Source organism: Paramacrobiotus metropolitanus, unplaced genomic scaffold (genome assembly GCF_019649055.1).
Source record: "Paramacrobiotus metropolitanus isolate TYO unplaced genomic scaffold, Prichtersi_v1.0 Parri_scaffold0000236, whole genome shotgun sequence".
Taxonomy (NCBI): Eukaryota; Metazoa; Tardigrada; class Eutardigrada; order Parachela; family Macrobiotidae; genus Paramacrobiotus; species Paramacrobiotus metropolitanus.
In genome coordinates, this window is record NW_026570456.1 from 1 (window position 1) to 108156 (window position 108156).

Sequence of the window (108156 nt, forward strand, 5' to 3'; positions counted from 1 at the left end):
TGTTTAACCAGAACGCGACAGAGTTAGGTAAACATTGTGCATACATGATACAGTGCTAATCGTAACGATTAATACATAAGATTTACTAGAATAGTGGATGATTTAGGTTAACTACAAAAGCTGAAAAAAAGCTCAACAACGAACTGTAATATCATGGTAAGCCAAGTTATGGGATAACCGGAATTAAGCGCACTACAACTTGTACCGCGAATAATTTTGATTATTTCCGAGTATCGACTACAGACTGGGTAAGCATAGAAAAATCCTTACAAAGAATTAGCGAACAGTGCGTAAGGTACGGAAAATCAGCGTCGGCTTTTTGTTGGCACCATTCTAGCGAAACCGACAACGGTGCTTACCTTTTAGCACCTAACGTACTGTCTTTGCATTAACACTGAATTTGCAACATGTATCTGCACAGCGAGAAAAATTGATCTGCGTCTTTCCCATAATATAAAACCGTGGAACCGTGAAAATTTTCTGCTGAAAGAAAGTTTGCCGCAACTGTCTGCAAAGTTAACCGGGACCGGCACCGTCAGGAGCGCCGGACAACCGCCTCCGGGGCATGGATCCGCTGTGGTGAGTGCTTGCTGGAGTGTCAGTGCGGTGGGATCGGCGTTCCCGGTTCACTGCAGGAAAATTGCGGGATTCGGCTGTAACCATATGATTCTCGTCTTGTACGCGCATACTTTGTTCGTATAAGTATAACCCCGAGGTCAAACTCAGAAAAATAAAATATGAGAATCACGCAGGAGTACTTACGATCGTAACTCCGTCTGCTCCGTTTCCCAAAGCGCCGCTGACCTTTATTGGCAGATATTTCAGCATAATATTCCTATAATCTTTTCAGTTAAGTTCAGTTCCAGTTAACCTCTCCAGTTGAACAATGATGCTAATACTGCAGTATCACCATACACACATGCCGTGGTATCAATCGTATCATACAATAAATGCATCTGTATCGGGCGGTGTAAAATACGGTACCAGTTTGTATTATTTTAATATCAATTTTAGTGTTTTATTGAAAACAAGCTGAAGCAGCAAGTACAGTACTTACTTTCTTTCGTCGTCCTCATAAGAAGAATAAGTCGAACAGGTTTTTGCAACTGCAATTACGGTAGTTTAATATTAATTGCAAAATGAATGTCATAAATTAACAAGATGTTTGCCTTTCCTGTGCCATATAATTACTCTGCTAAAGCTTACCACAGAGAATCCATAGAATGCAGTACAAAGCTGTACACAGAGCTCGCATAATGGATGTATGAATTTGGCACACCAACGTTATCCTTTAACGTGGATAGAATGTTCTTATTCTAAAGCAAACCGTCTTGAAATGCTTTACCTGTTTTCATTTCACTCACAACTAGTACTTCTGCAGCAGATTTTCAATATCGATGCGCTTGTGGTGTTGTAACCGTTTCGGTTCACTTTCCCACGTTGACCTTTGGAATTCATTCGGTAAAATCATGCATTGTGGCAGAGTAAACGGATACTCGCGACTTCATACATGTGCATGTTTGCGCATTTCGTGCTGCTGCCTGCTGGGTATGTGTGCTGGAAGTACGCTCTCAGTCCACGTTTCTAAGAATTAATAATTTTTGAAAGCTATTTGGTTGTTCAGTCTACGGCACAGCAGTTGTGTTTTCCGGCTATCGCCGGTACCTGCTTTAATAACATCAATAATTTTTCAGCATATACGTTGTATTCGGTGCAACAAATGTGCTGTTTAATGATTACCCACCTTCTAAATTGATTTGGACCGAAATTTTTCGATTTTCGAGCAACAGGTTCAGGTTGGCGAGTGAGACCAGATAATTCCCATTTTGCAGACAAAGAGTGAAAGGGCCGTTTTATACCGTACAAGGAATGGCGTGCCGTACTCTATCGCGTACGTCGGAAGTGGCTAATTGGTTATTAGTTACTTACTATTTATACAGATAATACGACACAATGATGCTGTGATGACCTTTAATTTAGCGTTATTCGGGGCTGTCCAGCGCTTAAGAAAGTGATCATATCTTATCTGAATTGCGCTGCTGCGCTGCTCAACTACAATGTTAAAATCAAATAATAACAGTTGGCTTACAAAATTTCAAGCAGCGTGCTTGTGCGATGAGATCTCTGTAGCCATTTAATTTGTTCGCCATCCTTCCGTACAGATGTTTGTATGATTATGTAGTGTATGACTGTACGTATTGGTACAGTGACGTACGAGTGCAAAGTATCTCGTGAATTGTTGTCCTGTGGCTATGGCTAATGTGCCGTAGCAACGGCGTACCTATTGTCCATTGTTGTCGCCTTGTTTAGCGATCAGTTGGCTGGTTGGCTCGATAGCGAGCACCGCCGCTACATACATCACAGATTATGACCAACTTCGCTAAATTATCAGACGGTTATGACATCTTTTAATATTCTAGTCAGCAGCCTATAAAACACAGGAATTGTCTGCACTTATTTGTAAATTTACCGTGCCATAGCAGCCCAGTATTCAGCCTACTAAAAGATCAGCCGGGTCCGCCCCCGCTTGGTGCGCCAGGGTTACATCCGCGACAGTTATTGCATTCCGAGCACAGAGGAGCTCCTGTCGTCGACTTTGGTGTAGTGTATGACTTGTGTCTCTTGCTTCCAGCAGGTGCAGTAGTTTTAGGCTGAACTACAAATTTAAATTTTAAAACAAATGCAAAAATTCTTGTTCCCGTATATGAAAACGAAAAAATAAGATCTCTTACCGGTCGTGCTGTTACCCTTGGACAGGTGTTTTTCTTTTTCCGATCCTAATTTGGCGTCCGCGCTTTACGGTGGGATATTATAAAAAATAGTGTTAGAAGCTTAAGATACTGTATTGCAATGTGATATGGACCAGAAGCCAAAGCACGCACGCAGTACAGTGCTGAATTCGTCGTGCGTACCCGACGTGTTGTTTTTTCTTGCCGTCTTTATTATTAGGCTCGCTTCTACTGCACGCTAGGAAAGCTGCAAAAATAAAAAGTTGATTGCTAGTCCCACTTAAAAAACATACTTAGTAACTACCCATGTAAATGTTATCGGTTTGTTTAATGTTAGTGGAAAAGGAAAACTGGGAATCTGTCACAGTATAATATAAGCTTTTGTAGTATTGCACATACCAATATTATAACGAAGATAACAAGGGCTGCTCTGAAATGATGTTCCTGCATGGTAAGCAGATAAAGTATCTGCAATAAAAAAAGTATAAATATTGCTAATGCAAAAGATGGATATATCTGTAATCCTGTTGCAGTATGGCGGACACACTTCATGTGTACCTGCCTGTATACGTACCAGTCGGCTCTACCGGGCGAACTCAAAGATTCTTGCTTTTTCAGTTTTCCGGATAGCTAAACGTTATAGATCACCAAGTTGGATCCAAGTTAATTTCCTGTAGAGTGCTACGCCAAAAGCGTAGCGTCGAGGTACAGCAATTGTGAACGGCTTAAAATATTTCTACCCATGTTTCTAATCATATTTTACCAATACAGAACAGCATGACATCGAATGCGGTTAAATACAGAGGCATGTCGCGCAAAAAATCCAGAAAAATAACCCACCTGGCATTCTCTAGCTGTATCAAATTTGAAATGTGCTTGTGAGTCAAACCAGTTGCAGCCGTGAAAACATAACAAACATTCTGGAATTACGGAATTTGTTACTTTACATTGGCCTGCGGCAACTTTGGAAAAACCACCTGATTATTAATTCATCCCTGGATCTTTTATTTTTGGTGCTTACTTCTAAATCATTAATTACTACAACGAATTGTGCAAAGACAATAAACATCACACCAAACTATACAGAATCAGAAATTGACTGAACGAATTTATCTTGTTGTATTACGTACAGTAATTTTATTGCGAAAGATTTTTCAGTTAATTAAACTGTCAACGATCAAGTCAATCCGTATTGCACCGCGTACCCTATTCTAAATCTATTTTTTATTCTGGACTGCGGAACCACAGGAACTTTAACAGTTTAACCACGCTTGCGCATAGATTATCGGCGTTGTATTTATTGATATCAAACCTATTCAATGGACTTATGGCTAATCACAATCGTATCGGCTTAATGAATCCGGCAGCCTCCGGGCTAAAATTGTACTCGGATCTTTCCATAATCATACTCCGTATTTTCTTCTAAAATGGTTAGCCCAGTCTTGCAGCACATCGGCCGCATTCTTCAACCCGGGCCCCGGCCGCATTCTGCACAACAGCTCGATCATGCGCTAACCCACACCTGCTCCGGTAGCGACAGCTGGATTGATGGGAGGCTTGAGGACACATTTGTTTCCGATCATGTAGCACACCGTTGCATTAACTTTAGGTTTGTAGGTGTTATGTCTGTGGGAAACCTGTGATACCCGGGTTTGATCTGAAGCCGGTGCAAATTTTCGCGAATGACCTGCAACAACACAAACTTTAGATTGGAATAACTTGTGTTCATCAGCCACGGAAACATTTTAACCCGAAGTTGGATGCTACATATATATTCCGTTATATCTAAAGAACTGCTTACTTTTACTCGTATTTCTGTTGTGTTTGCGGCTGGTTCTGTTTTGAGCAAGTGGTGCCGTCAAGGCTGATCTTGTACTGAAAGCACGTTACAAACTTATACACCGCATCAAAAATCATTTACAAGTACCACAGATATATATTTAGGCAGAACTTTTGCTGTAGACGTCTAATATTAATATAGATCTAAGCTTTTGTTTACCTGCTATGATGCGTTTGATGATTTACCTCGACGGACACATTGTATTCCACAAATACTATAGAAGCAAGTGTACGTTAAATTTATGTACTTCCGAAGTACCTTAATAATCCTTATCCTACTCATAATTAGAAAACATGCTTAGAATGATACAATCTTACTCGTCCACATACTCATAACCTTACTAATAATCGGAAACTTATACTCATACTGATGTCAGTCATAATCATACCTTGGTCCTACCGGCCATCAAATTTTTTCTTCATAATAACATAATCATGGCTCATACCCGCGGTAATTTCTCAAAGATTCAACAAGCAAAGTATTTCGAAGGAAGTTCCATTATTTATATTATCAGTCACTTACAGAGTAGGTGTATGGCATTAATTATTACATCGAGCTGTTTTGCCATTAATCATATTAGTGATGTAAAAGTACACATATTAGGCGCAGATAGAGGATGCACGAAGTACCTAAAGTTAAGTAGATCGCGATAAAAAAGTGTAACACAAACTTGCTTCTGCATGGTCTGCGGCAGATCAGCAAGCTTCCGGTACCTTCGTAGAAGACAGTTAACGGAAAATATTCTGGAGCATGCTGCAAGCAAATAATCGAATAGTGAGCGCGATGTCACATGTTGAAGACTAATTATGCCCGGTACTGCGTAGTTAAAATAAAATTATAATAACATTTTTTGCAAAACACACTAAGTATCGGATTACAATTCAGAGCAATGCACTTGCAGGCACTTACAGGAACTTCGCGATTCGCGAATAGGAGTAAAAATAGCTCCTGTTGCAGTTAGAAAACTGCAGATAAATATTGTGCAGCCCATTGGCTCAAGGCAGTTTTCAAAACTACAGCGAACGGTTGTAAATAGTGGTCTGGCTTAACAAACCGAGTTTTTGTTGTGATATAAATCAAAACAGTGTATAATTGAGCGCATATGCACGTACCGAAACAAAAATATGCTGACGGGAATTCGAAGTCATCGGCAACCGATTATGCGAAGGTGAATCGGCAGTTGTAATCATTTCCCTGCCGAAGATTTTGGCCTATGAAGGAAGCACTTTGAATTACAGATGGCGCGTTCGTTGTATTCAACTTCAAGTATAATACGAGTAGCAAGCTCAGCTAATTGATGAACCGAATTCGTAGGTGGATTATGATGTTTTGCATCTGCATTTTATCCTGCCCAATGACAATCACGGCTGATCAGTCAGGATGCTTGCATTAAACTTAACGATTTTTCATAATTACAGTAAAAATAACCATGACCTTTTGATGATGCAGAACTTGCTAATAACAAGACTCCGCGATGATGCCTTAAACATGCTAAACTAATTACACTTTAATGCACAATTTTATTTTAACAGCATTATACCATCAAACGCTTAAAACACATTAAACGTCGAGGAACATGATGGACCGACAAACACTGAATCAAATTTTTACATGTGTCACTTCGGTAGCATTGTCATCAAATGATTGGTGCAAGCTGATTATCCTGTCGCTGGTTTTCTTTTTAGATAAAAGATCACGGTCTTTATCCAGAATTACCATCGGGGCTTCGGCCGAATCTCGCACTTTCAAGCTAGCAAATTTCTTTCCAACTTGGGGACAGAATACGCATATCCCTTCTAAACCCTGCTTCGACAACCACGCTTCTGTGTTTATCCTTCGCATGCACAATAAAGCCCTGGCTTGTGTGCGGAATTTGTGGCAAAACATAAGATACAGATAGAAATTGAACGAGTACGGAATGAGCATCAGCAATTGCACCGGTCTCCACATGACATCAAAATAACGGTATTGGTATATACAATAGGGATAACTGGACAGCGTTCCCAAGATTTCATTTATAACGGCCGGGAGATTGCAGATCAAGTATGTTGCGACGGCAGCCAGCAGAATGTGAATACAACCAAAATCAGACATTTTCCCGCTGGCGCGTGTCCGATCCGTGCTGGTGATACTCGGACAAAAGGGCATGGTTTGTCGGTGGTGAACAATACACCGGATTACGCAAAGAGCGCAGATGAGCAGAATAAGAAATATGACAATGACTTCGCAGAGCTAAGATTAAAGCAACATATTATGCTGTTATTATGATTAACACTTTCGCACTGTATTAATGATAAGTGTAGTAATAAGAATTGTAATTTCTATTGTTATAATTTGAATATAAATACAGTTATGCAATATAATTATAATTATGCAGTAGAGCATACCTTGTAAAATCCATTAATATCACTCCACTTCTGCAACCAACCCGGCAGGCCAGGGATTATCACTTTGGGAGTATCTTCGCTAAACGCTTTGAGATCACGCGTTGCTAATACGTAATAGTGTACAACGGCTTTATATACACAGGAAAGCGCTGCGTAAAGCAGGATGCACAGGATGACAATTCGGGCACGCCGCGCAGCTGGTGGACCGTGATAGGAGAGCGGGTTAAACAACGCCTTTACACGCTCCACGGAGAACGCTATCAGGATCCTGGAAATTTTGTTTCTAATTAGTACGTGTCGGAAACACACATTCTAAAGCTTACCAGTCGGAAAATACAGGCCACATCATCTGCATCCAAATGTACCATCCCTGTGTATACGCGTTCATCTTTTCGTACGAGTAGTACTGCATGGTGAACATATCTGGATTCAGAATGAACATGTACTGCGGAAGTTGCATCCATCTGCAAAACTGTCGGTTTTAAATAATGCAAGCACACAGTAAAACAGAAACTGCAAATGCTTTATTAGTCGTACAATGTCAGAAGATCACCGACGGCTAGCGCAATAAGAAAAACGGTGGCACACTGTGGAGGTCTAATGCTGCTCAATACAGTAATATTCAAGAGATTCCCAAGAGTACAGATCAGGAGCAAAACTGGATAGCAGACAATAAAATATATTGTGAACGGGCGACATGAGAGGCCAGTGGGTCATCGGTGGCATTGTCGCTCTGGTTACCGGTATCAACGTCCCACGGGCAACTTCCTGCCGTTATGTTATGCAGTGATGTGCTTTCATTCATAATCACACCAAACAATAATTAATGAAAACTTAAGAGCTGTTGATTTAAATTCGAGCCATGTATTACTGCGCGCTTCGATTTTGTAGTTTTTTCGTCAGGAAACGGCAGCAACACTAATTATACTTCATCAACTATACCACTAACTATACTAGCACTAACTATACTTGTACGGATAATTTAACAATCAACGTGTTAGCCATGAACAGAAAAGAGAAGTGTTACCGAAAAGGCGAAAACGAAGTCATAAATGAATGCAATAACACGAGTTGAAAACATCACTTCCAGCAAAATGGCATTTTCCGTATCGCTGCCGGTCTGTTTTATTGTTCCGCTAGTGATATTGTCACATTATTGTGAATGTTTGTGATGTTATAAGGCCGTCGACTGCAGTGTACTGCACGTACTCCCTCGCCTCATGGCTTTTCGGCAAACTTATTACGAGAAAGTATGGTATTTGGTATAAGAACGCTGTTGTGACTACGAAGTAAACAAAAACTTGCCAAGAGCCATTTCTCACGTTATGCTGCTGACAATGCTGTGCAAAATCGCAAAATCAAGTCATTATTCAAATGTACTGGTATGATTGGGCCATGTAAATGTGTAAATGCCACAATACGTATCAGTACGAAATAGGAATGCAGCTGCATTTTTGCAGTTATTGTTTACCACCTTTTACTCAGGCAGTAACCAATTAACAAAACAGCCATCCTGCGCTAGTAGACCCTAATAAAAATATTATTAACACTTGTTTAAGGCTAAGTACAAAGTATAAGTATATATGGCATACCAAGGAATAGAAGTTTTTAAAAGGTCACAAATAAAGCTACAAAATACGCATCATGATATAAGTTAAGTACAAGATCAAACTTTAAGTTTCGTTAGGTACCTCTAAAGGCAATGTCTGTCATAATCTAATTTTAATCGCATGATTCGTATCTAAAAAAATATTACAAATTTACAGCAGTCTTTTTTCAGTTAAATATCGACTCTAGAAATATCGTAACAAAACAGGAACGAGGAAATTCAAAATAAATATCCGGTTGCGCGTACATGTATGCGCCTGGCCGCTAATATAAGCACAATCACAATCTAACATTTGTGACCTCCGTAACGTTGCACTCCGATAATTCTGCATCTTGTTTTAACTGGACTACTTTTGCACCGTTTGCGGTCTTTGACAGCAGTTCGCGATCTCTTTCCAAAATAATCATGGGTGCATCAGCCGATTCCCGTATTTTCAAGCTCGCTAGCGCTCTTTACCGACTTCCGGACACCGCCGACAACAAGCGCCCATTCCTCTGGCAGATAGCCACGTCTCCATTCTGGCTTTTGTCTCCGTAAGCACTGCTCTGGTTTGGCTGCGAAAAGTGCAACAGAAACCCACATAGAGATAAAAGTTTATAGTGTATGGAACCAACATCAGAACACAGTTCGATAATTGAGGATATTGCTAGCATAAGTAAACTGAAAAAGGCAGAGCGGATAGTTTGAAAGCTTTCCCAGGACATCAGTCACAGTCAGTGGGAATAAGCCGATGACGTAAGTCAGCACGGCACTGTGACGGCAGCCAAGAGGATATTTACACAGCCGAAGTCTACTGTGCTCCCACCGGCACGCTTGCGGTCGGTGCTGGTAATAGTTGGGCAAAAGGAGATCTTTTGGCGATGCCGAAATATACAGCGAATTATACAAATATTACAGATCAGCAATATAAGAAACACGACAATGACTTCGATGTCCTAGAAAGTAGAAACCGTACGAGTATTATACCTAACTGAGCGCAGTGTAATAATAAAAATAAGACTACTACCCGTATAGTGATTGGGCCGTTAGCTCGACCGTTACCGTAAAGCTGGAATATTGTATATAATATAAGTAAGGTACATGGCCGCGCATCTCTCTCTATACCTTGTAATACATATTAACATCATTCCATGTTTGTAGCCAGTTAGGCGCTCCTGTTATAAACGCGTTGACTGAATCTTTAAGAAACGTTGGAATATCTCGTGTGGCCATTAAATAATACTGCATCACCATGCGGTACATATTGGATAAGGCTGCGCATACAAATACAAAACCAATGACAATGCGGGCTCGCTTTGCCGCCGGCGGACCACGGTACGACAGTGGATCGAATAATGCTCTAACCCGTTCCACGGAAAACGCTATTAAAATCCTAAAAAAATTAAATGAAGGAAACAGTTGAGATAATTTCTGTTACCTTATTCTACCGTCAGTAAGTTAAAATTATAGAAGAAGTAAGTTGTGATGTAAATCTGGTATAGGAATGGATTGCTGACAAAGTGACAACAATCAATACGTGTGTAGATTTACCAGTTTGAGAAGTCAAACCACATCAGTTGCATCCAGATGTACCATCCCTGCGTGTAGTAATTAATGTGTGCGTATGTGTATTTGGGATTACTGAAGATATCAGGATTGATTTCCCATATATAACGCGGCAGCTGCATCCACCTGGAAAATTATTTTAATGCAGTAACGGTTACAACTATAGTGACTGCAGCACCACCACATTAATATTAACTCCAGAATATACGATAAACGGAAGGAGGAATGACATACACAGCCAGTAAATCTCCCACGGCCAGTGCGATAAGAAAAGTGGTGGTGCATTGAGAATGCTTGGCCGTGCGCAACACAAAGATATTCATGACATTCCCGGTTGTACAGATGAATAGAAAAACTGGGTAAAAAACCAAAAGCAAGTATTGTAAACGAGAGACGATGGCATCTGACGTGTTGTCCGTAACATTGGTGCTTTGGTTCGTAGCAGCGACATCCCAAGAACATGCTTTTTCTGTGACATTCATTCGCCAGCGTACGTTTCTTTACAGCCAAAGTTAACAAAAAACGACGGCATCGGATAATGGAGATCCGAAACCTATTCGTAATATTCTTTCCTATTTGTCGCGATAAGTGCTTATACTTTTATGCCGATAAAATTTCATTAATGGTTAGCTGGTCGGTTTTTCGTCTGCAGCAGTCAGATTGCAAGAGACTGAGCATTCAGTCAGGTTATATGCGGATATTTGAAAACAAACAATACGTACCAGCCCTGTACAGTTATGGAAAACTGACCCAGAGTTAGAGTTAGGAGTTATAGGGAGCGTGCGAGTTACGCTACGAGTTACGCTATTAATGCAAGTAAACCGAGTTTCGAGTTATTCAGCGAGTTACGCTACCATAGACTATACATACAATTTTTGAGCGAGTTACGCTAGAGTTAAGTTTTCGTGGAGACGAGTTACGCTTCAGAGTTACGTTATAACTCGATAACTCGAAAATAACTCGCGTTACGTTAAATAGTTAAAAATAACTGCACAGGTTTGATACGTACCTTAGTATTCGCGCTGCGTCATTCATTAACTTGTTATTCACGTGAGTTTGAAATGAAACTGCATGTCTTCTGCGTACTACTTAATACTACGTGGTACTACTTAATGGTAGTGTAGCCTTGATTTGTGTTACTCTGGATGTCGGCTTATCTCGTTGCAACACTTGCAAATTTCTGCAGTTACGCCGGCAGGTCATTAGATTAAAAAAAGCCTTAAGCAAACACCAGATCTTAAAGACGACGTATTGCCAGCCCGATATTTATATACAGTACTTGTTCCCAAAAAACAATTTCCTGAAATCAGCAGTCAGAATATACAAGTACACAAACTTCTGATAAAACTAATTCCTTAATTAATAAAAAATTCTTTGTGACTTTTTCTTCTTTTAGTGTTAAGTTCACTTACTGAACTTATAGAAGTTCACAGGTACCTACACAATTTTTCGGTTTTACAGCTGGGTATTGCTTACCTCGGCTACGATTAATTTTACCAGATTATAGACTGCCGACAGAAGAGTTACACTGAGCGTTTATCGGATTTATACTTTGTTCAAATCGATAGTTGATGACATTACCTTTGATGACCACTTGTCATATTTGCCGCTTTACAGATACAGCATGAAGTAAGGTTAACTGGTTTAAGCACAATGTGAAGTAAGGTTATCATTCATGCTTTTCTGTTTTGAAACTTTATTTGCAAGGACACGAGTTAAAGCTTAGCTTTAGCAGCTTGCATTCGAGAAAGAGAATTCTTAAATACTGCATTGAGGCTGATTAATGTTCATGCAGTTTCAGTGCATTAGTGATTTTAACCAGCACACATAAATAAATTTGCAAACGGCGGTTCGCTCTGTTCGCTGTATACGAAATATGTGTCGAAAAAGTGAATGACATGGGTGCTTGAACAAACAATCGTTTCTAAAACGCTTGGAAAAATTAGCATGTATTTGTCAACTTCACTTGTTGTCTCAGTCGCAAATCAGCTAACCGGGATGACCTGCGGATCCTGGATTGAATTTCTTGCCTGTTAAACATCAGAGACTTCAAAGGCAAAATATTATGTTACTTATTATAGCAACTGGCGAACAGATTACGAAAATTACTTATTTTTATCACAAGTGCAATTGAATTTTGTATAACAACTGTCTTACAAGTGTTGTCGGTAACAGGATCGGATGAACCATCATCAAGCCCAGTCGAAGATCGATAAACTACGAATAGAAGCAGCGTTAATGCAGAAAGAAATTCTGTCAAATTATGTGAACGAGTACAGAAAGTACCACAAGAACTGTCATCATTTGCCGAATATCCGTAACCAGAGGTGCTACCGGTTAATGGGACGCCACATGTCAGACCTGGGGACTGCGGACTGCATCCGTACGCCTCATTAATCCGCTCGTAATCCAGGTCGCTTAATACTGTAGCCGGCCGGATAAGCCCGGATAGTGTTATGGAACCGGCGTTCTGGAGTGTGAGCGTTGTTATCACCGGTTTCTGGGGATCGCGAGCAAAAGCTTCACTCGCGTAGTGCATAACGGACCGAATGTCGTAAGGGATGCGACGATACCAGGAATTCCTTCGTGAGTATTTGGCAAACTGGCCTCGAACTGCGTTTATTTAAGTACCAATGATTCATCTGATAAGGTATTTGGTAGTGTTTAATTTAAAATGAAATGCCCAATATGTTTCAGGATAGCTTGCCATCAGTAAAACCAAGTTCTCTCATACATACATTTTGCCTCCACATTGTCCAAATCTATTTTTATAAATTCATCGCGATCCATTCTGGTATGTTCATGAAGAAAACCTGAATAACGGTAAACAAAAGAACAATTCAATATGATTAAAGCAATTTTCTGCATTAATGCACTGTACCTAAAACGTGGAGTAGTTCGTGTTCTGCAAAAGCAGATAATGGTCGACAAAACAAAATTAATAATGATAGCGGTGCAGACAACAGCAGTGCACTGTTACAAGTAGTAACCAGTTTCTCTGACCTACGCTTGTTCCGTTGAGACAGCTTTGGCCGTTTTCATTCAGAATCTCAAGAGATACCAGCTGTTTCCCGCCTTGCCGCCCGACATATGACCAGCACCTTAAAAAATGCAGAAGGATAACGGTTTTGTACTTTGCTATTAATTACTAACGGTTTTGAAACAATAATCTATTGCTCTCACCCATGGCGACTAACAATCTTAATAAAATCCTTTTCGTTTGACCGCGGGAAGAAGCGGACACAGGTCCGGTTACCGATACTGCACATTCGTTGGGTTATAAATGCCACTTGATCAGATGCTGAATCAACGATAACCACATTAGCAACGCCTTCCAAATTATAAGTCCATTTCCAGTAAAGGTCATGTCTGGGAGAGTTCTAGCTTATAGTCTACTCCAGTGGTCAGTAATGATCAAGCTTACCAGTTAATGCAACAAATACGATGGAAGTCAATTGTTCCTTTAATTATTTTCGCGACTTGGCACTTACAAAAGACAGCGTCAATAACATATGGTACTCCACCGGCCCAAATACCGTGGTTTCCACACACCTAAACGAATATTAAAATTAATTTGTACAGGGATAATTATAGGATTTATACGAGTATGTATAGGGCGCGGTGTGCTCGACTGTGCACGACACGTTTACCTGTCGTATTCCATTTATATCCGTTGTGGAAGGTGTACGGAATCTACGGATATCACCTTCCACTAATTGGGGGACTGTTTAAGATCGTCATTGACGAAATAATTTTCGATTGGTGCATCGCCCTTCACTAAAACGATAATTATTCTATAGCCATATCCTTTCGGTCACCATTACTATAGAGAAGCAGTAACGATTGTCCCTGATTCCACCGTGCATGCATCTAAATCTGGTACATAGTACATACTTATTTATGTCGGCTGATTCGTCAATAACATGTGAGCAAAAGTGATAAGTCCTATGATAATTACGCATAAAGCCAACCACAACCGGTACTCGTACCTTTGTCTAATGAGAGATCGTAGGGCATCTCTATTGGACATCCAACGTAATCTCTCAAACCCGGTGGTAACTCAGCACAAGACGCTATCGAAAGAAAGATGCGCACTTTATTAGTTTTTTGCCGATTATGTTATGAACATCTTTGTGGCTGTCATTCGTCAGCGATGGAACCGGCACAAATAATCGCATACAGCGGATCCGCCTTTACTTTAGCCTACATGCGTAAACTTCCCGCTCTTTTCGCTCTTCAGTGAGGGGTTTAATGGGCAAGCAGGATGGGGTGCGTCCTGTTGTTTGTTTCCCGGGATGCGTGGTGCAGCAGTCGAATGGGTGGTTGTACTTGTGAGCGTCCTTGTAGTGGTAGTTATAGACTTGGTGACGCGCGTTACAGGGCTTGAGTTGGCATGTTGGCTATAGAAGCTGCCACCTGCCGTGCTGTGAGCCCCGACAAAAAACAATAGCAACGAAAACAGAATTTCTTTGGTTTTATCCTTAAAGACTTTGTTGAATATACAAAATACGATTATAGAATGATTTTAAAGAAAAAGTATTTGATACAACAACCGATTTATATTTAGTGCAATATGTCCAGTGTTCCCATTTCACATACTTCTTTGGAGCGTATGCGGTCTCACTTGGCTGTCCATATACTGGCACCACTGACTTGTAATCACCTGGGTTGTTGTAACTTGCGGTATATCCGCTACTGTTTGTAGAAGTATACTTCGAGTATCCCGAATGTTGAGTATAGTTGGACGAACCAGCCCTAGTTCCGTCACCATAGGTGCCCCCTGGGCTTGCCCCTTCCAGGGAATAAACTAAAGCTGCCGCGGTTGAGATAATGATTATCACATGCATATCGGTAAGGATTTTGCAAAATCTCGGAACTAATACTGCTGGAAAAAATATTAAATACTTTCTGTTTCTGTAGTTGTTGTTGCATGTATATATCGTCCGTTGTTTTTCAATGGGAGCTAGTAAAAATTTTCGCAGCCCGTATTACTGTAAACTGACGACAAAATAATTTGCACACATTCTCCGCTATATATAATATTAAAACATTCTTGTACGATACATCCGCAGAACGCAGGGTAGCACACCGAAACGTCTTTTGGGGTATGTATTAACATTACGTAAACGTATACAAGGTAAATACCTGTTATTAGAATACTCGTAAGGAAATATAAAATGGTAAACAAGTTTTTGCTGTCAAATTATTGCACCCAAGTGCTCAGCTTAAGTAAGTAATTTAATGTTTTCCACCCTTTACTTTGTTTGACCAGTTTTTTTATATCTGCCGAAAAATAGCTTGCGGATATTTTGGATTTAAATAGCCTTATGCATAAGTGTCTGTAAGTGTTTCTAATTCGGACGGCTTTGCTGCGATGAATTCCGACCCAAGGAAAGCATCCAAAATGTATTATGATTGCGTTGTTTCAGATGAATAAATCCGCACAATGTTAGTATGTTTTTATTAAAACTGATTCTGAAAACACGAGCAGGTCGAAAAGCTCGTCAACCATACATTACCACCATTAAAACTGGTATCACAACTAGCGAAAATCCAATTCTATGCAATTCAGACCACTTTTTGATTTTTGTACAACAATGATGATCACCATCATTTATAGTGTAATACGCAAAGCAAACGATCAAAAACGTCATCTAAGCGAGCAAGCTAACCAAACAACAGATCTACCAAAGATGGCTGGACACCAAGCAAAAGAATCTGTAGAATGCCCACTGTAAGCAAGGATTCCCAAATCCGCACTCTGGTCAAAACTGCAACGACATCCGCAGAACTTAATGTGCAGTTCAGATTAACAAGAGCACATCACGTTCCCATAAAATCGTAAATCACCCAAGGAAGGTTTTATGCGTGCACAAATACATTCTTACTTCGGTACACTTGACTGCCAGCAATCCATTGCAGCAGCAGACATCCCCACCAGATATACTGCGGCTGACTTTGAGACATCCAAATAATGGCCGGAAGACGCAGAAAGACCGGATACAAAGAGATCATCATGCCGGTTAAAAAGACGGATTGCGGAGCAGACGGGACACATCGATCTGCAGAAACAAATATTAATGCAAAATTCATTTGGCAAAGAATTTTTTAAGCTGCTAAGCACAGTATCTGCCATTCCGCAAGCTAAAATCTGCAGGGGTTAATTCACAACTTAATTGTACATACTCTGTATATACCTCAGAAAGCGGCTTTTTAAACGAAATACAGCCCTGCCGCGCCACGTTTGGACAGTTGCGTGCAATAAATTACAAAATATTTCCTTATATGGTTTCGTCTTTGTTCCTGCACTTTTCTAGTGTAACTTCATTGCGTTTTTATTGCCGATCCAGCAATATTAAAATCGATACGGTCTGATACGCCAGTAGCGAGCTAAGCGGTGAGTTAAGGGGTGGGCTGGTGGCCATTTCTAGAATGCTTTATAATAGCAGCCTTAGCTATACCTGGTAACTACTCTTAAAAAAACTTCGCCCAGCAACCTAATTTTGTGGATTTTTGTGAAACTGTTGAGTGGCCCAAAGGTGTCCGTTACGGGTGAACAAAAGAAGCTTGGATTACCGGTGCTCACTTTGACTTCGAAACAATGAGTCACTCCCTGCATAGACCTGCCGAACAATAGGGCTGCCCAGCGCACAAGCGTTGGTAAGGTTGAGTTTATGTTATCCATGGATGACACATGGATGATACTAGACTTTTTAAAATTTTGAAGGTTATCAACTACACAGACGGGGAGATGAGGGTGTCAAATAAATGGCCAACAACTCGGCAAAGCTGGAGCTAAAAAGAGTTATCTTTATTGCTTCACTTTCTCGGGACAGAACTGCTCGGACTTATTCTGTGGACAGAATAACTTAAATTAACACCCAGTACTCCTCAAACACGAATCGCTCTAAAATGGTCATCTATGACAACTCGCGGCTGTACTGCGAGCATGCAAAGAAGGTCACCCTAAAATTTAGCAGTGCCCGCAGTCAGGCTGCAAAGGTCACACAGGCTTAGTTAAAATCGACTGGTATCTAAATTTTTTTTCAAGAGCATTGAATGAGAAACAGTTTAGAGTTATCGGTTTTTCACTACGGTTGCAAAAGAAATTTTAAACAAAAACGTAGACGTAGACGATGGCTATGAAAATAAATGGGTCGAGCCGCTTTTTTAGCAGGTCGGCTTTAGTTTTTAAATCACCGAAACTCGAATGATCACGCTATATTTGAGGAAACCTGGAGTGCAAAAGATGTGGGACACATATGGGGATACAAAAAACATAAAATAAGTTTTTATTTGTTGACGAACGACTTGTTGTGATTTTTGGGGAAAACTGTCCAAACTTAGCGCGGTAGGGCTGTAGTTCAAGAAAATTCCGACTTGAATAAAATAACGAATGATGTTTTACCTTTTGAAATACGGTGCTGTCGGATTATGCCAATTGCTGTAGCGGACAGAAGGTACACAGCGTTTGCTACAAAACAAGCAAAAATTCATCAAAAATACACAATTAAGCATATCAGGCAAGCTTTACAAGGGTGCCGATGCAGTTTAAATATCAAATAACGATTGCTAGAATATACGGTGCAGTGTCGGAACTTTTTAATACGGATTTCTTTCGTTCACCCTGGCACTTCAGCATTCTTAACAGCTGACATCCGATAAGAAAAAGTTAATAATATAACAGTGAACTGTAGTCTGTGTTAAGCACTACAAGCCCGAAAGCGGCGGAAAAAGCGCAAAAGTGATTGAAGAGACTGTTCAGGGTTAAAGCAAAATGCGCAGAATGCTATACCTGCAAATGATACAAGAAGCCGCTTATGGAATTCCCACTCGAGGAGATCTACGGAAAGCGCACTGGATTCTTCCATATCCCTGGAACGCCAGGAAATCCAGTGCACATAGCCATCAGCCATCACCACCACGAGGACAAACTTCCACAGCAGCTACTGTCCAAAAATTCAAGATTTTTCACATTTTTCTTATTTTGCTTGAATTTTTGGACTACATATAAATTTCTACAAGTAAAAAGCCACAGTAAAAAAAATTATAAACTGCAGCAGCTGGTTAATAACTCTCCATATGAGCATATGAACCAAAACTAAAAAACATTTTTTTCGTTACTAAATTATAGTGTTGCAACAGTGGAAGCCTGGTGGGCAACTATGAGGTTTCAAGCAATCATACTATTATTCTGCGTCATAAACGAACCAGTAATCCACTGTTGAAGATAACATGTCGGTACGCGGGTCGTTTTTGCAAGAGGATGTCCAAAAATACGGATAAATTATCATATTCCACATAATCATCTACGTATTCCTTGCAGCGGTGCTGAAAAGTTTAACTGAGTCATGATACTGCTATAGAGATACAGCTGCTTTAAAGAGAGAAGTATAAAGACACACACAAACAGTGTAAAGACTTTTTCAGGTGCAAACTGAACAAAAGAGTGAAAAGACCCGTATGGAAGAGGGACTTACACAGGACTGGAGTTTCGTTACTCCCGGACTGTAATGGATGAACAATGAATCTGCAGGTTCCTCGCATTTTATGCAACGATAAGTCGGCATCGTAAATCGAAAACGACGAAAGAAAACCAACTGTGAACTATTAATAAACTGAAATTGAAAGGTTCGAAGTAGGTAAATAAAAACATTTCCACTTCTGATTCTAAATTTTCTATTAAAGCAATAAAGAATAAAGTGCATTTGAGGTGACAGCTTGATCTGATGTACTGTACGTACGATGCGTTATTACAGGGTGCTCAGCCTAAGCGTGCCAATTACGCCTCACCGGAAGTTATTTTCTGTAGTTGAATACTGGTATTATACTGCATGTTATTTTAAGTTACAAAAAGGTGCTAATAATACTCATATTGTATTACAAAACACTACAATTCATTATGTTCACGTTAATAATTAAAATGTATTTTGCTTTCCCATTTCATAACGGTCTCATTAGTACTGCCTTTGTACGCGTATACGCCGTATAGGCATATTAGTGCTTTTCCGGTTACAACTCTGTAGGTTTTGAGCGCTTTCTGCTGATGGACAATTTCCCCGTATAGTAACTGGCAGCAGACGCGGGTTGCGCAAAATCGTTCCAGGGTATGCAAAAGAAGAAAGCAATCTACTACACAAGCAGCGAACAAAACGCAGTTCTTTCATTTGAAAACTGTTTTTGTGTTTTAATATCGGGATTCGGAATAGATTATCTAGATTCTAGAGAGAATAGATTATCTATTGGGAAAAGACTGTCTGATATCTGGATATTCGTCATTCTTTAGTAGAATTGTGCAAGTGTCTTCGGATTTCTTCTGCGGACCAGAAGAATGCAGAATGCGGCTGCAGATCCCGCTGCGGGTTACGGAGGATTCGCTGGGCGCATTGATCCGGAGAAAGAGGCCCGTTTCCGTGCTACCGTCCAAGAGTACATGGATTTCTTAGATGATGCCCAGGACCGCCGCATATACAGCGAGCGCATTAACCAGATGATCCAGAATGAGCAGATTAGACTGGAAGTGAACGTCAACGATCTCCGCGCTGTCAATCCCGGACGATGCAACAGGTGCTGCTCTATTTCTTGAATTTCATTTATCTGCTGTATTTTTTGTCATTTGGTATTTCACCGTATTTGGATCGATTGCAATTTGTTACGAGTGTGGATTGTTTTGTAGTTTGCTGAAAGACAGTGTAGAAGAAGTGAATGCCTTTCAAGCAGCACTGCGCAACTGCATTCAGCGCTCCAGCAATGTGTATGCCAGGAATCACGAGAATTTCTTCGTTGGCTTATGTGGAAGGTAAATTGTCATAGGTAGCATCATCACGTATTGCGAATATTTCCTAAAATAATTTCATAAAGATCGCGAGAAGTTCTACATTTTTACGGCAGTATCACAAATTGCAAAAATTTCGTTTTATTAGAAAGATTACAGGATAGCGAGAAAATCCATGTTTTTCTCAATTCTTTACAGTTTCGGGGCGCGACACGTTTCACCGCGCACACTGCAGGCCAAATTGCTGGGTGGAATTGTCTGCGTGGAAGGCATCGTCACCAAGTGCACCATTGTGCGGCCCAAGATTGTTCGCAGTGTGCACTACGCACCGAAAACTGGGAAGACCATCGAGCGACGCTACACAGACCTGATGAGCGGCGGGGATGCCACCAGTCGCATGGCCTATCCCACCAAGGACGACGAAGGCAACCCGCTGGAGACCGAGTATGGGCTGTGTGTGTTTAAAGATCATCAGATGTTCACCATTCAAGAGCTACCGGAGAAGGCACCTCCAGGTAATTCTCAGTAGAAGAAATCGTGCTAATGCTTAGAAATTCACGCATTTTGGAATTCGAAAAGGATCGACTGAGACAGTTTGGCATCGCGATATTTCAAAAATTTGAATCGCTAAAAACAATTTAAAAATGCGAAATTTGTTGTCGAATCTGAATTCTAGAAAAAGAATTCAGTACCGTGAAAAACAGAAATTGTGCAACATCAGTTGATATGTGTATCGGTACTGAAGTATAGTATATAGTATCTATACGTAAAATACGCGTATGCATTTATTAAAAAATTTACATGCTGCTTGCGATTTTCAAGATTTAAGCGTTCTTCTGTACCTTTCTGTACGTATTACTAAATTTACTACAGTTCTTATCTGAATTATTTTTAGAATTTAATTTTTCTTGCAGTTGGTTGTTTAAATCGAATAAAACAGAATGCTTGTGTCCAAGTTTTCGTCTTTATGAATATGTGCAATGCCTCCATCTTTTAAAAATGTGGCATTATTTCAGGTCAGCTCCCAAGATCTGTGGAAGTTGTGGTGGAGGACGATTTGGTTGATTTATGCAAGCCGGGAGATCGTGTTTTGGTGGTGGGAACTTATCGCGTTATTCACAATCAGCGTCAAGGATATTTTGCTGGGAATTTCCGGACTGTTATTATCGCTAATTTTGTCGTGGAGCAGCATAAGGAAAACGCGCCGATCTTTACGCAAGCCGATTCTCACCGTATTCGTAAATTTGCTCAACAACCGGACGCTTTCGAGGTGCTAGCACGATCTGTGGCCCCGTCGATTTACGGCAATGATTACGTGAAGCAAGCGATTTTGTGTTTATTGTTGGGTGGACAAGAAAAGGTACGGTTTAATATCCTTTAATTTTCTTTTGTAACGAACGCATATAATTACTGTGAAATTTCCTTGAAAGGCTTACGAAGGCTTTATTATTCGTAAATTGAATCTTAATTGCAGACTTGGATTCTTAGAGCATACGTTTGCTTGTTGATTTAGAAATTACGAAATCATTTATTTTGTTACGGTTGCTTAAAATTGCTTGCAGGTTTTAGCCAATGGTACGCGTTTGCGTGGCGATGTTAACATACTACTAATTGGCGATCCTTCGGTAGCGAAATCCCAAATGCTGCGCTTTGTTTTACAAATTGCCAATGTGGCTATCGCTACAACTGGGCGAGGAAGTACGGGCGTTGGTCTGACCGCTGCCGTGACGACGGATGAAACAGGCGACCGACGTTTAGAAGCTGGTGCAATGGTTCTAGCGGATCGAGGTGTCGTGTGCATCGATGAGTTCGATAAAATGGCGGAAGAAGACCGTACAGCCATACATGAAGTTATGGAGCAAGGTACAGTACGTGGTTTACTAGATTTATTTGACCGTACGGCAGTAACACACGCTATTCGGCATCAAACTGTGCATACAACGATGTGGCTTATAAACAGCCTTACAAAGAATAAGAATGCTTCGGGAATGAGAATGAGAATTTTTTAATCCATGCAGATTCACACCAAGCGATAGTACAGCAAGCACAGTGGGCATACAACCACACTCAACACATTAAGTTTGAACCAAAAATTAGGAAATGAACTGTATATTAAAATTTAAAGGTATGAAAAAGGTGACAATCACTTTCGGTGCGCTTACGTTTTATAATAAAAATCTTTCTTTCGATCTTCCGGGAAGTCGAAATCGTTGGCGTCACGGAACTCCATATCCGATCCCAACAGGAATAGCCGGCCGATATCTTTCAGATTCCGCGCGGTTGGCCCATCGACAAACAGTAGAGCTTTCCGGGTGTTGGTGGTGTCCACCCAGACGAAGCTCTCCTTCCAGTCCGTTCCACCAGTGTTGCCCTTCGCCTTCAAAATCTCTTGAAGGAAGGAAAGGTCTTTTCCGTTCGGAACATTGCAGACGCAAATCCAATAATGCGACACGATCGAGGCCATTTCTTGTCCGATATCGAATAAAATAAAGAATAAAAAACTAAGTGCAGCCGTGAGGTTTACCACTTAAGTCGGATAAAACTTAACGAGGTTGTCGCTAGTGTGAGAATGGCTAGTCTGCGTCGGAGGGTTTTTATAGCTGGATTTTTCTAAACTTTTTTTTGTACCGACTTCGTATTTGTATGATTTACATTAGCGAATCATTATCGAGCTCAGTTGTGATCGGTATATCCTTCGGCCATTCATCGTACATCTTTTTTTATAATTTTAAAGATTAAGGATGTACAGAGCGCCTAATCAGTACAAGTATAGCTTGCACCGTACCACCTTTTAAGAAGCGATTAACTTTGTGTAGGCGGAACATACCACAAATTCAGAATTTGCTTTGACCGAGATGATCTGATTATTACTATTGTTTCAGGGCGTGTCACCATCTCGAAAGCTGGGATTCATGCAAAGCTCAACGCCCGCTGTTCTGTACTGGCGGCTGCTAACCCTGTATACGGTCGTGTAAGTGGGACAACTGGTCATTGAATCTTTACTCCCTCATGAAACTAACATTTTGCATACCCCGTTTGTTTTTCTGTGTTTAATAGTATGATCCGTACAAGTCCCCTATGGACAACATTGGAATGCAGGATTCCTTGCTTTCTCGATTCGATTTAATTTTTGTCATGACGGACAAAGCGGATCAGGAGCAGGATCTGATTTTGGCTGACCACGTTGTCCGGATGCACCGCTACCGCGCCGCGGGAGAGTTGGATGGAGAGCCGACGCGGTTGAACATGGGTGTCGATTGGCTGTCCACTAATATGGTCGACACAGATGATTCTGATCAGCGGCGTTCAGGGCAGATCTACGAAAAATACGATTCTATACTCCATGGTCCGCGCCGTAATCAGTACGACAAAGTGTTGTCGAAGCAGTTCTTGCGGAAGTATATCAGCATTGCCAAGAACTGCACGCCTAAACTGACGCAAGATGCCTGCACACTTATTGCCGAGGAATACGCAAAACTTCGCTCTCAAGATCAGGTACAAATACGAGGATAATAAAGTATTTTATGATCGACGTGAATGCGAAGAAACGAAAATCAAGCGTTGATCAAAATTGTGGTGTATACTTGTATTATTTTACAAAGTTTCAAGTTTCGTTACTAGCATTTTTGATAAATTAACGATTTGGTATTTGACTTTTTAATTTGTCGCTTTAGGTTGGCGCTGATGTTGCTCGTACTCAACCGGTAACAGCCCGCGCTCTGGAAACCATGATTCGTTTGGCAACGGCACACGCCAAAAGTCGGCTGCAGCGCACTGTCGAGCAAGCTGATGCCCAAGCTGCTTGCGATATGGTCCAGTTTGCGTTGTTCAAGAAGGTGGAAAAGCGAAAGAAGAAGAGGGTAAAGATTTAATCAGCGCAGATGTACACAGAATGCTTTTTAATACCTAATAATTCATGTCGCGCAACAACGGTTTTTATGGAAATTAATCTGCATTAAAGGCGTAAAGATGTGATTGTAACTCTCGAAAATTTCAGACAATTGAAGAAGATGACCACGCCGCAAACGGCAACGGCGCGGCCATGGATGTTGACGAAGCTGAAGTGCCAGCGAATGGTCAGGCGTTGGATCCCGACGATCCCTACCGTTTCGGAAGCAGTGAACCCACTCCCAAACGCGCCACGGTGGGACGCGGTCAGGTGGTGCCTGGACGGGCCGACACAGTGCAGGCCGCTGCTCCTGCTCCACCCACCATTGCCGCTGATAAATACAAGATGTTCAAAGAACTGGTGGGAAAACACTTCCAGGAGACACGACAAGGATCGCTTCCCCAGAATCAGTTATCGCAGCATGTGGCGGAAAAGGCTGAGGCGCAGGGAATGCTCTACACCCACGCGGAAATGGAAGCCGGTTTTGGGAAAATGACCGACGAGGGCGTTATCTTGGTCACGGATGAGCAAGTATTTTTGATTTAAATTTTATTTTGTATTTCTTTTACTTTTTCCGCTTTTTTGTACATTAATGTGTGCCGATAAGGTAACTATGTACGCCCGTATGCTTAGTGTGAATTGACTTGTACAGCTTTTGCTGGGTCGTCTTGGTTAATGTGTTATTCACGTTGGAATTGTCCGTTTTCATGCAAAAAAGTTAGCAGTTTACATAAATTTCTTGTGATGGTTGATCATGGTTCTGTAAAATTTGTACTGCTAGAAGTGGTTCGTTCATACAAAATTTGAAAAGCTAACGAATCCCCAAACTTATGCAAACTGTTATAACTTATGCAAAGTATACCATCAGTCTGTCATAAAAAACAGTACGAGTACTGCACTTTATGGTAAAAATTCAGCAAAGGAAAAAAATCAAGCATTCAGAATGCAACAATGTACTCTTATGCCCTTCGACTTAATGCGATCATTTTTTTCGTCGCAATATCAACCTTGCCATCCTCAAATATTCCGCGCAGCAGACTGTCATTGATACATTTAAGTGATTTAACAAAGTAGTCAGCAAAAACAATACTTACATACGTAGAATAAATCAAAATCACCAACGAGTTCCCAAAGGCTTTTGCTTCTCCCTTATAAACTTCTGCCTCGAATTTCTTAATGCATGTTTTTCTTGTGGCGTTGTCGTATTTATATTACTCTTCAATGAGAAATTTTTCACAGTATTATCCACAGCAAACTCATCGGGCTGATATTTGTGAGCGGCACCGGATTTCCGAAAAAGTTCATCGACACTGACACCCATTTTCTTCGGCCGCGGTACATCTTTTTCGTTGATTTCTTGGAAAAGGCGCACTATTCCCGGCAACAGAGGATCTTTCCCGGCACCTTCGAGAATCCACGTGGCGGTCCGCATGGAATTCACCACCCGGTCCAATTCCTCGGCACTAAGATTACGGGCGATATTCAATTCGGTTTCCAAAGGATTCTCTATGTACAGCGAGGCGAAATCCGGTTTCGGATATATTGTCCCGTCGATCACTGATATGGCGTGAGATTTGTAGTTAAAGGAGGCGTAGAAAGAGAAGAACTCCGCTAAAATACGAATATGCAAATTCAGTCAATTTACGGTTTACATGATTATTTTTATAAAATGAAATTCATATTATGTACCTAGTACGAGTCCAAGAAAATGGAAATGTTCTGTGCAAGCATGACTTAAGTTTAATAAAATGCCTTAAACACCAACTTTCACAGAATCACTGAGATTACAGTAAAATATTTCATTTAAAGCAAAGCCGTATGATAGACAAAATACCGGGAAATTAAAGACTAATCCGATCAATTCTGAAGCCTGATCTGATAAATTAAAGACAGTAATCTGAATCATCTGATGGAAATCATCACGAAAAGGAAGTATACCTAGTAATTGTCCAAGATCATCGTTCGGCCCATCCAATGACCGGCGGTTGATGAGAGGTGTGGATGGCAGCTGCGAAAGCGGCGGCAACAGCTTTTTATGCTGCATGAAGAATACGACCAAAATGGTCAACGTAAAATTGGTAATCCAGCGGCCGGGATGAGCGTTCGTCAACCGATTGGCATTGGCCCACCTGCGTATCGTTACAACCAGAGCACGCAGCCGTTCGTCTATTTCTCCCAGAGTGTACAAATAATTGGACATAACTAAGCCGGACCTGCCAAACAAAGAGCAATTCTTATAAAAAAAACACTGCCGATACTGCTTGCAATTGCGGATCCGCTTAAAGCGGTTATTTAGAAATTGAAAAAACAAGCAACCCACATATTCGTAGTGGATAAATCACAGCGCACTCCACTTGGTTCATGGAGGAATTTCACAATGGGCACACGGGCCAGGAGAATCCGCTGAATCTGGGTATAGCCGGGTAGGAGATACTGCAGATTATCCGCTAATAATTCCAAGCTTCGCTGGCACTGCACGCGATCATTGCCGGCTGACGGTTTGGAGACAAACCTGAAATTGGCCGTTCCCGGTCTCTATATGGACAAACAGACAATAATTATTCTGGCAATATTTCTTGTTATTACTAAGGATATTTGTACTACGAAGGACGATTTTATCCGACCTACTTTTTCTGTGAACACTTGGTCAAAATCCAGAATCATATCGACGTCAGAATGATGCTGGCCAAAGCCGCTGACAGACGATCCGAACAAATACACACGGCAGTGCGGGAACAAACCGGAGACAGCCTCCTCAATTTGTGAGGAGATAAAATACCGCAGCCGTGTTCCTAATTCCGGTATTTTACACGACTTGTACAAATACTGCATTTGAGCAGACACCTGTAAGGAGAAAAAATTCAGATTAGCATAGACTGTACGCAGTCATTTGTAAAGTAAGAATCAAATAAAAGTATCCGTTAAAACAAATACAGTATATGCATATGCACATGCAAAAAGCCTTCACAATGCACCAGTAAATCCTACCCCGTTTTGCTGCAGCAAATCTTTGTCCAGCTGCATTGCAGTGATCGACTGTTCCGGTATTAAAGGACTTATTGTTGCTGCGCTGCTCCGTCTTTGTAAAGTCGAGGCCTCCAACAACCGCGAACGAACCGGAACAATACCGTCTCGCGACGGATGCACGCAAGCGTCCAACATACTGCGGACGGCCGATTTGCTGTTCATATGGATCAAAAAGTAATCCTAAAGAACCCACACCGTTTCCGATCCGCGACAACAACAGAATATTTACATCCGGAGTTTTTAATTAGAAAACAAGAAACTAACCACCAGCCTCGGGGATGCCGCAAAGTAGCGGGTAAATTCACAGCAATAAATCAAACCTAGTACGCATACAAATACAACAGAACTAAACTGTACATAACTTTTTTCAAAAATACAAAAAAATTTGACTCTCAACTGCATTTTGAAAAATTAAAATTAAATTAAAGACTGTACCTTATTCTGTATTAAAAAATGCTGCAGTTATGAGTTAAAAAACACAGAAATGATTTATTAATTCAAATAAACGTTTTATTTTTATTAATTTTGTATTTTAACACGGCGAAATAGGAACAACATTCGAGAATGACTTACTGGAGAGACAAGGCACTCACGACAAACTCTGACAGGAATCGTGTTCGATAACCATTTATCTACTTGCCTTTTCGTTTTGGCGATAGTGAAACATAGACTGCACAGTTCCGAATTTCAGGCACTCTTTTTCTACGACAAATGCAGACTCAACGCTGGGAGCTTGGACGAGAAGGCTTTCGTGCGCCTGATCATGTCGCAACTGCTGCATGGCACGGAAATTGCTCCTAACACTAGCAGGCTCGGACTGCGGAAGGTCTTTGACGGAATCCTCGGAAGAGCCATTCGGCAGACTGGATTCGGAAGGAGTGACTTCAGGCTGCGTGATGCTGGCCACGCATCGCATGCAGCATCGGAACGGTGAAGATGCCGTTCGCAGGAGACTGGGCAGTAAATAATGATAACTCAACATAGCAAATCAGGAGTGGTAGGATTCCCGTATGAAAATGCGCCAAAGAATTGCGAAATTGCGGACAATCCCAAAGACGGAGAAATGCAATCCACTATAGGTTCGCAGTCCGTATTCTTCATTTACTAGTTCTTGCTAGACCGATTATCACAGAGCACCAAAATTCAGCATACTACTTAACAATATAAAAAACAACGCAAAATCTATTAAGTTATCGAACAAATAGGGTTTTACTCGTCGCAACAGTTCTGAAAATTTTGCTCGTCCAATTTCCAAACTCCGAATAGCATACAGTAGCTGACAGCAGGTAAAAATCTACACACAGTCACAAATACATACAACATACAAATGCTTTATAGCAAACCGGGCAAAAACATTTTGCTGGTTCACTGTCATGTTTGTTGCTGCCTCCCCATGGTGCGAGAACTTACACGGGCACAAAGTGTAGTTAGGTACAGTACAGACTGTACAGTATGTTTCCCCAGACGGGAAATTTGAGGAAGACATTTATAAAATGACCTGCACAATTTCCGGTCATTCAGAAACCGTTCAGTGTCAACTATGCTGCAGAATTTAGTAGTTTTGTGAAGTCGAAATTTGTATATACGCAAGGTAAACTTGATCGCAGGCTGCGGATAAATCTGCATTTACTATTTTATTCCATTCTTTGTGACCTACTGCAGATTGTGCGCATAACATTGACGTGATCAGGTGTAAAATATCACGATTCACGATTAAAATATTAATGCCAACAAATAACAATTACTACTGTCAACAATGCCAACAGTTATTAATCCATCAAGTACGTTTAATTATTATCCATCAAGTACTCTTCCTATTCCAAAATGTCAGTCAACTGAACGGAAATGCATAACCATAACACAACAAACTACACAACAGAGATTTAAAGACAACAACAAGCTCGTACAAATTTGAGCAGCATTTTGTTTAAGGCACAATTCCCTCTATCGAGAAATCATTACAGGCTTTCTCAGCCTAAATTCATGGTCTTTCCAATATTGCCGACGTCGCCGTCATCGCTTTCAAGTTCGTCACTCTCATCGTCGTACGCGTATGCTGAAATGACATTGGCAGTGGTAAAAGCCGATGCCGGATACCGCGTCGTCGCACCATCCACGACCACCGACATCAAAGCTTTCATGGGAAAACAAAAGTTTATTTGCTCATTTCCGCCGGTATAGTCCGGCACCATCTATAAAAACACCCTTACATTGATCGATGGCAAAACGAGAAACCGCATTCACAAATCCAGATTTCTGAACTTTACCTTCGGGCTCACGGAAATATACTGCGCATCGTACTTTCTAGCCGTTTCCAGCAACAACTGAAAGACTTTTTGCTCGTTGATTCGGTCCATGCCCTGTAAAAACAAAATTCTTAAAAATAAATTGCAAAACAATTGCAACAGGATGAAAATTAAAATAAGCCGTCAATGAAAACCAACCAGGCCAGCAGATACATAGATCAATGCAAATCTGTGTTTGAATTAACAAAACAGCAAAAAAAGTAACGAAATATTACATCATGCAATACTGGGTGCATGCATTGGGTAAACACCTGGTTGATTTCGTCAACAATGCGAAATGGGACATCCGAGCAGCCCTGCAGCGCCATCAGATACACCGCCGTCGCCACCACGCGTTCCCCGCCGCTCTGGTGGTGCCGTGTCAAACGCGCCATCTCCCGACCTTCTTCCCGACTGACATACAGATCAATCCCGTACTCGTCGAAGCGGTTCTCCTGCGCCGGAATGGACAGCTCCACTCGGCCATCGAAACCTATCCTGCGAAACATCAGCCGGAGACGTTCGTTCATGATGGCCAAATCGCCCTGCAGTTTATTGATCCACTGCTGGCGAAGAAAAGTGGAGGACACCTGAGATTTCCGCAGACTGAACTGCATTTCGCTTTGGTCTTTCTTCATCTGATTACATTCGGTAACTCGCTTCTGCAGCCTGTTTATGGTCTGAAATGTAAAACAATAATTGCGTTAACCGATTTTCACGTATAAACGATCGCCATCGTTAAAGGATTTACGGATTTTTCTACGTACCTCGTAATCCGGCATTTCACAACTGTTATAATCATTCCATGCGGTGACAGCCAGCCTGTGTAAATCTTCTGCAGTTTTCTTGCCTTGCAATCGGTCAATCATCTGTCAGAATACTTCGGAAATGAAAAGAAAGTTCCAGGCTACTATGTATGAGCGGCTTACGGTTTCTACATCTGCAGCAGACTTTTTTCGGTTCAGAAAAGCTGTCTGAATAAACATCCGCAGCTTCTTCTCACGACCATTCACTTTTTCCTGCATCGCATTCATTTCGAGCGTTCCATTTGATATAAGTTCCTAAAAAGGACGTACTCATACGGTCATACCGTCATACAGAGTACCACAAAGCAAACCTGACCACATCAAACATCGGCTTCATGCGTCTGAAATTTCTTACTTTAAGTGTTGCTTTCTGTTTTGCGGAATTCTGCACATATCTGCAACAGCTGCCTGCAGTAATCAACTGGCTAATTAATAACAGGCAGTCATCGAAGGCTGTCGATACCGTTGTGGAAATATTCTACAAAAAAGGTTGGAAACGCTGAAAACATTACGGTAGACAAAAGCCATTAGCGCAGAAATACACCGAGGATATACAGTACATACAGAATATACAAATATATTCATGCAAATATACGCATACATTTATGCAAATATACAAAAATAAAGATTTCATATCACTTTTTGGAAAACGAAAAAATACTAACCTGCAGACACGAATGGTTGGAATCACCACATAAAAGCTTTAATCGTTCCGCGTTAAGATCACGCAGTCGTTTGCAGTAGGATTTAACCACAGTACTGTGGGGTTTCTTTTCACGCTGTGAGAATTCCGCAAGCCTGAAAACAGCAACCCGTTGGTACGCTCTCCATAATTCTTCATCATCCACGCAAGAACTTATACACAGCTAAAATTAATCATACTCTTTTCTTTTTTCTTCCAGCTGTTTCGTATACTGCTCCGCTAGGGGAATTTTATCCGTTGCATCGGCCAGATTCTCCTCTGCTTCTTTCAGAATAGCATTCAAAGCATCCGCAACAGCATCACCGGTATCAGCACCTTGAATATCATTTTCAACTTTCTTTTGTCGAATCTTTTCCTGAGCCTCGTCACGCTGCCTTTCGTTGGCTCTGTATGCTTTCGAGGATTCGTATTCGAGTAATCGAGGCTGCACCACTGGAGTGGCGAAAACTGTTTCCAAATCATTAGGACCCTTATCTTCAAACTGTAAATATTTCAATATTTCATATAGATATAACATTATGCCAAATCACAACTGTAGACAAAGTCATTATACCGCTTGTATTGTACAAACTTGTTGTAGTGTTTGTAAAAAACAAAAATGTGCAAAACACCAGCCATGACCTGGTTACCAATCCGTAAGTGCTGCAACTCCGATTTGCTCTTTTTAAAGTAAATTCAACACACCTATGACTTAAGACAAAGTACGGACTTAACAGTTGATACTACCACTTATGTATAAAAAAACGTGCTAATTCACCGGCAGTAAAACGACTGGAATTGCAGCAGACGGTACCTGATAGTCTTTGGTGAGGCACCGGAACTTAACACCTTCCAGTGCGGTCATGGTGTCAGATGGAAATCCCCAGAACCGAAAGAGATTAATCGCCTGCCGGTCATCCAAACCCAGTCCAGTCAGAGTGGTGCCGATCTTGGCATAGGACTGCAGAAACTGTTTAACGGGCGGAATGGTATCAAACAAATCCGATAGCACTTTCGTGAATCCCAGACGGCCCATCATTCTATGGAAACCAAAGGGCAACGTTCACTACCGATGCAAAACAACTGAAATCACGATTTCAAAAACTTCTGTGTTCGAAGACTGAATTTATATTTCACAAGTACAGAGCAGAGGCGTCAGATGACTTTAACGTTCTGAAAAGCGTTGAAAAGGCTACCAACACTTTGTGTTCGTCGACGATCTCTTTTTGCGGAGTTTCCGGCGTCCTGACAGGACCAATGAGGGATACATGCTTCAAATCTTTTTTCACTTTCAGTTCATCGAACACTTCAAGCAGTGTCTCCTTGTCCAAGCAGATAAAATGCGACAGAACCTTGCCAAAGGCGGTTTCCAGTTGCGCAAGATAGCCATTAGTTTTCGGCCAAATCTGAAAAACATCAACAGTAGTGGCTATATGGTGAAGCATGAAGACGGTCTGGAAAATACACCGGTAAAATCCCACGCATGTACTTACGTAAAAGAAAAGAGGCCCGATAACTTTCTTTGGATAGTTTTCATTCAACCACTTCCACGCGGTTAGTACATCGTTGTGAAGAAAGCCTTTTTCGATCAAATTAACCAAACGCTTACGGGAATCGAGATAGTAAGCCCTAATCGTTCCGCTAGCTGCTTGGACAGCTGCAACCACGACGATTTATTGTAAGAATCACCGGTACAAAAACAAAACCAACATATATTTGATCGCAATACTGTGAACTTTGTACGTAGTCTACGTATAGTATTCGAAAAGGTCGAAATGAGCATTAATGCTGTTTACCCGCAATATCTTTGTTAATCTTGTCGACACGATCTTCAAAATCGCTCTGCCTGTTCTGCAAAACCGAAGAAAAACCGTTTTTTTAAACAACTACAGCAGAATTCATCTGCATACTGCATCGCTGGTACAGTACCTGTAACGCCGCAACCGACCCTTCTTTGTCAATCCATTCTTCCAATTCTGTGATTTCGTCGTTTAAGGTTTGCAGTTGCATCCGGTAGTTGACTTCGTCCGGATCTTGCATCGCTATAGCCAGGTCGTCCCGAATTTTCGAACTCTACAGATAAATACTTCACTGTAATTAAATACGCACATTCGCATCCTGTGGAAAGTGACGAAGATAGAATTAACGGTAACTTGAAAAAACTTCACAATTACGCGAATGTCTTACAACTTGAGCAGTTCTACCACGCTACATCGTAAATATTTTAAGGTGCTAATGCCGGTAATACTTAATTAGTTTCAAAATCTGCCAGATTTTGTCGCACGATGTAATGCATAATTATGGTACCTATAATACAGTACATACCATATTACTGTACCTATTTATCTTACTCTTTTAATTATGCATGCATGAAACTGTATAAAGGATTCCCAAAACACTCAGTGCAAATGCAAACCTCTTCTGCTTTTTTTCCATCCGCACTCTGCGCATTGCTGACCGTGGAGAGTAAACGATGAATACTGCCCGGTCTCGGTGTTGATACAGGCGCTGGCTGTATGGATTCCGTGTATACACCTCGAACAACCTGGGTTGCTGCCGCAATGTTATCCTTCTTCGTCTTCTCGCGACGCTCCGCATCCTCCTGCATTTGTGTATGAGCGGATTTCAACAACTGCAATTCCTACAAAACAGACTAACAGTACACACATAAATCTCAACATTGCTAACCGCAAGCAGTCAAGAAAATAAAAAACCGACAGCAAAGTTCGAAAGTTATTTCCTGTGGCATATGCGTTATGTCTACATTTCAGTATTTGATTTAACATATGAAATTAATAACAGATATACATAATATGACACCACAGAATGCAGACGACTCAGATTTGTCGGTCATACCGTAGCCAGCATTTTGGCCCGTATTGCCAGTAAATTCTCCGCTTTGCCAGCCCGTTCCTGGTGTTTCTTCTTCTCCTTCTCCAACTCGCCTTCCTGTTCCATTCGCTGCTCCACAGCAACGCCCAGGTCTTTGATGTCTTCTTCCATTTTGTTCCAGCTCGCTCGATGCCATTCCAGTTCGTCGTGTAGCTCTTCCACGTCCGCACCGAGCTAGAGAACAAAATGCCAGGAAACAATCAAGTATTACTAATAAAAATATAAGCATAAAAATACATGTCAATGATGTCATTACGCTAATGCATACTTCGAAAATGTGTCATTCTTTTAACCGCTCTGCTGTGAATTCCTGTGTTTGTTAAACTCTTACCGCTTCTTCGGTCTGTTTGAGCAGTTCCGATGGGGATAATTTGGAAAATTCACAGACTTGTTCTTGCGGCAGGAATTGTGTGAGATTGTTGCCTTTAATGCGGAAATCGTGCAGGCGACGATAATAATCAGCCGCCGACGACAGATCACCGTTCACATAATACAGGTGCTGGTGCGCTTTGGCAGAGAATAATCTCCGCTTGAAGCGGATTTGTTCGTTTTTTCCTAATGGATCATAACTGAAAACACACACAATGAAATCCGGCACTTAGAATTTACGATCATAAAATATAACGCCATCCAAAAAAATATTCAAAGTTTTAACAGCTAATTTTTAAAAAAAAAACTAAATTATTTTACAAGTCTTAAAATGCAAGCTGCCATGTTATACGGGCACCTTGTCAGCTCAAAACTAACACAAAAGTGACAAAACAAAAAAATTAATAGCACTTCATAAAAAATAATATCATACAAATAATACCACGCACAGCCAAGAACGTACAGAGTGATCTCGATTTCCGCGCGATCCGCGCCGCGTTTGACAAGTTCGCCGAGGCTCCTTCCACCGGTGCGCCCAATAAAACCGCACGTTGCTCCACAGCACACCATGATGGCCGACACGATGGAGCTCTTGCCGACTCCGTTGGGACCCGAGAGAATGTTGATGTTCGGCTGCAGTTCGATGACGAACGGCTTGCCTTCGCCATCCGCGCCATATGTCCTGCAAATTCCAGCAAACCCTTGCATTCCTCTCAAGGCTGTTATAGCAATCCCAGCGCTCTGTTTATCTCTCGACTTACATAAAATTTTTAATGGAGATACTTCGGAGAATTCCGCGGCGAGGGGGCCGGGGATCTTCGGTGTCAACCTCCATCTACGTTGGCGGTAAATCAAAACTTCTTCTTGATTCGTCTTACGGATACGCACTCCATAAATGCAGCATAACACAATCTCCAGTTGTGAATTGCGATCTGCGGTGTGCTAACGCGTCATAGCCAAATTCACCAAAAAAAGCATCACAGGCACGTATCCAGCGTATGTGCTCCAAAAAATAAAAACAAAGATTCGAACTACTGCGATCTCCACAGTGCACAATTTGTGTTCCAGGTTTTGGCTGAAAACGGACAACAAAGAGTGACACAAACCAAAATAATGCCATTGCGGCTGACTACGCAATCAGTGTAGTTGTGACTTGTGAGTACTTGCTAACTTGCATAATCAGCATTTCAGTGCCGGGTTGGGTGATCCATTGGGCAGATTTCCATTAACAACGAACAACCGGTGGGAGTATGGTAATGTTGCCGGAAGTGCTCCAATCTAAAGTGAATTTCGAGTATTCGAAATTTAAATACACTACCGTTTGAATTCCGAGTAATCGGAATTGCAATTGCTGGCATTCCAATTCCAAGTAATCGCAATTTAAAAGGACGCTGTTGTAATTTCGAGTATTCGAAATCTAATTTCCGACATTCAAATTCCGAGTATTCGGAATTGCAATGCATATTCATATAAGTTTGAAATAATTGGTTTCTCAAAAAAATTTATTTAAAATTTCATTTTTAATGCCCTATCAAACTACATACAGTACATACTACGGAACTGGTAGTTGTACTGCGATACATTAAATAGTAACACTGAATATTTATGATCGAATTAACTTTGTTATTTAAATGACAGTAAAAGTTTTAAAATTCTAGCGCCCAGAAAGTTCTAGGGCATGGTCATTGAACAGTGATATGCATTTATCAGTTCGGGGCATAATAAACTTTGGATAGCAAAAATAACAACGAAAGGTAGGTTTTCATTTGAAATTACCCCTATTCCAGCTTTTACCGTCGCAAATATGTAAAAATCCTGGGATGTTGACTCAGAACTCACAGTTAGCGCAGTCTACGGCTGCGTACGTGCGACAATTAGGCCTTGTCCCGAATTCGAAGCGAATCTCACTATGGTACGGTTGCTGAACCACACGAGGTGGCTGTATGCAGGGGCCACGCCTACAGATACGGGCGAAGCCACCTCGCGAGGTGGAGTTGCTGTATCGCAACGAGATTCGCTTTGAATTCGGGACAAAGCCTTACAGTGACGACGCGTAACGATTTGGCAAGCTTTTCTTTAGACACTTTTCTTTGGGTACTGTGTTATGTGCATTCGCTGCGTTGGACAATGGTCATTCAGCATGGGGCGCTTACGAATCTATTACGGCTATCAGCGATGTCGTCTGGATCTTGGACCTTTTCAAACGGCGCCAGGAAATTTAAATTTGCCGGCTCTGTATGTGTACTTTCATCTGTTCACGCTTGCATGAAGAACGACCGTTGTAAAAACGGCACTTCTGGTCAATTTTCTCCGAAGAATTTTAGATTTACTTGCTCGGTTGCTAGGCAAAACGAAGGCTGACTAGATAAAGCCAAAATTCGTTTTAAAAAAAAGCACCATTAGAATCTACGCGCGCCCTGGTATAGTCTTAGTCTTATATAGGTTGTCTTAGACAATATAAAAATACACCTGTTCCATTTTCGCGCGTGAGTTCTTGGTCTGAAGCACCTTTATAATTGTGCTTCTATGCGAAAAATGAAGGTCAAGAAATGAGAGATAGAATTTTATTTTAATTATTTTTCGCGAATGTCGCGTTGCTTATTAAGACATAGTCATGTTCATTCGATACTTTTTTAAAAATATTTTAAATTTGAGACACGGCAACGTGGTATCGCGGCTAAGTAATGGCCCTTTTTGCTCTTCCATCTCATCACTCACATCTTGCCTAAAGCAAGACAGGGCAATTAGTGCTTTAAACAACTCCCTTCTTCCATCAAAGTTGCTTGACATACTTACATGTCTATGGGAGATGTGGACGAATCCAATGGAATCTGTTTGTTGCAGAGCGCGAAGCTGGCCCCTCGCAATGTACGGCTGACCACTAACTGTGCTGTGTACTGAATCCGCGTTCGATCGGCGCATATACATGTATAATCGATGCGGACGCAGTCAGTGGGCACTAGAATGAAATTCACTGCTGCGTTATTTTCTTCAAACCCGCCACACCTCTGACCTGTTTTGATTTTGTGTGTTGTTGTTTGTCTGAGGAGGATGACCTTCGGCCTGTTTGTGTTGACCATGATGTGCTTGTACATCCGGCATCTGCGGATGCCAGTATGGTTATGCGATAAACCTGCCCCCCATTGCGTTTTTTGGTTGTTTTGTTGTTGTGTAGCGCTAATGCAGTAAACTTGGTCAAGCTACGACTGCAACTGATCTCTACCACTGATCTGCTTAGTCTGCTTACTTGTAACAGACGCCTTCTTGGTCATTAACGGTTCTGCAAAAAAATATTTTTTGGTGAATTTATGGAATATGCACTTATAAGTCTCCTAGAAATGACAATTAGCGCACCCATCTAATTGCCCCTTAGCTCTTTACAGAAATGCGAAAAGATTTTCGTAATAATAGAGCTGGATTTCTGAGAAATAGTTACACTAAAAAAGGGTAAAAATAAAAGCAAAACCGTGTATGGAAATACTGTATTTGTGATTTACTTTACGTAAGTTATCTTATTAAATTGCACCAACTTGACTGCCCAGGGCTGTATATACCCGGGGTATATACAGCCCTGCGGCAGTCAAGTTGGTGCAGTTTTAATAAAATAAATCTGGGCCCAGACTTCATCAGCAGGTAATGAGCAGGAGACTTCATCAGCAGTGCCGGTCGGTGGTACCAACCGGAAACGAATGCGGGAGCTTCACATACTTTAGACGTGACTGTAGTCTGTAGTCAGTATAATTATAGCGGATTTCGAAAGTTACATTAATTTTCTGAAAGTTTTAGCAATGTTGACTGTTGAGGATATTGTTGGAAAGTTTTGTTTTTACATACCGGATCTAGCATGTTTCATTTAGCTGATTGCCGGGACGGAAGCATACACGTCTTCCTTCAAAGTCAGATTATTACCTTCCCTTCTTTTTTTTTTCCATCTATGTTCTTAATTTCTTACTGCCGCTTTTAGAAGTTTGGTCGCTTTTTTGCGCTTAAAATTGGTTATTAGGCTTCATGGTCATAAGTGCATAACAACTGCGAAATTGATATTATAGCAATGACAATGTATTGAACAGTAGTGCTATGACAGTTTGTAGGTGATATGGTCAGATAATGCACTAGATCACCGTATTCTTAATATTGGTACCTTTAAGGAGAATTTATACTATGGTAGCAAGATCGAAAATGAGATTTTCGAAATTCTACAGTGTAATAAGAAGGGTTACACCTATTAATAGGCGGAAGTTGAGTAAAATTAGGTAGCAACGAAAAAAGTTATTCAAGTTTTTTCGTTGCCGACCAGAAGCGATTTGGCGGGCTGGCGCATCTTTCTACACTACTGCCACCTGTGGCCAAAATCAGTGAAAGAAAGATTGCTTCAAGAAGCGTTTCTTTCATTCTGGAAGATCCTTGTGGTTGTTAAAATATATACCATGCCAGCTTGCAAGTGTGATAGGAGCAGACAAAGCTCATGTTTACACAGTGAGGACGCATAGAGCATGACAAAGGCGCTAGACAATGGAAAGACATGGCGCTGTCCCGTGAGTGCAGATGAAAGAGTGGCCAAAGTCCACTCTTCGGTGTGCACACAATGTGGTGTGGCGGCACTGCAAGCGCAGAATCGGTAAGACCAAAGGAAAGCGCAGAACAAAAGAAGGTTCTTCGCCACGTTCTGAAAAATTTTCCAAAAATGACTTCTAAACTCAATAACAATTTTCAAAGATGTCAGAAAATTCTGACATTTGATCAGATTTAAGGAAAATCATTTTCAAGAAGAATTGTGGAGCGTTTTCGCAGAAAATGTTTGTATATTCTGCATAAAATAAAAGAAAGTAACTTTGGGTGTCAAAAAATTTGTTTTTTTCAAGAATGGTTGAGTTTTTGGGAAAAACGCTCCACAGAACTTTAGTCATTTAGCGGAGCACTTCGCTACGTTTGAAAAAAAATTCAAAAATCTGCTTGAATTGTTATTGCTTCCGGAAAATAACGGCTTTTGATCAGTGACTTTTACATTTTAAAACTGTCTTACCAATTTCAGCCTTTCAATGTATGCAGTGAAAATATCATAGTGTTAGGTCAGATGTGTAGTTATGATGCAGCACAAGCGCACGCATTGTGACAGTGAGAATAGTCGAAAGAGGTCGAAATCGGTATAATCTCTTCTTAAGTAATAAACAGGGTGCGAAAGGAGTGTGGCCTATGGCTATAATAATTAACAAACCTGGGCGGGAGATGTGCCTATAACGGCTTCTTTCTACATCGCACTCAGTTAGACATATAAAGTACTTAAACATCTACTGTAAAAATCTCAAGATTCTACTCTATTCTGTTAACGCTAATTAAATTTCAAAGAAATCAAAATCCAGAAACGTCACTTTTAAATTCTGAATATTCGGATTTTATTTTACCGCAGTTTAAATTTCGAATATTCGGAATTGACACTGCCACATTTTGAATTCCGAGTAATCGGAATCCAAATTACGGCCTTTTAAATTTCGAATATTGTATTTGAAAATCCAAAAAATTGTATTTAGATTACTCGGAATTGCAAATACCTGAATTTGAATTCCGATTACTCGGAATTGGTATCGAAATTCTTTCATATGCAATTTCGAGCACTTGCGGCAACACTAGAGTATGGAAACAAAACGAATTTTTTTGTAAATAATTTGCTGCAAATATAAATAATGGATGTAATTACAGTATCCCAGGGAAAGTTTACAAAAAATGATCATGGGAAATTAACTGACCCGAAATACGGTGTACAAATTTGTTATGTAATTGTAATTCTCTTTTATTTTATTGCAGCACGGTCTCGTACACCGAAGTACACAGCCAAACACATCTGAACTGTATCAGTACACAATTTAACAAAATATTTCGCGAATTCCTAGTAACTTTAAATGAAAACGACAACTAAACTAAAGTTTAAAAGATAATTAAAGATAATTAGTTATTGATGATTTTTTGTTGGCTGTAATTTGCTAAATCAGCCTAAACGTAACCAGTAGAAGTATCCACATACGAGATCATTCGAGGGTATTCGTACATTATGTACTTTCTATCAAATGTTTTGGTACATTAACACATTCATTTTGTTGTTGAATTTCTGCAAGTCCTTTTTAAATTATTAAATTATTATACATCGTTTATTCTTCTGAAGCCTGTGCGCAAATTTATACTGAAAAATGCGGTTTATTACTTCCGAAATGGCTGCGTTACTTGCATTATGCGCGCGCACGTGTGTGAACTTTTATTCTTAACGTTAACAGTTACATGCAATGCTCAACGGAACTCTTACTTTTCGTTATAGGCCGAAGCGTACTGATGTACTACAAAGTATTAGAAGTACACCCGACTTATTTATTCAAAGCTTAAGTAATAGATAAGGAAAACTGAACCACAAATTCCTAATTACGTAGAATTACTGTAACTGATTAGCAGCAGCGTATCGATCACACTCACAATTACACACGTTAAGTATTATCCAGGCGTTCGCACGCCTGTATTTACACGATATAAGTATACCATGTACAACACTGTATTGGACTGTACAAACAAATTAATAGGCATGCTACAGATATTGTGCATTATGGCGTAGGAGAAACCACAATTAACATGTTTGATATGAAATTCTACTCTCTTTGAAAACTCTTACTTGCAGCGAATCTGACAAGCAGATGCATTTTTTCGAATTTGCAATCAACCGGAAGAGAGTGGATCTAGATCTACCGTGAATGTCGCATGCATTTTGTTGTTAGTTGTGCTCGGTCTTACTACACTTTTACGATTTAATTCTTAGCGCTGCTACTGGATCGGGAATAACTGCCTAGAAAATTCTTTGCGATAAACATGACAAAGAACGGGGTTCCAGAGGAAAATGTCCCGCTCCAAGCAGCCAGTTCTCCTGCTGACAGTAGTGGTCCACCGGCGCCGGTACGCGGACCTCCTCCGGAAAAGCCACTCAGAGAACGATTACGCGTGGATCCCAGGCTGTTTTCGGTGAAGATACTGGTATTCATGGTGTACGGAGGTGAGCGCCTATTAACATTAACAAAAAAACTCCAAAATTTAAATACCCAACATAAATCTCTGCAGAATGCAGAAATACTGTACCTACATATATCGATTTTTAAAAAAAATATCTGTAGGTAGTGCGGCGATTCTTCCCTTCGTTACCGTTCACATGAAGAGTCTGGGTATCAGCGTGACGGAAATCGCTGTGATTATGCTACTCGTGCCGATTTTATCCAGTATCGGGCCGACATTAGCCGGCGCACTGGCCGACCGATTGGGAAACTATAAAATCGTCCTCGTGTCATTTACATTGGTCAGCACCTTTCTGCACGCATGCATGTGGTTTTTTGTCCCGGCGTACGGCAGCCACACTATTATCACCATGGGAAATCACCCCTTGTCGTCGGATTTTGTCATGCATCTTCCCTGCAATAACGACTATGTACATTTTGATTATACCGGTGTACGCGCTCCGCAAGGTTTTCTCCCCAATAACGCCTCGATACGACCGCAAATCCTGTTCTATAAATGCAGCACAAATTGTGCCAAGCTTTCCGTGGATGCCGTGTGTTTATTCGATTCCCGAAATGTTAGTAATTTGCGCTGCCAACCACTCATCGGCGAACACGTACTAGTTCTTAATGACGCCATTGATGACCTATCCAATACCACATTCCAGATGAAAAACACAAAATCCCGCTGCTATAATCAGTTTCCGGCATGGAACGTGACCGTTACCGATTGCTCGATTACGTGTAAAATAGAACTGCAAAATCATACCATCACCACACAGATTCCCTACGGTGATCGGGTAACAACCCTGGCACTATATTTGACCTTTCGGTTTCTGTCGATGACGGCCTTCCGCGGTATCAATCCGATTCTGGATGCAGCGGTGCTTGAATATTCTAAACAGCATGGGGCCGATTTCGGTATCCAGAGGCTGTTTGCTTCCGTGGGATCCGTGGTAATTCCACCGCTGTCGGGATGGTTAACTGGACTGGCCAGTACTCATTGCGCATGCCCTGATTACGGTCCGGCCTTTTATTTGTTCGCTGGGATGAACCTAATGGCAGCGGTATTGATTTGTAAAATGGATATAAAGGTCAAACAGCCGCAAACACAGATTCTACGGACGATGGGGATCGTTCTTCGCAATCCGAATGTGACAGCGTTTCTGGTCGTTGTGTTTTTTTGTGGCTGTGGATGGGGAATTATTCTGAAGTAAGAGTTTAAAAACACTTTCGAACAATTACGAAAGACTCGCAGGGATATGCTTCGGCCTTCGCATATGCTTTAGGTATGACTATGAGCTATATTTACGAGTATAATTACCGGTATACTAAGATCCGTTATGTTCGTTTTGAAAATATGATGTGATTTCTATATGTAATTTCAGCGTATGTAGAATAAATACTTGTGACATAATTATTATACCAGGGTCATTTAGATTTATCTGCACATATATACAGCTGTTTCGTTATTAAAGGCATTTAAATTCTTGGTAAATTTGTATATAAACTATGGATGTACAAAGATCTTTCGCAAATTTGTTTCATATAAATCAATCGGAAGGTCAACAATTCTGCAACAGCTTACAAACCTAATTGTTTATTCTTACTCAATTAATGAAACAGTGGGAGTACACCTGCATACTTCAGCTATATAAGTACTTGTATATATATAGACTGTAGAGTGTTCTAACTTTGCAGCTATATGTTCCTTTTTATGGAAGATGATCGAGATTTCCAGTTTTCAGCGCCGGCATGGATGTTGGGTTTAGTGAACACGGTTGGTTATGCCCTGGGAATACCAATATTGTTTTTCTCTACGCAGCTAATTAAGAAAGTCGGTCATGAAAACCTCTTGGCGATTGGAATACTATGTTATGCTGGACGATTTTTAGCTTATTCGTTCACGTATAATCCATGGCTGATTTATCCCACGGAAGCTCTGACGGCTTGGACATTTCTCGTTTTCGTTCTTGCTCCACAGTACGCTCTGAAAACCGCACCGAAGTACCTTGCTACGTTGGTCGGACTATTTGGTGCAGCGAATTTTGGATTAGGTAATTAATAGTAACTGTGCTTGAAAATAAACTGCGACTACCAAAATAGCGGAAACAGCGGTGTAAGATACTAGAGACAAGTAGTAGTTCTATAGGCGGAAGTTTTATGCTAATTAATCATAGTGAAGACGGATTACCCATTGGATAAGGATCAAGATCACCAAGCGTAAAATCGTGTAGGCTCTCCATTTGGGTTTACCAGTTTCTGTGATTTCGCAAGTTTTTGCAATGCGTAGTCGCGCACTCTCGCAGTGTAATAATTAACGTATGTACAATTAACAATACAATGTGTAGTACTTGTTCCTGTATTGTTACAGGAGGAGGCGCTGGACCCCTAATTGCCGGTCTGCTAATCCATTATCTAGGATATCGTCCAGCATTTCGTATTTTAGCTTTATTACTCGGAGTAGTTGGAGGAGTGTATTTACTAGTTTATCATTTTGTACTGAAGAAGAAGTGGCAAGTTATTACAGGTTAGTAGTAACTGCTGAACTACTAACTTAAGAAGCATTTGTTAAATAGTTTCCGGCACGCTTACAATGCAAGTACCTACATATCTGTATATACAATTGTAGATATATTGGGATAACCATGATGTGTTTGAAAGTGACGGTATAAAAAGTGTTATCGTATGACTTGAAGGCATTAATATATAATTTTTACGTGCTTTTATTAGAAAGAACAAATTCTCCGACAGAAAGAACAAAGAGCGAAAATCAATATAAAGAACTGGATCGTAAAATAACAGATGTGGGAGTCGGTATTCTAAGTACTTCGTCGATGTCAATATCTGAACCTGTAACGAATGCTTCTGAACCGACTGAGCGTGCGACTGAGCATTCCACAAACGCTTTCCGGAGGAAAATCAGCACCTTGCACTGAACAGGAAACCTCCCTGTTTTGCCCACATGGATTACAAAGTTTATGTGAAAGTTCTAAAATGTGCAGTGTGTGACAGTTGTCGTTTAGGAAGCTGTAAGCGTTTACACGTTTCGACAAGCATTTGTTACGTACGTGTACGTTTATCTTGTTAATATATCAAAAAATTTTGCATACTTCGAGTACTTGTAGTATTATTGCACTTAAATGCATGTGTCTTTTCAGCTGACCAATTCTTACATGGGTATCTTCTAATTAAATTAAGTTTTAATCACAATCTTCACAAAGTGCGGTGTATTGGGTTTAGGTAAACGAATGCAAGGGTTCCGATTTCCATAGAAGCCCATGTATGAAATTAAATTGTGAAAATCTACATGATTTATCGATTCGGTTCACGTCTTAGTACAACAGCGCAAGATTAATTAATCTGTGCAAATGCACTTCGACGACCTTTGTGTACTTGGTTCCAGAACATCGTTAAGGTTCATCAACGTACTCCGTACTAGGGCACGTCTTATAGATACGTAGACTGGAATTTAAGATCTGAATTTGTGCGCCATCGCATAAGAGCCTATTAACGCCCTATTTGAAAAAGAAAACTATTTTAAAGGTCATAAACACAATTAATTGCGCTTACGAAAAAAATGTGAAGAAACCGTAGTTATGCAAAAGGATATTCTATACAAGTATACGCGACCTGCCTCTTATATTATGGTTAGGCAACCCACAAAGATTTATATGCGAGTATCTACGAGTATTAACAAACACGTGTAACATGATTTATCATGTGTACATGCACAACGTATGTACTGGTCGTTGGCATAACAGTAACAGTGAGTTGTTACACAACTCACTGGCCAACAGAGTTGTTACACAATGCATAAGTGCCGGTTGGCGTTCGAGCCACAGTGCGTTGCTGTATAACGCACTGGCCAACAAAGGCATATTACGCAACACGGAAGTGCATCCGTTTGAATGTCATAACTTCTATTCACTATACGCCAATAACGTTGTGTAACTGGACGTTGTCTTGTCCATCTGTTCTCATATATAAGTCCTATGTTTTCAATACTAAAATCGTTGATAGTTTTAGTCAGTCTTAGATCAATAAAGACTTATACCATCTAGCCAGCTTTGAGTTACAGTTAGTAAGAACCTACGTTACAAATGGTGGCTCCAGTGGTCTTTAAAGTGTTTACTATCAACCTCCATTGACCTTTCCACACTGATCCCACTGTATCTACCGATCTTTATGGATTACAATGGATTACATTTGACCTTTATGTACTAAACTGACATCATAGTTCCATACAGCTTACAACATAAGTGAACTATCGGTTCCGATCCAGCTGTCTACATCTGACATTTCAGTCCGATTCCTGTTTCTGCTATAACCCTGACCTTTCCATATTTGTCCACCATATGTACTGAACGGATTACTCTGTGACCTCTTATCAGTTGATGCCGAACACTCGTAGTAACACCGACATACCGGATAAGAATTTTGAGCAAACCGACATCGAGCTGCGCCTTGCCAACCAGGCAGGTAAGACACGCAATACTGACAATAGAGCGACAGACACAGACAGTGACCTTTCCACAACATCAACGCCAAATCCAGCAACAATGACCACTATCACATTTGAGGATACCCAAGTGCAAGCAATCCATACAGGACTACAACCACTGATTTCAAAACACGACATCCTCAGACGGTTTAGCCTAAACGACATCCCAATCCTAATTGACCTTTACAACGTGATCACTGTTACTGACGAAGCTGACGCACTATCCCAACTCCAAAATGGAACTTTTCCATTCAAGATGTCCAAGGCTGACCTTAAAGCATTGTATCTAGCAACAAAGGATAGGGCCTTCCAGTCATTAATCAACACAAACAATGTGTACGGAAGAAAGATCGACCAACTTCTTCAAGAAATGACCTCACTTAAACAACAACAACAGCAACAACAACAGCAACAACAACAGCAGCAACAACAACAGCAGCAACAACAACAGCAACAACAACAGCAACAAACTGGATCAACTCCCATTACTACCATTCTTCAAACGTCCGGAATGCAACTTTCTCCTAAAGATTTCCCGAAATTTGGCGGTGAGTCACACGAAGATGTACGCGAGTTTACCGAACGCTACGAAAGTTTTACCCGAGTTTATGGATGGACGGAAGCGACAAAACTGACGAATCTTAACTTGTGCTTCATCAACAATGCCTTAAGATGGTGGGAATCGGAGCAAACCAAACATGTAACCTGGATCAGCGCGAAGAACGCCCTGCTTAAAATTTTTGGCCCTACTGACCTGGACTACGACCTGAAGAAGGAAGAATACCAGAACTTAGCGAAGTCGGATCCTCCATCATACGTCACGAAAGTCCTGAAAATGTTTGATGTCATCAACCCTACAGCCACTGAGCACGAAAAGGCGAACGAATTATTTCGTGAACTCCCGACACGCATGAAATCGAACTTTGTCACCAATCGACCGACAACCGTAGCCCAGTTCCTGGACAAGCTGAAGACCGAGGCAACTAAGGAGCAGTACAAGGAAAAGGCCCAAAGGGAATCAGAGGCTGATGACTCAAAAGCAAAGGTTTTCTTTACGGAAACACGGAACAGCGAAATAACTGATTTGTCTAAACGCCTGGATCAAGTAGTCAACATTGTGGAAAACATAACACGAGGATCCCAGCCCAACTTCCGGCGTAACGAAAGCCGATTTAACGGACGCAACACTCGTTCAGATGCAATATGTCACCGCTGTGGTAATAAAGGTCATATGCAGAAGGACTGTTGGACAAAATGCAATAAATGTGGAAGAAAAGGTCATGTCGCTCGCGAATGCAGAAGCCAGGGACGAAATACGGACCAGAATTACAGAAGAAACCCGAACAATTTTTCCAGGGGAGGAAATTCTAACCGCGACAGTAATAATAACAACAGGCAACCGTCGTACTTCAGCTACGAAGAACACGACGACACACTGGAAATACCTGAGTTAAACTAAAGGCCGTGGCAGATAAGGCTCTTTTGCTACGGTAAACAATCAACTGGTCTGTACAAATTCGACATCCGGCGCAATAACCTGCAAAGTACGAGTTGACAATGAGCCAATAGAAGCCATCGTAGATACCGGATCAGGAATTTCAATAATAAATCAGAAATTTTTTGAGAAAAGAATTTGACTAAACAACCATGGAACGGTACCATCGCAACGTCCGCATCAGGTGATAAACTCAACATTTCAGGATCATGCAGAGTCCCCATAGATTTGATGAAAGAGAGAGTATGGGTGAAAGCAGCCATACTAGAGGGGTTCCCTTATGCCATGCTGCTTGGGACCGACTATCTTCGGTCAACACCCTTTGTGATTGATTTCAAACAAAATAAAGTCTTCAATCCCAGGGCACGTCTAATGGCCGATTTAAAGAACACCATGCCAGTACCATCCACGAATACGCTACTCCGCAACCGGACATCCTCAGCACAACCTTTGCCCAAGTTTGGCCGATTTGGTCGGAGGGTTGGAGATGTACGAACACCCAATCAAACGCGCGATGAGAGGGAGGAGCAGCACTGTTCATCAGTGAAGAACCTAGGAATCACTGAAGGCATGATGTTAACAAAGAAGTCTCCGGAGAAGAAAGAAGTAGAGAGAGAAGAGAAGAAAGAAGAGAGAAGAGAAAAGATTGAAGAAGAGAGAGATAAAGAAAGAGAAGAGGAGGAGAAGGCGTACGCAGAAGAAAATGGGCAATTAAGCCCGAAAGACCTCCTGGGGGACTCATCAAAATTTATAGAGGACCAGCTGTCAATGGCCGACATTGAAGATATGGTCAAGCTAGGACCGGAACTCACCGGTGAAGAGAAGAAAATGCTCCTGAAATTACTGTTTAAATACCGCGAGATTTTTCCAACGAAGCAATCACCAATGGGACGTGCAAATTGTGCGAAGTGTTACATCGACACCGGTAATAACGAACCAACATCAAGGCACCTGAGACGATTTTCTCAGTGGGAACGTGAGGCAATTGATAAGCAAATAGATGAATGGATACACCTAGGAATAATATCACCTTGCCAATCCCAGTATGCAGCTAATTTAGTTCCAATACAACAAAAGATAAAATTCGTATATGTGTGGATTATCGGGACCTCAACAAAATTACTGTCAAAGATAAATACCCAATTCCAAGGATCGATGACTGCTTAGAATCGCTTAGAGGTAGTAAATATTTTACTAGTCTAGATCTAGTTCAAGGATACCTGCAAATTCCGATTGAAGAATCATCCAAGGTGAAAACAGCTTTCCTTACTTCGACAAACCAATACCAATTCGAGGTGATGCCTTTTGGCCTTACCAATGCCCCCGCGACATTCCAGCGCATGATGAATAAAATTTTTACCGGATTAATTGGCCAATACATCGTTATTTACCTGGATGATATAAACATCCATAGCCGGACATTTCAGGAACACCTTGAGCATTTAGAAACAGTTTTACAAAGATTAACGGCAGCAGGACTAAAACTTAAACCATCAAAGTGCAACTTTGGACACCGTGAAGTAGAATTTTTGGGACATCTTGTCAATCCAGACGGCATATTTCCCAATCCCAAAAGAGTAGAAGCCATACAAAACTACCAAGCCCCGACAACCAGGAAACAACTTCGAGGATTTATCGGGATGGTCGGATATTACAGCAAGTTTATCCCGAACCTCGCTACAATATCGGCACCCTTACATCAACTGACCTGCAAAGACACACCTTTCCAGTGGACAGAAACACAGCAGAAAGCTTTTGAAACATTGAAGCGAGCATTAACAACGAAACCCATTCTGGCACATTTCGACCGGAATTTACGGCACATAGTGGAGACGGACGCCAGTGGTGTTGGACTCGGTGCTGTTCTACACCAAGTCGAAAACGACGGAAGGAAAACGGTCATCACCTACGCGAGTAAAGCTTTATCAAAATCCGAACGGAACTACAGCGCCACGGAACAGGAATTATTAGCAGTAGTGTGGGCACTCGACAAGTTTCGCCCATATATAGGCGATCCAAATAGAACTTTTGAAGTTATAACGGACCACAATGCTCTGCGAGGACTTATAAACGCAAAGAATCTTACAGGACGTCACGCACGTTGGATTTTAAGGTTACGGCAGTATAATTTTAATATCGGATACAGAGCCGGAAAAGAGAACGTTGTCGCCGATTGCCTGTCAAGATATCCTTTCGACAATTCCAACACGCCTAAAAATCTGAAATTTGCCAACCCGTTATTTCACATAACGACTTCCAACCTAAAACAAGAGCAACAGACAGACAACTTCTGCAGGCGAATTTCCAGTATCCTTAAAGGCCCGACGCACATCGAAGCCTATAAATACCGGCGTACACGATTCACGTTGATAGCTGACTTACTGTATCGCATAGCATACCGGAACGATAAAATGGTTACCCTGTTAGTCATCCCAAGATCAATGCAGAGAGAAGTTTTGCATAATGCACACGACGCAAATGGACATTTTGGAACTGAGAAAATGTATCACCAACTTCACGACAAATATTACTGGCCCGGCATGACGGACTCCATATCTGCATATATTAAACAATGTATTTCCTGTAATGTTAAAAGCCTCCACCAGGCAAACCATCAGGTTTGATGCAACCGTTTCCCGTGGAAGGACCTTGGCACACCATCGGAATAGACTATCAAGGCCCGTATACAACATCCTCAAAGGGGAACCAATACGTTATAGTTGCAATCGACCACCTGTCCAAGTGGATAGAAACAAAAGCCGTAAGAAATGCCACAGCAGAGAACGCCGCTAAATTTATAATGGAGCAAATCATCCTACGTCATGGGGTACCAAAATACATCGTATCCGATCGAGGGAGACATTTTTGCAATGATCTTTTGTCACAGTTGACGAAGCTTCTAAACTGCAAACAACGGTTTACGACTTCATATCATCCACAAAGTAATGGAATGACAGAGCGAGCAAACAAGACTATTGCTGAATGTCTGTCGAAATACTGCGACGACCACAACAAATGGGATAACTACTTGCCCTTCGTAACACACTGCATTAATACAACCGTCAACGCCACTACAAAATACTCTCCATACGAACTCCTACATGGACGCCAAGCAACATCTGCCCTCGACACAGCATTAAACCAACCGGAAGCCATTCACGACCTTGACCATTACGTGAAAGAAACTACGGAGTATATAAAAGATGCACAGGAACTAGCCAAACTACGATGTATCGATGGAAACGAAAGAAATCAAGTACCGTATAACGAGAGGAGAGTAGCTGCGCAGTACGAACCAAATGACCTTGTGTACCGCTGGAACGTACCTCGGCTTGTTAACAAAGATGGCAAAATTATCCCAGCCGACACTCGGCTTACCACCAAACTGCTTAAACATTGGCACGGACCGTATCGCGTAATCCGACAGTTGAACAACGTTAACTACGAAATTGAGAACATAAACGGAAAACGCAAGAAGGACGTTGTCCACGTTTCCCAACTGAAACCGTGGTACGACAAGTTAGATGAAGAGGAGAATATCCAACTCGCTAAAACGACTCCAAAAGAACAACATACAACAGAGAACAGAGACACTGGAAGCAACACCAAAACACCACAGGGACAACAATGAGCCAAGATACAATTTACGTGAAAGAAAAACAAGACCAGTTTATAAATAATTTTCAATTATTTTTTTCTTTAGAAGGAGTGTAACATGATTTATCATGTGTACATGCACAACGTATGTACTGGTCGTTGGCATAACAGTAACAGTGAGTTGTTACACAACTCACTGGCCAACAGAGTTGTTACACAATGCATAAGTGCCGGTTGGCGTTCGAGCCACAGTGCGTTGCTGTATAACGCACTGGCCAACAAAGGCATATTACGCAACACGGAAGTGCATCCGTTTGAATGTCATAACTTCTATTCACTATACGCCAATAACGTTGTGTAACTGGACGTTGTCTTGTCCATCTGTTCTCATATATAAGTCCTATGTTTTCAATACTAAAAATCGTTGATAGTTTTAGTCAGTCTTAGATCAATAAAGACTTATACCATCTAGCCAGCTTTGAGTTACAGTTAGTAAGAACCTACGTTACACACGTATAACTATTTCTGTGGATAGCAGATACACTCATACACAACACGCAAGTAGAACTGATTTTGTGCCCATTCTTTTATGTGCGGTAATAAGAAACCAAACATAACTGATGCAAAATTGCTCGCAAATCAATCAACAAATACCACTTTTGATTTAAGACATATACAGCATTCTACACAGTACACCGTCCCCTTGTCAAAAAATTAAACAGAGGCTTACATTCAGAAATATGATATTCTATGTACACTGGGAAAATGCAGGTTTATATAAAGCCGCGATTGGGATTTTTGATGATCACGACGAGGAAACGCAGAGACCAGAAAAACAAACTAGAAACGCACTGTGATATCTGCGACGGTAATACATCCAGGATTTCTACAAAGACAAACCGTTAGTTCATCTCGTCCGCGTACAGACAAGCGGAAACATCAAGGTCGGACTTGCATCTAAATGCTGTAGTTTAAACCTACGGCGGGCCAGATATCCGGCACCCAACCGGACACCACAATTGAGCCATCTACCCGGGGCAGCGGTCTGGTGGTGCGACTGAAGAAGCGCGGTGTGGAGGGCCGCTTGGTGGCACCGGCAAAGCCCTTGTGGAAACCGGTAAATTTATTCTTGGAGAACAATGGCGGTCTTGTTATGGGGAAGTTATTAACTAGCATGGAATCAATACTCGGACTCTCGACGCCGACACCCTGCATCGGCACGCCACTCAGCGTGAATGTCGGCCGAGTGGGCTGGCGGGATGGGCGGGTAGCAGCGTACAGCGGATTGGATGTGACCATTACGGTGCGGAAGGGAGGCTTCTTGTACGGCCTTTTGGAGCTGCTCTTCATGGCGGAGCGGTAGATAGGGCTGACGGTCAGCAGTTCGTTGCTAATGGAGGGTACGGTGCCGGCACTGTTGGGATCTTCTAGTAGAGAGGCCAAGTATTCCGGACTAAGACCTAAATTAACAACAGTTCCAGAGCGTCATTTCAGTTAATATACATCCGACTATCGTCGCGCTCCAGTATAATAAGTAAACAGTTAATAATTGAGCGTGGCGATGACTCGGCATACCAACTTTATTAAAAATTTAATCAGTATTAGAGCTCAAGCAATGGCCTTTTGCAGTTTGATCATTTTCGTACTTCAAATAAATATTTCTTATCAATGGTTTTATGGACTTTCGAGCTTGGCGAAAAAACTACTATTACAAACCTAATGCCGCCACGGACGGTTAATATGCATGTAGTGGCACAACTGAATTCTCATATTTTATGCAGTTTTGTGGCTGTGTACATAAAAGTATCGATCCAAATATTTTTGCTGCATATTTATTGTCGTATATATAAACGAACACTAGAGTTAGTGCAAATAACAATAAAATTTTACTTCGAAGTGAAAGGTAACAAAACCTTGGTATATTTAAATGTGCTCCACTTGCTCTGCATGCGCATCAAATAATTACAGTGTAAAGATTTATTTTAGTAGTAAATTATTTCAGTAGACATACTGCATATTTGAATCAGTCCCGACAATCAGCAATCATGAACTTACAGAAGCAAAAATTACATATATCGCAGTAGTACTAATGCAACTTACGCTCAACGCAGTATTTGTCCAGTTCCCTTTCGTACAAACTCCCGCATTCGCATTTCATATTGGGGCCGACAGTGGCCGGCAGACAGACCGAGCCCGGTACTCGGCACGGGAGATCCTTTAATAAGCATAAACAGTCCAAATCCGATAACTCCTGCTGTGATCTGCAGGTTTTCGGTTGGCCAGTGTACGGCAACAAAGGCGGTGGTGTGGAAACCGCAGTTACCGGCGATTGCATCAATGCTGCTCGCAGTGACCCCGTACTAATAACCAGAGAGAAGACAGCAAAACCGATCACATGTCGCAACATCAGCAGCGGCATTTTACTGACTGCCATCCATTTACGCGTTAACAATACACTTCCATTACAATCGCTCAACTGGTTTATTTTATATACACCAGAAATTGTAAACTACCAGGCGATTGTGACACTTTTCGTACAAGTTCTTCCGCATGCAACGAATAACCGGTAAGATAGTCAAATGATAAGTCATATGCAGAATAATACCAAGTGTAATAAACACTGCATCTGCATATGTACTACAACGTGTTGGTAGCGACAGCTGTCAGCGTTGGATAAAATTCAGGATTTTTCTCTTTTGACAACCAATAGCCAGATTTATATTTACCGGGTAAACATACAAACATGTGCTGAATATAACCCTCTTGATTATGAGTGGACCCGGTAAAGAAAAGACACCTAACCCGGCCTGGCCCAGAGCAGGATCGCCGAGTTGGATAATGTGTAGCGTGAGAACATGTCAATCGTGGTGGACCGGGTCGTGCGTAGCAAGCTGGCTGGACGAACCACTTTCAAGGTCCTTTACGGACAATAAAGTAGCGTCTTAAGGTAAAGTGTTCACACTTGCCGTATGTGATTAGATGTTGGCCACAGACGACCAACCGGAAGTGGCATAATTATCCACACTTCATTACTTGTCGTTTGCATACAGACCGTGATCGCGGGAGCATGGTTAACTACTGATGATTACAATGACATAATAATGTTCGCCGCTGCAAACCGTCAAATATTAAGAAGAGTACACCGGGTAATTAACGTAAACTTGACATCTGGCGAAAGATCGAGTAACACACAGCTGATGAATGTACATATTTGATGGTGATTTCATTTTACACTCGAAATCTGCGGCTAGCGGCTACTGCACTGAATTCTTGGCAGCGGATTTCATTCATTTCAGCATTATGGTACACCCAAATGAGACCCAATGCACAGAACACTACTACATATCGCGAAAAACAACCATTTTGGAACCTTTCCAGTTTGTCAAACGAATAATACAGTCTGTGCGCGAAGGCATAACTAAAGAAGAATGTAACTATAAGTAACTAATAACTAACTATAAGTATTAATCTCATAATTTGCATTCAGAATACAAAGCAATTTTACCTACCCTAGGTTAACTCCTCGCAACTTGCCACCAATGACCGATGAGTGACACTAGTCGAGTTTTGTTGCATTATTCCATACCTTACGTTAATCGATTATACTGTATGTGTGCAACACGATTTTTGTTTTAGAAATGTTCAACTGACGAACAGAGAAATAACCACAGATCCGCACATTTTCACCAAGAATTTCGTAGCTGTATATATAGCTTCCGGTTAGTTAAAAAAAATTCTCAAAAGACCGTTTTACAGATGCAGCGAAGTTGGCTTTAACCGCTCACAAAAAATGCAAAAACCACGTATATCAAACTTACAACATCACATGCAAAACACCGAACAAACTGCATATCACACTGCGGAAGCCGAAGAAAGCGGACGATGAAACATCGTATAGGTACGACCGGGAAATATGGATGGAAGAACATGACCCTCCATGTCCACCGAATGAAACCCCTCTCGCATGCCGGTACGGAGCAGCTGTAAGAGACGGCGCATCATGGGTGTTATCGCAGGGCCCGACTGCGCCAGAACCTCCTCCACATGACGCCAACGGCACTCCAACACTTCTTGTGCACACGGGACAGGTGTTGGGAGAACAGTCTGATTATCCGTCCCTTTGAGTCGCATCCGACATACGACGTAGATATCCGAGGCATTAAAAGAGGAAGGCACTTCATGATGTTGACGGAATGCAATTACTGACTGAAACTCTGAAAAATGAAGTTTATTACACCGATATAGGCATTAAACAGACTGCAAATACCTGAATGAATGCCGGTTTCTTCGAACACTTCTCGCTGTGCTGTGAGAGAGATGTCTTCCGATGGTTCAGAAAATCCACCCGGAAACTTCCACAACTCCGGCTGCACAATAAGTTGCCATTAAAGGAAATTTACAGTAGAAGGCAATGCTTCTATGTAAAATATGATAAAAAAGAAAAAAATACAAAAGTGGAACTGTTGTAAAATACGCCTACCCGACTCCGATCCCGGATAAGAAGCACATGCTCACTTGCTGGATCCACAACACAGCCTACAGAAATATCACATATAGATATGCCGTAATTGGTACACGTATGAACTACTCTCACAAGCTATCCTGAGATTCATAGCCTGTCCTGGAAAACTTGAATTTGTAACTGTATAAGTATAATTACTGCACCTATTTACCCGCTACTCCCACGGTATGACTGGCAAAGCGTGGCATGGAATTGGGCTGATGGTCCACCAGCCATTTGTTCATCAGCAGTGTATCCTTTTCAGTATCACAATGGTGCAATTCAAAGCCCAAACGACGACAGACTGGTGCCAGTTGGAATGCTGACAACGGCAACTGCAGCCAGATTCCTCGCACTCCATCGCGTTTCCAACGGTGTACAGATTCTGCAAAACGGCAGTATCGCATTCCGCTATAAATTTACAAATTTGCTTCTACCTGCTCACCCAGTTTACGGTGTCGCTTACGGCTTACCGAAGAGAGCTGTAGAAAATGCGTCAGCGGAATCTACGGGTGCGCGTATAGGTGCAATGGTCCTATCCTGTTTCAAGGAGACATTTATCTCCTCACATTGCGGCCGCTCGCCATTTGTACAGGTATCCGTTGGATGCTTCGCAGATTTCGCCCAGTCTTCCGCGACCAGTACACGCACACTCCCAAACTGATTAACGCCAGACACCGTAAAATATGCTCGCTTGTTTCGATAACAGGTCGCATGGCCACTGACGTTCGTATTCCAATAGGCACGTGCAAAATCTGCAGAAAGACGAGGTATGTACCAGATTTCAAATAATACGGGATAGGCAGTCTTCTGTAGTTTTGCCGTCAATGATAAGAGCCACATGATACTGCCTTCGCAAGCACTTGAACCTTCAACTTTAAAACTTTGCGATTACCTACGAGGAACACTTGTGCACAAACTGTGCGAACGCCTAATCCCATGCATCATCCGCCGTCTAGGAGATTTCGATAGCGTAGTTTTATCACAATACTCAGACTTTTAAAATTCGGATTAGCGCCGATCAGAAATCTGTCGTAAAGACAGTAAAGTGGTATTAATCGTAAAATGAAATAGTGGTTTGTCTGCGAAGTGGAGATACGCTGGATAACAAATCTGCCGCAGCACAGCTGATCACCAAGAATGTTTTGCTTTTCTATTCCATCACAGCCAACCGCGTGCGGTAGAAACGTTACGCTTTACCTGTCCCAGTCATAATAAACCATTTGTTACGATTTGTAATACTTATTTCCACGAGGAACATTACTTTTTTATCGTTAGTTTTTCCGTACGTTGCAGCCCACCGTTTATCTCCTGCAAGTTTTGCTCAACAACATACACCATGGGAATCGGGGGAAAGTTTCCTCTAGCTGGCGTGAAACATATTATTGCTGTCGCGTCAGGAAAGGGAGGCGTGGGGAAGTCAGCCACCGCAGGCAAGTAAAAATTTTAACGTTGTTACTCGTACATTTTTGCAAAGCGGGTACTTAAATTATGTTTCCATTAATAGTGAATCTAGCGCTCGCTCTGTCCGCAAGGAATCCCGTAAGTGATGCCTTACATCGTTCGTTCGGGAGTCAGAATCATATCGAATTATCATGTTATATACGTGCAACTGCAGGCACATCAGGTTGGCTTGCTGGATGCGGACGTTTATGGGCCGTCTATTCCCACAATGATGAATCTTTCCGGCCAACCAGAAGTGACGAAACGTAAATTAATTTTCTAATTTGCCAAAATGCAGTAATCATACAGTCAATCATTTTTTGTTTCAGAGAATTTAATGAAGCCCTTGACAAATTATGGAATAAAATGGCAAGTCACAGGGATTTCACTGTTTTCCTTGTTAGAATATACTGAATCGGGATTGTGTGTGTATCCTGTATCGTGATTTGTGTTTCTGTTGCGAACTTGTAGCATGTCGATGGGATTTCTGGTGGAAGAAAAAGCAGCGATTGTATGGCGCGGACTTATGGTTATGTCGGCCATCCAGAAAATGCTTAGGCAGGTAAAAACAATATAATAAGCAGGTTGCGGTATCAACGAAGGGGTACGATTGACGATAGAATTAACGACGGAGCACAATTGACGAACGTTTAAACGAATAGGTATTACCCGTCGTTATTAACGAAACGAAGGGGGTATCGTTTCGTTAATAACGACGTTGAAATTCAGTAATGAACGACTGGGCCCACATAGACCATTGAGCACGAAGACTGCGTAGGCGAGACAGTGTACCCAGTGAATTTCTGCCTGGGCATTCAATCCTGAGTTGCCCACTCGACTCGAATTTTCGAAAATCACAACAGTACTGCTCGGATGTTAGTGCTGCCAGTGGTCTCTTTAAACTTTTCACTTTTATGGATTACTTTTTTACTTTAACTTTCACAATTGTAAAAATTATTCCATATAATAAAATACAGTAATTCGAGTATTTTGCTATTGGAGTAGCAGTGTACGGAGACTACTGAGGCATCTGACAAACATAATAACAGGTCCTGCATTCAAGAATGGAATAAGTGGATAACACTGCTTTAAAATAGTGTTTGCGTGAAAACGTTCATACACGTGTTAATCTATGTTTCTCAACCACAAAAAAATCTTTTTTCTGTTACTTTTACGGTGCAACATGAAATCGTTTCGGTATCGATACAAAAAATTGAAAAATGACTGTCAAAACACAACAGTTCGCCACGCTAATATCTATCGCTGTTAATTGTTTAGTGCATAACGCAACCTCTTATGCGAATCACCGGAGCCTTAAATTAACAACGTCAAAACCGTCGTTAATTTTGCCGTTAATGGTCCGGCCGTGCAAAACGCAACCTACTTAATGTCTTTCTTTGTACTAACAGCATTAATTTAGCTCTCGCTTTTCCTTTGGCCGTAGTTGATCGATCGTGCAAGTTTAAACGGTATATCAGCTTCAAACGTACACAATCACTGTTGTACGATGTGATTAAATCATTAATGATAAAAAATTTAAGTGTGTCACAAATAAATACAACTGTATTGGTTATCTGCTTTTTAGGTGTTGTGGGGCCCGCTGGATTATTTGGTAATTGATATGCCGCCGGGCACCGGTGACACCCAGTTAACGATTTCTCAAAACGTGCCGGTTGATGGTAATTCTACATGTAGCTGTGAAGTGCTGATAAATTATCTTTGAAATGATCCTGTAGGAGCTGTTGTTGTCTCTACGCCACAAGATCTCGCATTACTGGATGCACGCCGGGGAGTTGAAATGTTTAAGCAAGTCGGAATTCCTGTCCTGGGAATTGTGGAAAATATGAGCGTATTTCAGTGTCCAAAATGCCATGAGCAAACTCATATTTTTGGTCATGAATCAATACAAAACATGTGCCAGGAATTGAATTTGGATATACTTGGTAAAGTGCTGATGTATAGTGTAGCGAGCGTTATTATGAGAATCATATCGTATTGTAGAAGTACATGTTATTATATTATTTTTAGCTTCTATTCCACTCGATATCAGAATAAGAGAGGCAAGCGATAAAGGAGAACCGATTCTTATAACCGACCCGGAAGCTTCGTTGGTACAGTACTAATACTTCTACAGATTCTCCCATAAGTTGTTTTCTTGGTATTTTTGTTAGGGTGATTTAGTTTATGTTGGCTTTGCAGTCCAAAGCGTACATGCAACTTGCAGAAGAAGTTGTAAGACGGATACCGGAAAAACAGCAGAGAACAGCGAAGGCAGGACCATGAAAATTGCGAAGTGGCCCTGTAATTTTATATATTTGAGTTGTTCTGCCGTAAAATGTGCCATAATTTTTAGTTTGTTTGCTTAGCTCGGGAGTTGAGTCTTGACTGAGGAATCAGTATAAATCTTCACAGGCAGTATTACACGTGTTATTTCTGCGACGATGTAAAATGAGTGTGTAACCTAAGCGTCTCATGTTATTCCTGTGAACTTCTGTACTGATGCAGGGCAGATGTGGAATTAATAAATTCTGGTTAAGAAACATATCGGCATTTTGCGCTTATAATAAAATATCTTTAATTCCGTTTTACATAATCACAGCAAATGTAATATCACGATTATCCCAAAATCAGTATCTGCAAGCAACAAGCTGTAGAAGTAGTCAAACTACTTTGGCGGCTTCGGTTCGCAAAGTAACTTTTTGTAACCGTGAAGTCACACAACTAGCCAGCAACCGAAATACTTTTTTCACCGGAAAAATTAACACCGAGATCACGTAAGAAAATACGGGCATTAAATTTCTGTACAGTGTATCCGCGCAATCCCGCGCGTGTTCCAGACATTCGCTGGCGGGAAGCACTTCTTTGGCATATAAATAAGCATCACGTAAATCAGGAGGTGCGTTATCTTTGGCGTAATTGTAATACTGGGGCAGAATGCTGATGCGTAAAAACCCTTGACGAGAGTACATTCTCATCGCGGCAGAGTTATCCGTGGCCACATGTAAGTAGAAGGTGCGGGATAAACTGGGGTAGGAAAGGTTAACGGTCCGCTGGAAACTCAGTAACAGACGGGATGCTGGAAACAACAACAACCCATGCATACACTCGAAACCGTAAAAAACTAGCAGTAAGAAGAGGTTAAGTTTTCTTAGACTTACACCAACACATTTCGTTAAAAATAAGGCCTTATGAAATGCCGACATTTACCGATGCCGTAACGGCCAGATGTATGTGTACGATTAAGCCAAAAATTGGATTAAAAATGTAAGAGTAGCGCAAAAAATTATGCATTTTACAAGTAACCAGAAAACATATTCTATACTCGTACAGTCGTACCCGAGAAATAAACTACGAGTGATATGTCCTAGTGAAACATTAACACAAAAGCTAATCAATTTTGTAATTGCATTTTTCGAAAACAAACTTGCATTCTTAACTATGTAGCTACATACTTTTAGAACTCACCTAATCCAAACTTTCTGTACGGTTCCAGCACACCCAAGAGCATAATATAAGCAGCCACCTGCGGTTCTTTGGAGCTATCACAAGCATCGGAAGACGACGCCTAAAAGCAATTTCATGTTCGACAACATTACATTCAGTGAGGATTAATTTTTACAGTTGTAACTACCAGCGCAATACTGTCGCTGAATTCCTTGACGGCAGCCTGGCCAACAATTAGCGCTATAATTCGTCCCTTCCAGCGGAAGCACAATTTGTAAATGCTTTCCGAGGCTAGCATAGCGGCATACCAGCAGTTGTCGTACCTGTAAGTCCAGCATAATATGCAGACTGTATTAGTGTATTTATGTAAATACGAAGACCCAAACAAATGGGAAAATGTATATCAACCTTCTAACGCAGCAGAACACCTGTCAACACATACCGTGCTGGAAACACTTCGACACAAAAACATTCAATTTCTGCAGCATGTTCCACCGTCGGAATAGAAACTTCTAACTCCGTGATGGCCTGATAAGCTATAGCAGAAGCTAAAAAAACAAATGCATCGAAAATTGCATGTGTAGTATTGTGTACTCGTACGGCAAGCGGATTTTGTACAAGTTTAACATAATTATAGATATTAGGTACTAATTCTATGCATGTACCAGTAAATAATCTGAGCTACTTAAACGGCGGCCGTACATATCATCAGCCAGCACAGCCTTAGCTGCAAACGAAAGATCAGGCAATGAGTAATAAAACTAAACAAAAAGATTATAAAAAAGCACATCATGCAATTGGTACGAAGTACGAACCATTCTTACTGGCCAGCTCGTGTTCGTTCTGCAAGTTCAGATGCGCGCCATAAAGTGGCTTTCGCTGCAGATCATACATGGAAAACTGGCTGCCAACAGGAACAGATCTTTCGGGAAATTGCTCTTTTATTCCCATCTTCAGACACAGACACGAAAAACTTCCGACCTCCGAAAAACACCACTACTCGTATCCCCCGAATGACAAAGATAATTTTCAAGAAATCACACCTGCGAGCTTGAGACTAAGAATAAGAATGCTTACAACCTAAACAATGTAAAGTTGTTCCCGATAGGTTATAGGCATCATTCAAATATTAAAAACTTAAAATCAAATCACTTTTTGGTTCCTAGAGGCAGTGTAAATAAAATATCCGAGAAAAAGTACTTAAACCTTAAAGTACAGGATAAAAATAGTGTGTCCGCAAAAATGCAAAATAAACAGGCTGCGTATAGTGATCCAGAATGCAATCGTAGGGCAGTGGCCCAGCGTAACAGGCGCTGCCAGCTGCGTTGTGAACTGGTTACTGGTGGAACTGTAAGTACTTCTCAATGGCAAACCGCAAGCTTCCCCCGCTAGACACGCACCTAAACTTCTCTTTCCGGGCGGGCATTTGCAAAAAACTTTGAGATACGGATAAGATATTTTCTACCGTTTTGGATCCGAACTGAATGCACAGCTCTTGTCCGACGCCCATCGAGCAGCTAGCGCGTACGCAAAGACAAGTAGGTATCCATAGCTTTTTATTAAAACTTCAGTCAATACTGATTCACCAACTCAATAAAAACTTTCTTAACAGACATCAAAACGTATTAAAAAAAAAACTTGTATGTCGACACAAAACAAAAATCCATAAAACTTTTAGCACATATACAGTTATCACCCGTTTATTAATACCATCAAAGAGGAATGTGCGAAGAAACACTGAAAACAGTGGCAGGAACAAGGAAGCACTACAGAGAACATCACAACGAAGTGATAAACTCTTCACCAAAGCCGCTGTTCAAGTCCATCAACGAGCTGGGACCGGGCAGAATAATTTTGCCATTGTCTTCATCACCGGGGAGCGTGGGATACTCCGCAAACATTTCCATATCGTTGGCCGCATACAGATACTCATTCAGTGTCATCTCGGTACATTTCGTAATGAACCTGATAAAAGGACGAATATCGCCGGCATTCGCATCCTTCAGGTGCTGATAGTAGAGATTCCGTTCTGACACGCGAATAACCACAGGTGGAATTCCAGATCGCATTAAAATATAATTCATCAATAAACGTCCAACGCGGCCATTTCCATCGACAAACGCTAAACAATCAAACCCCAAAAAATCAGTAGCCATAAAGCTTGGAGTTAGTTACAGTATTCAGTTTATACAAAGATGAGCAATAAAACCAAGAAAAAGAACCCTTAGCTGTATGCCTATTTAATTCAAATACAAGTACTCCAATTATTCAATAATAAATGTCAGTAAAAACTAAACGTGAAGTTACAGATAATCAACAAAAAAAATTTGACAGAGTGCGTACGTAAGCAAACTTCGAGATTTGCGCTACAAGGAGTGGAAAAACAGTTTTATTAAAACTCACGGTGAATATGCACGAGGAAATAATGTGCCAAGGCAGCCAATTTTAATGTGTGCATCTGTGCTGCATCATCGGAATTCAACCAGTCAACGAATTCTTCCATCAGTAAAGGCACATCCTCGGCCAGTGGAGGAATATGATCACTGACGAACACCTGAGATTTCCGGAACTTCCCAGCATTAACAGGATCATTAAAACCCAATATCCGCAAATGCATATCAAGAATGTCCATCATGCGGATCGGTCCAATCCTCATAAGGAGCGTTTCGTTTAAATACTTCAGCGCTTCATCCATCCCTGCAAAACCAACAACTGTAATCAACAATTTCGAAAAATCATAAAGCACAGTGTCCAGTTAAGTAACGAAAAATAAATGACTAAACCATCTAATAAGCAAATTTAACTACAGTAATAAATTGATCACCCAAAATTTCGTTATGTTCCATCACGGATTTTCCACCCACTGCCAGGCGTGTTTCGACGACTTGCTTGGTTTCAAGAAACGACAAAGTATTTCCTTCGATAGCCACCGAGTGATAGAGCTGCCACAGGAAAGCTGCCCGCTTCTTGCGGATCATCATCGCATCCCACTGCGGAATGCCGTAGAATTCGTGCATCATCGAGTCGATCCGGTCGAACGCCTTCTGATCGATTTCCTCAACCAAAGGTTGCGTGCGGACGCGCAATGTCAAAGCCCGGTGATTTTTCGGATCAGCATGCACCGCTCGCAAATACAGGTTATCCGCTTTCAGGACGTCTTTTTGGTGCTCTTCCAGAAAAGTCCCGTATTCGGTTAGGATCTCGGAATTAGAGGGATCCAAAGCCACAGCGTGCTGTTAAAACATAACAGCAAAATTAATCCAAAGACACAGAAACCATACCAAGGATAAATAAATAAATTTTATAAATTTATACATAAATATTTTTTTGAATTTTGTAATTATATTTGTCTGAATAAAATTCACCTGAAATAACTTGGATGCTTTCCGTATTTTCCCAGAATATTTCATCTCCAGTGCGACATGCAATGCAGCTGTGGCTTCTTTTTTCATTTCCGGAGCAATAACTATTACAGCAGGTCCTCGACACAGCCATGTCGTCGTGCCCGTGGTCATGAATGTGCCAAATTCAGTGTGAAAAGTCCCGGCTGTTTCTGGATTAAACTGATTACAACTCGAACGGTCTTCAGTGAACATCAAGCCATCCCGAATAGCCATAACTCCGCTTTCGTTCACCAAAACCGCGACATCGTTGGAAGGATCGAGGGCACTTATCGTCCAGGTAAACAGCGGAACCCATATTAGGCAGAGAACGATCCAAGTGACTAGGAAGACAACAGAGCGCTGCTGGCAGACCAGAGAAAACTGTCCGGATTTCATGACGACGCGTAATGCCAGTCTGCCAGGGAATAACAATCAGATTCTCTACACGCCGACACTTTCTACAAGGAACGGTTACGGCGTTACGGAATAAGGATCACCCAACACGAAAGAAATGAGATCCGAGAGTAGCAGAATCATAACAAAGTAAGCTATGGATGGTTAAGTGAGAATTTTTCCCAGATGGAATTTAAAACTGCATAACTGCTGATACAGGAAGACGCGACAGCGATAGGGTTACTAGTATTCGTTTTCCCCCAACCGCTAGCGCAGCGCAATTCATAAATCCTTAAATTAAACGTTGCAAAATTTATCAGGCTTTAAACTTGACAGCTCCACAAATTTCCCAAATCCCAAATATATTTGAAAAAGGACCTAACTGGTTTCGCCATAAGACAAAGTTTGGAAATCTCTTGTCACAATGCTGTGCCACAGGCTGACAGGCAGAACAGTACTTATGCAGTTTATATGCAGTCGCGTGTTTCTATCTCTTGCCATGCCAAGTGGCAGTAGTCGCAGTACGCACCGTACTGTATGAAGATGCTAAAAATTAATATCCTTTCAGTGTAGCACATGTTTCGATTTCCTAATAATAACTTTGTTATTGTATTGATACGTGTGTCAGCACTTGCTATGTCTGACAGATTATTCTTTTTTGAGCTTCAAAGCTTTAAATTATTGTACAAATGTGCATCTGTCTTGTCGTGCGGGATGACAGTGACACGGATGGATACCTTGTCCTGAAATTGCAAAGTCGCATTCTTTCTAGCTTTATAAAGTCCCTCGAACTTTGAAGACCTTGTCGTCCTTGCAGAAATCCAAGATATCTTGTATTTTCCTAACAGTCTGCATTGAAGTATGACGGAGAATCCAGTTGTAAATGTTTGACAACATAACAAATGTTGCTTTAATAACGCATTCCCTCATTGTGCTCTTCCTGTACAGTTTTGCTGTGAACAGTGAACAGCTCTGCTTCCTCCGGACAGATTAGCAACAATGTGGCCATATCAACCGCCTCAAGGACCATACCGTCCCCCCTACCCACCACAGCCTTCCGCGGGGCTTCCGCAAATGTACTACCAAGCCCCGCCGCCATCATCGGAGACCATCGCGCAGAATCTAGCTCTGGCAGCGGAACAGTGGGCGCGTATGCAGGCCCCCCAAGGGCCCCCGGCCTACACTCACGACCCCTACAGTGCTCCGGCTTATCCTCCCCCGAATCCGTCATATCCACCGCCCGCCGCACCGCTTCAGCAACCATACTACCCCCAAAACCCCCCTCCGTCATTCCCACCGGAACCGAAGGCGTACGAACCCGACCAGCGGATTCCCGGGGGGCCTCCTTCACAGCCGCCACCGTCCCAACCGTATCAGCACACTGAGCAGTACAGAGGGGAATATCGTGCCCCGCTGCACGATCAACCGAGTGGCCAGTTTGTGGATGATGGACGCTTTTCCGGCGCTCCACGCGGACCACCTCCGGTGTTCGCCGGTCGGATGCCCGCGCCTGTCCCGGTTGGAGGGGATCCGGCGCAACACTTTCCGAATCAGCAGCAGTTTCCGCCATACGGACAGCCTCCATCGGATCACTCGCGATTCCCTCCGCCGGTTGATGGATTTGGGAGACCGATGTGGAATCCACAACAGCCGCGTAAGCAGTTTGTCAGCAAAAAAATAAGAATGTTTGTGCTGTTTTAAGATTTTTAATCCTTATGATCCTTATCGTATTTGCTAATTAACTGAATATGTGGAATCCACAAAAGTCGCATGAATAATAATTCGCAAAAACAAATGCGCTCAGTATGGAAGTTTCAGTATTTTTGATTCATATAATCATATACGAGTGTTGGAGTGTTGTTAATGAACGTAAAATGTGGAGTTGATGTGCTGTTCGAAGCAAGTAGCTGCTGTCTACTAACTTTGTGTTTGTCCGTATCTGATTTGTGAGTAATTTTTGCTATGTTGTTACAGTCGTCGTTTCGTTTTGCAGCGCCTCGCTATCCTCCGCCGGAAGTTCCGGCCCCTCATCCTCCGGTTGAGCCGTACTACAATTATTCACTGAAGGGCGGACTGGAATACATCGATCCCAACCAGCCATCGCAGGAGTATTACGATGAATCTTCCCTGGCCTATCAGAACTTCGACTTTGAGTCCATGGCCCAAATGCACAGTGCCGAAGCAATTAAGAAACTTCCACCGTGGATTCGAGAGGGACTGGAGAAACTTGAAAGGGAAAAACAGAAGGAGCGAGAGAAGCAACGGTTTATGCAGGAATATGAATCGCGCATTAAGGATGGAACTGAACCCAAAGAGCGTGCTTCCTCAGCCAGTGAGGATGAAGAGGAAACGGAGAAGCGACGGTCGCGTTCCGGCTCAGCGGTATCGATGAGAAGTGTCTCGCGAACACCGTCGCCTCTTGGAGCCGAAGATCGACAGCGGCTGGTAATTCAGGTAAATCACACATTTATTGCTCGCATTGTAATTATTATGAGGTGAACATGGAGCAGTTTTTCGCTTCCGGTACCATAGTTGACGCACGTATAGTTCACGTGTTTCATCGGTTCTTAAATTGATCTTCCTTTTCGTTATTTTTGTTTGCAAACGTAGCGTAAGCAAGCCGACAAGTGATTTGCCTTATTGTGCATTACTGTTAGCGTATATGTTTCGGTTACTGTATGACTTCTAAGTATTATAATGCATAAACTTAAGAACGATATTACTTGCTCGCGTGAGGAATTGCACCTTTGCTTAATTTGGGTGTGTACTCTGTGTGTGCAACATATTAAAACGTTCAGACGAAGTGAAATGAATGAAAATGTATATAAAACCAAAGTTTTATAGGCAACTAAAGATCTGGTTACGACCATTTTGATGCAGTCCACGGGCAGAGTATTGGAGAAAGCCTGCCTGGAGCAGATAGAAGCGAAGAAAGCTGCTCTGAAACAAGCCGCAGCTCAACCGGTTAAGAAATCTGCCGCCCTGGCCGCTCTTGCTCAATTTGGCAGTAGCGATGAATCCGATGATGAGAAGGATGTTAGCGGGCTACCACCGCCGCCTCCTGGTGTCTTGAAAAAGTTAGCCACGGCACAGAAGGTCATGGAGCCGCCACCGGCAACTAAATCCAGTAGTTCACGGTCGCCGTCACCGAAGATAAAAATGGAACCGAGCAATGACAAACCGAAAAGCAATCATGATACCGGAAGGGTTGTAGAAGCTACACCGGAGAAGCGTGATGATAAGGAAAAGAAAACTGATAAGCGAACACGACGTAGCCGTAGTAGTTCCAGTAGTGCCAGCGAGCGGAACGGACGGCGACGAGACATTCGGCGCAGAGAGGCGTTGGAGAACGAGAAAGGAAGGAAACGGACAGTGTCGGGCCGGCGGAGTTCTAGTTCAAGTAGCTCAAGGTGCGTAAGCGTTGTTATTTTTTGTAAACTGTAATTTGTGAGGCAATGCTGTACAGTACAGATCGCATGAAAATTTAGATCAAGGGAGCTTTGTTAATCGAACTGGTCGATATTACAGTGCAGGGAGCGTTGATTAAACTGTTGGTTTTTCTAAGTTCGCGTAGTGGTGATCGCCGGCAAGGCAGATTTCGAAGAAGTTCGTCAAGACAGCGCCGTCGTGATTCTCCGAATCGGTACGAACGGCGTCGATCCCGAAGCCGTGATAGCGATCACAGGAGAACCCGCCCGCGACAATCCTCACCAGTGCGAAATGATTCATCCCGACACCGAGAGGATCTGAAGAAATCAGTGTCGTCGTCTGGATCAGTGCAGCGACAAGATTCCAAAGGCAGTGTGGATAGCAGGAGCCAGAAGAGCGACCTCTCGGAACGAAAATCGGACCGGAAGGCCGATAAATCGCTGGAAAACTCCAGGTCCGGAGATCGGAGATCGTCCGAACGGAGTAAGGATGCGAAAGAAAAGAATCGCAGATCACCAGAACGGAGTAAGGACTCGAAAGAGAAGAAGCGAGATGAAGATAAGAAGAGGGAGACTGACAGAAAAAATGACGATAGAAAGAAAGATATTGAGCGGAAAGACAGTGGCAGAAAAGATTCAACTGCTGATGAAAAGAAAAAGAGTTCGACTGTTAAATTGCAGAGTGTTGTGCGCCCCGCATCGCCCAAGAGTAATTCGCAATCCTCACCTGAACGGAATCACAGGAAAAGGTATAATTGACAAGAGAGTCATGAGTCACACAGTCTTCTTCTTCGTTTCTGATAAGCAACTCGCTCAAGGTAAACATTGACCGATCGGTCCACATGTACAAGTACTTGGTATTGTCCATATAATATCTGTGTGCTATTTTGTGCCGTATGTACTCGTACATTATCTGATCGAATGGGAACATGACCATAATCCGTAGTGTAATGAAGTCACAACATAATTATATACGAAAAGTGTACGTAATTGAACTTCCGTGCAAGGAATTGATTAATTTTGGGCGCTTCGGCATTTAACGCCATTGTTGTCTTTTCTAGCCACCTTTGGGCTTCTCCTTCGTGTCTTTGGCTTTCTGCTTGGTTTTGGGAGAGATCAAATCATCTGCTGGATTCTTCAATGGCTGGATACCGAACCAGTCCTCCATTAAGCCAAACGGTCCGTCTTTCCGCCATTTCCGTACTCCGATGTAGGCAATAAAGGCTAGCGAACCCACAAGAGCGATGGCTGTTAATGACATCGCTGGGAGCCGTTTTGGGGCAAAATTTCTCCAAATTTGTATGCGTACTGGTTCTGCCTTTGTTATGTTAAATGAAAGATACGGAATATTTCTTTGTTATATTGGTGGAGGGATCGAGATGTAGATTGACTGATTCTACTTAATGGTATTGGAAAGTCTGTGTTGGGATTACTGAATAGTTTGTATAAAAAAGTTTGTATAAAAAACTGGAATTTTGTATTCACGCTTTTGTATTAAAAATGTTGTTGCTAAGAAACTGGAACTTATATTGTTGCAACAGTATGAGCCTACGAGCTGTGCAACTGCAATCTTTTATGCATTTGAATTTTGATTACTGTATTTGAATATTTAAGGGACTTTCTAGTAATCGGTTGGAAATATGTAAGCATGGGGAAGTAATTTTGCTTTTGTGCAGTATGCAAAACATTTATTCCCGGAGTTAAGGGAAGTAAAATTCGTACTGTCATGCGACTCATGCCGGCAAAGAATCAAGACCCGTATTGCTGAAAATCACCCACGAATACAATCAACATAACTTTCGGAATTCACCTCTACTCTCCTGAGTACCGCTTGCGATAAAACTATAAAAGCACAACAAAACTTACCAATGTCACAACAACGCCATGAAAACTGATAAACAAGGGTCAATATTTACAACACATCATCTCATTATGAATAAATTTAGGATCTGCTTGTGTCAGTTAAACGCACAGGATTTTTTCGTATAAAAACAATTTCTCATAGATCGAAAGCGTAGAAGTACTCGAAACTGAACAAAACTGCCGCAGATTCAGTCTTTTCGTATTTCGGGAATTCGTAATAGGCACGCGTAGGATGTCTTACGGCAATCTGGAGAATTCGCCACATACAGAAAAGTAACACCAAGATTCTTTTCCGACGGATATCCGGTATCCAGCCATCGGCGGTATCACTGCGCACTGCTGTCGTAATTGTCGGTTGGGACTTTCGTTTTCCTGCAGCTTACAATAGTGCAAAACACAAATTATAAGCAACAGGAAGCCGGGAAATATCGTAAATTAACGAAGTAAGCTATTGCGGTACCGGTTACGACCCGTATTATGATGCATTGGTATATCTATATTACTTGTACATATTTACTCACAGTAGGCGCAGAACACTGGAAAAAAATTACGCACTTAGCGCTACCAAATAAATATGTCGTAGATTTATTTGCGTTCGGTAACGGTTGTACAGTATACACTCGGCCGCAGTATTTTTACGTAAGGTACAGTATCACTTACAATTTACAAATCGAAATTAATTTCGAATAATTTAGGAAATAGTAAGCGCCAATATACAGTAATGTCGGATCCTAATAAACTAGTTACTTATATAATTATTTACCGACAAAGGTACATATTTTGCAAGTAAAATTATAATAGTCGATTAATCGCACGGTCATACCTGACAAATTTGTTCTGAATTATTCGCTGTTCCCTGATGCATCACTGAAGAAACCTTCTTCCGCTGAATCGCCCGGCTTGCTCTCATCCAGTGACCTTTTCTTAATCACACCAGGATTGGTCGGTGTGGAGATGGCCGAATCGTCGGATACGGGCGCAGTGACATCTTTGGTGCCCTTTTTCTCAAATACGTGTTTAGTCTGGAGAAACTTCTGCCGATGCCGGTTCATGGCATTCTCCCACGGATCCGGTTTGGGCGAGCTATCGGCGGATAACTTCGTTATTTTTCCTCCTTCCTGCATGCTTAGGCGATTCTTCTTCGTGTTCGGATTTATCCGATTAATACTGTTGGCGGTTTTAGGACGCAAAATAGTCGGCTGTCTAACGGAAGGCACAGGTTGTGCTTTACGGATTTTCAGCGATTTCTCTTCCGGCAACAAACTAACATCCATGCTACGCGCGCGTGACAATTTTGGTACGGAAGTAGAATTTGTTGTCGATAAGGAGGCTTTCGATAAACGCCGTGACGCTGGCGCCAAAGCAGTCGTTTGGGATTTTACGACTGACTGGGGAAGAATTAATTCGGTTGGTTTGAGCGGAAGTGATTCGCTGTGGAATAAACAGTTGGTCTTTAAAAGCAAATCACGTTTGAGTTTAATGCAGGCATAACATTGCTTGAATGGTTCGAGCAGTAAGTATTCTAACATTAAGTAATCGTGGTATTTTAAATTAATATAGTTTTTATTATGTACAATAGGTCTGTCAATGCTCCTATCCAGCAATGCCCTTCGACGCCATTGAAGAAGCATACAGTACAATGTTACTCGTACGCACGTCTTACAGCTTTGCAGATATACAGATAAATAGATGTGAAAACAACAATACTGTGTGCTCTTTATGATTTATACAGAAAACAATTATCGGAAGTACTGTTAATAAAATATCGTCTTTGTTTTCAGGTACTCATGTAAAACGCAGTCGTTTCCATGTAATCAAAGTAATTATAATCATTATATTCGTCTGCAATTTAGCTAAAATTTTAAATGTTCGTGGTTCAGCTTTTTCAGTGCTGCTTTGAATCGACAAGAACAGTTCACCAGCTTTTGCAAAATTTATCCATTGACACACTTTTTAGTTTTATGTCACCGAAACAGATGGTGTACTAACCGTTTATAAACAACTTGTAATTGTGTGAGATCAGTACTAATTCTTCGGTTGGCCGTGGCAGAAACTTTCTTGGGAATGGTACACGTCGGAGGGGAATGATTAATAGTGGCGTTGGCTGAAGGTTTATGACCGGCAACAGATGCTACTGAATCGCCGCATCCGCAGTGGCCCCGTCGGCACGGATCGTGTTTTTCTATAAAGATTCCAAAACGTTCATGTTACTGAAATGAATGAATGCCTTAGCTGCCAATGCTCAACAGTTTGCACCGTTTGCAGATGTAATATGTGATAAGTTATACATAAAAATAATAAAGATTTTATACGAATTTCAACAAAAAACGGCAATTGTTTTACAATGGTGATTACTGATTGCTTCTCTTTCCAGTTTCGGTAGTGACTATCACTAATACAAGTCATACATATATATATAATGAATTATTCCCATGGGAATTTCTGAAAACGGTTGCCTTGTACAGTTGTGTAATTCTGTGATGGTAATTTGGGAGTGCTTCTTAATTTTGTCGTAAAAGCAAGAAGCCCAATGCTCTGTTGTTTTCTACGAACGTACAATACATCCTCTCATTGTCAGCTGCGTGACAAGGAAAACCAGCCGACAAATAAACAGAACAATATTCGCGGTGACGTACTGTGGCCGACAATAAGCCAGTCCAGTGTCTGTTTGACGAGGGACACTTGATCAAACACCGATAGCACTGTGTTAAATGGTGCTCAAACAGGTTGTGCGGTGAAAATGGCTGGGGTCCACTTGTATAAACTGCCGCCGCGAGTATCCACCCCGGCGCGCATCCGGTCAAGTAAATGTGTGTAAATGCCCGCCGCATACACGGCATGATACGGGCCAAATTAACCTGATTGTTGCTCATGGCGCCTATCTAATCGCCGTATCAAATTGCCCCGGTGAACACCGGCAACCGATATCGTTATGTGTCAACTCACCGAGAAAATGGTCAAGAGTGTCCCATCCGCCTCCCACCCGTACCATCACGTGATTGCGTAGGATCTGTTCGGCAAAAAGACCGTATGTGTCCATCGTTTTGTTAGTACATGTACCTCGAACGATTTCCTCGTTCCATGCGCAATTAATTTCCACAGAATTAAAAGCTCTAGGTTTACAAGTTAGCTGAACTTTATGGTACGGTACTACTATGCTAGCGTAGTAATTAACCCTGTTAACACAAATCTATTTTCGTATGTAAAAAAGACAAACATATTTTTGCACCGAGGATCTACGGATTCGGAAAATTCTCTGCAACATAAAGCAGAATTTATTTAGCATAATAATTACTATAGTGGTTTAAAGAAGAAGCGTTTTAGAAACGTTAAAACTGTACTCCACTTATCAATTTCCATGGGAAAGGAAACGGCGTGTTTTTAATTAATGGCGGTGATACGTACCCGCACATAAATAAGCAGTTGGGCGGAGCCGACACGGTATTTCCCAGGGGCCACCTTGGTCAAGGAAAACGGCGTCTGGCAGGAGCATTCCTTCACGTGCTCTTTCACCTGTAATCATCAACAATCGAGAAACTTGAACAAATAACTCAAATTGCTTCTGCGACAAAAATCAAGTCGGACGACACGGTCTAAACAAATAAACACGCAGTGGGCGACAGTTTGAAGGCATGCTCTGTTGATCGCAGTAGCAGATTTCTTCAAAATTTTGTAAACATGATCAATCATAAGCAATTTTAAACATGCAGATAGTAAAACTGCATCTCATAGTCATTAATCATCAGCAGATTAAATTAAACTTCTGCTAGGATTATTATATAATTAATAATGATTATAATAATGATTGCTATTATGTAATTTAATCAAAAGTATTTTACATAATATAGATATTACTAATTTTTTTTATAGTCGTATTAGTGTTTTCGCCGTTATTGAAGTTTGTAAAAACGCCAAAAAATGAGACGTGTGAATTTTATTTCTCTTTTTATTAGCGGCTCAGTTTAATGTGGTAATGTGATGAATTGCTGAGCAGTCGATAACATGTCAATTTCATAGTGGTGCTTCCGCACGTTAGTGTAATTGATGTTCTTATCAAGCATTCGCAGTAGTGTGGTCAGCGAATAATAACACCACTGTTTGTCATAAGTTTACGATGGGCGCATCATCGTCCGCATGGCTACATGGTCTGTCATTACTAATTCCGCCCGCAACACATCATTAAACCTCAACTAGTCCGTTATACGAGCCGTCCATACAAGAGATTAATGGGAATGTAATTAGAAAATCCTCCGTCTCGCGATTTTACACGATCCGTTCGCTTCGAATTCCACGTTTCCATTAGCATAATATAAAATTTTTGTGTGTTGCGCGCTGACCTCCAAATACCACGATGCATTTAGAAACGGGCAAAACAGACATACGAGTACATGTACTACCAGTACTATATAGTATAAAAGCAACAGTACATATTAGAGGCCACATTTTTTGCATTCAAAATTTACCCTTTTAAAAAACTAATGAACTGGCTTATAGTTGACAATCTTTTTTTTATCAAATCTAGAGCTGAAAATTTATTTAGAAAATAGGAATACAATATTTAAATACTACAATATACTGGTTACTTATTGCATTAATAATTTTCATAACCTAGATTTCACTGGATTAAAAATGAAAATAGCGCACAGTATACGGGTATTACTGCTTCGGTCAGTTAAATAATTGCTTAAGAATGTGGATGGCGGATGCTGTAGAAGCATGGATAAGTGGAACAGCATGAGTTGTCCGTCAGTTGCTCATTAAACAAACACTAATAAACACGCACCGGCATTCACCTTGACGCTTGTGCTACCGTCAACATGTGTGCATGTATTTTTACTACCGAAGCGACGCCGAGGTTATCAGCGCTATCCGATTGGCATGTGTTTGTTATTATTTCTATTTAATTTTATCCGACAGTCTGTCAACGTATATGCTTGATAGAAAAAATGATTGTCAGCTGTTGAGAACGTAACGGTAGCTAGCGGAACCGCGCGCGGCGGACATTAACGGCGGAATGGATTTAATTGATCCGTGCTGATTTGTCTGTGAAACGCGGTTTGAATAGATTTTCAAGTGGCTGTTGAATTTGAAGAAAAAGGCCACTTCTTCCCGAAAACCACTTACTCAGCCATATCTTTTGGTGGATGGATGTGAATGTGCTTCTCAGGTGTTTCCTTACGTGTTTCAATGTCAGTGTCACTGTGCGTATGAAAAAGTGCGGCGGCACAAGTGTATGCAAAGATAACAAGATTGTCCAAGGAAAATTACACTGATGAAGCTTGATGATCATGCTTTTGTGTTCAGAGGAAAATGTTGTCTCACCAAGATGACTGAAATAATTTTGCTTCGCAAAACAAAAATTAATGGATAAGGCCAGTAACCGGCTTCAAAGCTTTGATAAATGCTTAAAGCCGGCACAATGCATATGCCCCAGAAAATTTAGGAGTGGCGTTTTGCAAAAAAACAACTTATTAATTGAATGTTAATCGCACGTTATTAACTTAATAGTCACACGTTAATATTCAAGTTAAAACTTCTCTCCACATGATACATAAACATTAAAAAAAAAATTCGAAATCGAAAAACCCTGAAAATCAAAATATAAGAGACATCTAAAAAGATATTATACACAATATGGAAGATGGCTCGAAGTAGCTCCGAGAAAATCAACGGATTCTCTTATAGGTTTTCCGATGAAAACGTCTAATGGTAATTACTACGACAAGTGCATGCCGATAGCACTCCAGTTCAACTGGAGCACCTTGGCCGCGTGCCATTGTGATGTGCAGTCCACTTATGAAATAGCTTCACTTAATCAGCGATTTACCTTTTCAGACGTCTTGTTGAAATAAACTCTCAACGCTTGCGCGAAAAATACATACATGTTGCACAAGAAAACAACTTGTTTGTTCGTCCTTTAACATTACTTGCTAAAGCTTATTAATTTTATCATCTTTTTATCCATCACGTAACATGCAGCTTATAAAAAGACTTCAAAACGCTTTTAAGCTGAGTCTGTGCGTGCGTACCTAGCTTATTGAGAACACAGCATTGTACAATAATATCTATTACTTCTATTAAAATCTTACAAATGAGCCGGTTACCGGAAAACAAAAAATATCTGCTTACAAATACAGTACAGTATTTTCATTGCGCAAAATATTAAATAGAAATCGGTTATTTCATACACGTAACGAAAGCTTTTGCTGAACTTATAAAGTAATTATTTTTAATCATTATTTTTCGATGGAAAAAAATGATTAAAATGTTGCCATATTTCTGCAGAATAGTGCTGGCTGTTATAAACTCGCTTAAAGAAAGTCAGAGAACAGATACACGAATCATTCACAAATTGATTCCTTTTTTTCGCTCAATAACAGTTGTGCGAACTGAATTGGGCTCACGGACACGGTAGTTAGTCGCTACTTGGCCAATCAATTGATATGCCCGATCCCGTTTTTCCGCAGCCTAACGTGCATTTTTACAAGCGACAATGTTTGCCGAAAAAAAGGTCATCGATCAGGACGGTAATGCACATTGATTGATAAAACCAGTCTCTCCTGAATCTGGCTAACTAGAAGTGCCCGCGAGGCTAACCGTGTTGGCCCAGTTGAACTTATGCCTGTCCACACACACGCATACACACACATGTTCACCAACATCCGTCCCTAATCGTCTCTGCCATCCTCGGCAGTCAACGCTGATCAGCGTGAGTTTGCCTGCTGGTGTTGGGAGAAAAAACGGCCTGTCACCATCCATCATAATCCCGGCATGAGTGGCACAGATATATGGACGCTATTCGGCTTCGTCCGCGGATTCATCCTGGTGGCACAATGCGCCGAGAGTGTATATTATCGTGTGCGTTGGTTGCATAACAGGATAGAGCAACCAATGGCCAGTTACGGATTACAATACAAATTATACAATTACACAGACGAAAACTAAAATTCAGAAAAATTATTCAGAAGAAAAATACCATTTGCAGTTTGTTATACAGTATTACTAACGTTTTTATTTAATTTACATGGAATAGTCTGCATAGTACTGAATTACTGATGTATACCGGCCTGAAATTTCTCAGAAGTGTAATTTATTGTGAAAATCTTTTTGCTGACTTCGTCGATGCACTAAATTCACTGTATTCAGCTCGTATTTAAAATTTTCGATCAGTAGTCTTGCGTCTTTGTTGTACGGACTTCAACAAAGGTTGATGACGCTGCATTTAATCATTTTAATGTCTAATAGTAAACAGCCAATAAATACACATACCACTTGATCAACATTTTGAAGATAGGCTGGAGTCGGCGTATTGGCATGTCCATCGACGGCGCTACAGGCGTCCGCGCCGGGACCGTCCCCTGCCTCCTGATCCGAGACGGAAGTGCTCCCCAGCGAGAAGATCCCACTGGACATACTGCAACTGGCAACATCATCCCCATCGTTATCGGCGCCCGCGGGGGTGACCGACTGCGGCCTCCGGCGTAGCTGTAGTTCAGCCTCATCGATTTCTTTTTCAAATTGAATTAGGGTCGGGGCAGGCAATCCCAGCTTGGCCCCTATTCGGGCCACCTCCATGACACATAGTATCACACTCTTCTCATTCTTCCGCAGCACCAGATCGTCAGTCTCGAATAATAGGCATTCACGCATCTGCATTGACCGGCACCACGCAAGGCAGTTGCATAAATTATCACGCGCCTACACAACAGCTTCACAATGACAGCCATGGATGTTATCCAGTTAAAAGATATTTACAGTTACAGTTATGGCGATATATTAAATTCAACTTCCAGCTAATATGTAGACTTTAAAAATCCTTTCAGAAATCAGTTGAACTTGGTATTGCAAATATTTTCTTAATTTTTTTACTACAATCAGAAAATACCAGAACGTATCTCCAAAAGTTAATTTTGCTTAAAATTATAATACGGTAAGCATAATTAATGTACCTGAAAGCTTTTTGGTTGAGCATTTATTCGGCACTGCAATCTGTTGACCACAACCGCCGGCTGTATGGCCGTTACAGCGGCATTGATTTTCCGTCTGCCGGTTGAATCCACAGCAGCCAGCTGCGAGTGGCTCTTATGGCTCGATTCATTAAAGCCAGCGGAAGTACAATCATTTAGCCGGTCAATCAGACAATTGATGTGCTTACATAACACTGTTCCCGTTTCTAATTTGTCGAAGAAATTGTCCGTATCGATCTCGGTCGCCGGATACAGGCCGGCTAGCCATTCGGCCAGATCCTCACGCAGTGCCAGAAGGTATTCTTCTGTGGAAGAATGCTGCCGCAGCGAGCGCTCCACCGGAAGGGAAAGTGAGCGCTCAATATGCCCGACGGAATGCGTTAGCATGGCAGAGTTGCGGCTACGCGTTATCTGGAACCAAGAAAACTGGTAATGTCACGTTGGCATTTAAATCAACTCAAATAATATCATTATCTCTCAGTAACTATAAGTATGAATAAAATGTGTTGAAAACTGAAAAAATTTTAAATTCTGCAGTTAGTCCATCAAGAATTTCTTTGCTAATTTCCGTTTCTTCTGATGTTCACGACCAGATTGTCCGCTACAAATAACAGCGAGCTGCGAAGCCATTATGTACATTACGAAGTTATTGTGTTGAATCAGCGGGTAGAATGCAGCATTAATAAAAGACAATAATCTCTTTCGTTTTTGTATTACGTTTAATGCGATTAACACTATATAAGCAGCGATGACCTCACGTAACAATTAAAAATTTTGCCTGTGTCGCCGTAATGACGCAGCACACGGATTATGCATTGAATCACTGGTCAAACAGCGGGACAAGTTAGCTGTTAAGTCAACAACGCCGCTGTTTTGTGCACAAGTCAAGTTACTTAACCACAACAAAATCACGATTGGACATTAACAAGGACATCCAATATGCCAAATTGATCGGTGGAAATGTTGGCGCGAATTCCTGATCATAAGCGTAAAAATGCGGATTACATTATACATACAAATGGTACGATTACTGGAGATAGCAAAATCTACGACGTGGTGAAAAATCAGGAGATCATGTACTGGAATGCTGCGCTTTAACGCATTCTGTGCTTCTCTTTGTATTCCGCGTTCCTTAACCACCGCAAACAGGCAGTGTTAACCACTTTTGCCTTTGACATAAACATTGCGCAATGCCTGTGCAAAATGCTGCTTTAAATTCCGCATCTCGACACATATTGCACATTACCAAACCAAAATCAAGCAATTCCCATGGAAAATGTTGTTGGAAGGTCGTTGATGGATTCCTAATTGTGCACACTCACACATTTACAGCTTTATGCTTCACTTCAGTCAAAACGTAAACATACCTATTCTAAACAATAAAGCGCTGTTTAATGTGAAAGAGAAGAAAACACACAAAAATGGAATACTTTTATTTGGGCGTAAAGAGAAAGTATATAAAAAATGGACGTGCTAGGCAAGTCCTAAGCTCAGCGTCCGGAGTCATAATTGATATCTGACTAATACGAATACGCCATCTGAACTTTGTAAATTTTGTTTTTCGTAGTTTTCAAAACGATCTACTCAGTTAAATTGCATGCCGGTTCAATTAGTGCTAACAAAGATGGGTTGCATCAAATTTTTGCCGGGTAGGTCCGGCCTAAACTTACCGAATCATTTATTCCAGCCCGAAATCTTGGTCAAATGGAATTTCGCTCCCATCCTACTAGATGTAATCCATCCCAGATACAAAACACATAGGTACCATATTCACTACACATATCATGTTCGACATTACTGAACCGGTGATTTACAATGTAAGTAACAACGGTCGTGGAAGTATTGGTATCTGTTTGCAGTATCGGTGGCCGCTGCGGCGCTGTTGATTAGATGGAAGACTGCAAATTTGCCGGAGATCCGGCGAGTTGCCTCTTTCGATAAAACCGGCGCAGCCGCAGCGGATCGCGCGATTGGTTGGTTGTGTGGTCTCGAACTCTTGATTGGTTTATTGTTCGAAGAGGCATATGCCGCATCGGGTCTTAAATACCCGGTACCTACATAACTTCGACTTTATACCACAAAAACATTGTTTAGAAAACAAACTGACACGTTTTCGACTCGCGGTTCTACAGCTTTATTTTACTTACAATACTGTTGTGAATTTTTATGGATTTAAGGAATGATTAAAATGAATACTTTTTTTAATACACACCTCGTTTCGCAGGCAATGGTTGGCAACGCTCCGCGTCTGTCTGAAGTTTTAAGGTTCTTACAACGCTTAATATACAGATACAGTGTAAAGCCACTCGTAATATTTTATTGTTAGCATCCTCTAAAAGCTTAAAAAAGATTTTTTTCTTATTTGGCTTGCGTATAACTGTAATTTTTGAAGTATCACATAACGCGGCTTGATTAGAATTGACCTATTTACCGGTAAAAAAAGAGTAACGTAATGTCAAGCAAAATATTGTCGATCCTGATAAATGTATAATACATAATTGTATAAATAAAAATAATGGATACCATAACAGTTTAATTTATTAAATACTGTTCCTCACAAGTCAGACAGCAGCCATGGACACTGGAGTGGCAAGCCACACACAGCTTGCATTGGTCACTGTTTCGGCGATATTGTGGCCATCTGGTAACATTAAGTGGAAACAAATAATCGAGTGGCCAGAAATTGGAGACGAGCGCTGAATTCATCGATACAGATATTTCGTGCGCTTTCTCAGACTTATTAGAGCTGTCGATTGACAGCGTGGATGGGTCAGACAAGGATTCTGATGGATTAAGTCGGCGCTGTTGCTTAATTCCGACCAAAATTACATCTGGATTTGGTTTCCATTGCCCGCTTCTGTCGTTCGCTCTAAGGAAACCGCCGTGACGTCACAGTGGGCATCGCGGATGGTGCGAAAATCAGTATCTTTTATACAGTGCCTAGGCCGGCATCTATTCATATGCATATTCCGTCCTATGATTGCGCGGAGTTACTAGTAATTTCAAGCTTTACACTGGTTGTTCCAAAATTTTATCTTTGAATTATCTCGATTTCGCAAATATACTCTTAGACAGTCCACCACACCGGTATCGCGAAATTAACTGAAACATGATAACTGCGCTAATTAACTATTGGAGCGAGAATATTTGTATTAAAAAAACTCGTACAATTAACAAAATTGCTGCCCAAAATGTACCTATAAAATTAGGTTACTTCAAGTTAAAATGCCTGTGTGCATATTTTGCTAGCAATTTGGAAAACTATTGGGCGAAATACTTCGCACTCTTCTTCATAATGCATTTATGCCCCAGTAAACTCCATATTTTGTTGACAGATCTTGCCCGGTTGAGCGAATATGAAAGTCGATCCCTTATAATCAGTCATTGCTCGGATCATATTCGGCAAATTGCACTGCTCAGATATGCAACTGCTACAAAACCAATTTTATATGGCACGTTGAGTTTACAACAAGCGGAAGTTTTGCGTATTGTCAAAAGTAAAAGTAGGTACACTCGAAAACGTCATGGCCATTAAAACAACGTGACGGTCGATTTTATTACTGTAAACCGTTAAGATGTTTAAAAAAAATTCATACGCTTAGAGCGCATGAGGAATGCGCTTCCCTTAAAGGTACTTACGGTGGCCAGTAGCCACCTTCTGCGCCCATCGGCCAGAAACATCCCGATCTCGATAGATGTCTTAGAATCCCCAAGCGGTCATTTATTCATATACTGTGCATTTGAGACGTCATTTGGGAAAGCCTAAAAGCTGAATTACGTTCGTATGCGGTTTTAAGTATTCTTGTCTAACTTGTATTGCCCTCCACTTTATTAATTCGAAGTGTGAATTTGTTTTAAGTATTCAATTGGAAGTTATTTTGCATATTGTTATGCTGGCGTATTAGGCGAACTGCCAACTTCCAGTTAGTCTTTAGGTTTGAAATTTCTGCTTGCATTCCACATTTATTGGTACAGTCCTACCTACAGTATCTTGGGCGTACTTCATTTCAGAACACTTGGAAATTGCACGAATTTACGATACTCGCATCTTACCTTGGCTTGCCAATACCTGCATTCTTGGGCCTTTGGCAGCAAATTTTCAACGGGATGTACATATAATTAAATTTAATCAGGAGACTTAATCAAATGGTCGGCTTTGTATACTTACTGTATTCTGTATAGGTTTACTATGCTCACCGGAAATCAAATCATGGTGAGTATACCTTTAATGTGTCTTTACTTATGCGGTCAAAAAAGAATACATCTAACTTCATCAAGCTCTTTGAGAATTAATTGCACTAATCTGTCAGACAGTCAGAAGTTATTAGTGGTTAACGAAATATCAAATGCCACCTTAATTAATCTTAAGTTGCGCTTAAATGGGGCTCTAGCCTCTACGTATTCAACGCGCCGATTGTGTACAGTACGAGTACAGTAGTACCAAGGCATAACACTACACGTAGTGTATACTATATAGATACAATAATTATAAAAAAAGCAAAAACCAGCTTAAACGTAAAATCATAAGGTTAGCTCGCAAATTCGTAGTGGACATAAGAGTACATAATTATGTAAGTACCAATGGAAGTTTCCTACCGTAAACCGCTTCGTAAATTAGATGCTTGGCAAGTTTTTGCGCAACAAAGTCAGCGGTACTAACTTTTTTTTCAAAGCCGTGGTATACAGAGTACAATTAAGTAAAATAAAATTTTATTACGACCATATGAAATGCAAGCTTAAATCAGAATAGTGCAACTGCCGCAAGCCACCCCAGGGTGGGTACTTTGTTTAACGTCGGAGATATCAGTTAAATCAGATGTACATCAATCAGCTGTACAATACTTCTGTCGATGATTTGGATTATTTTACTGTTTTTGCAGAGTATTAAATGGCTCTTCGGCCTTTTCTGGAATTCTGAATTTCTGAGGTTTGATTGCGTTATGGTTAGGCTTCTTGGAATGTTGCTTAGACAGATAATTAGATACTCTTTACTCTTGCATACTAAAAGAAGTAGTTAATCCAGTTTCTTCTAATCTGCGAACTGCGATCGACTAGGGAGAAATGGCAGGTCTCAGTTTGCGACTGACGAAAGGCTTGGTTCTTGGTGGTATGTTTCTAATAACATCTATTTTCTGCCTTCTTCCTGCCTGGCTGATTTCTAGGTAAGTTGTTGTTGTTGTTCGTTTTGCATTTAGTAAATCGAGTTGCAAAGAAATAGGATCTGCTAAAGCCTGCATGCAAGATTTCTAATTCTGCGGAAGTTATGCAATCACTGATGAGTTACGACGGTAGCGTCACACTGTGTTTCAGTTTTCTTATCTTCTGTAATTTTATGCTGTTTTTGCGTTTAAAATCTGAAGTAAGACATTCTCATTTGCTCCCCGACAATTGCATTTTCATTGGTTTCAGTGTTCGAAGTCATCATTTGGAGAGCGGCCCGCATTCCCGTCTGTTTCGCTACGGCATAAGCTTCCTCAACTGTTTCGCCTGTGGTGTTTTCCTGGGCACTTTGTTTCTGGATTTGCAGCCGGATGTGATCGATGCCTTCAAAGAGCACCTTCCAAAAGTGGGCATCCACACTGAGTATCCGCTGGCACAGTTTTGTATTGTGTTCGGTTTATTGCTGGTGATGATGGTGGAGCGTATTGTGGTCTCGTGCAAAACAGAGGATGTGCACATCTTTCACGGGCATGATCATGGCCCCGGGCGCGGACGAGCGGATGCGGAAAGACAGGAGGCACGAGAAAGAGGCCGTCTCAGGCATCGAACCGTCAGCGAATCGGAGTTGTTGAGGGAGCAAATTAATCAGCGATATGCCTTGCCAAATCCCTATCATCCTCCTGCACACCAGGTACAGCACATAGATCATCCTGTTTTATTGGTGTTTTACGGTTTTAACAGGGGAGGCCACACAAAATTAAGCTATCAGATTCTAGTTTGAATTGTGGTTTTCCTCTGCTGGTGTCTTGGTTTTTGATTTTTGTAGTTGTTACTGGTTAGCTTTTCTTTGCGTGCTGTGCTTTCTAATTTTCGACTCGTACACATATTATATCGTATAATTGCAAAGTGATTGAATAAATTATGGTATGCCTGTCTATCGTATTTTCTGCATTCCCAGGAACCACCGAGCAATGACGACCGCGGTGATTTCCGTACACGACGCTCATCGGAAATCTCTCTGCCGGACGCAGTTGATAATGAGCCAGAAATTTTATCCTCGGTTGCGTCATCGCGGTCCTCGTCGCCGACACGCGAAGGTGGTCACGGGCATTCGCAGGGATCCGTTGAACCGGCGCTGCGGCTGGTTAAATCCAAGTCCCATCAGACGACACACACTGCGCGTTCCTTTATTCTGCTGGTTGCTCTTAGTCTACATTCTGTCTTCGAAGGATTAGCGGTCGGATTGCAAGGATCGCGGCAAAAGGTGGTGGAAATATTCGGAGCGTTGTTGATACATAAATGCGTGGTGGCCTTCTCCGTCGGGATGAATCTAATGCAGAGTCGGATGGCGTTTCGGAATGTTATCATGTTGGCGCTGGTGTTTTCTGCTGCCTCACCATTAGGTAAGCTTTACATTTATCTAATTTTAATAATGCAGTAGTGTTATACTTTTAATTTAGCTTTAAGAATGTAGTGTTAATTAGTACAGTATCATAATTTTTTCGACAAGCAGTAAGGCTGAAATTGTTGCGTTCGAATTTAACTTTATTAGCAAACCAGGCAATACTAATAATTTAAGCAAACAAATAGACATGAAAACATTGGTCCAGTAGAGAAAATTTCATGCTAGAATGTTACTGAAGAGCAGTCAGCGCTTTGTTCGGAAGATGCTAGGCATGGAAAGGAGAAGCCGTAGTGTTCTTGTAATGCCCACATTGTCGAGCGTAGAGCTCCTTCGGTCCATCCGACAAACGCAGGCATATATGCTTCTCCGATCATGACGATGGTTTTGTTGCCTGCTGGATGTAACGCCCATTTCCTGATATCATCGTTCAAAAATTTCGTTGCGGCGGTTAGAGCGTGCCATGCTTGCTCATGAATCGTACCTAAAGTAGGCTTCGTTTACGGTTTACTCGAACAACCGTTCTTAAAAATTTTTTGACACTTACCTATGACTGTTCGCGGGAGCGGTACAACTATATCCGTGAACACCCTTTGCATTCCCCTTTGAAGTTCATGTTTGAGCATTTGAACATTTCCGCTGTGGATTATCGTCCTCCAAGTTGCAATACACACGCCGTCGTCATACACTGCACGGGTGACATTCGTGTCACGGATGTAGTCGTACGTTGGCGTTTCTACCAGATTGAAGCATTCTCCGTGGGCGATGATTCTCTGCAGAATAGCTCCCTGGGAGAATTTCGATCGCTCCCAAAAACGCTCATCCCACCAGGCGTCGATTGTCGCGCATGCTTCCGTTGTAATACTTTTGAATTCTGGTGCTTGTTTGATTTGCTCTGCGATGTTGCCGGAAATGTTGCGAAATGCAAACGGAGGGATGCTGTTAATGATTTTCTCCGCTAGAACTGTGCGTTTTGTTGTATGAATGAGGAATTTTCCTTCGGATTCGTCGATACTCTGAATGCTTTCGTTCATGAAAACCCGTGCTCCGTTAGATTTTGCCATGGCGATCATTGTCTTCGGGTAAATCGACATGCCGCCCACGGCATAACGTTTTCGCCGTTGGAGACTGGACATGTTGGGCTTATCAACGTTGGCCATATATTCCAGGAAATTCGTGATGTGCCCGCCCGGCGCGAAGAAACTCTGCCATGGAACGGCTTCGTTGAGAAAAGCAAACCCTTCTGTGCCCAAAATGCCACGAAGGAATGTACTAATGTCGGCATAGTTCTGCAGAGCTTCGTTCTTCGTTGCATAAAGTTTTAGTACAAAATCCCACATTCCCTTGTCCGTGTCGGTATGGTTCCAGCCGTCGCAATCCACTCCGTGGAAAATTTCCTTGCACATTAATCTGGTATTGGAGAAAGTGCTGTTGGCCAGGTAATAGCGTCCACGAGCTTTTTGCAGGATATTTTCATTGTCGGCGGACTGGATTTCTATGCCCAGTTCGTCTGCTAGACGGAGCATGTTGTACTGATTGTCGAGCATCGTCAATGGGCCTAGTCCGTATACCGGCTGGCCAGGGCGCTCGGACACATCGTGCATGCGACCCCCGATGCGGGACAGCTGGTCGAAAATGCAGATTTGGTTTTGTACTGCGGTGACAGCTTATAAGCAGCATAGGCGCCGGAAAAAGCTATTGCCTGAGACAGCAACGCGGCATTCTATGCTTTTGCTGTCGATAGTCTCCGGAATGATGGCTGGCTCTTGGTAGGCATCGCCTAGAATGACTTCCGGTTCCTGAGCTAGTGCGAGCTTCACCGTCACTATGATTGCTGCTCGTATGCTGAGGAGCATGGTGGCGGCCATTGCCGTTGAATTACTAGTGTACAAAGTCGATATGCCGGTGACAACAATCTGTTTTTGCCGTGCGTTACGTTCCGTTTTGTCAGATCTCTCGACGGAAGTGTATCGTGTACATCCTTTGGTACAATAGGGGATATTCCGAAAGCCTGGGGAAAGAAACGGCTTGCCTTAAAATAATTAATGAGAGCGTTTTTTAGTGTTTGCTAGCACTATTCTGAAGTATTGTTGCTAGTGTAGATCGATATTACTATCTAGAGAATGTGTTTTGTTGTTTTACGCATTTTGATGTTTCAGTCTTGTTCGTATGTTCAAATTGTACAAACCAGCAGGACGTTAATAGTTTGGTAAAAATGTCTACAGAAAGATTTGTAAATAATTACTGTTTACCAGTTTTGACAAGAATTATTTATTATATTTTTCTGTTAGTAAATTGTGATTTGTGGCATATTATCTATCGTTAAATTGTTGTAAATTAATATTTTTGGCATCAGCTCGGAGCTACTTCATCGTAGTTGTGAAGCTGTTTTTTATTAACAACTCGTGAAAGCTTACCTGCGGCTTTATAGTGTTTTACATCCAAAAAGTTAGTTTGCTTCAGATAGCAGGAGAACTGGTATAAGGAAAATACTACACTGCACCATGAAATGTCTAGACTCAGAGTTAATACATAATACATAATACATTTTGAACTTTCTTACCTCGAGCCGGAGTCGATAAAATCCAAGTTCATGTAGATAGCATGATGAAAATAGAGATTGTAAAAGTGGAAGCAAATTGGTAAAATAGATCGCTGCTGTTGCCTCGAATTTAAAATGCCGGACAGAGACTGCAACCGATATGCGAGTGAGAACCGTGGTGTGTTATGTGTAACTCGGATCTGTAAAAAGTAAAAATTTCTCGAAGTGTTTCGCCGTAAAACCTGAAGGCTTTGACGGTTTCGTACTTATCCACTTACTGCCGGCTTTTTCAAAATGAAGCATATTTAACGCTTTATTTGCTGAAATGTGTGCGTGTAGAACTATAAGTACACTTATTGTGTCTGATAAAGCTGTATACCGGTATTGCAGGAATTGGGATTGCGATGGGTATGGAGAATTTCAACCAGGATGGTGCAGCCGGCATAATCAGTGCGGTACTGCAAGCGATGGCCTGTGGTACATTTTTGTTCATTACATTTCTGGAGGTTTTGCCGCATGAAATGCTGAAGAATTCTCAAGACGAAGCCGGTGGTGTGATGTTACTGAAGATTCTTTGCATGGTTATCGGATTCTCCGTTATGGCTGGATTGATGTTTATGGATGCCTGATAACCGGAAGCTTTACAGTTTTTGGCTTATAGTAAGCTGTTAATGACTAGATTTGTATGTAGTTAGGCTTTTTAAGCCAGCGGTGTTTTTAAGTGATCGTCCAGGTGGTTTTTATTTCCTTCTCAGTCTGCCAAATGGATTGTTAGCCGTATTAACTCTTTACAGTGACATGACCTGTTGTTTTGTGAATCTTTTAGACGTTATACTCGATAAATTTTTCTCGTTATCCTCCATTTTGCAAACTTTGTTGTATAAAATCCCTGTTTTTGATTTTTTCATTGGTAGTGGTTTCTGAATGTCTTTCATGTTATTGTATTCCTTCTGATTTTTACGGAGATGATTACTGATTATGTTGTAAGATGTGATCAAGGACGTTGCGGGCTGTGGTGGTTTTTGTACCGCATGAAAAATCTAAATGAAAGATGGCGCAAAGTATGGTTTGAAGTATAGTACAGCATGTACACGTACATACATACCTTCGTGTGAGGGCTGATGAATACTAGTAATAAAATTATTTCAGTGTGAGTTTGTATGCGTACTTTGCACTTTATGTTGAAGAAACTGAACTTTGAATTGCAGCGGCATTAATTAATTGTGTTTGTAATCGGCGTGCCGTCTTTAATGCCCTCACATTTGCCTAACAATGGAACCGATAAAAACTATTCGAAAATATGGTTCGTACTGGAAAACTGCTGTTCGCGATGGGGGCATTCTAAATATTTACCGGTAGAAGTAGTGATATTTTGATGGGTGACAATTAGTAGTAATTTCTAACCCGTCACTTGCGTTTTGTGACTCAACACACTTTGACTACAATATTATAATTATGACGACGCGCTCGGCGCCAATTAATGTACAGTACTTGTATTTGCCATTTAGCAAATACCCTTAATCTTATCATTAAAAAAATTATAAGCGGGACCTGTTCAGGTGTTAATCAAATCAAGAAGTGCTCTTATAATCTTGTTTTAATCCAGCAGCTGTGAGGCTGTGAAGTAGGAGGGGTTAGAATTAAACCAAAACAAACGCGGTGCCTTATGACGCATTCGACATACCGTTGTTCACATTTTCGATGACTCATTGCAAACGCAGCGTGCACGCTGCATAGCAAGTTTCAAGATGTAAAGTTCAACGCAAATGGCAAAGTGCTACTTGGAAGATAAGCAGTTTCTGATTTTCTTGTTTCATTTAAGACTGAAAGGATTTATGGTGTGCTACGGTGTTACCAACACTAATAGCGAAGTAACCCGTAACGGCTTACAAGAGCAGAGTGTTTCCTTGTAATCATCAGTGTTTTCGTGTAAGAATGAAAGTCACAAAGTTGTTCTCGCGTGTGTCGAGAACATCTCAATCCGCGTACGATGGACCAGCGCGTCGTCTATTCTGGCGACCATCACGCTGGTTTCCAACCCGTTCATTTGCCAATACATCCCTGGCCAGCAAATTCAACACTCGTTTCCTGTATCGATTCCAGCGACGGAACCTGATCGAATACACGGACAAACAAAGTGCGACGATTCCTTTTCCATCATCTTGACGTGGGATTAATTTGGGATTGGTTTTGCAGATTTCGGCAGTTCTTCCCGATGGTATAGAAAGTCCAATCTGTCGAAATGGACGAAGAACTCCTTGAGATGGACTCCGATTCCCATTGTGGTGGGGGTGATTTGGCTGGTTTATCGTCAGCTTCTGACGGCAAATCGAAGGAATGCTAGCGAAGACGCAAAAAACGACACTGGCGCGGATGTGCATGATGTTGGGAAATATTCGCGACGCGCACTACCATGGCAAGTTCCTACTGTGGTAAGTCGATCGAATTACTTATTATGTTAGGTCCTACAACTGATATTTTTCAATAAATGCGTTAAATAAATGACGTTTAAAAAAAACAGTGCAACTGCAATACTTGTTCAGTCGCTCTGCGCGAAACCTTATTTTGCATAATTTTGTGTTTAAAATTGTGATACGTTGTGTGTCACGTTTTAAATTATTTAGTAATTGTAGTACTAAATAATTTAAATACGGTGCTTATTCCTGAGTAGATAAAGTTCCTTGCATTTCATCTGTTTTTATCAGTTTTTAATACCGTAGTGAGAATAGATTACTGATTTACATTTTACGCGAAGGAAAGAATTTGTATCATTTCTTTGCAACTACTAAAGTTGTCAGCGGATATTATTTATAAATACTATCAAGGGATTTGCATTGGGATCTTTTTCCCAGTTCGCAGTATATGCATGTTAAGTGGGTTGTGTTTGTAGTTTTACGTGTATCAGTTCCTGCCTCTCCGTGCCTTGTCGCGCACGTGGGGCTGGGTGAACGATCTCTATTTACCTCCGTGGCTGCGCCGTCCCCTTCTCTCCTCCTATGTGTGGCTGTTCGGGGTGGATCTCTCGGAGGCGGCCATCCAGGATTTGAAGTGGTACAAGAATCTTGGCGAATTCTTCCGCCGACATCTGCGCCCAGGCGTGCGACCGGTGGCCGACAAGAGTTGTGTGGTAAGCGCGATCAGTATCACGTTTTGTGGTTGTGCTACATTGCTAAATAATGTATCATTGTGTTAGGTGAGTCCATCGGATGGCACCGTTCTCCATGTCGGCCGTGTGGAAGACGATTGTGTCGAGCAGGTCAAAGGCATGACCTACAGTCTGGCGGCGTTTTTAGGCCCCAAAAATTGGTTCACCTACACCGCCGATGATGAACCAGTTGTTGAAGAGGTATGAACGTTTTCCGTGGGAAATCTGTGATTTTGCTATTTCTCTCGCGTGTTTTGAGGATGTGAAAAAACCGTACAGACATCGCGTTAGATAGTTTCACACATCGTTGATGTTGTTCTCGTAGAACGAAGCTCCAGAGCCGTCCAAGACATACCGGAAGAGTTTGTGCTTGCGGAATAAGGGCACTGATTTGTATCATTGTGTGATTTACTTGGCGCCTGGTGATTACCATCGGTTTCATTCCCCGGCGGACTGGCAGGTCATCTCCCGACGGCATTTTCCAGGTGAGCTTGTCTGATCTTACCGGTGGCGCAGATGCTTCGATATTGGTGTTTGGCAGTGCTGTATGGTGGCATGTATATTGTACTACTACCGTTTTATCGAAGTTCTGCGGTTTTTTTAGATTGAGAATACATTTCCACTGTATTAATGGTTAGATGATAATTTTTTTATTCTGTTGTAGGTCATCTGTTTAGTGTGTCTCCTTCTATAACAAAACGGATCGAGGGCCTGTTCAACTATAACGAGCGGGTGGTTTACTATGGAAACTGGTTGCATGGTTTCTTCTCCATGACCGCCGTCGGTGCTACCAATGTCGGATCCATCCGTGTTTATTTTGACGAGGTTGGTTGCATGTTTTGTACGGTTATTCGCTTGTTTGGTTACTAGGTTTGATTTTATCGTTTGTATTTCAGAGGCTGAAAACAAATAATCGGCGTTATAAACGCGGAGCATATCAGGATTGGAATTTCTCCCAGCACATGGCCTCTTCGGCGGATGTCAGGGCGGTCGATCTGGTTAAAGGCGCGGAGTTTGGAGAATTCAATTTGGGATCGACGATTGTGCTGTTGTTTGAGGCGCCCAAGAATTTTGAGTTTACGGTGGATGTCGGTGATAAAGTGTTCTATGGTCGACCACTGGGCTGCTTAATGGATGGCGAGAATCCCGTTGATACAGTGCCGGCGTGTCGTCCAGCTTAAGCTGTGCCTGGACCATATAAGCTTCCTTTACAGTACGTTTTTCTCCCCTTATTGTGATCACGTTGTAAGACTCATCGAACCCGGAAAAGCGAATCACTCTGCTTCCTTCTCATCTTCCTTTCTCAAAAGTGTATTTGTTAAGAAGTCAGCTTGCATGAAGTAATCGTTCATATTGATGGATTAGGTGTAATTAGGAATATTGTGATTGTGAGCTACATTTGGTCTTTGCAGAATGCAGTGATTGTCTTCGTTCCGGTTTTCAGATGCATTTTATACTGAATGATGATCGTGCTTTGCATTTTAGTTATATTTTTGATAAGTTGTTAAAAAGCTGCTGAAATATTAAATATGCATAGTTTTTTCTATCGTTTTTGATTTTTATCTCTCTTAATCGTGTTTATGTAATCTTATGGTTAGTGAAGCGTCGAGAGAGCCGACTGAGCAAGCACATAAAACATTGTCAGTACATTGTTAAACGGAAGACAAATCAAATTTTACTACAATTATTTACTTTGACTTTTCGTATGGTGAATTTCATAGAAACTACAAGAGAAGTCGCATTAACAACCGAGCTAAAAAATTAAATATTATCAAACCATTCAAACTGGTACAAATTTTACGAAGTCGATCCTTGATCTGCAGATTTTGGCGACAGATTTTAGGGGGAAAGACGCAATGACTGAGTAAATACTGCAGGATCACAGTTTTCATGAGATTGCCGCGATGCGGTGAAGTTAGTTGTAACAACCGCTCTCGATCGGCGTTTCTCCGGGCACAAAGATGTTGAGGATCTTGGTGTACATTGCAAACCGGCGTCTGGCCTTGTGCTGATACGCCCCATCACACTCATATCCACCGTTAATCGCCCGGGTGGTCACGCCGAACTTGCCTTCCGCCACACCGGCTTTGTCGTGCACCCGGTTGCCCCAGAACCAAAAGGTCGTATCCCAGGCAATCTTGTCGTTGGTGGCCACTTGCTCGGGATTCCTGGCCAGTCGATCATCGCCATAAAGTGCAAATGACGCATCACGATAGTTGTAGATATGGCTCAGCTGGATGTAGCCGCGTCCGTGATAGTTCTTCCCGGGGTAGGCGGGGTCCGTGGAAATGATGGGTGAATACTCTTCTTTGGCTTTCAGACCGTCGGATTCGTGGAGGATGTTGGCCAGGAACATGGCCAGTTCCCGTTTCGTGGTGACCTTTCCGTTGACGGCGCCTTTGTTGATGTTCTCGTACTGTTCATCCGAGGGAGCGCCGTAGCCGTTAATTGTTACGGCTTCGCGGAATTCGTCTTTGCTGATTAAATAACCCGAAGCAGGCTGACCACCTGTTGCATACGAAGTAATCATAAAAAGGCTTTATTAATACAACAGTACGGCTTATTACATAAATGCGACTGAATACTTCTTATTAAGTATACGAAAAATATTAATAACGTACCTCCACTGGGCGACGGAGCTGGAGGGTTCGGCGGAGGATTGACGGAGCCGCCTCCCGTATAAGGAGGCACCGACACTTTACAGAATCCGAAAACATTTCCACCATTGTCACATTTCAAGCCGCCGCAACACGGAATGTGATCGGCACAGCCTTCGCCTTGCAGCCGACATGCTTCGTTACCAATAACCTGTACAACAATTGAAAGTATTATAATCACTGCCGTATCTTCTTTCCCTCAAAATAAAGTAACAGAAAGCAGATCAATGGTTTCCGTACCGAAAGCAGGAGAGCCGCAACTACAGAGGAAAGAAAGGAATTCATTATTGTTTGTCGTCACTCGTAAGTATATATCTTCGCCCCCGCACAATTTTGTACACTAACTATGTATGTACATGTATATCAGAATAACCAACAAGTGTGTAACTCAGTGACATAAAGGGTTGAGAAGTGGCAAATGTGTAAAGAAGTTTTATGATTTGACTTCTGAAAGCCGGAGCTTTTTATAGAAGACCAAAGCTAAGAAAATCCGATACCAACTGTATTTCTAGAATTTCCTCTGTTTATGACGCAATTAGTGAAGATGTATGTGTCGATAGTTACTAATACACGGATTTGTGTCCGCAAGATCGATCAGACCTGCGATGCAGAAGATATGGTGAGGATGCTTTGATAAAGTTTCCGAAATGACCGGATGACGTACCTCGTACGTTATATCGTAATTATTATCTTGCTAGGGAATTCCTGAATTGGTTGGAGTGGCGCGAGGAATTTCCTGGTTGAACTTCCGGAACTGGTCACTTCGCCCGTGATGATGAGTAGTGCTGCATTGTACAGTACGTGTGTACTGGTACATCGCAGCTACAATTTATTTGTACGGTAGTTCAGATTAAATCGGTTGTTTTGTATCTGCTTCTTGCTCAGTGTTGACTAATTTGTTTACGTTCTAGCGACGGTTCTACGTTTAATATGCGCAAACCACAGATGTACAGATGTACAATTAATACTGTATTTGGGACTTTGTATTCCATAAGCATAGTGAATTGGCGCCGCTGTAATCGTTAAAGCCGGCCCGACGCTCCTGGACGTTATATGCCATCAATAATTACCCAACAGCCTCAGAGTATGTAGTTTTTTTGTATATTTATGTGTTACCACACATATCAAACACAATCTTCAATCGCGTTACGATGTGGTTGTCGTAATGATTTAACTTCAGTCAAAATTTTTCGGACGAAGTATTCGTATGCCGTTGTGTCACAATCAGTTCACATCGCCATTGTAGCAACTTGCAAGGAGTTCTGTAAAATACTATAGTTATATGGTTTTACCTACTTAAATCGATGGCCTAATGTACTGAATCATTAAATGTGTGCGCATTGTTACAATTAAAGTTGACTGCAAATAAGTGGCAGTAGAGTGAATGTATTCCTTTCAAAAATTTCAGTTTCTATAAGATGTTTTGTCCCACCACAGGCGAATATCTGGCACTTGTGTTGGTGAGCCCTTATGCTACAGTCTTTGCTTTCTGAATTATAATTTTTGAGAATAGTGATCACACGACAGTTAGTTACCAGAGTATTATACAGTACTGGAATTTGTAAATGCAGGAATCTAATCCCGAACTGGTTCCGGCTGGTTGCCTTTCCTTATGCACTCATTATATATCTTTCCGTAGATAATTTTGAAAGTCGCATCACCATTAAGTGGTCTTGTTGAATCGAATTTCTTTCCCTCTGCTAGTGGACTGTACGCTTACATCCCGTATTATTTTGGATCCAGACTTGTTTCCAACCGAATAACCAAGCGTCAGATAAATGAATACGGTCTTAGCAGCTTTCGAGCACAAAACAACGCAAGAAATCGGCCCCAGCCACCCTATGAGCTGGAACTTTCGCCATCGACAGTCGCTCATGGGCCAGACGGACATTATCAGCCCGAATATGACCTTTTGCAAAATCCGGACTCGTACGTATACGCCGCCATGCAGAACCGGCTCGTCTCGAATGAAAATCGACCACCGTCGCAGTGTTGTCCATGTGCTCCAGGAGGATCATCTTATTCCTCTCAAAATCTAGGAACTGCCATGCCGATTGCGTACAGGTGGTGTTTAAAATAAAGAGACGACAGAATTTGTGCATTTTTTAACGTAATATATATTCATAAGTAATTATGGTGTTCGGGCACTTTCAGTGTACTGTACTCGTATTAAAATTAACAAAATATCAAACGCGCGTTTTTATCAGCACGTACACAGAAATTAATTCATTTGTGAATTTCCTTTGTTGCAGCTCGGTGAGCAATCCATCACCAGATTTTCGGTTACCGTTGAACCACCCGATACAGAACGATCTAAATATTCTGCGTTATAACATGAATAACATCAGGTGACTATTTCTCACATGCCGATGTTATACACCCACAAAAGCGTTTCTGTTACAATATATACACTGAACAGCGTCATTTTAATTATGTATTTGTCCGTGCCGTACATTGCATACCTTGATAGTTTAGAAAATTTCCCGCTTTTGCAGCAGACCGAATTATGATGAAACCATAAATCGCAACGCGCCGGTGGCACATCCGTCGCGTACGGTTTATCCAGCTCCGCCGTATCCAGGCCCACACCACACGCCAGTTCCCGCACCACACTCAACTCCCCAAGCTTCCCAGCCTGTGCTTTACAACCAGCCTTCAGTATTCGAAGCCCGACGCTACGGACCGATGCACCCATACCGGTAAGTGCAGTGTTTCCCGTCAATTCTAGATCCGCATTAGTCTACAACGATTAGGTCACCCATGTCGCTTGTAACTGCAGACAACCGTATACTCAAGCGCTAGCAATGCCAAACCGGCAAATTCCTCCGTATTTTGTCCAACAATCGTATTCGAATTTACCGCCTAGCCAGCCACGGGTGTACGGTGCTCGAAAAAATTATGGGGTATATGGATATGGAATGCAACCGTCATCACATCACACTTCCAACGAGCTACGCTACGCTGACGACGGGGTCCAGCATTCCCTGTGGTTACCAGTTACCACCGGCAGGAGGTCACTACACAAGTACTGCAGCGTCCAACAGCACTGCATCAGGCTCTACCGCGGCCGCGCTGACTAGCAGTGCGACTGGCTCCACTTCCGATACCGGTTCTTCCCAGAGCAGTACAGGAGAGCCTTCCTGTTCCGACGGTACTCAGGCACTGGCAGCACTGCCGCTGTGCCCATTTGATGCACAAGTAGCATTCAGCGAAAAGGCAGGCGCTAATATGCCAGGCCTTTTTTCGAACGTGTCCCAAAAATCATGTTGTATTCTGTAATCAAACACGAACATTTAGCTAAATAACCTTTTTTTCATTTTCTTTCAAAATTGTTGTCATGCAGTAAGTGCAGTCCGTACATACAAAGCTCACAGCAATAATTTTCGGTGATAAAATAATCTGGTATCAACTTCGAAACCAGTCGTTGTTACATAATACTATTCATTGAGGTATGCACACACGTGAAGTACATACTCGTGAAATTTGTTGTACTTGATCCATGAAGTAGCTATGCAAATTTTATTTGCTCAAATTTAACAGTTTGTCAGCGTATTGGATTGGGAACTTTCGGACGTATATTTTACTAACATCTTACTGTCGCCATACGTGCTCACGCTCCTGCATTAATCTTTTACTAATGACTATTCAGCTGGATCTCGATGGTCCCAAATGGTAACTCAGTTTGTGGTTACCAGAATGAGTGTGGCACTGCTGTATTTCTTTCTGGCTATATCGGTATGGGCGCAATTTGAGCACCAACACAGTGACCGCTTTCACGAAATTCTTACCCGCTTCCGCTCCATTACCGGACTAAACTGTGCCAGCCGGCCGCGGCATGAACTGTTTATGCCGCGGGAAGTAATATCCCACCTGCCGAATATCAAAGATTTGTATATTAATCCTTTATTCCCCAACCGGACAAATCTGGTGCATGTGCACAATATGGCGCTCAACCGGGCATTCTTCTACAGTTTCCTGTTTCGTTATGCGGATGACCCGGATGAGCCGGGATTGATGTACTTTTATGTGTCCCATTTGGCCGATGTGGCCGCCAATCGGGCGATCAACGCCAGCGCGGTGTACTTCGATGTAAACTGCAGCTATCCTAACTGGTACCGGGATTACTTCAATAAGACGTTCCCGTTGTTTGCACCGCGAGCGGTTCGTGGGGATAATTTTAATGATCCCATTAATCCACATCGCTACTCGACGCTGCTGATGACCAATGTTGAGGACTTGGGTAATTGAATTAGCGACGCCATTTGCTGGACCACACAGTCTAATGTACCATAATAATATTGCAACTGCGATTCAAATCTCGTCCAGTGTTTAATATACACAGGATTTCAAGTACAGCATGTTATTTCATAATTTTCTGTAAAGTATAGTTAATTTTCTACTTTAAAACCCTGCATTGACTTTTACTGTTTAAATAAATGCAATATTGCAATGAACATTCATCATGAATACCGTTTAACGCGCCTTTGCATTACATAAGGAGTCGTGACGAATTCGCCTGCAAACTATACGCACACGTTGTACCGTACGAACGACTGGTATACTTCTTGGTTACCGGATGCCGCTGCAGCCGATTATGCCAAAGTCACGTACACAGTTAACATAAAATTCGCCAACGGAACGGAACAAAACATCGAATTTTTTGGTCCACCCGAGCCACAAGCGGACCCCGGTCCAGTGAAATGGACAGCGCCTTACTTCGATTGCGGCAGGACTAATAAATGGCTAATTGCGGCCGTTTCACCGGTACTTGACCTTCATCCCAGGCATACTTCCTGGCGGCATTTACAACGGCACAAGTAATAAACAAATTTCTCTTTAATAACTGTTAGATACTCCCAGTTTACAAGAAGATTCTATCATGCGTGCGTGTAAATGCAAAAGTTCAATGAGTGAACTATAACAGCTGTGTACCGTATACGTACGTAAACCCTACAACGTAAACTTTTCATACATCAAATAATATTTAATTTAATTTAATTTTAAGTGGTTTAATATTTTTTAGGTACGTTGGTGCCGTTGTAATAGAGACGGATCTGTTAAAAATTGATATGAATCCTTGTCCCGTTAGCGAAGGAAATCCACTGCCCAACTGGTATGCCGGTACTGATCGTTGTAGGAAACGCACAACAGAAGTAGGTAAGCGTGTTTCCGTGTTTTTCATGTTGGTATTTGCATAACACTCTGATCTTTGAAGTGCGAGCCACTCCAGGGTTATGGTCTAAAACGCGGCGGATATGCTTGCCGGTGCCGGCCAGGTTATCGGCTGCCATTCTGGCAAATTGGTCCCTTTCAAGGAGAAATTATCGAAAGAGCTATTGAAGTCGACTATTTGGCCAAGTTCGAATGCGAAAAAATTGGGAGTATGTAACGAAAGCTTTTTCGTATCTGTAAAGTATAGTCTGCCTTTAAAAATCCTGTACTATAATAATATTTTGATAACCATAATAAATATTTTGATACTTATCACATATCACACAATTAACAGAACATGTAAGTGCACATAAATTTGCTTTATTATAAAACCGTTATCAGCTACCCAAACATATATTTATCTGCTCCTGTAGATCGACAAATTTTGCATTTGTTATAATTGTGCCTGTTTTCACCAATATACTGCAGGTTTCAAACATGTACATATCAGAACTAGAAGTCAAATGTCATCATGAAATACCCGTTGTCGTACTCGTGTATTTATACCAAAATCTATGCAACCATTTTTGTTGCAGACATCCGTGTGGTTACCGAACATGCGACTTCATCTGACATTTATTTACACCGACGCCCCAGTGGTTACTTGGGGCCTCTTGGTGGGGAACGGCCCTACTCTTACCTGTTTGGATTAGATCCGCTATCCAGTCCCGAAGGATACCGATGGCCTCTTTATCCGTTCACATCCAACCGATCCCAGTTCTACGACGCTTTCGGCCAGCCTTTGGGACCTGACGGTCGACGCATTGTTTACGGTCCGGATGGACTGCCGGTGGTCACGCTGGCCGGCACAACCGCGGTGCCCTTTGATTATCTGCCCACATGGCAGGCTTTTAATACGCACGTCTATCATGGTATTATGAATTTTGCAGGCAAGTAAAACTAAGAGCATGCAGTCAACTGCATGCACTAAGAGCAACTGATACACATAATCACATGTCCATCAGTGGAAGCATCTCCAACTTGGATTCCAACATTAGATGCACTACGAGTACAGACGAAGTTTATTGTGGCACAGAGCTAAAACGGGCAAATTAAGTTCATGCTTATTAAAATGGAATAACAGTAATTTGTACCAGATCGCTCGTTTGTGTATACGGTACATTTTATTTTATCATTTTATTACTGTGTACATCATGTGCATGGTGTTTTCAATGATTTTTCCACGGTTCTTTGATTGTCTAGTTGCTCTGCATGGTCTGTAACGGGCTTTTATTGTTTAGGATTTCCGATGTCACCGATAAATTTATCTATTGTGGATCCCATTATTCACCGAAATGTCCGCTCGGCTACTCCCTCATTTTGTCCGCAATCACCCAATCCGGCTCAATGCGGTGTACCATTACTCTTGCCCTTACGGTTACCCAATATGCTTGTGCGGCATTCCCATATTATCTCTAATCGTGTGCTGTTGAATACACTGCGCGCTATGCGCTTAATTAACCCTGAAAACTGTCGGCACTTCCGTCCGGAGCATCTAAAATTACAAGGCAATGTCGCTTATGGAAAGGAGAACCAGCTGGAAAATCAGGCTCGGACAGCACTGCGATTGGCGCATTTTATCAGCGTTTACAACCAGATTGTTGATCCGAGAGAGTTGTTTTTTGAACGCACGGCTGATTTACCGCTAAATGAACATCAGTTATTTTCCGAGGTAAAGGATTGTGTAGCAAATGAATAAGTACTGGATTGCTAAGTTTGCGTCCAAGCCAGTATGTCTTGGTACTTTCTAAATAAACATTTATGTGACTACCCGTTTAACGTACTCACAGGTATTGGCAAACGTTATGGGCGATATGCGCATTTTGAGTAGCGGAATTTATTACGAAAACAGCAAGTTTCCGGGTCGCGTGCATTTTGGACCGACGGCCGAACGCACGTCTCGAAACGCCCGGGCATTTTTTGCCGCGGACCAGGCTGCTTTACACGCGAATAAAGATCGGTTTTACCTTAACCAGGAATGGTTCAAGGCCGTTAAGGAAAGATGGAAAGCTAGCCCGGCTTCACAGCTAACTAAATTTGCCACCAGGATGCGGATTAGAGGCGATCGTACCGGTTCGTTGACAAGCCGACCTGTAACAGTTGCACGTACTTATCTTATTTGAATCCTTCCGTATACTTAATGTTTTCTTGCAACCAACACTCCCAAATATTAAAGCAAAATGTTTTCTTGCAACCAACACTCCCAAATATTAAAGCAAAAGCTTATATAAAAACGCACATAAAGATAAATATTAATTTCAGTGCGATTACTAATGTAAGGATGTTTACCAATGGCTGTACTTGCTCGTAAACCAATTACGTAAAATGTACTGTGTGCAAAGCACTTACGTGGTTCAGAATATGTTGTCTGTAATCAGTAGTCTAATAATTGCACCTTTTAATTAAAGGGAAATACAGTATAAAGTACGACCGTTATCCCGAGCAGTATCTTGCGCCGATACTTGGTGACGGCCACTGGAGTGCACCGTATTACAGCTGTCATGGACACATTAAAGAATGGGTCATAACCTATGTCGTCCCTTTTTTTGGATTGGACGGCATCCGAGATGCTGTGGAATTCCAGTTCGTAAATAATAAAAAAAAGGGGATGATAATTTACTGTTGATGATAATAGAGTTTTGTTTAAACAGAGGTGTCGTTGCGGTTACGATGCCGTTATCGGAAATCGACTTAAACCAATGCGACGCTCCGTTGAATACCCCAAACGCTTTTAGAAATAGCCACCGTTGCGATCACACATCATCTTACGTACGTGGCAACAAAATAACATATTATGTGCTTATGGTTAATTTATAAAGCTACCTGACATATTATTATATACCGTTAAGAATGTATTTTTCAGTGTGTTCCAATCATGGGCAGACGCTTCGAAATGGGAGGATACAAATGCGAATGCAAACCCGGCTATGAGTACCCATACAGTGAGCCGATTAACTATTTCGATGGACAAGTGATGGAAGCCGAATGGGAAAAACATATGATGGGACTACCTAACAAGTTCAGTGCGTTAAAATGCCGATTAGTTGGTCGTGCAACGGCAACAGTGTCACGCTTTGCTATCATAATCATAGCTGTATTAGTGCTGCTCTTTTTTTGTTAATTTGCAAACGTTTTACTAGATCTAGTACAAACTTTGTTTTCATATATGCATTCTGAAGGTTTTGTATAATCGTAAATCCGTAAATTGGTGATTAAATCGATCGAAGCGCAGCGAGGCCGCTTTCTAATAGGTGATGCAAGAAAATAAAAATATTTACTTGACTGTTTGATATGAATTCCAGTTGGAAATGTTCTCGCATATTTGGAAAAATGGAATTGCCGTTGTTAGCACCTGTTGCAATTCATTACTGGTACATTATTGGCACTGTTCACACAATGCCGTTCCTGTCCCAATTGCATGCCAACGTACATTCCGTCAGTTTCCTAGTTCAGGAGTTTATTGTTTGGCCCAAATAAACCGATAGCTGTATGTATAAACTTTATATAGGAACAAAGATTACAGGAACAACGCAAGATGTGCTCTTTACCAAGTTTTACTGAAACTCTACCTACATAAACACGATATTCACCTGATCCAGCCACAACATATGGCTGATCAACATTTACCACATTACGAGACGCCTTATTGCATAATGTTACGCTTTATTATCACGACATTCAGGCACGCCGATACCGCTAAATGTAGAGCTAGACAACTTTCCAGGACTTTTCCAAAGCGATGAATACGTTAACGATCGATATAAAAAGTACGTCCAAGGATGGTTTTGGCCAACGCCGCCAACAATGTAGTCCAGTGGGAGAGTTTGTATGGGAAGGAAGTGTGCAGTTTATAACTGGTGCTTCCGGTGGAAAGTGCGCTAAACTTCTTTAGTAAGACCTCTATCCAAGTACGGAATTGAGGGCAAAGTGTTTTACACTGATCTCAATAATAATTATGACGTTGCCTGGCAGTTTTTGCTGCGTTCGTAAAACTCAGGGAAGGTGCCCTTTTGAATTAGCAGTGTAAGAAAACAACTGAAAATTTTTCATTTGATCGCTTATTTCAGTTCTCTTAAATTCTTTCTTCTATCCGTTTTCGGTAACAAAGTATCTTGTTAACAATGCCGCAAAAGTCCTCTCGGTGTGCTGGACGGGACAGCGGATTCCGGTCCCGGTCCCGGTCCCGGTCACGAAAATGCCAAAAGCCGACAGTGAAATACCATTCATCCGCCAGCATGACCCGGTTCCAGAGGGACCGGGGAGGCTTCTATGGAACGTGCGGATGCTTGGTACCGGGACTGGGGCCGCGCGGAGGAACCCGGCACCGACCGGACTGCAAGTGCCGGGTGCACCGGAGGAATCGGATAGGGAAAGGCACAAAGCGGAAGCGTTAATATGCCGGGGGGTTGGTCATTTTAGTTGTATTTATTTTTGCATATCATGGTGTCATACTAGAGTGGTCTGTTTTTCTGTGCGTACTGTCGACCTTTGGCCAATATTCGTGTAAATGTGTGTTTTCGTATTTCGCGAGAAGATATCAAAGAATAAAAAATTGTGTAAAGCTGAAAATCTCATTAATGCTAGCGCCCAAACGCAAAGAACTTACTCAGATCACTCACAACAACTATAGCTATAGTGATGTGTTGATGTGATGGAATTATAGTTAAGTGCATTAACTACTATATATATAGTAAGATCACATCTTCTATTTTGCTGCCCGTGGTAAAAAACTAATGAACATTCGCAACTACCGTAATTATCGAATTTTCCGCACTGGGCGGCAAACATTTCGAATACCATGGAACAAGTGCGCAGATTTCGGGGAGGTGCGCTTATTGCGGGGGGTGCCACAAATGTAATAATTACGGTAACTATTATAATTTCGTCCGAGCTCGTGGGAAATCTAAAAATGTTATCATCGATCAAAAGATAAAATCAATTTAAAAATATTCGCTGGTTGAATTAATTATCTTGTTATAATTGTACTGTAGTGACCTTAAAGGAATTGACTTGACAATAATTTAGCGATTCCGATGTACTGACCACTTCATGACTCAGCGCATCATATCTGAAGATTTATTTTAGTGATGGCGCTTACAGAGCGAACGTTTGTCCGTCACTGCAGACTGGCAATGATTTAACGTAAAGCCGATATTTCAATAAACCGTCATGTTGTGTATGCATGCATGGCTGGATAATGGCAAGCAATAAAATTGCAATCAAATTTAGATCATTGATTCATTTACAACTGACCACCGCGCGGGATAATGGATATAAAGAAAGACATACAGCTTTCCATCCAGCCGGCAACTGTAACCTTTACCACGCATAGCTTTAGTGACCTGGTTTCTTTTTTCCGCCGGATTTGCTAAATGGGGAAATTCACACAGATACCGGGGCGCGCTCCTGTGCAGCAAAGCGCGGTTTGAGACTAATCCGCGGTCGTTAGCGTCAGGTGCGGGAAAATTGCCAGCTAACACCAGCCAGTGCTTACGAAGTTGGACATTATGCGACTTCGTGGATGATCAGTTGTTCACAAGGGGGCATTCGTATTAGCACAGCAGTGACCTTAAAAATAAAAACAAAAAATATTTGCTTTGTTCTTTATTAAAAGCATTTGTTTTGTAATTAGCTCAAATTCAGTATTACCACAGTTACAACCGCGACAATTATTATTTTTACAATTTAATGAAGTTAATGGAATACCATCGTATTACCTAAAGGGCATTAAAAATTTGGGTTGGACTGGGCATTATGGCGAAATATCAGGGATGTATTGCGGCTTTGGTGGGGGTGAGTTTGAAATGTTTCTTCTTCTTATGGAGAGAAATCCTGGAGGCGACGGCATGGAAGCAGGCCGAGATGAGCAGCCAGCCGCAGATGATGTAGACAATAACTAAACTGCGGCGGATATGCGTGGTATTGCTGAGCGCCGCCGTCGGATTAAAGCCGACCGCATAACGATCCGGCTTATCGCCCGGGATCTCATCGACCAGCCCCACGGTCATTAGGGTCATCACGCAGAAATAAATAGAGTTGACGGCATCCCAGTTCTCCCATAGGCCGAAGATCAGCACAGCCAGCAGTACGTAAAAAGCGATAATTACCAACATCAGCGACACAGGTACGCACGCCTGCAATCACATAATGGCAGCCCTATATTTACACTTCGATGTGCACTGTGTACTTGCACGAATGCTGCACAGCACAATATCCAGTACGCTAATTTTGTGAATATGGATTTTTCGAATTCCGGAAACGTTACAGTTTGCGCCACATTCATTTACGAAGAATTTTCGTGCAGTCAGTTATAAATAAGCGTTAGCGGTACTTCGAACGCTGGTAAGTTGTAGCAGGATAAATACCTGTAGAAAAAATATGTAGCGCTATGGCAGTGTTACAATTAATTATTTTTGGTGTTTTTTAATTTTATACATTACACTCATGAACACGGTTTTCTTATACCTGAATTCGCCGGTAACTTTCATTCAGCGACTCCGCTCCGCCGGCAAACTGGCGCGCCATAACGGTCTTGTCGCGGTGCCGGCACATACTGCAGCACACGGCCTGATGATACAGGACAGCAATGAGTTTGCCCACATCGTCGCCAATCACGTATAGAAACAGGAGAAAGAGAGGCACTCCAAAGAAGCAATAGGGAAATGTAACTGCTTTACCAATTTGTGTCCTTGGAGGATTTCCAATGCCTGTAGAGAAAACACCAGCACTGATCAAACCGTGACCATCGTGGCCAACACGCCTCGATTACTTAATTCAACTGGGTCCACACAATTAAATTAGACTAATGCACGCGTTGTTGCACGGCACTGCCGTAACACCCCTCGCGTTTTCTGCGGGAAAAATCAATGACAAATTGCCGATGATGGTAAAACTTTGTAACACACCAGGTTTTATTAGCGTTATTGCAAGCTTGTAACTAAATAAAAATACCTTATCATTAGTAAGATATGTAAATGGGCTGACCTAGTGCCTCTAAGATAATAAAAATCCATTTATGTTCTGAACTGTGTACCATATTTACGTACTATTTCCGGCTAAAATATTCACCACACTACGCACTGAAAAAGATATACATTATGGCGCTTTTATTTCTTTTCCAAATGCAAAAACATAAAATACATATTTGCTGATTTTTAATGGTTTTGTTTAGCGTGAATAAATTTCGGAGCAGCAATGGAACCCCGCAAGACTTCCGGTTTACACACTCAGTGTTATGTGTTTACAGAAGAATAATTTGTTTGTCTGACAAGCTGATGCTGGATGTGGTTTTCATCCCCCGTGTGAATTAATCGGGTTTCCACTTGAGCAGCATAACCAGTAAATTTGTTAGACAAATCCCTAGTCTCTAAGATAAATAGCTGATTCTGAAAAACAGGACGTGAACTTGTCGCCATCTTCCGGAATACCTGGGCTCGGTAAATTCCCTCAATGCCGATGACGCCGCAGCGGAGACAGACTGATGAATAAATACAGAAACTCCAAGAATATTGAATTCCCAAACTTCTATTATTATTTCAGTTAGACAGCAGTTTTTTATCGATTTTTCTGTGAAATGCCAAATGTCCCGTTAACCAGCATGGCGCACGCCATATAAAGCTGATTGACTAGATAAAGCGCAATGAAAATAACCTGGAACGTTTAACGTTTAACGTCTGAAACTTAATACCAGCTCTATCACCACTTCTATAAGAGCATAATTATGCGGTTGTCAGTTTTTTAGTTTTAGCCTTTTAGGCAAACGCACTCGAAATCTGAGAAACTTAAAAGCCGAACTTCGGGTTTTGGAACGGTAGAACTACAAAGTGCTGTTCTTCCTGCAGGTACAAAATCAGTTTAGACTAATTCGACTGGAAAACCGATGTAATAATTTTGCACAAAACTACGAAAATAAAAAACGTACATGTCCTTTCAGTAGCGCATTTTGCCGCGACGGACATCGCTCAGAAATTTTGTACTTAACAATATTTTAACAATACTACTGGATTTTGGCTGCAAGGAGAAATCTTCGTATACGGACAAGTATAACCTTGCGTGTTGTTTGTCTTGGAAGCTGCTGGATAAAAATTTAAGCAAGCTTTAATTCAGCTTTTTAAAAAATTACCGTTTATCATTTTTTAGTCAGTCCGCAAGGACAGAACAACACACGAAGCTATCTAAGCAAATTTTTGGCAAAGTGCTTGCTAAAGAGTCGAGCCATGGAAATCACTTACTACGATTATGAGGTCATGCCGTAATATTTAGAGCACAATCATGAGGAATACTTCGCATTTGCTGCATTGCATCTCAGTCAGAATTCCTTTATGCAGCTGTAATGTTTTGGAAGTAAGGTAATTTTACTAGTCCTGTATTTAAGGCATACTTTAGCGTTAACAGGGTATGATAGTGCCAAAAATATAATGCATTTTGAATTGGTCCAATTGCTTAAGGTGTTGTGGACGCACTGTCATGATTAGCAATTACATGGCGCCACGGTTCAAAACTTTTTAACAGAGGAAATAAACATAATTACATGAAAATTTTGAGAAAAAAACCGACAGGCCGCTGCTAGCATTAATAACAACACTTATGAGAATATGGAATTTCTTTGAAATGTCGAGCCCGGCGATCGTCAACCGTTAGAAACTGCTTAAACCCGGCATCCTCCGGCCCGTCCCAGGGCTTTCTTCTAAGCAGCAGCTGATCGCGCGGTGTGTCCGTGCGTCATGCCAGTCACGCTATTCATATTAATCTGACTTGTTGGAGCTATTTCAATTAACTGGATTCACTGCCAGTACAATCATCCCCTGTCAAAAATATTATGCCACATTGTCCTTTCTATGCAATATGCAGGATCCTGTGTGCACCGCATACTGCAGACACCGGACCCAACCGATCCCCGTGTTAATCGAACTATACCACCGCGATTCTGTATTGCTCAACAAAACCGCGCGGTTGAGGCCGTGGTAGCAGCGTGGGAATGCGAGGCACTGCGTTAACGATGACAGGGTGGTGGCTAATTCGACGTTATCGCCACAGCTTATTCATCCTCATTACCGGGTCGGGACACGGGCTGCGCAACGGCGCTCGCCCAAGGCGTCCAACACCGGAAATGCTCCATATATATGCTTTAGATTAAACAGAGGACATTAGATGTATATTGCCCCGTGCACATTTATGTGTGAGCAACGCTGACGCTTCAACTTCACTGCGCTTCCAGGGTAGTTCAACTGGATGGCGGAAATTTTCTCGACGGTTCGCGTTACAAGAGTTTGTTCAGCTATTTGACATTTAGATTAATATTAATCAGTTGGAGTTTTTTTGTGCGATTATGTGTTTAATCGATCGGCTGTGTGAAACCGAGCACTATTTAGCTTGGGATAAATACTGTCAGCTGGCGCACAAGTAAGCCCTGAGCAGGCTTCTGCGGTGAATAAGGTATGAAAATTACCTTGTCGAAATGATACCAATAGCCACCGTAACGCAGCAAAATCCAGAAATCAAGATAGTTCTTAACAAATTACAATTACTTATAAAAAAACTATCGAATAATTTTTTTTAAACAAGAAGGTAAACATAGCATAAAACTAAAGTATCTTAGGATAAGAAGCAAATTATCGTGTAAGACGGAAGTCATTCAAACACTGACATAAAACCGTCTTAAACACTACATAGACTGGTTGTGCAGTTACAACTGTGGAACGCAAATACTTCTATGGCTTCTCTCAAACACTAGATTACAGAAATCAAAATTTGTTGACTTATGTCCATTCTTTTTAACAACCACACGTTAAGAGTATATGAACGTGTACTGTAGTCAATAGTCATTATATTAACTTTAATTAAACATAATGATCACTTTGTATGCCGGTTCTTTGACCCATTTGCATCACTGCATAAACCGACTGGATAATTTCCAGAAAATTATATATCAGTGCACCTAGCGCTATAAACACCTATAAATACACCATTTTATGCCCTGGGAAGACGTCACTCTCGTATTTTTTCCCGCATTGAACGCAACTGACAGTGACCGTTTTCCAATCAGTCAACATTGCCTTACGGTCCATCGATTTGTTTGTATTGTCAACAAGCAAGTGTCATCCTACGGATTAAGTCATTTCGTGCTCGCCTTTTTCTCCTGCTAGTCTGGCACCAGCAGCACACATTGTCACTCACCGATTCCACTAATAACGGACACCGAATGCAAAATACCGGATACGGCCGAAAAATCCCGCTTATTCTCATACACTCCGGCCTGCTGGATACGATAATACAAAAAATTCTGAAAATTATCCACATTCCGCTCCGTGACATTAGAATAGGCCAGTACATGAACTTTTAGATAATTCATCACATCATCAATAACAAAGGGTGTGGTCAGCCGGTCCTTCTCGAACTGCTCCTCCTCCGGCCCGATAATATACACATACAGGAGTGTCCCCATGAGAATGTACGCCCCATGACCATAATCAGTATAAAATGGGCAATTAAACGGAAATATACTTCTTACAGCATCGCTGCAGACTTGACCTTTGGTCGGGTCATCGAGACTGCCGGCAATGGAGTGCGGGCTCCGCGGTACGTCCAGCGAGGAGTTGGTGCCCTGACGTTGGAATTGAAAGGCTTTGTTGCGGGTGGGCGGCAGCGGATCGGGTGTGTCCGTTTCGTTGAAGCAGTCCGAGGGCTTTGCTAGTCTGCGATAGCAACACGGATGGATCCCCGTCGCGGGATTATCGTCGCTGTTGCGGCCGTTGTGGGGCCGCAACTCCTCAGGTCCGATTTGTGGCGGAGCGGGGTGAGGACGTGCGGGGCGTGGTCAGCGGCCATTGTTGTTGGATTTAAACTGCAAGGTTTATATGTATCACTTGCTGGCAAATTTATATAAGCGTCCGCTTGCAGTTAACAACAAAATCCATGAAATAACGGTTTTCTGTTGGTTTGCAATTCACATAGACAAAGGGCCACGAGATGGCTTGATAGCGAATCCTTTAATGCGCCAGTACAAGTGTACAGTGGATTGAGCGTTAAGTCATGTTTGATTGGCAACAACCGACTCGCTGGGCTGACGCGGGACAAGATGCTACAAAGTTGACTACTGGAGTGCTGTTTACACTTTACCGTGTATATGCTTGTGTGTCTGTTATGTGCTGTACGCTGGAATGAA

General features: G+C 41.7%; 20 protein-coding genes, 4 long non-coding RNA genes and 1 pseudogene across 41 annotated transcripts; 8 read left to right on the forward strand and 17 right to left on the reverse strand.

Moving 5' to 3' along the window:
- Positions 1-799: 799 nt before the first annotated feature.
- On the reverse strand, positions 800-1276 carry LOC129601449 (uncharacterized). The gene is made up of 3 exons (XR_008692229.1): positions 1207-1276; positions 1058-1106; positions 800-835 (listed from the first exon to the last, which is right to left on the reverse strand). It is a non-coding gene; the product is annotated as an uncharacterized LOC129601449 (long non-coding RNA).
- Positions 1277-2395: 1119 nt separating this feature from the next.
- Positions 2396-2976, reverse strand: LOC129601437 (uncharacterized). The gene is made up of 3 exons (XR_008692227.1): positions 2913-2976; positions 2733-2794; positions 2396-2656 (listed from the first exon to the last, which is right to left on the reverse strand). It is a non-coding gene; the product is annotated as an uncharacterized LOC129601437 (long non-coding RNA).
- A 152-nt stretch (positions 2977-3128) lies between these two features.
- LOC129601435 (uncharacterized) lies at positions 3129-5225 on the reverse strand. 2 transcript variants are annotated; one of them, XR_008692226.1, is made up of 6 exons: positions 5199-5225; positions 4729-4783; positions 4531-4604; positions 4042-4416; positions 3304-3400; positions 3129-3197 (listed from the first exon to the last, which is right to left on the reverse strand). It is a non-coding gene; the product is annotated as an uncharacterized LOC129601435 (long non-coding RNA). The 2 variants fall into 2 exon arrangements; XR_008692225.1 differs by lacking the exons at positions 3129-3197; positions 3304-3400 and having other exon boundaries at positions 3749-4416.
- Positions 5226-9239: 4014 nt separating this feature from the next.
- Positions 9240-10703, reverse strand: LOC129601447 (uncharacterized). 2 transcript variants are annotated; one of them, XM_055500255.1, is made up of 4 exons: positions 10345-10703; positions 10096-10236; positions 9670-9937; positions 9240-9500 (listed from the first exon to the last, which is right to left on the reverse strand). In XM_055500255.1, the coding sequence occupies exons 1-4, from the start codon at positions 10590-10592 to the stop codon at positions 9306-9308; spliced, it is 852 nt and encodes a 283-aa protein (XP_055356230.1). In that variant the 5' UTR covers positions 10593-10703; the 3' UTR covers positions 9240-9305. The 2 variants fall into 2 exon arrangements, with proteins under 2 accessions (XP_055356230.1, XP_055356229.1); XM_055500254.1 differs by having other exon boundaries at positions 10289-10703.
- Positions 10704-11818: 1115 nt separating this feature from the next.
- Positions 11819-13805, reverse strand: LOC129601443 (hatching enzyme 1.2-like). The gene is made up of 9 exons (XM_055500250.1): positions 13761-13805; positions 13602-13662; positions 13294-13411; positions 13114-13211; positions 12992-13015; positions 12849-12923; positions 12397-12723; positions 12268-12327; positions 11819-12140 (listed from the first exon to the last, which is right to left on the reverse strand). Exons 3-9 carry the CDS (start codon positions 13377-13379, stop codon positions 12100-12102), a joined length of 711 nt encoding a protein of 236 aa, XP_055356225.1. The 5' UTR covers positions 13380-13411; positions 13602-13662; positions 13761-13805; the 3' UTR covers positions 11819-12099.
- A 24-nt stretch (positions 13806-13829) lies between these two features.
- Positions 13830-14338, reverse strand: LOC129601444 (uncharacterized). The gene is made up of 3 exons (XR_008692228.1): positions 14318-14338; positions 14100-14183; positions 13830-13887 (listed from the first exon to the last, which is right to left on the reverse strand). It is a non-coding gene; the product is annotated as an uncharacterized LOC129601444 (long non-coding RNA).
- A 1226-nt stretch (positions 14339-15564) lies between these two features.
- LOC129601445 (protein ARV1-like) lies at positions 15565-18792 on the reverse strand. Its single transcript, XM_055500251.1, has 6 exons — positions 18591-18792; positions 18322-18441; positions 17906-18056; positions 17519-17584; positions 15999-16172; positions 15565-15881 (listed from the first exon to the last, which is right to left on the reverse strand). The coding sequence occupies exons 1-6, from the start codon at positions 18678-18680 to the stop codon at positions 15778-15780; spliced, it is 705 nt and encodes a 234-aa protein (XP_055356226.1). The 5' UTR covers positions 18681-18792; the 3' UTR covers positions 15565-15777.
- A 436-nt stretch (positions 18793-19228) lies between these two features.
- LOC129601431 (zygotic DNA replication licensing factor mcm3-like) lies at positions 19229-24641 on the forward strand. The gene is made up of 9 exons (XM_055500233.1): positions 19229-19677; positions 19787-19909; positions 20084-20400; positions 20902-21245; positions 21448-21748; positions 22768-22856; positions 22943-23380; positions 23560-23745; positions 23883-24641. Exons 1-9 carry the CDS (start codon positions 19442-19444, stop codon positions 24318-24320), a joined length of 2472 nt encoding a protein of 823 aa, XP_055356208.1. The 5' UTR covers positions 19229-19441; the 3' UTR covers positions 24321-24641.
- A 24-nt stretch (positions 24642-24665) lies between these two features.
- LOC129601432 (poly(A) RNA polymerase, mitochondrial-like) lies at positions 24666-28084 on the reverse strand. Its single transcript, XM_055500234.1, has 6 exons — positions 27442-28084; positions 26763-26981; positions 26403-26618; positions 26095-26309; positions 25713-25987; positions 24666-25385 (listed from the first exon to the last, which is right to left on the reverse strand). Exons 1-6 carry the CDS (start codon positions 27781-27783, stop codon positions 24889-24891), a joined length of 1764 nt encoding a protein of 587 aa, XP_055356209.1. The 5' UTR covers positions 27784-28084; the 3' UTR covers positions 24666-24888.
- Positions 28085-28506: 422 nt separating this feature from the next.
- LOC129601433 (uncharacterized) lies at positions 28507-35113 on the reverse strand. 2 transcript variants are annotated; one of them, XM_055500236.1, is made up of 19 exons: positions 34999-35113; positions 34597-34910; positions 34299-34517; positions 33798-34035; positions 33431-33640; positions 32991-33215; positions 32504-32647; positions 32371-32425; positions 32068-32231; positions 31775-31980; positions 31389-31614; positions 30775-31076; positions 30558-30690; positions 30248-30370; positions 30016-30147; positions 29854-29955; positions 29359-29766; positions 29069-29161; positions 28507-28993 (listed from the first exon to the last, which is right to left on the reverse strand). In XM_055500236.1, exons 2-19 carry the CDS (start codon positions 34668-34670, stop codon positions 28772-28774), a joined length of 3276 nt encoding a protein of 1091 aa, XP_055356211.1. In that variant the 5' UTR covers positions 34671-34910; positions 34999-35113; the 3' UTR covers positions 28507-28771. The 2 variants fall into 2 exon arrangements, with proteins under 2 accessions (XP_055356211.1, XP_055356210.1); XM_055500235.1 differs by lacking the exon at positions 34999-35113 and having other exon boundaries at positions 34597-34959.
- Positions 35114-40362: 5249 nt separating this feature from the next.
- Positions 40363-44080, forward strand: LOC129601438 (uncharacterized). The gene is made up of 5 exons (XM_055500238.1): positions 40363-40862; positions 40981-42070; positions 42559-42914; positions 43232-43387; positions 43591-44080. Exons 1-5 carry the CDS (start codon positions 40682-40684, stop codon positions 43794-43796), a joined length of 1989 nt encoding a protein of 662 aa, XP_055356213.1. The 5' UTR covers positions 40363-40681; the 3' UTR covers positions 43797-44080.
- An 806-nt stretch (positions 44081-44886) lies between these two features.
- Positions 44887-46827, forward strand: LOC129601440 (putative uncharacterized protein DDB_G0282129). Its single transcript, XM_055500246.1, has one exon. It carries the CDS (start codon positions 45255-45257, stop codon positions 46818-46820), a length of 1566 nt encoding a protein of 521 aa, XP_055356221.1. The 5' UTR covers positions 44887-45254; the 3' UTR covers positions 46821-46827.
- A 4226-nt stretch (positions 46828-51053) lies between these two features.
- Positions 51054-53160, reverse strand: LOC129601446 (uncharacterized). The gene is made up of 3 exons (XM_055500253.1): positions 52554-53160; positions 51409-51913; positions 51054-51339 (listed from the first exon to the last, which is right to left on the reverse strand). Exons 1-2 carry the CDS (start codon positions 52885-52887, stop codon positions 51411-51413), a joined length of 837 nt encoding a protein of 278 aa, XP_055356228.1. The 5' UTR covers positions 52888-53160; the 3' UTR covers positions 51054-51339; positions 51409-51410.
- Positions 53161-54065: 905 nt separating this feature from the next.
- On the reverse strand, positions 54066-56070 carry LOC129601422 (nucleoside diphosphate-linked moiety X motif 6-like). 2 transcript variants are annotated; one of them, XM_055500224.1, is made up of 6 exons: positions 55854-56070; positions 55428-55709; positions 55127-55339; positions 54934-54989; positions 54721-54820; positions 54066-54667 (listed from the first exon to the last, which is right to left on the reverse strand). In XM_055500224.1, exons 1-6 carry the CDS (start codon positions 55900-55902, stop codon positions 54306-54308), a joined length of 1062 nt encoding a protein of 353 aa, XP_055356199.1. In that variant the 5' UTR covers positions 55903-56070; the 3' UTR covers positions 54066-54305. The 2 variants fall into 2 exon arrangements, with proteins under 2 accessions (XP_055356199.1, XP_055356200.1); XM_055500225.1 differs by having other exon boundaries at positions 55850-56053.
- On the forward strand, positions 55896-58931 carry LOC129601424 (iron-sulfur protein NUBPL-like). Of its 2 annotated transcripts, XM_055500226.1 has the most exons (9): positions 55905-56387; positions 56462-56496; positions 56573-56663; positions 56727-56766; positions 56869-56959; positions 57983-58076; positions 58134-58340; positions 58426-58508; positions 58597-58931. In XM_055500226.1, the coding sequence occupies exons 1-9, from the start codon at positions 56294-56296 to the stop codon at positions 58678-58680; spliced, it is 819 nt and encodes a 272-aa protein (XP_055356201.1). In that variant the 5' UTR covers positions 55905-56293; the 3' UTR covers positions 58681-58931. The 2 variants fall into 2 exon arrangements, 1 of the variants encoding a protein (XP_055356201.1); XR_008692224.1 differs by lacking the exon at positions 58597-58931 and having other exon boundaries at positions 55896-56387; positions 57983-58009.
- A 51-nt stretch (positions 58932-58982) lies between these two features.
- Positions 58983-61112, reverse strand: LOC129601441 (N-alpha-acetyltransferase 60-like). Of its 3 annotated transcripts, none has more exons than XM_055500248.1 (5): positions 60666-61112; positions 60284-60389; positions 60029-60164; positions 59863-59962; positions 58983-59473 (listed from the first exon to the last, which is right to left on the reverse strand). In XM_055500248.1, exons 1-5 carry the CDS (start codon positions 60790-60792, stop codon positions 59058-59060), a joined length of 885 nt encoding a protein of 294 aa, XP_055356223.1. In that variant the 5' UTR covers positions 60793-61112; the 3' UTR covers positions 58983-59057. The 3 variants fall into 3 exon arrangements, with proteins under 3 accessions (XP_055356223.1, XP_055356222.1, XP_055356224.1); XM_055500247.1 differs by having other exon boundaries at positions 60657-61112; XM_055500249.1 differs by having other exon boundaries at positions 60544-61112.
- Positions 61113-61384: 272 nt separating this feature from the next.
- On the reverse strand, positions 61385-64051 carry LOC129601434 (protein adenylyltransferase Fic-like). Its single transcript, XM_055500237.1, has 4 exons — positions 63207-64051; positions 62666-63074; positions 62245-62538; positions 61385-61963 (listed from the first exon to the last, which is right to left on the reverse strand). The coding sequence occupies exons 1-4, from the start codon at positions 63618-63620 to the stop codon at positions 61620-61622; spliced, it is 1461 nt and encodes a 486-aa protein (XP_055356212.1). The 5' UTR covers positions 63621-64051; the 3' UTR covers positions 61385-61619.
- A 94-nt stretch (positions 64052-64145) lies between these two features.
- Positions 64146-68535, forward strand: LOC129601421 (arginine/serine-rich protein PNISR-like). 5 transcript variants are annotated; one of them, XM_055500220.1, is made up of 6 exons: positions 64147-64476; positions 64607-65271; positions 65611-66071; positions 66462-67027; positions 67183-67794; positions 68107-68534. In XM_055500220.1, the coding sequence occupies exons 2-6, from the start codon at positions 64617-64619 to the stop codon at positions 68264-68266; spliced, it is 2454 nt and encodes an 817-aa protein (XP_055356195.1). In that variant the 5' UTR covers positions 64147-64476; positions 64607-64616; the 3' UTR covers positions 68267-68534. The 5 variants fall into 5 exon arrangements, with proteins under 5 accessions (XP_055356196.1, XP_055356195.1, XP_055356194.1 ...); XM_055500219.1 differs by having other exon boundaries at positions 64566-65271; positions 68107-68533; XM_055500221.1 differs by having other exon boundaries at positions 64146-65271; positions 67192-67794; positions 68107-68535.
- A 210-nt stretch (positions 68536-68745) lies between these two features.
- Positions 68746-78764, reverse strand: LOC129601430 (GAS2-like protein pickled eggs). 2 transcript variants are annotated; one of them, XM_055500232.1, is made up of 8 exons: positions 78546-78764; positions 76858-77286; positions 76178-76606; positions 72314-72421; positions 71855-71918; positions 70898-71090; positions 69732-70339; positions 68746-69280 (listed from the first exon to the last, which is right to left on the reverse strand). In XM_055500232.1, exons 2-7 carry the CDS (start codon positions 77260-77262, stop codon positions 69751-69753), a joined length of 1788 nt encoding a protein of 595 aa, XP_055356207.1. In that variant the 5' UTR covers positions 77263-77286; positions 78546-78764; the 3' UTR covers positions 68746-69280; positions 69732-69750. The 2 variants fall into 2 exon arrangements, with proteins under 2 accessions (XP_055356207.1, XP_055356206.1); XM_055500231.1 differs by having other exon boundaries at positions 68746-69286.
- Positions 78765-81744: 2980 nt separating this feature from the next.
- Positions 81745-87045, forward strand: LOC129601427 (zinc transporter ZIP1-like). The gene is made up of 4 exons (XM_055500227.1): positions 81745-82037; positions 82285-82726; positions 82994-83438; positions 86370-87045. The coding sequence occupies exons 1-4, from the start codon at positions 81937-81939 to the stop codon at positions 86606-86608; spliced, it is 1227 nt and encodes a 408-aa protein (XP_055356202.1). The 5' UTR covers positions 81745-81936; the 3' UTR covers positions 86609-87045.
- On the reverse strand, positions 83491-86341 carry LOC129601425 (uncharacterized; annotated as a pseudogene).
- Positions 87046-87688: 643 nt separating the features above from the next.
- LOC129601428 (phosphatidylserine decarboxylase proenzyme, mitochondrial-like) lies at positions 87689-90752 on the forward strand. The gene is made up of 7 exons (XM_055500228.1): positions 87689-88116; positions 88176-88411; positions 88870-89106; positions 89173-89325; positions 89450-89609; positions 89789-89949; positions 90021-90752. The coding sequence occupies exons 1-7, from the start codon at positions 87915-87917 to the stop codon at positions 90303-90305; spliced, it is 1434 nt and encodes a 477-aa protein (XP_055356203.1). The 5' UTR covers positions 87689-87914; the 3' UTR covers positions 90306-90752.
- On the reverse strand, positions 90698-92203 carry LOC129601429 (uncharacterized). Its single transcript, XM_055500229.1, has 3 exons — positions 92022-92203; positions 91746-91932; positions 90698-91632 (listed from the first exon to the last, which is right to left on the reverse strand). The coding sequence occupies exons 1-3, from the start codon at positions 92064-92066 to the stop codon at positions 91040-91042; spliced, it is 825 nt and encodes a 274-aa protein (XP_055356204.1). The 5' UTR covers positions 92067-92203; the 3' UTR covers positions 90698-91039.
- An 811-nt stretch (positions 92204-93014) lies between these two features.
- LOC129601439 (uncharacterized) lies at positions 93015-100223 on the forward strand. Of its 6 annotated transcripts, none has more exons than XM_055500241.1 (14): positions 93015-93241; positions 93421-93845; positions 94034-94129; positions 94277-94480; positions 94561-96021; positions 96280-96598; positions 96805-96934; positions 96997-97162; positions 97529-97882; positions 98234-98664; positions 98783-99065; positions 99401-99575; positions 99644-99761; positions 99856-100223. In XM_055500241.1, the coding sequence occupies exons 5-14, from the start codon at positions 95451-95453 to the stop codon at positions 100111-100113; spliced, it is 2805 nt and encodes a 934-aa protein (XP_055356216.1). In that variant the 5' UTR covers positions 93015-93241; positions 93421-93845; positions 94034-94129; positions 94277-94480; positions 94561-95450; the 3' UTR covers positions 100114-100223. The 6 variants fall into 6 exon arrangements, with proteins under 6 accessions (XP_055356216.1, XP_055356218.1, XP_055356214.1 ...); XM_055500243.1 differs by having other exon boundaries at positions 93486-93845; XM_055500239.1 differs by having other exon boundaries at positions 93015-93845.
- Positions 100224-102719: 2496 nt separating this feature from the next.
- Positions 102720-107819, reverse strand: LOC129601448 (potassium channel subfamily K member 2-like). Its single transcript, XM_055500256.1, is given in 6 exon segments — positions 102720-102782; positions 102785-103126; positions 103458-103699; positions 107169-107665; positions 107667-107699; positions 107701-107819. Coding segments are annotated over 6 exon segments (1296 nt in total).
- Between the last annotated feature and the right edge of the window lie 337 nt (positions 107820-108156).

Coding starts and splice junctions, on each gene's coding strand:
- LOC129601446 (XM_055500253.1), bottom strand. CDS start 52,887: ATGGCAGTCAGTAAAATGCCGCTGCTGATGTTGCGACATGTGATCGGT. Junction 51,914..52,553: donor GGACAAATACTGCGTTGAGC/GTAAGTTGCATT, acceptor TTGTTAATTTAG/GTCTTAGTCCGGAATACTTG.
- LOC129601428 (XM_055500228.1), top strand. CDS start 87,915: ATGAAAGTCACAAAGTTGTTCTCGCGTGTGTCGAGAACATCTCAATCC. Junction 88,117..88,175: donor CGAATACACGGACAAACAAA/GTGCGACGATTC, acceptor TTGGTTTTGCAG/ATTTCGGCAGTTCTTCCCGA. Junction 89,610..89,788: donor CTCCCGACGGCATTTTCCAG/GTGAGCTTGTCT, acceptor ATTCTGTTGTAG/GTCATCTGTTTAGTGTGTCT.
- LOC129601434 (XM_055500237.1), bottom strand. CDS start 63,620: ATGAAATCCGGACAGTTTTCTCTGGTCTGCCAGCAGCGCTCTGTTGTC. Junction 63,075..63,206: donor AAGCATCCAAGTTATTTCAG/GTGAATTTTATT, acceptor ATGTTTTAACAG/CACGCTGTGGCTTTGGATCC. Junction 62,539..62,665: donor GGAACATAACGAAATTTTGG/GTGATCAATTTA, acceptor TTGGTTTTGCAG/GGATGGATGAAGCGCTGAAG.
- LOC129601433 (XM_055500236.1), bottom strand. CDS start 34,670: ATGGAGGTTGACACCGAAGATCCCCGGCCCCCTCGCCGCGGAATTCTC. Junction 34,036..34,298: donor GCGGAAATCGAGATCACTCT/GTACGTTCTTGG, acceptor GTGTGTTTTCAG/TTATGATCCATTAGGAAAAA. Junction 29,956..30,015: donor CTGCTGCAGATGTAGAAACC/GTAAGCCGCTCA, acceptor GTATTCTGACAG/ATGATTGACCGATTGCAAGG.
- LOC129601431 (XM_055500233.1), top strand. CDS start 19,442: ATGCAGAATGCGGCTGCAGATCCCGCTGCGGGTTACGGAGGATTCGCT. Junction 19,910..20,083: donor TTCGTTGGCTTATGTGGAAG/GTAAATTGTCAT, acceptor AATTCTTTACAG/TTTCGGGGCGCGACACGTTT. Junction 23,381..23,559: donor AACTTCGCTCTCAAGATCAG/GTACAAATACGA, acceptor TTGTCGCTTTAG/GTTGGCGCTGATGTTGCTCG.
- LOC129601438 (XM_055500238.1), top strand. CDS start 40,682: ATGACAAAGAACGGGGTTCCAGAGGAAAATGTCCCGCTCCAAGCAGCC. Junction 42,915..43,231: donor TGCAGCGAATTTTGGATTAG/GTAATTAATAGT, acceptor GTATTGTTACAG/GAGGAGGCGCTGGACCCCTA. Junction 43,388..43,590: donor GAAGTGGCAAGTTATTACAG/GTTAGTAGTAAC, acceptor TGCTTTTATTAG/AAAGAACAAATTCTCCGACA.
- LOC129601430 (XM_055500232.1), bottom strand. CDS start 77,262: ATGCTAACGCATTCCGTCGGGCATATTGAGCGCTCACTTTCCCTTCCG. Junction 72,422..76,177: donor TTCAAAATGTTGATCAAGTG/GTATGTGTATTT, acceptor TGATGATTACAG/GTGAAAGAGCACGTGAAGGA. Junction 71,919..72,313: donor AACTGCTTATTTATGTGCGG/GTACGTATCACC, acceptor TTTGCCGAACAG/ATCCTACGCAATCACGTGAT.
- LOC129601443 (XM_055500250.1), bottom strand. CDS start 13,379: ATGTGCAGTATCGGTAACCGGACCTGTGTCCGCTTCTTCCCGCGGTCA. Junction 13,212..13,293: donor AAGATTGTTAGTCGCCATGG/GTGAGAGCAATA, acceptor GCATTTTTTAAG/GTGCTGGTCATATGTCGGGC. Junction 12,328..12,396: donor AAATGATGACAGTTCTTGTG/GTACTTTCTGTA, acceptor TTCTATTCGTAG/TTTATCGATCTTCGACTGGG.
- LOC129601440 (XM_055500246.1), top strand. CDS start 45,255: ATGCCGAACACTCGTAGTAACACCGACATACCGGATAAGAATTTTGAG.
- LOC129601441 (XM_055500247.1), bottom strand. CDS start 60,792: ATGGGAATAAAAGAGCAATTTCCCGAAAGATCTGTTCCTGTTGGCAGC. Junction 60,390..60,656: donor CGAGCTGGCCAGTAAGAATG/GTTCGTACTTCG, acceptor TTGTTTTTTTAG/CTTCTGCTATAGCTTATCAG. Junction 60,165..60,283: donor GTCGAAGTGTTTCCAGCACG/GTATGTGTTGAC, acceptor CTGGACTTACAG/GTACGACAACTGCTGGTATG.
- LOC129601424 (XM_055500226.1), top strand. CDS start 56,294: ATGGGAATCGGGGGAAAGTTTCCTCTAGCTGGCGTGAAACATATTATT. Junction 56,497..56,572: donor CTCTGTCCGCAAGGAATCCC/GTAAGTGATGCC, acceptor GTGCAACTGCAG/GCACATCAGGTTGGCTTGCT. Junction 58,509..58,596: donor CCGACCCGGAAGCTTCGTTG/GTACAGTACTAA, acceptor TTGGCTTTGCAG/TCCAAAGCGTACATGCAACT.
- LOC129601421 (XM_055500220.1), top strand. CDS start 64,617: ATGTGGCCATATCAACCGCCTCAAGGACCATACCGTCCCCCCTACCCA. Junction 65,272..65,610: donor GTGGAATCCACAACAGCCGC/GTAAGCAGTTTG, acceptor TTCGTTTTGCAG/CGCCTCGCTATCCTCCGCCG. Junction 66,072..66,461: donor GACAGCGGCTGGTAATTCAG/GTAAATCACACA, acceptor AAAGTTTTATAG/GCAACTAAAGATCTGGTTAC.
- LOC129601422 (XM_055500224.1), bottom strand. CDS start 55,902: ATGATGCATGGGATTAGGCGTTCGCACAGTTTGTGCACAAGTGTTCCT. Junction 55,710..55,853: donor TTTGTGCACAAGTGTTCCTC/GTAGGTAATCGC, acceptor GTCTTTCTGCAG/ATTTTGCACGTGCCTATTGG. Junction 54,668..54,720: donor AGAAACCGGCATTCATTCAG/GTATTTGCAGTC, acceptor TTCATTTTTCAG/AGTTTCAGTCAGTAATTGCA.
- LOC129601439 (XM_055500239.1), top strand. CDS start 95,451: ATGGTAACTCAGTTTGTGGTTACCAGAATGAGTGTGGCACTGCTGTAT. Junction 96,022..96,279: donor GACCAATGTTGAGGACTTGG/GTAATTGAATTA, acceptor GCATTACATAAG/GAGTCGTGACGAATTCGCCT. Junction 96,599..96,804: donor CGGCATTTACAACGGCACAA/GTAATAAACAAA, acceptor AATATTTTTTAG/GTACGTTGGTGCCGTTGTAA.
- LOC129601445 (XM_055500251.1), bottom strand. CDS start 18,680: ATGCCGACTTATCGTTGCATAAAATGCGAGGAACCTGCAGATTCATTG. Junction 18,442..18,590: donor TAACGAAACTCCAGTCCTGT/GTAAGTCCCTCT, acceptor TAAACTTTTCAG/CACCGCTGCAAGGAATACGT. Junction 15,882..15,998: donor TGGCAGTCAAGTGTACCGAA/GTAAGAATGTAT, acceptor ATGTCGTTGCAG/TTTTGACCAGAGTGCGGATT.
- LOC129601427 (XM_055500227.1), top strand. CDS start 81,937: ATGGCAGGTCTCAGTTTGCGACTGACGAAAGGCTTGGTTCTTGGTGGT. Junction 82,727..82,993: donor ATCATCCTCCTGCACACCAG/GTACAGCACATA, acceptor CTGCATTCCCAG/GAACCACCGAGCAATGACGA. Junction 83,439..86,369: donor TTCTGCTGCCTCACCATTAG/GTAAGCTTTACA, acceptor CCGGTATTGCAG/GAATTGGGATTGCGATGGGT.
- LOC129601447 (XM_055500254.1), bottom strand. CDS start 10,572: ATGTTCTTGGGATGTCGCTGCTACGAACCAAAGCACCAATGTTACGGA. Junction 10,237..10,288: donor GAGTTAATATTAATGTGGTG/GTGCTGCAGTCA, acceptor ATAATTTTCCAG/GTGGATGCAGCTGCCGCGTT. Junction 9,501..9,669: donor ATGTTAATATGTATTACAAG/GTATAGAGAGAG, acceptor TCTACTTTCTAG/GACATCGAAGTCATTGTCGT.
- LOC129601429 (XM_055500229.1), bottom strand. CDS start 92,066: ATGAATTCCTTTCTTTCCTCTGTAGTTGCGGCTCTCCTGCTTTCG. Junction 91,933..92,021: donor TTGCGGCTCTCCTGCTTTCG/GTACGGAAACCA, acceptor ATTGTTGTACAG/GTTATTGGTAACGAAGCATG. Junction 91,633..91,745: donor AGCTCCGTCGCCCAGTGGAG/GTACGTTATTAA, acceptor CGTATGCAACAG/GTGGTCAGCCTGCTTCGGGT.
- LOC129601432 (XM_055500234.1), bottom strand. CDS start 27,783: ATGTTGAGTTATCATTATTTACTGCCCAGTCTCCTGCGAACGGCATCT. Junction 26,982..27,441: donor ACTATCGCCAAAACGAAAAG/GCAAGTAGATAA, acceptor TGGGTTCTTTAG/GATTACTTTTTGATCCATAT. Junction 25,386..25,712: donor TGATCTTGGACAATTACTAG/GTATACTTCCTT, acceptor TTCGTATTTTAG/CGGAGTTCTTCTCTTTCTAC.